This window comes from Martes martes, assembly GCF_963455335.1.
Source record: "Martes martes genome assembly, chromosome: 8".
NCBI classification, from domain to species: domain Eukaryota; kingdom Metazoa; phylum Chordata; class Mammalia; order Carnivora; family Mustelidae; genus Martes; species Martes martes.
In genome coordinates, this window is record NC_137895.1 from 10,555,414 (window position 1) to 10,692,900 (window position 137,487).

The 137,487-nt window shown below is 55.2% G+C and overlaps 5 protein-coding genes and 1 long non-coding RNA gene across 9 annotated transcripts in view; 4 read left to right on the forward strand and 2 right to left on the reverse strand.

Annotated features, from left to right (window-relative positions):
* The window catches only part of GGA1 (golgi associated, gamma adaptin ear containing, ARF binding protein 1), an 18,325-nt gene extending 9,062 nt beyond the window's left edge, over window positions 1-9,263 (reverse strand). Inside the window, exons 1-7 of one of the 3 annotated variants that reach the window (XM_080812453.1) lie at window positions 9,159-9,263; window positions 5,344-5,428; window positions 4,078-4,153; window positions 2,973-3,071; window positions 1,939-2,062; window positions 1,429-1,529; window positions 684-764 (exon numbers count right to left, since the gene is read on the reverse strand). In XM_080812453.1, coding sequence (XP_080668579.1) covers window positions 684-764; window positions 1,429-1,529; window positions 1,939-2,062; window positions 2,973-3,071; window positions 4,078-4,153; window positions 5,344-5,428; window positions 9,159-9,201 — 609 coding nt within the window. In that variant the 5' untranslated portion in view covers window positions 9,202-9,263. The remainder of the gene's footprint in view (window positions 1-683; window positions 765-1,428; window positions 1,530-1,938; window positions 2,063-2,972; window positions 3,072-4,077; window positions 4,154-5,343; window positions 5,429-9,158) is intronic. The other 2 variants (XM_080812454.1, XM_080812455.1) reach the window with 2 other exon arrangements.
* A 20,028-nt stretch (window positions 9,264-29,291) lies between these two features.
* Window positions 29,292-33,060, forward strand: LGALS2 (galectin 2). Its single transcript, XM_080811326.1, has 4 exons — window positions 29,292-29,341; window positions 30,967-31,049; window positions 32,444-32,600; window positions 32,764-33,060. Exons 1-4 carry the CDS (start codon window positions 29,336-29,338, stop codon window positions 32,908-32,910), a joined length of 393 nt encoding a protein of 130 aa, XP_080667452.1. The 5' UTR covers window positions 29,292-29,335; the 3' UTR covers window positions 32,911-33,060.
* A 483-nt stretch (window positions 33,061-33,543) lies between these two features.
* Window positions 33,544-41,519, reverse strand: CDC42EP1 (CDC42 effector protein 1). Its single transcript, XM_080811781.1, has 3 exons — window positions 41,386-41,519; window positions 36,175-36,936; window positions 33,544-34,809 (listed from the first exon to the last, which is right to left on the reverse strand). The coding sequence occupies exons 2-3, from the start codon at window positions 36,635-36,637 to the stop codon at window positions 34,166-34,168; spliced, it is 1,107 nt and encodes a 368-aa protein (XP_080667907.1). The 5' UTR covers window positions 36,638-36,936; window positions 41,386-41,519; the 3' UTR covers window positions 33,544-34,165.
* A 10,783-nt stretch (window positions 41,520-52,302) lies between these two features.
* Window positions 52,303-65,701, forward strand: LOC308348273. The gene is made up of 4 exons (XR_013967323.1): window positions 52,303-52,588; window positions 59,346-59,488; window positions 63,965-64,042; window positions 64,992-65,701. It is a non-coding gene; the product is annotated as an uncharacterized lncRNA (long non-coding RNA).
* A 4,658-nt stretch (window positions 65,702-70,359) lies between these two features.
* On the forward strand, window positions 70,360-95,694 carry CARD10 (caspase recruitment domain family member 10). 2 transcript variants are annotated; one of them, XM_080812456.1, is made up of 21 exons: window positions 70,360-70,552; window positions 70,728-70,979; window positions 71,827-71,964; window positions 73,786-74,111; window positions 77,912-78,109; window positions 78,984-79,139; window positions 79,751-79,876; window positions 80,906-81,097; window positions 82,318-82,452; window positions 82,794-82,909; window positions 83,790-83,818; window positions 84,291-84,414; window positions 89,444-89,603; window positions 90,029-90,140; window positions 90,612-90,855; window positions 91,039-91,108; window positions 92,408-92,510; window positions 93,532-93,690; window positions 93,798-93,913; window positions 94,374-94,489; window positions 94,668-95,694. In XM_080812456.1, the coding sequence occupies exons 1-21, from the start codon at window positions 70,414-70,416 to the stop codon at window positions 94,900-94,902; spliced, it is 3,246 nt and encodes a 1,081-aa protein (XP_080668582.1). In that variant the 5' UTR covers window positions 70,360-70,413; the 3' UTR covers window positions 94,903-95,694. The 2 variants fall into 2 exon arrangements, with proteins under 2 accessions (XP_080668582.1, XP_080668583.1); XM_080812457.1 differs by having other exon boundaries at window positions 94,377-94,489.
* A 2,691-nt stretch (window positions 95,695-98,385) lies between these two features.
* On the forward strand, window positions 98,386-114,026 carry MFNG (MFNG O-fucosylpeptide 3-beta-N-acetylglucosaminyltransferase). The gene is made up of 8 exons (XM_080811826.1): window positions 98,386-98,839; window positions 103,905-103,953; window positions 104,319-104,421; window positions 104,843-104,996; window positions 107,907-107,992; window positions 109,782-109,947; window positions 111,698-111,783; window positions 113,103-114,026. Exons 1-8 carry the CDS (start codon window positions 98,585-98,587, stop codon window positions 113,167-113,169), a joined length of 966 nt encoding a protein of 321 aa, XP_080667952.1. The 5' UTR covers window positions 98,386-98,584; the 3' UTR covers window positions 113,170-114,026.
* Window positions 114,027-137,487: the final 23,461 nt, after the last annotated feature.

A 137,487-nucleotide genomic window follows, 5' to 3' on the forward strand; every position in this document is an offset into this window, starting at 1 on the left:
TCGAAAGGAGGTGCCCACACTTAAAGAGAGAAAGGGGGCCTTTGTGGTCACCCAGTACAACCAGAAGCTAGGACAGAGAACCTCCCATCCCAGGCCCCCTGCGCTGACTATACAAGCTCCTTCCTTGAGGGATGGAAGGTGGGCTTGTGCTGTGCTGTGCCATAGTTACCCTCCTTGCGGGGGGCCGCCCCGGCCTTCTGCTGCACTGTCAAGGGCACACAGCTGGCCCTTGGGAGACAGCCTGGGACTCCTGCCCTGCGGGTCTCCAGACCATAAGCTCTGATGGCCTGCCCTCGTCCATACAAAAAGTTTCGGTGTGCACCCACAGCGTCTGTACACTCACTTAGAACTTAAACATGCACGCTTCTCTCTCTTGTGATAAATATACATACAGAAGTACCTCAAATATACAGAGGCCTCATTTATTTCTACTTCTCGTGGAAAAGGCCGTCAGCCTCCCAGAAGCCCAACTAGAGCAGGCTAGCTCAGCTGCTGGGAAATTCTTCCCTCCACGTGGGTCCTGGCTCTGCCCACTGGGCTCCCCCAGTCAGCTCTTTCTTGGCTGGCACAGCCCTTTATGGGGCCACCACAGGGCTCTCCTATGCACATACACAACCCCCCCTCGGTGGCCCAGCTCAAATCCTGCCTCTGCCTCCTCCCCGCACTGTGGGCTCGGCGATCACCTCCTGCACCATCTCCTTGATGAGTTTGTTGGCTGCTCGGAGGTCCTCGGGGTGGGAGCTCTTCAGCAAGCGGGCCAGCATCTGCAGGGACAGAGGGGCACACCTGGGACACCAGTACTGGGCCTGGGGTCATATCCCGGCTCCCCATGTCCTCGCTGGGGGATGTGGGGTACGTACTAAGCTCTCCGTGAGACAGTGAGCATCTACCGAAGCCTAATTGGGGAGCACTGAAACACTGCACGTGAATGTTCCCCGAGAAAATCCTCGACAGATGGTACAGAATGTTATGTTATTCTCACCAGAGAATCTTCTGGAAGGATGTACCAGGAACTCAACAGTGCTTACTCTCTAGATCAGGACTAGATAAATATTTGCTCTTTATCTTACCTCCTCCATAGTGTTTAGCTTCTCGCCCGTGAGCACATGCTTCTTTAACATGAAGTTAGTAAAATCATCATCACAAGGATTGAAGACAAAAATACGCAAACTCCTACTCAACCTATGAAATGCCCTCAAACTAATCCCAGGGACACCAGACGTGCGCTCATGTCTACTGAAAGCCGGGACTCTGGGTGGGATGTGCTCAGCGCACAGAAGTGCTTCACCGACCCTCCTGTCACCCACTATGGTGACCGGGGCCCTCATGAGCCCCTGCTTCGGGGGAGGGCAGCCAGCACCTGGAGCTCAGACCCCGTAGGCCCCGAAGGTCCTCCTGTACCCCTCCTACCGGCCCCTGGAGTCGCACCTTGGATTTCTCCTCGTCTTCGAAGATCACATTCTTGGGTCGTGGAGGAGGAACAGGAAAGGTGGCATCATCTGGAAGCTTCGGGTCGGACTTCACAATCCCTGGAGTAGACGGCGGTGGGAAGGCTGTGAACAAGGCCTTGGGCCAGGGTGGAGGATGGGAAGGGGGGGCAGGCGAGGGCAGGAGGGGTCTTTCTCCAGCATGCCGGCTCTGGACTCCGGTGGGCCAGGGCTGGCTCCGGAACTACAGTGTCGAACTGCGTGGCGGAGTCTAGGCAGCCAAGTTTTGAGGCCACTCTGTGGGGGCCACTCTCTGAGGAGAAGTTTCACCCAAACTCACCTTCCCTCCACCCAACCTAGCTTCAGACAGAGCCATAGAAAGGCCCCACTAGCTATGGGTTCTCGAAAAGGTAAAGGAGACCCCATGACCTCACTGCCAGAAGCTGCCAGAAGCCCCAGCTCGGGGAGGAGGGGCGGAGGCGCTGCTCACACCCCGCCCTCGGGCCCTCACCCTGCTTCTTCAGCATCTGGTAGGCCTCGGCGATTTTCACCTCCTCGGGCAGGCCGACCGTCCAGCTGTAGAGGAGCTCCAAGATCTTGCTCTTCACCTTCTCCGACGTCCGCGAGCCCAGGTACTTCAGAGACCGAGGGGAGGGGAGGCCGCTGCCATCGTCTGGCCCCGCTCGCTGCGGCCCCAACCCCCGGCCCGAGCTGGCCGCCTCCCCAGGACTCCCTCCGGAAAGCTCAGCCCGCAGGGCCCTGCCATTCCCTCCCCGCCCCCGAGTGGCCCAGTGCACGCCGAGCCACCTCCGAGCGCCGCCGGCCCACCTGTTAGGCAGGGATGACAGCAGCGGCACCCGGTGAGGATGAAGGGCTGCCCCAGGGAAGGCGCTGAGCCCAGTGCCCGCGGCCAGCTCGTCTAGGGCCTAACTGTGACCTCGGGAAGGAGGAGCCGCCCGGCTGGGGGCGGGCCAGGGAAGGGGCGGGTGTGGCACCGCTCAGCGGGTCCCACTCCCAGTCTTTTAGCAGCAGATTAGGCTGCGGCAACGGGCTCTCACACCAGTCGCCTTGTGGGAAAAGAACGCGGGGCTGGTGGGGACATTCAGCTGCTCTGGTCAAGAGAGGGGCCTATGAGCGAAGGAGGGGCCGAAGGGCTGGGGTCTCCTCCGAGGGGCCTCAAACAGGTGCATGTCCTATGGGAGGCCAAGGCTGGGGCTGGGCCCATCAGCAGGCTCCCCCACTTAGGTGTGGGGCCTCAGCATCCTGAGGTGGGGACAGGGAGACCCTCCACTAGAGCCTTGGCTGGGGGGCACTGCAGTCAGGTCCGTGGGGAGAGAGCGGAGCCAGGGTGGCCGAGCTGTGTGCATGCCCTGTGGTCACCCCTCACTAAGCCTGGGCAGTCCCATCCGTGAGCAGGTCGAGACGCCGGCCAGCGGGTGGCCTGGAAGCCCCTGTCCCAGACCCCACGCCGCCCCGGACTTCGCTGTGAAGTGTTTGTGCCAGACTTCTAACGGGGCTGAGCAGGGGCTCAGAGCACCCACCCACCTTGGGAGACACGACCTTGATGAGCTCGTTGAGAAAGCGGAACTTGCCCACCTCGTCATGGAACCTTTTGCCGCAGCTCTTCATGCATGTTTCCAGAACCTGGGTCGGGGGGGACCCCAGGGACAGAAGTCAGAGGAGACAGCCTCCCCTCACACCTTGGCCAGGGCCCAGAAGCTCAAGGGTAGGCATTTGGAGGGTAGCGGGAAATGACTCCTGAGGACCAGAGGACTCTGAGGATCAGAGCCCCGAGCCTGATTGCTACACCTCAAGGTGGGCGGGTGCCCTCGAGGGCTGGCGATACCCAACTGGCAGTGCCGGGGGAGCCCCACTTTAGCCTGGCCATGGTGCAGCACTGCTTATAAATGACTTTCCTGTGATTTTTCTTTGATGATTTTTTAAAAGTTCAACAGGCACCATCTACTTTGCCTTATCCCACACATCTGTGCCCTCAGAGGACTAGGATGTATCTGAGAAAACCCTATCCCATCAAAACAAATACGGAACTATGAAAAGAAAAACCATTTACCAGCCGAGGTCAACCATGCTCTACAGTGGGTTGCTGTGTGGCCCATGCCTGGGGGCCACAGCGCACCCCCACCCAGTCTTCTGCTGACATAGCTTTGAAAGCTCTGGCCGTAGCCTGGCATCAGCACTCAAACCGTCATGGGAAGGGGAGCACCGTCCTGGGTCTGGAGACCTCTGACGGGCTCCGAGAGCCGCACACTGCTCCTGGGACCTTTATGAACATGCTGATTCCTGGGAGCAGATACTGAAGGAGTTCAGGTTCCGCGAGCCTGGGGTGCAGCCCTCGTTCAGTATGTGCCCGGCCTCCTGGAGATCTGACACACGGCTGGAGCAGGGAACCCCCGGGCCAGACGATCCTAGGGCCTTTCCCCCCACAAGAAGCCTAACTGTGCAGGGGCTGGCACAGGAGGCCACGGGCCCCCGGGGGCTGGCCCAGACTCCCAATCTAAGCCATTCCGGCACCACTCCTTTGGGTTCTAAAGAAGAGCCTGTCGGGACCCCAAATCAACCTCAGTCTTGGCCTCCCCGGGTGCCATCCCCATGGCCGGGGCACAGATGGCACCCTCTCTCCCCTTCTCACCGTCAGGGCTTGGATCGCCTCCCACTCCTGCGGTGACTGGATCTTGTGAGCCAACAGCCGGGTGGCAAGTGGAGGCCTGGACAAGAGGAACGGCACAGATCCCAAATGGCCAGAGTCCGAGGCGCCCCAGGGGAGGGCTGCCACACCACCCTTCTGGGACTGCAGCCCCTGGCTGCTTCAGTGGGGCAGGGAGATGCAAAGGCCCAGCTTCTCTTCTGGTCTGATGGGGCCAGAGACGGAGGCCTGACAGGGCAGGACCAAGCAAGGATGCAGAGCCGGGGACCTTCAGAAGGCATCAGCTCAGCCCCTTCGCTGGCTTTGCTGAGAACTGGGAGCTGGAGAGGGCGCCACGGCCTCCAAGGGCCTGGTCTGGGAGTACACCATGACAATGGACCATGAAAGATGGGCAGACAGAGCTCCCTGGGACATTTTGCTGGGAGAAGGCAAAGCAGCTCACAGTGGAGGTGGTGATACCATCTACTAGATCACAAAAGACCCATCACCGGTGACCGTGACACTGAACATGGACGGAGTGCTTAGAATGGATGAAGCACCCCAGTTGCCTTTCCCTGCACAGCCTTCAGTGGGGCCCTTCAGAGTCGACAGCCCTCTCGCCCCCATTTTACAACAGAAAAAATGGAGGCTTGCCTGGCTGAGTCAGCCAACAGAGGGACAGGACTCGCACCCCAGCAGCTGGACTCCAGGTCGCGCCCATCACACTGTATGCACAGCCTCCCAGAGCACAGCGCCTGCACGGTGGCATGCTGTGCTCCCCAGACTTGAGCACCACCTGGGGAGCCTGCTAGCAAAGCCACCCCATGCTACCTGCCACTCTAGCCCCTGCCTGCACCAAGCCCCAAACGTGCATTTATGACAAGCACTAATTCTAATGCTGGTGGTTCTCGCTCTCCCTTGAGCAGAGGGCCCGCTGGCCTCCTCCCAGCTGGGGAGCATGTCCCAACAAAACACTGGTTAGGGCTCAGGCGGGCCTGGGCTTAATTAAGCCCAGGACTACCACTTTCTTTGTGGGGAACCCCCGAGTCCCCTGGGCCTCAGTTTCTTCACCTGCATGATGGGTTCAGTGAGGCCCAGTTTACAGGCGGCGTGTCTTACGGTAGTGGTGCCATCATCAGTTTGTGAGCTCGTTGATAATGAAAATGGAGTCGCCACCCACTCAAGTCTCCACTCCAGGCCATGGTGGGGAGTGGGCACGCAGGCGCACATTGGATTCTGTTGAGTACGTGAGCAAAAGAGGAGGCCACCTACCCCTCAAAGTCCTCGTTGAGCTGCTCGCAGAAGCCGTTGATGCTGGCCCAGTTCAGCTCCTTGTTCAGGGGGTTGGTGGCTCTGTCTGCAGGAGGGGAGAGAGGGCCCCCGTGGCCTGGTGAAAGGGTTCCTGCCTCTCCTGCTCCCTACTCGGGCAGCAAGGTTGGCCGGTAGGGGACGGGGAGAGGACTGAGCAAACAAAAAGACTCTCCTTGACTTCCTGGCCCAACAGCTTCAAGACCTGAGTGAGTATCTTTTGGCTGGATCAGTGGACAGATGAGCTCCCGTACATGGGCTTCCCCTTGTGGCCTCGCCCCAGAGAGTCCTACTTGTAGAGATGGTGCTTGGGGTGGTTCTCCCGCTCCCCACGGCTCCCATCTCCGCAGCTGCACGCCTGTCCGCCTGCCTACCTGTACCTCCTCTGATTCTGCTTCAGAAAGTGTCCTCACAATTCTCACGGAATTTACACACTCAGATCCAGAGGTAAGAAAAAAAAAAAAAAGCCATAGTTCTGCTCTCAAGGAGCCGTGTGGCTGGGAAGTGGGCCAAGGGAAGCTAGGTTCTCAACACAATGTGAGAAAAGGGAGGTGAGGGAGCTATGAGCAGGGGACTCAGTTGGGCCTGGGGCCAGGGAGGCTGCCCGGAAGAGGCAACACTCAAGCAGGAATTAACCGGGCTGGGGATGGCACGAGGGCCGTGCGGGCGGAGGTGAGATGTGGATCACTGGGCACAGAGCAGGGCGTGAAGGAGTGCGGCTCAGGTATCACCTCCTCCACGAAGTCTTCCCTAACCCAGGCTCTTGCCCAGGGGGGCACCGCCGGACCAGCTCTTTCTCCTACGTGCCTCAGCTCTGACCTTTACCAGAGGGCCCAAGCCTGCTGTTGTGTGGCATCCCAGCCTCTTGGGCACACGCCCGTTTCCCCTCGGCAAACGAATGAATGAAGGAGGGCTCAGCTGCCGGCAGGTGGGTGCAGGGTGTGGGGGAGTCTGAACCCAGGTACAGGTAGTGGCCAGGAGAGGGTACAGGCCTACAGGAGGGGGTGACACACCAGGCCAGACAGTCACCTCCCCGACACCCAGCGCTGGTTAAAAAACAATCAAGTAGCTAATACAACTTCCCTGAACCTCTGTTTCTCCATTTGTAAAGCTGGAGTGAAACGTGGACTGATTTAGAGGACAAAACTCTTGACGTAAGGTGGGGCCATGGCGACAGCCAGAGCTGGATCCTTATCACCTTCCCAGAAGCCTGTCTCTAAGCTTCTCCCTATCCCGGCCTCTTCTGCCCAAGCCGGACATTGAGCCGGGCTGTGGAGAGAACGCAGCCTAGCAGATGGGACAGAGAAGGATCTGAGGATGGCAGGAGGCTGGGGACCCAGCGTGTGGCGCCTGCCCACTTGGGTTCTATGCTGTGGTGGGAGGCCCAGAGCTCTGGGATCCCAGTGCCTGGCAGCCATTTAGTCCTTTCCTATTTATTCAAGAAATATTCTGAGAGCTGCGGCCCCAGAGGTGAAAAAGACAAAATTCCTGCCCTCCTGGAGCTCAGAGCCCAGCAAGAGAAACACCAACGACTCAGACAAACAAATAAACAGGACACTGCATGCTGTTATGAAGCCTCATAAAGAAAATCAAAACAAGGAGAACGTATAGAAGGTGTCTTGATTGGGAGGGGGGCTGCTGCTCTCTTGGGGCGAGCTCTCAGAGGAGGCACAGCTGAGCAGAAATCTGAATGAAACATTTTCTCTCTGGGTACGAATCTCTGTTCCAGGAGCCCTGCAGAGCCCTCTAGTCCCTCAGGGAGAGGAAGCTCCTGCTGACCGTTCAGGGATCCAGGAACAGCCGCTCTCCCCCCAGCCCCAACCATGATAAAGTGTAGCCACCTACTCTGCCTTCTAGTCCCCCAATGTGGCCAGAGGCTGGGGCACACCCATCTGGAGTTAGAAAGATAAAATGGGACCGGATCTTACCCTTTCAATGACATCTGGCAGGGAGACCCTAAAACGGGAAGTCCCGTACAAGTATCGGACACATGAGTCTGAGTGAGGACAGAGAAGCTAATTCTAGAAACTGTTCCTGAGTCAGAAGGCAGTGAGGAAGAAGCAAGGGCATCACGAGACATTAGCTTTCTCCCCTGCATCTGGCTCGGAGTGAGAACCGCTGGGTCCAAGGAGGCCTGACCAACCTCTGTGGCCTGGGCCCCCAACCCCCAGCCCTCTTACCTCCACCTGGGGGGAGCACTTTCCCTGGCAGGAAGCAAGGGAGAACACCCAGGGAGGGCAAGAGGGAAGTCTTTCACAATAGGGCACGACTCTACCCTGTCACTCCACGGTGGTGACAATATCATCATTTATCTACCAGAAACTACTCTTTACCTCCAAACCACTGCCGAGGGAAGAGCTTATAATTTTGGTGGGGCACAACGGGGAAGAAAAAGAGAGAATGATTGTAGCCTCAGTCTGTTGAAAATCCAGCCTACTGCCAAACCCGGGTGTCCTGACTCCTGTTTTTCAGGTGAGACTTGGGACTCTCAGAAAATCCCCACTGTTGTTAAACCTGACAGTGCTTTGTATCACCTTCAGCTCAAGTCCTGAGGTTTGTCAGATCTGTCAGCCAGGGCCCTGCCCATCCTCCCAAGCTGCTGCTGGGACCTGGACACTTGTGGCATTCTGGAACAGTCTCGAGGGCCACCTAGTGCTTCCTTTCCACGCCATCCCCCTTCACTGACTAGACTGACTCTGAAACATGCCTGGAAAAGCTGTGGTTCTAGGGCCAACCTCAGGGTTCAATTCTGCTCAAGACTGGCTCAAAAAGGGCTGACTGTGACCTCAAATCACCCTGCACAGCTCCCTGGTGTGTGAGGGGCCAAGGGCTGAGCTGAAGGTAGATGACCGAGAGCTCCCTGAGGCCCTGGCATTGACGTGAACCAAGGAGAGAAGAGACCTGGGAGGGAGCTGTCATTAGCCCAGGGAGAGTCCAGCGTGGGGGTGCGAGAGCCGAGGAGCTCCATCAGCAATACGGGATAGGAGGTCTGACTAGTAGTAACCATTGCCTGAGGACACACACAGAAAAGGGTTCAGGGGCCTCTGGAGGAAGGTCAGCAAAGGCTGGGAATGGGGTCTCGGGTGGAGGTACAGAACCTGAGGGGGTGGGCTGAGGGTAGTGACAGAGAACTTGACATTACTTCTGGAGTCTCAAATGGGACCCTCCTAAGCCTGTGTCGTTTAAGGGTTTCTCACTGTGTGGCCAGAGCTCGGAGGATCTGATGGGCCAGTGAGTCCTCCCTTCCTGGGCAAGGCAACGAGCAAATCCGAGAGGAGCTCAAGGAACGGATAGGAGGGAATCACGCCATGCAGGGCCAGAGAGTGGAGGACTTGGGGCCCAGAGAGAATAGGGTTCCTCCCTCGGGGAGATGCAGCCCTAGGACCGCTAAGGTGCAGCCCTAAGGCCGCTGGCTTTCCCCCTCCCAGGCCTAAAGGGAAGACTTGGGGGTCCGACCCTCGGTGGAGAAGTCTGGGCCTCAAGGCTTCGAGACTACTGTCTCCGTCCTGGGGGTTCTGGGCGCAGCTCACTCCTCCCCGAGGGTCGCGGCCCAAAGATCGGATGGGTGGGCGGTGCCCGCTCCCACCGCGGGTCCGCGCTGCTAGTGGGGTCTTCCTTCACCCCAGGGTCGGAGAAACCGGCTCGGGGCACCGCCTCTCCTGGGCCGGAGGCGGAGCGTGGGGAGGGGGCGCCGCGTACCCCGCCCCCGCCGGGAAGGGGCCCGCCTCGTGCCCCCGGTTCCGGTTCCGGTCCGGCCCGCGCCCCTCCCGGACACTCACTGATTCGCGCCTCCAGAGTCTCCGGCTCCATCGCGGGCTCCATCCGCCACGGGCCCCCAGCCTCGGCACCGCCCCCCGCCCCCCGCTGCTCTCGCGGGACCTCCTCGGCACCGCCCTCCGCCGATTAAAGGGGCAACGTCCGCCCCGACGCGCGGGAGCGGCGCACAGGAGCGCTCAGCACCATAGAGACGCGAACGAGCTCGCCTAGAGCGTCACCAGCTCTCCCAACTCCTCCCCCCAGGTGGAGTCTACGGCGCGGGAAGAACCCGGCGCCTGCCTTCCCGTTCACGGCGCTCAGGCCGAAGAGGAAGCGCAGGGACTGGGGGCCGAGAGCTCTACCATGGAAACCTCACGGGACGCTGTAACTCGTCGTGCGTCACGAAGATGCCCGTGACGGCTTCCGGAAGAACGCTCCGCGGCCATGTTTCTGAGGGGCTCTGAGGTCACTTCCGGAACCCTGAGGGGCTATTTCCGCTTCGGTGCGAAAGTGGGAGGGGCCCTTAAAAGGGCAATGACGTACGTTGGTCGCGGCGAAAATGACAAGTCAAAGTTTGTTGCGGGCTTAGAGTGTTCCAGGCGTTGTTCTAAGCGCGTTTTATGCATGAATGCGTTCCCTCCCACAACAAACCCATGAGCCCATGAGATAGTTTGAGGGCACACAAGTGGCAGAACCTAACCCCCGTGCTGTCTCTGCATTCGTTCTGCGATCTTTTAATGAACTCTGCCTTTGCTTTGCTCTGGGACGGGCGCTGGAGGAGAACCGGAGGAGAAAGGCAAGGCCGGATATTTATTACAGTGCGGTAGCCGAAGCTGTGGGGTCGTGGCAGCTCAGGGGGTTGCCCCGGCTCCAAACTGGAGTTGAGGGGTCGCGGGGATGAGGCAGGAGCTCTTGTGAGGGGCGGTTTCACGGAGGTGACATTTAGCAGAAAGACAGACGGATTTCTCCGGAAAAACCTGGTGCGGAAGGGTCTTTCAGGTGGAGGGAACCAAACGTTGCGGGGCTCGCAGGGTAGAAAGAGTAGGATGCGTTTAGAGAATTGATAGCATGTCCGTAGGGCCCCAGAGGAGGTGGGCCTGGAATTAGGCCAGGGCAAGATCATGCAGGTCTGTGTTTAGCTTTTTTTCAGTAAGCTTTGTTGGTGTCGTTGAAGAGTTTCAGGGGTGGCGACAAAGTCAGGCTTTTGTTTTAGCGCGGTGCAGGAGGCAACAGTGGGGAGACGGCACCGATGGGGGCTAGTCTGAACTCAGGGAGGGCAGAATGGACAGACTTCCTAGCCACAGTGTCTCTTCTCCTGCCGTTTCTCCTTCCATCCGAGGTCTCTCTCTCTCTGGCTTTCCCACCCGCGGCCGGTGGATCGCAAGATGACGTCATGCCCCGCGGGGGGCCGGTCCCGGGCTCCCCAGTCCTTTGCAGTCTATCGCCCTCTGGCGGCCCTCGGGGGAACCAGTCCATAGCGCCCTCTGGAGCCACTCCGTCCCGGGGAGGGTTAAAGCCGCAGAGACCAGGAAATCTGGTGAAGCCGGTTGGGCTTGGTGAGCGCCTTGAAGGACCTGAGTCACCTTGCAGAACTGCAGTGACCTCATCTGGGGGACGAGGGGGTTAGGTTGTGCTGGGTCAGTTTTTCCCCTAAACGCACCATGCAGCCGACTGAGATGCTTTTCTAAAATTCTCCCCCGCAGGCCGTTAAAATTATGCAGGAAAGTGATTTGTATGTTTATTGCATTCTTCAATAAAAGCCATAAGGTAATGTGTACTTCGACCTCTTTCTGCTTCTTTTTTTACTGAAATGAATTATCCCAGAAATAAAAGGCAACCGTATTTACCGTACTGATTTAAGGACAGTCAGGAGTCACTTTTTTAAAGATAGCATAGATTTGACCTGGATTCAAATTCTGCCTTCACTGCTTTCCAAGCTGTATGACCTTGGGCAAGTCACTTAGCCTCCCTAGCTCTCAGGCTATGATCTCATCTGAAACATCGTTGTGAGAATCCAAAGAAACGTGTCTGCAAAGTGAACCCCCCCAACACATGCTTCCTACCTACTTTATTTGCTGAACTTTTCTCCTTAGTACTTATCTTTATTATATATTTTCTTTTTTCATTGTGTTTGCTAGTCACTCTTCCCCCACCAGAATGTAAGCTTGCTCACATCTCCCTTCCAGCCTGCTGGGGAGGGCGGGGGCGGGGGGGGGGTCGGTGACAAAGCACCACAGGTGTCCTTGTGTCCTGTAATCCTCACACAGACCTCAGAGCTGGGTGTTATGCTCCCAGTCCCACAGATGAGAATTCTGAGGCCCTGCGTATGGCTGTATTTGACCAGTGTCACCACGTGGCCTCCATCACAAGGGCCTACGTAAGACCCGAGTCCTTGCCTTCCAAGGACAGAAAATACAAAAGCAAACAAAATGTGCTGAATTCATTATAAAAACACTGCGATGGGCTGCTGTGGGAGTGGAGGCTGGGTGCCGGGGTGGGGGTGGGGGTGGGGGGAGGCAGCCCTTTCTGATGAGTTCACATTATAGCTGAGAAGGAGCTAGCTGTAGGAAGTATGTCCAAGCCAAAAGAATCGTGAGTGCAGAGGTCCTGAGGTCATCAGACTCAGCAAAACTGAGACACAATCTGAGCTCAAGCTTGGGTCTCTGCACCCAGTATGTGCTTGGTTCCAGAAACCACCATTCCGGGTTCTACTGCTGGCCGAGGGGAAAGCAGGCATCAGAAAGGTGAAAGGGTTCATGTAGCTGATGTCTTCAGCCATTTACGTATGTGCACGGGGACAGGGACAGGGGCTCCTATTTTCTGAATCAGAACTAGGCCGCATGGTATAGGGAAGATTATTGCCCTGATTTATTAATTGACATATGAGAAGTCTCATGAAGTACTAAAATTCAGCCCTATTTCCCTGTACATTTACTCCCACCTCCCCCCCCGTACATTTAATGAATTATCCTTATTGAAAAGATTGACCTTTGAGGTGGAAGGAAGGATAAATTCAGCACAGATCTAAAGCCTCTATTACGGAAAAGGATCTAATTGGTTGTTTACAATGAGAGCTGTCCCAGCAAATCTGGATTGCCTGAAATAATGGGACAGTAAACATGTGTTCTCAGGGGACTGGGTCATTTCTTGTGTGTAGAGGGAGAGAGAGGGTGAGGCCCCTGGAGAAATGAACTTGTTCATTGAACTTTTTCCATGTCCTGGGGAGGTTGGGCAATGGGTGGGCATCTCTCCTGTGATAGTTTCACTGTCTTCGCTTCGATTCCATGACAAAGATAACTGGCTACCAGTTATCAACTCACCGGCTGTGTGTGCCAATGACTTGACTTGAAAGTCAAGTGTGCCGTGACTCTTACAAATATATCACACCTCTGAGATGGGGATTCATCTCCCCATTTTGCAGAGGAGGAAACTGAGGTCCAGAGAGGTTAAAGAGGGTCATGACTGAGGCTGCAAGTTAGTGGGGAGCCGGGACCAATTTCTGTTTGATTTCCGAGGTCGCGCTGGCACTACTCTGCTGATTTCCTCTGAGGTGACTTTGTTCATCAATGTCCCCTGGGGGAGCTACTGAAGGATACAGGCTCCTGGACAACCTCATATTCAGTTTGGACTTGCTGCAGTTGTGGCCCGGGAATTCGCGGTCCAGAGTTAGCTGTACCACCCCCTGCTCCCCCGGGCCCCCAGCACCTTTCCATCCTGGATCCTCCAGGACCTCGGATCTCAGATGGGCACATTTAGTGTTACACAGACTCATCCTCGAAGGTCCGACCAGGGATCATATGGATGATCTCTGCAGCAGAATGGGACCCCGATTCCTGGTCTCCCTCTGTCCCAGCTCATTGTAACATCAACCTTTCCCTGCTTTGGTTCTCAGATGTACCAAGCGAAAGGCACACTTTCCAGGGACCGAATTGTACGCCAACCCAGCTGGTAGGGAGGAGGAAAAGGCGGGGGAATGAAGGCTCTAAGCAACCCCGCTTTCCCCCTGCACCTGTTTCCAGCAGGTAGGGAGATCTGGTTTACAGGGGTGTGTGGCCACAGACCCCACACTATGACCCTCACCCTATTGGCTGGAAGGAAAGAAGCAACCCCAGAATTCACCAACTGGAAGGCAATATTCAAACATGGCTCTTCTCTAATTGTGGATGGACAGATGCTTACCATTCATTAATGTGCCCTGGTGGGATTTACATTCTACGAAACTGACAAACCCGTAAATGAACAGTGTAATTTCCAATGGGGTGATGCCAGGAAGATGATGCCCCAGGGAGCTGTGAGCTGGCTGCACAATCATCATCCTTTAGGGTGTCTTCTAAGTGTTGCAGGGGCAGGGGCTGTGGTGGGGGGGATGGGGGGGACCAGTAATCCTGGTGGTGAACTGAGGGGTGAGAGGGGAGGTGCCCTTGAGCAGAGAACTAAAGTACGAGTGGGAATGCCCTCCCCGAGAGAAGGGGACAGGATGTAGAAGTATGGCTTGGCTGGAGGGAGGGACGAGCAGGGCAGGAGAGAGCAGGGCTCCCTGTGACTTTGGGCAGGGCACTGCACTTTGAGTCCGGTCGGCGGGGAGGATTAGAGATAACACGGTGCCACACCTAGCATACAGTAGGCACTCACTAAATGCTAAATGAAAGAAGGCTCTGAAGGGTCACTAGTGCTGTTATAGTGGGAGTTCTCCCCCCGACCCTGTTCTACCCCCTAGGTTTAGGGTTTTGGTTCCTACCCCTTTGTCTTCCCTTTGCCCCAAAGTTTATACCTTCAAGGCATCCGTCTTCACCTCGCCCTCCAGAGCTCTGCATCCCAGTACTTTCGTCTCCCAGCCGGAAAAGGACACGGAGTACAGCAGGAAAGACTTGGATAAGCTCCAAGGCAGGACTTCCTTGTCTTTCTGCCGAGTCAAGCTGAGGGGAGGAGGGGGGCAGGGCGCATTTCCCACAGAGAGATTTCTGGAGCTGGAGGAAATCTCTGAGATCGTTTATCTGATCCTTGGCAGATAAACCCGACAGTCCTCTACAGAAGAAAGCACAACAAGGGACAGTTGGAAGAAATTCAAAAGAAAAGGACCCGCCTTGCAGTCAGATTCCAAAGGGCCATCCCTGGTGCCTTTCTTGCTGATATAGAGGCCAAGAGGAATCAGAAGCCTGAAGTTAGGAAGGCTCAAGGAGCAAAGAGGCCATCAGGGCTGCCAAGGAAGCAAAAAAGGCTAAGCAAGTTTCTAAAACAACAGCAATGGCTCCCACGAAGACAGTAACTAAGCAAGAGATTGTGAAGCCTGGGAAGTTTTCTGCACCTTTCCTCCACCCGTGGAAAATGCTACATTGGGCTATCAGATTTTTATTTTATTTATTTTTAAGGATTTTATTTATTTATTTGACAGAGAGTGAGAGAGAGAACACAAGCAGGAGGAGTGGGAGAGAGAGAAGAAGGCTTCCCAATGAATGAGCAGGGAGCCCAATGCGGGACTTGATCCCAGGATCGTGACCTGAGCCGAAGGCAGACGCATAACGACTGAGCCACCCGGGCGCTCCTGGATCAGATTTTTAAATAAACATCTGACTATAACTAGGGAAAAAAAAGGGGGGGTGTTCAGTCCTTTTTTTTTTTTTTTGACAGGTACCCATTGTAAGCAACGCGCTTTACATAAGGACAAGGGGACCTCAAGTTTTATGGAGCCTGAAGCTTATAAAACTTTGGAGACCTCATTAAAACAAAAGAATATGAAATGACACATGCAAAATTAGGTATTCATTGAGAGTGAGAAAATAAATTTCCATGAATTACAAACTTTAAAAAAGCTGACGAATACCATACTTGTAAGATCGGAATGATAAGAAATTTTACCTAACTACCTGACATGCCACCGTAGTACATTTTTTTTTTGTTTAAAAATTTTGTTTATTTATTTGACAGACAGATCACAAGTAGGCAGAGAGGCAGGCAGAGAGAGAGGAGGAAGCAGGCTCCCGGCTGAGCAGAGAGCCCGATGCGGGGCTCGATCCCAGGACCCTGGGATCATGACCTGAGCCGAAGGCAGAGGCCCAACCCACTGAGCCACCCAGGTGCCCCTGTAGTACATTTTTAAAAAGATTTTATTTATTTGAGAGAGAGAGTGTGTGCATGAGCAGGAGAAGGGGCAGAGGGAGAGGGAGAAACAGATTCCCTGCTGGGCAAGGATCCTGAGGTGGGGGTGCTCGCCTAGGACCCGGAGGTCATGACCTGAGCTGAAGGCAGATGCCCAACTGACTGAGCCACCCAGACACCCCAACATTTTTTTTTCCTACAATTTGGGCTGTATGCTCTTCAGAGAGCAGTGATTTTTTTTAAAAGATTTTATTTATTTATTTGACAGAGCGAGAGACACAAGCAGGCAGAGCAGCAGAGGGAGAGGGAGAAGCAGGCTCCCCACTGAGCAGGGAGCCTGATTCGGGGCTCGATCCCAGGACCCTAGGATCATGACCTGAGCTGAAGGCAGTCGCTTAACCAACTGAGCCACCCAGGCACCCCAAGAACAGTGATTTTATTACATTTTTTTAAAAGATTTTATTTATTTATTTGACAGACAGAGATCACAAGTAGGCAGAGAGGCAGGCAGAGAGAGAGGAAAGGAAGCAGGCTCCTTGCCGAGCAGAGAGCCTGATGTGGGACTCGATCCCAGAACCCTGGGATCATGACCTGAGCCGAAGGCAGAAGCTTTAACCCACTGAGCCACCCAGGCACCCTATTACATTTTCTATAATGAGAAATAAAAGTCAGGCTTCTAGCCTGTTTGATCAAAAAAAGTTTTGTATTTTATTTTTTGTTTTATTCTGCTTTTTATAATCTGTTACTGGAAATGTCACATAAATCTTAAATTTCTCATATTATCAGGCTTGGGAAAGCCAAACTTCATGTGTGGTTTCATCAGGAACCGTAAAGTTTGGTCAGAACAAAATGTGATCTAAGCCGAGACACACCCCCATGCGCCACGTTCTAGAAAGCGTTCAGCGTAACACACACGAAGGCGCTTGGTGTTTGCACTAGTTACAGGCTTGGGTCCTACAGCAGAGGCGTTCTGATCCATTCGATTGCACAGGTTCCCAACAAAGAAGACAGCGTGTGGTACATCTAGAGTCACACACGATGACGTGTCGTGTCGTTTACCGTCCTTCCCACAGCGTGGAGTTCCCTTGTCGCTAGGTGACAGAACGGAGTTCACCGCCTGTCTGAGAACTGGAAGGGTTTTCCATAGACCACCTGCTGGTCTGTGGAATGCAGACCTCGGTTCTCCCCCACCACCCACGTTCTTCCCGCGTCGGGTGCCTGGGGTATAGTCTTGGTGACAGAGTTATGGGACCTCTTTCCCTGCACTTGTATGTCAGGATACCAGCTGGATCAGCAGAGGCGGTATGGTATAGGGGATGGCTGAGACCACTGTCTGCACTGGGGCAGGGAGCCATCACCTAACTATTCCTGGCAGTGACTGTGAACTTTATCATGATAACCCACTAACACTCCAACTAAAGCCATATTCAACTCGGCCTCCCATGGCTGGACCTCAAGTTAGACCCAGCCTCTAGAGAGAGAAAATTGTTTTAGTGATATGGAACAATTTTCGAGACAGATCGTTAAGAGAATAAAACCAAGATAGGGGACAGTACGTATCGTAGGCTCTTCTCTGAGAGGCATGGAGCGTCACTCTGGAAGGAAGTGCGAGAATGGTGTTCTCCTCTGGGTGGCTGTGGGAATTTTAATAAGGGAACACTTGCTTTTTCCCTGTCGATCCCTTTTGAGCTCTACGAAGTATTTTCTAAATCATATGCATGTCGGGGCGCCTGGGTGGCTCAGTGGGTTAAAGCCTCTGCCTTAGGTTCAGGTCATGATCCCAGGGTCCTGGGATCGAGCCCCACATTGGGGTCTCTGCTCAGTGGGGAGCCTGCTTCCTCCTCTCTCTCTCTGCCTGCCTCTCTGCCTACTTGTGATCTCTGTCAAATAAAAAAATAAACATCTTTTAAAAAATCATATGCATGTCGTAATTTCTCATTTTTCTGATATAGATGCTTAGCAATTGATGAGCTAATTTTTTTGTTAACTTACTTTATTCTTTTAAAAATATTTCAGGGATGCCTGGGTGGCTCAGTGGGTTGAAGCCTCTGCCTTCCGCTCAGGTCACGATCCCAGGGTCCTGGGATCGAGCCCCGCATCGGGCTCTCTGCTCAGCGGGGAGCCTTCTTCCTCCTCTCTCTCTGCCTGCCTCTCTGCCTACTTGTGTTCTCTGCCTGTCAAATAAAATTAAATCTTAAAAAAATATATATTTCATTTATTTATTTGACAGAGAGAGAGAGCACAAGCAGGAGGAGCAGCAGGCAGAGGGAGAGGGAGAAGCAGGCTCCCTGTTGAGCTACGTGGGGCTCAATCCCAGGACCCTGAGATCATGACCTGAGCCAAAGGTAGATGCTTACCCCCACCACCCCACCCCCCTCTTTTTTTTTTTTTTTCTAATTTAGATTGTTCTCTTAGTGGCCACCAGGAGGAGGCAGATGCTTTCTCTCTCCTGGAGAGAGGTTCTCCCTTCCACAGCTTCCTACAAACACAGGGGCTCTGCTCTGTGGCTGGACCCCAGACTCCAGGAAGGGCCTTAGGAGGCAAATAACTGAAAGAAGTCGCCGTCATGAACTCCAGGCAAGCTCTGATTTTAAAACAGTTCTATCGTGGGCCTCCCGTCCGGCTTAGCCGGTGGAGTGGGCAACTCTTGATCTCGGGGTTATGAGTTCAAGCCCTGCGTTGGGTGTAGACATTACATAAAAATAAAATCCTAAAAAAATAGCTCTAGGGATGTTTAATTCACATACTATACAACTCAGCCACTTAAAGTGTACAGTTCAATTTTTTTTTTTGTAAATTGCATTGTTAATTTAAAAAACTGTAGCAAAAGGGGGGCGCCTGGATGGCTCGGTCAGTTAGGTGTCTGACTCTTGATTTTAGGTCATGATCTTGGGGTCATGAGATGGAGCCCGTGGGCTCTGTGCTGGGAGTAGAGGCTGCTTAAGATTCTCTCTTTCTGGGTGCCTGGGTGGCTCAGTGGGTTAAAGCCTCTGCCTTCGGCTCAGGTCATGGTCCCAGGGTCCTGGGATTGAGCCCCGCATTGGGCTCTCTGCTCAGCAGGGAGCCTGCTTCCCTTCCTCTCTCTCTGCCTGCCTCTCTGCCTACTTGTGATCTCTATCAAAAAAATAAATACAATTTAAAAAAAAAAGATTCTCTCTTTCCCTCTGAGCACTGGGCACCCCCCCCCACCGGCTCGCGCACATGCACACTCTCTCAAACAAACAAAAAAAAGCATAACAAAATACATATAACATAAAAATTTCCATTTTAACCATTTAAAATGCATAACTCAGTGGCAGTAATCGCATTCACAACGTTGTGCAACGTCACCATCTATTTCCAAAACTTTTTTCATCGCTCCAAATAGAAACTCTGTGTTCATCAGATAGTAACTTCCCAGCCCCAGCCCCCTATAACCGCTTATTTCCTTTCTGTCTCTATGGATTTATCTATGACAGAGACTTCATCAAAGTGGAATCATGTGATGTGTGGCTTTTTGTGTTCTCCTTCCTTCACTGAGCGTACGGTTTTCAAGCTTCATCCATGTGGCGGCATGGATTGGCTCCTTGTTCCTTTTTAAGGCTGAATACCACTCCATCGCGTGGGTGCACAGCCCGTCCTGTTTATGCGTCCACCCGCTGACAGACGCTGGGCTGTTTCCATCTTCTGTGTGTCGTGACTGATGTTGCTGTAAACAGGGGTGTACACGGATCTGTTCAAGTCCTTGTCCGTCCCTTTTGACCCTACCTAGGAGTCAAACTGTTGGGTCACGTGGTAATCCTACTTTGAGCTTTTTGAGGAACTGTCAAACTGTTTTCCGTAATGGCTGCACGCTTTTACATTCCTACCTGCAATGAATCGGGGTTGAAACCTTGATTTTTACTTTCTTTCTTCTTTTTTTTTTTTTTAAAGTAAGCTCTATGCCCAGCGTGGAGCCCAGAGCAGGACTTGAACTCAGGACCCTGAGATCAAGACCTGAGCTGAGATCAAGCATCAGATGCTTAACTGACTGAGCCACCCAGGTGCCCCAAAACCTTGAACGGTTGCGTCCGTGGCTTGCAGGGAAATGGACAGACTCCAGTGAGCTGAGGGTGAAGTCCCTTATCCTCTTTGCAAATCAGTTTCTGGGGGCAGGGCCCAGGGTGACCTAGGGAGGGGAGACCAGGGAGGGAGGGGCTGGGGGGGGCCTCTAGAATTCTGCTGGGGGGAGGGGCACTCGGGCCTGCGAGCCATGAGAGGTGGGTGGCCATGGCAGGGCAGAGTGGCAGAGGGAGAAACCAACACCCAGAGAGACCCCTGGACATTGAGCTGGAGGGTCATTGCTCCCAACTCCTCTTGGTGCAGCTGGGGAGATGGAGGGTGGGGGCTGTCATGGGCCCAGACGAGAGGATGATTGTCGCCAGAGTGCTTGCTCTGTGAAGGCCCCAGAGCGCCTCACGGTGTGATGATGCGGGCGAGGGAGAGCGTGGGAGCCACCCGGTAAATGCCAGCCGTCAGCTACTGGTGACAGAAGAGTCGTCGTAGTGGAGGTCCTACCACGTGCCAGACTCTGTAGTGAAGCCCATCATGTGTGTTCTCCCGTTTAGCCCCGTGGCCATACTGCGAAGTAGAAATCTCCAAAACGACTTTCCAAGGGCGCCAGGGGGGCTCAGACACCAGACTCTTGATTTTGGCTCAGGTCCTGATCTCAGGGTGGGGAGATCAGCCCCGCGTCGCGCTCCCTGCTCAGGGTGGACCCTGCTTGAGATTCTCTCTCTCCCTCTGCCCCTCCCCCTGTCCGCTCTTTCTCGCTCTCAAATAAAAAAATAAATAAATAAATAAATAAAATCTTTTTTTTTTTTTTAAGATTCTATGTATTTATTTGACAGAGAGATCACAAGTAGGCAGAGAGGCAGGTAGAGAGAGAGGAGGAAGCAGGCTCCCTGCTGAGCAGAGAGCCTGATGCGGGGCTTGATCCCAGGACCCTGAGAGATCATGACCTCAGCCGAAGGCAGAGGCTTAACCCACTGAGCCACCCAGGCACCCCAATAAATAAAATCTTTAAAAATAAGTAAATAAAATGACTTTCCTGGCAGGGAAACTGAGGTCACCTGGCCTGGTCAAGGTCACGCAATGAGTAATGGGCGGAGCCAGGACTTGAGGATGACGTCATTCCATTGACACCCCCACTCCCCCTCCCCCTCGCAGCTCTTCTGGACTTGGGGTCTCGATCCTCACTGGTCTTCTCTAGCCCTATGCCGGCGGCTTGTGGTCTCCCGCGGGGCCTCTGGGAGTTGGACAGGGGCCCATTACAGCTCTGGGCGGTGGCTCTCTGAATTGTCAAGTTGACTCATGGAAGTATTATGGGTCCCAGGTTCCATCTCCACTTTAAAGAGGGAGGGCCAGACTCTGAAATGGGTATTTCCCCAAGGACTCCACCAGCCCCTGGAATCCTGCAGCATCTACTCTGATTCTGGGGTGCAAGATGGTGACGGATGTTGACTCAATAAGAGGGAGGTGTTTCTCGTGGCTTCCCGAACTCAAGGTGGACTGGAGGCCTTGGGAGGCAGTGAGCTCCCCCTGGTGCCGAGCTTCCTCTGCTGTTTACCAAAACCGGGCAGATCAAAGCCCCTTCCCCTTCCCTCACCCACACAAAGACCGCCCATCTGCCCCGAGGCAGATAGAGTCCTGCCCTTGCGTTTGCCAGGACAGGGGTGGGGCGCAGGGTGGGAATGTCAGTTTGGGGCTGTTTCTGGCCCCCACAGATCTTCTCCATCAGCTGTGTGATAAGGGACATCAATGCCAGACCATTGTCCGCAGGAAGACGGAGTGGCCCCGGGAGGAGCAGTGGGGCTCAGGGCTGGGGTCTCCCCTCCACCAGGAAGAGCACCGCAGGACCGCCTAAGGACAGAAACAGTTTGATTTACGTGTCTAATTTCTAGAGAGACGTTCTCTATGGACATGTTCCTCTTGCCACTTACAGGAAACAGAACACAGAACATGATGGTCTCTTCTGTAAATCTTCCCAGCACTGTCTGGGCATAGGGAGGTGTTACCCTGAGAGGGAGCCTTCCTGGTCCAAAGGGCCTGGGTAATAAGCTGGGGGGCAGGGAGGGAAGTGATGGGCCATGCGTCCCTAGATTGGAGCTCCTGCAAATTCCCACACTTCTGGCCTCTCTGATGACGGCTTCTGCTGCCAATCCGCCATCCAGCCACCCATCCACCATCCAGCCACCCATCTTTTTTTTTTTTTTTAAAAGATTTAAAAAAAAAAAGAGAGAGAGAGAGAGAACATGAAGTGGGGAGGGTCAGAGGGAGAAGCAGACCCCCCACTGAGCAGGGAGCCCGATGCGGGACTCGATCCTGCAACTCCAGGATCATGACCTGAGCCCAAGACAGCCGCCCAACCACCTGAGCCACCCAGGCACCCAATTTTTTTTTTTTAACTTAAATTTTTAACCCACCCACCTTTGGGCTGAGGTGGATATGATAAGCTCCATCCAAGAGCTGGGGAAGGGTTCTAGGTAGAGGCAACAGCAAGGGCAAAGGCTCGAGGCTGGAATGAGCTTGGTGAATTCAAGGGTCAGCCTGGCCCGGGGGGGGGGGGGACATGGGAGGTGTCATGAGGCTGCAAGGTGGGCAGGACCAGGTCAAGTAGGTCTCGTCGGCCAAGAGGGGAGTTAGGATTTTGTTCTAAATGCCGGAAGAAGCTACTGGAGGGTTTAGTGCAGGAGGCTGGGGTGTTGTCACTTAGATTTATAAAGATCCCAGTGGGTGGCTAAGGTTGTGGGGCAAGAGTGGAGGACAGGGCGGGAGCGGGGGCGCCTGGGTGGCTCAGTGGGTTAAGCGTCTGCCTTCGGCTCAGGTCATGATCCCAGGGTCCTGGGGTTGAGCCATTTCTCGGGCTCCTTGCTCAGTGGGAACCTGCTTCTCCCTCCGCCTGCCACTCCCTCTGCCTGTGCTCTCTCTCTCTCTGTCAAATGAATAAATTAAATCTTAAAAAAAAAAAAAGAGTGGAGGACGGGTTGGGGGTACGGCTAAGTGACTGTAGCCCATCCCCTCCTACCACTTTTCCAAAATCCTTCCTTCTTTGAGGCCCTTCCCCAATTCCTGGTGAGGTGAGGATGACCCCAGGGCTCCAGGGGACCTCAGCGGTCCTGGAGGGATGTGAGTCAGGCCTGCGGCCAGGTCTAGCCAGCAGCTGGGGCTCAGAGTGGAGCCACAGAAACTGGGGTCAGGTTAAATAAGGAAGACCCCTGGGGCAGATGAGGCCAGAACCCAGTGGAAGTCTCTTGAAGGACGGATGGATGAGGCGGCTGTTTGGCGCTGGAGCAGCAGGGCGGGACATCTACTCCGGCAGCCCTAACATCCAAGTCGGCCCAAGAGATAACATTTAATACCAGCAAATGCTTATTCAACACTGAACTTGGCTCAGCACTGAGTTTAGCATTTCATGCACATTCTCCTTCAAGATTCATATCCACCCAGTGAGGTGTGACCCTGTGAGGTGTGACAGTTCCATTTTATAGATGGACAAACTGAAGCCCAGAGAGGTTGCGTGACTTGCCCAAGGTCACACAGCTCTAGAGCAGCCTCCCTGTGCCCGAGGCTAACACACCTGAAGAAAGACCGAGGCTAGGAGGGTTTTAACCTCCATGGGGATTGGAAAGCATAGATCATGAGCCCCAGCTCTGTCTGGGAGACAGGGCCCCCAGCAGATTCGATATTTGTGTATGGTACATCTGGCTGTCACCAGCATCTTTGTTCTCATGCCCCATGCTCCTGTCCAGGATCCCGGGCTCTGGCAGAATGGACACTGGCTTCCCAAGGAGAACTGTCCTCCCCGGGGGCAGGGGAAGGAGTGTGCTCGCCAGCCACCGTCCGCGCTGGTGGGGGCTGCTCACTCCAGATTTACCCAAGCTTCTGCTCTGTCCACTCTCCTGAGCTCTGGGGTCATCAGTGCAGGTGAAACCGTTCCAGGAATCCTCCCAAAGGAAGGAAGATACCAGTTTATTTACCTTTTTAGCATCTAGGAATGTGCCCCACATGCCATGTAGGTCAAGTTTGTAAATTAAATTAAAAAAATATTCTCCCAGCCACCCCGTGAAGAAGGCGCTCTTAGCCCCCTCTCACAGATGAAGAAACCGAGGCTCAGAGTGATTTGCCATGGCTCCTCAGCTCGTAGGTGACACTTGACATCTTCCCATTTGACACCCAGAGCTCGGGGCTTCTGTGCTCCCGCCCTGTTACCTCTGCCGTCTGAAGGAGGCTCTTGGGGAGGAGGGGAGCCGGACGGGAAGCAGGAAGAATACCACAGATGCGTTGGGCTGTTTGTTCTTTGGGAGGAGCAGGACAGGAGAGGAGATAGGCCAGGATCTCACAGACCTCAGGACCAAAGTCCCCGAACAGCAAAAGGCCAGTGGGCAATGGTCCCCAGAACCCCACGGGACTGGCTCCCGCAGTGGGCACGGCAGACCCCGTGCCGTGAACCCAGCACCCTTCCGAGGCTCCCCGTAAGGTTTCCATTTCTTATAAAATCGGAAGAAAATGAACTTTCAGGTCGAAAAAAGTGTGGGTGTTTTTTTTTTTTTTAATTGAGGAATAGTTGACATATCACACGATATTAGTTCCAGGTACGCAAGAGAAGGATTTGACATCGGTGTATGTGGAGAAGTGACCACCACCTGCCAACGCCACCACATCGTCTCTGTTTTGTTTTTCTTGGCTTTTTCTTGTGATGAGGACTTTTCAGACCTATTCTGTTAGCAGCTTTCAAATATGCTAGAGTATAATTAAGCATAGTCACCGTGGTGTACCTCCCGTGACTTCTTTATTTTATAACTGAAAGTTTATACCCTCTGACCCCTTCATCCGTTTCGCCCATCCCTGAGAAAATGTTTAATATATAACGTTAATTTTTTTTTTTTTTGAGAGAGAGTGTGTGTATGAGTCGGGGAGACAGGCAGAGGGGGAGGGAGAGACAATCTCCCGCAGATCCCTGCTCGGCACACAGCACCCCACAGGGCTCAATCTCACGACCCTGAGATCACGACCTGAGCTGAAATCCAGAGCTGGGTTGTAACATACAGTGTTAAGTTGGTTTCCGGTGTGTTAATACAGAACACTGACACATTCATTGAGCGCAGTGGGAAAGACAATAGGTGTGTGTGTTTATGTATGTGTACATGAAAATACACGTAGTTACTGCAGGAAGAGGCCCACGAAGGCAGAAGTACCCTGGGCTCGCAGAAGTCATAACGGGGCCCTGGGAGGTTACCAGAACATTCTCACAGGCCTGAAGTCTGAGACTGAGGGTCCACACGCAGCTGCCAGGTGTGGGTGTGTGTCGGGGGGGGGGTACGTTACCCTCCTCACAGCCAACACAAGGGGGGCACTGCACTCCTGGTCCTAATAACAAATAATATCCGTTAACTATTAACAAAACTCCAGGCGTTATCTCCCTTAATCCTTTTAACACTTTTGTTCTCATTTTACAGAGGAAGAGGTCGATCTGAGAGGTTAAGTAACTGGGCCCGAGGTCACACAGCTGGCAAGTGGCAGAACCAGGATTCCGCTGGTTCCATATTGCCCTCTCAAGGACATCCGAGGACCCCTTCCGCCCCAGGAGTCTGGAACTTTTCGCAGCCTTCCGCTTGGGGAGGTGGTTAATTAATTGTTTTCTGGTTGTTTCCTGTGTTCAAACTTGTCTTCCTGCTGAGGCTTGATCTCTTTATTTATTTAAAAGACTTTATTTACTTATTTGACAGAGATCACAAGTAGGCAGAGAGGCAGGCAGAGAGAGAGAGAGGAGGAAGCAGGCTCCCCGCTGAGCAGAGAGCATGATTCGGGGCTCGATCTCAGGACCCTGAGATCATGACCTGAGCGGAAGGCAGAGTGTTAACCCACTGAGCCACGCAGGCGCCTCAAAGGCCAAACTGTATTTTATACTTTCAGTCCCCTGTGTTTTGAATAAAGTCGTAGGTGCCTGCGTTCCAGGACGGAGACCCTGTGTGGCCAGCTCAGCGATGTCCTTCTTGGCACCCCGGAGGTGCCCACAGGAGCAGCTTTGCTGTGGTTCGTCCTCGATGTTGCCTCTTAGAGCAGCGCCCCCCAAAATGTGACCTTTGGTGGCCTTATGGTGGTTCGTTTCTATTTGCTTAGCGTCGTGAATGTAGCCAACTCTGTATTCGTGATATTTTATTTTCCAACCGTTCCCCAGTGGTGATGGGGGTGGTGAGTCTCTCTTCAGTAGGTCAGTCCCCAAATAGTTATTAAGCATGCACTGAGGGCTGAGAACAACGTTCTGGTGGTCTGGCTTCGGTTCAAGGTAACACCGGGATCATGAGCAGAACATCTTGAAACTTCTGAGAAGTGGGGTGCCTGGGTGGCTCAGTGGGTTAAGCCTCTGCCTTTGGCTCAGGTCATGATCTCAGGGTCCTGGGACTGAGCCCTGCATTGGGCTCCCTCCTTGGCGGAGAGTCCGCTTCTCCTTTTCCCTCTGCTCCTCCACCTTGCTCGTTCTTTCTCTCTCTCTCTCAAATAAAGAAATAAAATCTTTTTAAAAAATATTTTATTAATTTATTTGAGAGACAGAGATCACAAGTAGGCAGAGAGGCAGGCAGAGAGAGGAGGAAGCAGGCTCCGCACTGAGCAGAGAGCCCGATGCGGGGCTCGATCCCAGGACCCCAGGATCATGACCTGAGCGGAAGGCAGAGGCTTTAACCTGCTGAGCCACCCAGGCGCCCCAAGAAATAAAATCTTAAAAAAATTTTTTCTGAGAAGTGGCCAAGGAGGCAGCGAGGGAAATGTATAGCTTCAAATACATTTCTTGGTAAAAAGATGAGATGAAAAATGAATGAACTGAACATTCAACTTGAGAAGTGAGAAAAAGAGCAACGAAATAAAACAAACGAGAAGAGGAAGAGCTAACAGGACGTAAAGGAAGGAATTAAGGACAATTAAGGACACAAAACCAGGAGCTAGGTCTTTAAGAAGACCAGTATGATGGGATGTCTAGGGACATGCCCGGACTGCAGATTCCTTGGTGGGGAGCCTTCATGGATATTTCTCCCACCGAGCTTTTGGTAGTAATCGTTCAGCCAAGTGTACTAGTTATCCCTCGCCGTGTAACAAATTCATCCAAATGTAGAGACATAAAACCAGAAACAGGTTTCGCACAGCTTCTGTGCTCCAGAATCCAGACAGGACTTTGCTGAGTCTCTCACAAGGCTGTGGTCAAGCTGGTGGCGACCTCAGCCACCCCACGGTTTAAGTCGGCCAGGGGGTGGGGGTGGGGGGATCCATTGCCAGGTTCACTCGGCGGGCTGTTGGCGAGCCTCAGGTCTTCACTGACAGTGGGCTGGGGACATGGATTCCTTGGCTCATGGCACATGGGCCTCGTCGGTAGGACTGATCATAATGTGGCTTGCTTCCCCCGGAGTTAGGACACAGAGAGAGAGGGAAGGAGGGCGAGAGAGGGAGAGGGGACAGTCCTCTTTAATGTTGCTTTTTGTAATCCGTCTTTTCAGAACCTAATTTTGGAAGTGACACCCTGTGACTTTTGCCCTGTGAAAGTCTCTGGGTCCAGCCACAGTCGAGGGGAATCAATCTATGAAGGTGTGGATTCCAGGAGGTAGGGATCTCGGGGCACCACGACCCAGGCTGTGTGTCACACGAAGGTCATCCTTCTGGAGGGTGACTCTTCCTTTCTCTAAGTGAGGGCCGCGAACCATGGGTTGGGAGCTAAAGCAAGCTCTGCTACTCAGTCCTTACATGGGATCCTTCCTTCCCCATCTGAAAAATGGGACCATAATAAATATTACCTTGAACATTTGTTGAGTTTATTGTGATGAGGGCGGGATGAACTGCTGGACAGAGTACCCTATAGGAGGAAGGCTTTATTTTATTTATTTTCTCGAGAAAGAGTGAGAGAGAGAGAGAGAGAGAGTGAGCACAGAGGGAGAGGGAGAAGCAGACTCCCTGGGGAGCAGATAACCGACGCAGGGCTCCATCCCGGGATCCTGAGATCATGACCTGAGCCGAAGGCAGACGCTTAACCAGACTGAGCCACCCAGGCACCACAGAAGGCAGACGTTATTAAGAGAACGAGGTTGGTGATGCAAGAGTTGGACATTTAGATATTTTCTTTTCTTCTCTTTCTTTCCTCCCTCCCTTCCTTTTCCCCTTCCTTTTAAAAGATTTTTTTTTAATTAATTAATTTATTTATTTGACAGAGAGAGAGAGAGAGAGCGCGAGCGCACAAGCGGGCAGAGTGGCAGGCAGAGGGCGAGGGAGAAGCAGGTTCCCTGCTGAACAAGGATCCAACTCGGGGTTCGATCCCAGAACCCTGGGATCATGACCTGAGCTGAAGGCAGTCGTTCAACTAACTGAGAAACTCAGGCGCCCCTCTTTCAACAAATCTGTCTCTGATGTCACACATACACACAGAAGGGTGTCTGATTCAGAATGTGGGCATGTGCTCCCCTCTTTAAAGACTTTTCAAAAACAAGTGAGCATGTAAGTTCTTTCTACTTTGTGAGCTTATCGAAACCTTCTACGGGGAGCTAGAATTACGCTATAATCAGAAAAATAGCACCTTTACAAGGTGTAGTTTCTGTTGATTAGGGGTTTTTGTGTACAGAGCACTTGAAAACTCCTTATCTTGCTTGGGCTTTGCCGCAGCCCTGGGAGGAAGGCCGAGAAGGGATTGATTTCCTTGTGGCTTAAAATGAGGAAATCACCCTCCTCTTGAGGCGGGCGGGGGCCTGGAGGTGGTGTCCTCTGTGAGCACTGGGCAGCAAGCCACCCGTCAGCTCCTGGCACCGGAGGGCTCCCCGCGGGGTCGGCCTCCCCGCACCCCTTCCCAGAGCGGCCGCTGCCAGCTCGGACGGAAACCACTCTGGCCAACCAAACCAGGGCTCTAGAAAGTCCCGCTTTTTCGGGAATCCACCCTAAATTCTGGGTCAGGATGCAGTCAAATGTTCTATGCAAATAGATTTAATGCAGCCGCACTTTTAAGAGCAAACACTGAGAATTAAGGTTAACTGTTCAGCAAAAGGAAATGGGTCCAATCAATTTAGCCAGTGAACAGCGTAATAGTTCAGGGGCATTACACGATCGTTCTGAAATACAGATTTGTGAGTGTTAACGTTTACTCAATGAAGCAGGACAGAAAACTGCATTGAGAGAGGGCTGCCTGTGATACGAGTCCACAGAAAACCGGGAGGAGGGAAAGGCACCCGGAGAGCAAGCAGGTTTCCTTCTGGTGGGAGGGGTGTGAGCGCCTGCTTTGTTTCTGACTTTTTTCACCCTTCATATCTCGAACTGCCTTTGTGAGCCTGTCAGTGACGTAAGTCACAGAAGATCAAAGCATTTAAACCCCCAGTACCTGCCCCACCTCAGCCCTTCCCCCCACCCTTCTCTGATTTTTAACAGTTGGATGTAGATACTTGGAGAGTTTTCCTTGAATCCACCATGCGTCGCTTTTAAGACTGACTCGTACAATCAGAAAAATCATGGGGTGAGGGGAGAAGACAAAACAAAAGGCTCTCAGAATGAATCTTGACATCAGAGAAAATGAGAAGCTTCGAGGTTTTTTTTTTTTACAGAGCAAGTCTCTCTGTTTGAGGATGAGGAAGCAGGGCTTGGGACCTCGGGTGGCTTGCCAAGCTCACACAGGATTCGTGCTGGCTCTGACACCCAGCTGGGCTCGGGCTGGGCAGGGGGTGGGCCGTTAGGAGCAGGGGGTCTGGAGGCTGGGTGCGGGGGTGCTGGAGGTAGGAGGCTAGAGGCAGGAGGCTGGGTGCAGGGGGTGGAAGCTGGGTGCAGAGGGGCTGGAGGCAGGAGGCTGGGTGCAGGGGGTTGGGGGCTGGAGGCTGGGAGCAGGGAAGTCCAGAGGATGCTCTGGGTGGGGCTGGGCGCACCCAGGTGAGAAGCGTCTCACCTGTTTGTTCTGGGTACTGGGAGATGCCTGTGGGGAGACACCCGGCAGAAGGGACCAAAGTCCCCATTTATGGCCTTGAGGGAGTTAATGTGTAATATTCTAGAATATAAACTGGGCCAGGAGGTGCGATCCTGAGCCCAGGCCTCCAGGAGCCCCCGAGAGCAGCGGCCAGGAGCTGCCACCATGTCGGTGAGGATGCCGGCTTCCCCTCCCCTCCTCCGTTCCCGGATCTCTGCCTGAGCACAGCGGCTTGGTGGGGAGGCGGGGCTGGAGAAGAGCGTCACTGCCCCACTCTGGGCCTCAGTTTCCCTATCTGTATAGTGACCGAGTGGGACGGACAGACAGATGGCCTCCACTGCCCTGTCGCAGGGATGTTTTCTGCTCTTCCCACCACCCTGCAGCTCTCCCCCTCTCTACACTCAGTTGCTTATCCATAATAGTAATAATAATATTAGGAGTAATAATAATTGCTAACAGCCACTGAGTTTTTAAAAAATTATTTATTTATTTGAGAGAGAGAGAGAGAGCATGCACATGAGCGGGGTGAGGGGCAGAAGGAGAAACAGACTCCCTGCTGAGCCGGGCCTCAAACTCAGGACTCCGAGATGTGACCTGAGACCAAGGCAAACGAACTGACTGAGCTTTCCAAAGATGAAGAACTGAGGCTGGGGGAGGAAGTGGCCCAGGGTCACGACCTGTGAAGTGCAGGAGTTTGACTGGATCCTCTATGCGGTCTCTGGTTCTCTGTCATAGCTGGCTGTGTGGCTTCAGACAAGTCACTCTCCCTCTCTGAGCCTCAGTTTCCTGCCTTTGCTGAACTGGATCACAGATGGCGTCTGAGGATCAGAAGGTGCCTTAGTGTCCCGTGGCTGCCGTTTTAACACATTGACTCAGAGTTTCAGAGGGTAGAAGTCTGAAATCCAGGGGCCGGCAGGGTCAGGTCTTCCCTGAAGGCTCCAGGCGAGGATCCTTTCTGGTCTCTTCCAGCTTCCGGTGGTGCGGGGAGTCTGGTGGTCCTTGGCTGTGGCTGGACGGTTCCCATCTCTGCCTCCGTCCTCGGAGCCTTCTCCTCTGCATGTCTGTGTCCCTGGACCCACTTTCCCTTTGCTTATCAGGATGCCAGTCATATTGGGCTTAAGGCCCGCCCTAAGCAATTCTTAATTTGATTGCACCTGCAAAGACCCTATCTCCAGATAGGTCACAGCCTCGGGTGTTAGGTGGCCGTGACTTTTTGGGAAACAGCGTTCGAGAATGTGTGGGGCACCTGGGTGGCTCAGTTGGTTGAGCGGTTACCTTCAGCTCAGGTCATGATCCCAGGGTCCTGGGATTTAGGGTCCCTGCTCAGCACAGAGCCTGCTTCTCCTTCTCCCTCTGCCTGCCGCTCTGCCTACTTGTGCTCTCTATCTCTCTGTCAAATAAACAAATACAATCTTAAAAAAGAAAAAAAAAGATGCAGAATGTGAATGCCATGGGTGGGGTCATGTGTGGCAGGGATGACTTCGTCCCTGTCCTCAGCCTCTGGGGGGCGGGGGGGGGGGGAAGCTCTGTGGCGCAGAGACCTTCCCGACACTCTTTCCGCTTCTCTGCTCATCCCATCCCTGCCCTCTCTTCCCTCCTGCTCCGGAGAGCACCCAGTCCAAATCCCTTATATTAATGGTGGGGGAACCCTTCCCAGCTCGGTGCCCTTGAGTGAGCAGAGGGTGAGTGTGACCTGCAGTCCCATGAGATGGTGCTTGTGAGTGGGTGCCGCCGGCAGAAAGGCTCTGGGCATGCGCGTGATGGGCTTTTTGTGGAATGCTTCTCTGTTGGCACAGGGAAAATTTGAGATAACGAATATGGACATGAAGTTGGGGACAACCCTGAAGATCAAGGGCAAGATTGCCAGTGATGCTGATGGGTGAGCAAGGGGTGGGGCGGGGGGGTGGGGCGGAAGGGGGCAGGGGAGCTGTCCACAGGCCCAAACAGTCCTGGAAGGTGGGAGCCAGCAGGGCAGCCCTGTGAGATGCACACAGAGGACAGCGACCTCAGCCCAAAGGGGCCTTTTTTATGTCCTTGCTCATTCTCACACCCTCCCACCCCCACGCTGGCTCCCCTCCTGTGAGGCGCCTGCCTTCATGGCTGAGGCTGCTTGGGGACCCTCAGAATTTCACAGCTCGTGCTATACGCTCAACTCCCCAAAGATGGTCCCCAAAGATGTTGAAGGGGCAGGTGGAGAAGCCCCTGGAGCTCTGCCCAGTCCCCCGGCGGTCAGGTGTCTCTATTGAAAGCCCACGCCCTCTCCCTCCATCACCCTCTTCACCCCGCTGAATGGACAGAGGGCCTCACACGTTACACCGGAGACAGCCACCAGGAGGCGCCAAGGGGTCTCACTTGCCTCCTCTCCATTAGAAGGGGCTTCAGTGACCCTCCCCCAGGTTACAGCTCAGCATTAGGGTCTATCCGTGTGCTGAACTGGTAGAGAATTTCTTGGGGCCGATCTCCATGAGCTTTTGGTTGGGAAGGGGTGGGCTGATGCAGGTGGGAGGAGCCAAGAACAAGGTCACCCCCTCCTCCTACTTGGGTTCCTCACGTTTACAGACATTTGTGAGCCTCAGGTCTGAAACCCCCCGCTGAAGGCACCCTCTTTGTGACTCAGCGTGTTCTCCTCTCAGGCACCTTGACAGCCTAAGCCAGGCTGTAGAGGTGCTGTCAAGAACTCACACAACCGGGGCGCCTGGGTGGCTCAGTGTGTTAAAGCCTCTGCCTTTAGCTCAGGTCATGATCCCAGAGTCCTGGGATCGAGCCCCACATCGGGTTCTCCGCTCGGCAGATAGCCTGCTTCCCTCTCTCTCTCTGCCTGCCTCTCTGCCTACTTGTGATCTCTGTCTGTCAAATGAATAAATAGAATCTTAAAAAAAAAAAAAAAAAAAAAACCTCACACAACCCCTGATTGAGCGCCTGCAATGACAGGGAGCTCACATTTAACGTTTAAACCTTAGCTTAAATGTTTAGGGCCAAACTCAAAGGCCTCCAGATACCTGAGGACAGCAGTTCTCCCCCCCCCCCAGGATGGGCATCTCCCATCCCGGAGACTGTCACTCTCAGTGACCCTCCTGTCCAGAGCCCCAGTCCAGGCACCAAACGGAATGCAGTACTCCCCATGCTAAGTTTGACCCGGTTGTCGCCTCCTTTGTTTTAAGGCACGAGCTGCAATTAACACTTTCTCTCATGATCCTTTCTGCCTGTGGTCAACCCGAGCAGTTTCCCCCAGGGCTGGCCCCCAATCCTGACCTGTCACCCCTTTCCCGGCAGATTTGTGATCAATCTGGGCCAGGGGTCGGAGCAGCTCAACTTGCATTTCAACCCACGCTTCAGTGACTCCACTATCGTCTGCAACTCGAGGGATGGCAGCTGGGGGCAGGAGCAACGTGAAGGTCACATGTGCTTCAGCCCAGGGTCAGAAGTCAAGGTGAGGTCGAAGGGGAAAGGCGCCTGAGGAGGAGGTCACTGGGAGAGCCCAGAGGGTAGGGCCCCCTGGCTTAGACACGTGTTGGCACTGTTTGAGCCACCGCGGGCCGCCCCGGCCCTCTTCCAGGGCCTCCTGCCTCCCTGACACCCACCTCCCTCCACAGATCACCGTGACCTTTGGGAATGACGGCTTCGAAGTGAAGCTGCCAGATGGGCACCAGCTGACCTTTCCCAACAGGCTGGGCCACAGCCACCTGAGCTACCTGAGCGTGCTGGACGGGCTGAGCGTCTCCTCCTTCAAGATCGACTAAGGAGACAGCATCTCCCCGAAGTAAAGACCCCGGGTGCAGATGCCCTCTCCTGAGCGTCTCTACCCACTCACGCAGGACCAGCGGTTCCTGCCCCTGGGACCCTACTCTCCTCCCCTAAGACTAAGAACCAAAAAAAGAACCTGTCTTCAGCCAGTCTTTCCATGGCCGGTGTTTTCCATACATTGTCACGCCCTCAGCATCCTCACGCAACGGAGAAGGAAACTGAGGCACGAGGTCACAGGGCTGCAAGGTGGGGGTCGGGACGTGCTCCCAAACCCTTGCAAGCACCCACTGCTGCCTATTTGTCTCCGATTATCACCAGGCTAAGCGCCAAGCTGCCCCCTGGGATCTCGGGGCAGGTCCTGGTTCCAGGCACCTGGGCCAGGGGCTGTTCCAGGAACTGTAGATAAGGCTCCCACCTGCGCCTCTTTATCGCCGGAACATTCATTCCAACCTGGTTACTCATTACCCCCTGCCTCGGCCCCTCCCCTCACTGGGGGCCCCCGGGGGTGTGGGTGATGGGGGGGGGCGAAGTCGTGATTCTTTGGTTTTCCAAACATGTTGGGAGTCTGTTTAAGCAGGTGGAGGGGACCCTGTTCTCCCAGGTCCCCAAGCATCTTGCAGGACACCTTTTATCAAAAAGCTTTTTTTTTAATCAGGACCCAGAAGTGGGTCTGGGGTGCACAGGAAGATGGGATTCCTCCCCTGTGAGGTCACACCTGACTTTTCTCTGAGACTTTTGGGATAAGCCAGGGGTTAGGTTTGTAATGTCAGGGAAGCAGCCTTAGGCAAGGGCTGGGGCTCTCGAGTATGCAGCACGGACCCTGCTGGGGGCAGCTCTATGATGAGCTAGGGACAGGCGGTCCCTTTGGGAGAGGAGACAAAGGCCCTGTGTGGTATGCACCCCGCTGCCCCCCCCTTCCACCCCCAGCAAGGACAGTTTTCGCAGCACAAAGGCTGCACTGTGAGGCTGGGCCCTCCACAACCAGTGGGGGGTGGCACAGGGGTGGGGGTGGGCCTCAGGAATGGCCGTGGGTCCAGAGTGGCCGGGGGAACTGGGCAAGGCAGCCCAGCAGGACCCAGAACGAGCCTGGTCTCCTCTGGCCTCCCTCCCTCGTCTGTCCTGCAGAGGTGCGGAGGAGCTGGGGGGCGACTCGGCTCTCCCATCAATCACGGGGAGATCTAGTTGTCAGGTGCAGGTTCTGCACCTGCGCTGTTCCTGGGCGGCGCCCTGGGTCCAGGCAGGGTCCTGAGCTCACACCTTGACTTCATCGTCTTCCTCAGCATCAGCAAACTCGAAGGTGTTTGCTTGCACTGTGCTGGGCACGGGGGCCCTGCTGGCTGCCTGGGGAGCCCCCCACTCTTCGTCCAGGCTCTCCCAAGAAGCCCGAGCCTGGGGAAGCACCTTCCTGGGCTCCGGCCAGGAATCTACCTCAGTGTGGTGGCGGATGCCCTGCCTGTCCCTGTCCCCCCAGCCTGCTCCCCAGTGCCTGCCGGGGGCCATATGAGCAGGTGCATGGGGATACTCTTCCACGGGGCTGGCCCTCATCTCAGCTGCTGGGCCCAACCCAGTAGTTACCCCATTGGGGCAGTGTCCACGGGACTGCGGGCTTGAGGCAGGGGCTGAGGGACTGGCAGCAGGGACTGGGGGACTGGCGGCAGGGGCTGGGGGGCTTGTGGTGGGGGCTGGGGTCTCAGCTGCAGAGGCTTCTGAAAGGCTCATGACCCCAAGCAGCTCACTGAGGAGGGACGGGCCAAGGTCGAGGTCCAGGTGGAAGGATAGGAGGGAGTCAGAGCGGCGAAGCCCCGACTCCGGGGGGGAGGTACTATCACGGTCTCGGTCACGAGGCTTTTCCTGGCGAGGCAGGCGGGAGATAGTGCAGAACCCAGAGTCCACGCCTGGAAGAAAAATGGGGAGCAGGGTCAAAGCTGGGGTCCCTAACCAGGAATTGAGGAGGGGAGAGCCAGGACCGGGCCCAGGTTGCTAAGTGGCCTCTAGCATGTCACTCTCCCATCTTGCCTCAGTTTCTCCCCTCTTTCCAATATAGTGAACCCTGGAGTCTCTCATAGCATCTTCTTATCAAGTCTAGAAGTGGAAAATGGACACACAGTCCTCATTCCCGTTTTGCAGATTAAGAAAGTAAGACTCAGTTGGAGACAAGGGGAAAGGCTTGCCCTGGGTCACAGAGTCTGAGGGGGTGGAGCCAAGCCTGGAGCTCAAACCTCTTGGCTCTCGGTCCCAACTGATGGTCACGGTCCCTGGTCCCCTTCCATGACAGGGGCCGAGGGTTGCAGCCGAACCCACAGCTCGTGGGCTGGTTTGTAGGCACAGGGAGAGAACCAGCAGCCAGGGTCTGACTGCACAGAAGTCACAGACTCAAAGGACAGGCAGATGCCCTGCGAAGGACCTCTAGACCACACTCTCGCTCCAGGACCGCCAGGCCCGAGGCCCCGGGGTGTTTACTGCGGACCAGTCCCCAGTGGAGATCTGAGCAGCGCAGCGGGAAGGCGGAGCTCTGGAGGAAGCCCCGGCGGTGAGGCAAAGCCACATGGCAGGGAATGGCCACCAGGGGGCAGCAGGGGCTCCACTTCCCAGGTGAGCTGAGCAGTGGCTCCCAAGTGGCCCTGGCCACGCACCCACACAGCAGGAGGGACCTCTGGCTTCTGTCCCTGGGAGTGTTTTTTCCAAAATGGCCAAGTTACAGGAACTTCTGTTCAAATAACAACACAGCAGTCCTGTGTCCTAAGCACCTACTCTGCGACTCGGGGCCATACCTGATGCATGTTATCCCATCTGTGGATCCCAGCAACGACGCTCGTGGACCCATGATACAGGCCAGGCCTTGACCTGACAGAGGTCAGCTGGCCTGTCGGACATCAGGCAGAACCAGGATTTTAATCCTGGGCCCAGACTCCCAGTCTCTCCACTCTGTCATTCTGATGCAAGAGGGCTGCTTCGGTTGAAGGGGACAGGAGGGGATGGGCTGGCTCGGCCAGGGGCCCGGACACAGCGGGGCAGGTTAGAGGCCCACAGGACTCCAACCCAAGCTCCTTACCTCTCAACTTCAGTGTGTTTTGGGGAGTGGGCTGGTTTGTCCCTCTTGGGGGACAAACAAACCCCCACCCCATCCAATGTCTGCAGTCTGGGCCTGACCTCCGTGGGGAAACCAAACTAACATGGGGGAAAAGCGGCCACTTGGAGGCTGGGCTGACCCATCAAACCCTTCCAGCACCTACAGAATGAGCAGCGAGCCGGGCCCTCACCGTAACTGGAGCAGCCGTCCGTGGAGCTGGGAGGGCTGCGATCGAAGGTGAATTTGCCCACCACGAGGCTGTCGTAGGCGGCCTGGTTGAGCTGGGGCAGGGAGATGGCATTCTTGATGATCGGGGAGACCGCGGGTGGAGCAGGGGAGGGTGCGGGCGGGGAGGCCATCCGCCGGGGCGGTGCCCCCACCCGCCGCACCTGCTGGAGCTTCTTGGCCAGGAAGCTTCGGGGTGAGCGGTGAGTGCTCCCCGAGTTGCCCCCGTGGTTGCTGAGAAAGGAGGTGTCGCCAAAGACGTCCCCGCCACGGCCCACGTGCATGGTGTGGCGGAAGTCCCCAAGCGGGGGGCTGATCATGTCTGCCGTCAGCCGCCTCTTCCCGTGCGAGCTGGACACCCAGCCCACGGGTGAGAGCTTGCCCAGGCTCATGGTGGGGGCTCTTCCTGCCCCCTGGGGGCCTGGCATCAGCTCTGGCTCTTCACAACTGCTGGTCCATGCCCCTGCCCGGGGCTTGGGCTCGGGGTCTGCGTCTCAGCTCCCTCCTTCCCCGCAGAAGGGGGTGCACGAAGGCTGCCCCCCTCACCCCCTGCGCTCCTAAGGTGTTGCCCCCAAAGGCTGCGGCTGTGGAAGGCCCATGGCTGTTCTCTCCCTGGGGCCTGCCTCCTGGCCCCGGGGAAGCTCCCGTAGGTGTTCGGTCTCAGAACAGGGAAGGGACAGGTTGTGCCTCGAGTGTGGACAGCCCCTCTCTGCCCAGGGGTAGATTCCTGAAAGAAAGAGAGAAAATGATGGTGGGCCCGGGGGATCCTGGGTCCAAATCATCTCGAGGGAGAGCAGGGGACTACACCCACCGGACAGAGACGGGGGTCACTGCCAGTGCACGAGGAGGACACGCTGTATAATTCGGGGCACCTGACATTGAAGAGTAGGCAAAGGAAGTGACAGGGGTAAGGTCGGCATTGTGGCTGCCGCTGAGCAGGGTCCACTGGGAGGGGGGACAGAATAATCCACCCAGCTGTCCACTCGAGATGCGCAGCTGGAAGAAGCGTGGATGGTCCTTATAGCCACACCATCTGGGACGCACCTACTAAGTGCTGGTAAATTACCTCTTGTCATTCATGAAACTCACACGACAGCCCTGAGGGAGGCACTGTTTTACAGCAACGGGGGGCACCGAGAAGAGAACTGACTTGCATGAGTCTACCCGGTCAAAAGGCCAAGGCAGGGGCGCCTGGGTGGCTCAGCCACTAAGCGTCTGCCTTCGGCTCAGGTCATGATTCCAGGGTCCCGGGATTGAGCCCCGAATCAGGCTTCCTGCTCAGCGGGAAGCCTGCTTCTCCCTCTCACTTGCCTTGCTTGTGTTCCCTCTCTCGCTGTGTCTCTGTGTCAACTAAATAAATAAAATCTTAAAAAAAAAAAAAAGGCCAAGGCACAGCCCATCCCTTACTCCGCCCCACCAACTCAGAGTCCTTGAGCCCCAAGCTACAGTCTCCTCTGCTGCCAGGTTGAGCAAATCACCCCTCCTTCTCTGTGGGTTAAACTGTCTTCCACTCAGAGAAGCCAGGAGGGAGGTGGTGCCCTGCCACCGGCTTTGGGAACTGCTGTGTAAATAACCTTCACCGAGGTTTCTCACAACCCTCCGCCTTCAAGGTGCTTCCCGGAAAAAGGATCCTGTGGTCAAAAGTGGCTTTTCCCAGCTGTCAATTGCATGCCTGAGCAGATTCAAGGCTCTGAGTAGGCCCGCAGGGAAGAACTTTACTATTTTCAAATTGAGGCAGGAGACTTGCTGTCAGGGAACAAGTTTTAGAAAAAGCTTAGTTGGTGCCGGAAGCTATTCCTCGCTCCCCCCTCCCCATCCTTCTCTAAGCTTCTCGTGGTCTGATCCCATCCCTGGAGAACGCCTATGAGCCTGTGGTCTGATCTCTGGTTTTCCTGTGGCCCAGAGAGGGTCCAAGTTTGCTCAAGGTCATTGCAAGAAAGCTAGTCGAGACTTGAACTCAGGTCAGGTCACATCAGGAGAGCTAGTCAAAACTTGAACTCAGAGCCTCTGACTCACATAGCCTTTGACTGTCTCCTGGAGCCCAGTCTTGTTTCCCCAAAGTAGCAACACACTGTGAAGGTGTGGCCGATGTCTTGATGCTCCTGTCTCCCTCCCTCCTGGCACCCGGCTTGGGCTCTGCACGTGGCAAGTGCCGTATCAACAGGGGTTCAATAGCGGGAGATAGCTACAACAACCTTCCTGCCGAAAGATCACCCCTAGCCACCTTCCAAGGGAGGGCACGTAGGTGGGTGGGTGGGAAAAAGCTTCACCGTATGACCTTGAGCAAGTCACCTACTGCCAAGGGCCTGGGACCTCAGCTGATAAAAGTTGATAATAATCCTCAACAAGAACACCTAGATCTGTGCCTCAACTTTTTTTTTTTTAATTTTGCAGCCACCTCCAAGCAGAAAAATCTCAATACTGCCCTCTGAATGTTATTTGAAATTCAAAATAGGTTAAATAACAAGATAAAAACAAAGAAAGCAATAAAACAAAGCTTGCTTTGTTCTCTGACTACATTCTCTTCCCTTCCCACCTTCAGATCCTCCCCCAACGCTAACTCCTCCCCCTGGGGGGGGTGTGTGTGTGAATCATCCTTTTCCCTGGCACCCCCGGCACCAAGTCCTCGTGGAATGTTTGCTAAGTTACGGAGCACTCTGCAGTTGGCCAACCAGTACATGACGTCATCGGACTCCTAGAGCCCCGCAAAGCTAAGGGTTAGCCCATTTTTACAGGGAGAGCCAAGGTTCAGAGGGAAGGGACCTGGCCAAGGTCACCTAGCAGGTACATGGCAGGGGCCAAGTTTCCGAGCTCTGCAGAGATGAGGGATGACTTTTTGGGAGGGGGAAGGAACTGGGGGGGTCACCCTGAGCTGCCGTGTTAGGGGTCCCTATGTCTGCCTTGTGCCTACACCCACTGCATTCCCAGCCCCCACCTCGAAGTAGCCGCTCTTGTCTCAGCAAAAGGGACTCTGGTGCCCACAGAATCCCCATGGTCACTTTGACTTTCGAGCCCAGCTTCTGCCCAGTCTTAGGATGCTCCTGCCTCCCAGATGCCTCTGGAAGGTCTGTACTCACCCTCTACCTTGCACACTGCAAGAAAGAGACCCTGCCCATAGAGTGGTTGTGGGGTCAAGGGCAGGGCATTGCTACCGGGGACCTCTTTTCCCACGTGGAAAACAAGAACAAACATCAAGAGCTGGTCCTTTCCCAGAGAAGCTGTAAGAGCCCCAGTTCCTGGAGCAGAGCAGCCTCAGCTCTAACCCAACATGCTAGCACTAACATCTCTCATTCGGGGACCCCTTGGTCCCAGCTACTTGGCCCCAGGTGCTGCCTGCAGGGTTTATTGGGGAAGATCAGATGCACCCACCTGGCCCTGGAAGAAGAGGGGCTCCAGGTGTCCCGGTGCAAGGCCTACTTCCTCCCACCAGCCCAGAATTACTATCTGTTAACGCTCACGACACCCATTTTACAGGTGAACAAAATGAGGTGCAGAAAAGGGGACTGACCGGCCTCAAGTCACAGAGCAAAGAAAGTGCCATGGCCGGGAGTCTCCCTGGGATTCTGTTACTATCACTAGTAAATGCCAGGGCAGAGGAAGAACCACAAGGGCCCAGAGAGGGTTGTTGGAGGCGGCAATGCCCAGCAGCTGAGCTCAGGAAGGGCAGGCCTGGGAGGCAGGAGACTCAGCTGCGTGCATTCAGTGCCCGCGACCTGGGCAGGAGTGGTCAGCGAGCAGCCTCAAGGTCCCAGCAGTCCTCGTATTTAGTCTACAGAGGATAGTCAGGCGGAAGCACTTGGGAAGAGGTTACTCAATGGTGGTCATGACCGCAAAGGACAAGGTTTGAGGGGGGAGGCAGGGACCACGCTTTCACAGCGGCCGACAGGGGCCGCTGTGGAGGCTCCATGGTGCGGTGGAGGGAGGGGGCTGTCTGACATTGGGGGAGGGCAGAGGCTGGGCGGCTGCACCCTCGGGCTCACCTGGGGGTCACCTGCGTGCCTACCAGCGCGCCACCTGTCACCAGGGAGGCCACGCACACGTACACAGCCCCCTCGCCACCGGTGTCCAGCTAGGTAACACCACCAGTACCGCTGGACAGCGCGGCCCTGCCTGGGTCAGGACTGGCCCTAGAATAAAAGATTAACTCCCTGGGGACCCTCGTAGCCGCCCCTCCCCACCCCCGCACGTGGAGAGACGGGCAAACTGAAACCAGGAAAAGGGCATCAAGCTGTCCGAAGTCGCAGTGGGGACCCTGTTGCTGGACTCTGAGGGGGTTAGGAGGGAGCACCAAGGGCCACAGGGGAGTGAGAGGAAAAGCGTGCGGGGCGGGGGGGAGACATTTCTTGGCCCCCCACTCCAAGTTAGGGCCGAAGCCCTCTACTCGGGGAAGGGGTTGGCCACGGACCAAGTGTCCCCCAGTCCTGGTTTCCAGTCCCCGAAAGGCGCTTGGCGCTGCCTCGGGCGGGTCCCTCTGCCTCTCTAGGCCTCAGTTTCCCGGTCTAGAAAATGGGCTTCAGACTTCGTGCGTCTTGCCTGGTAGAGGCAAGGACGGAACAGTCTCGAGGCCAGTAGGCGCTGGAAGTCCCGGGAAAGACTGGCCATAAAACATTCCCTCTGGGAGGCAGGGGTTTAGAATGGGGAGGGTCGCTCCGCGGGAGAAGGGGACAGACAGCCGGCTGCCGTGGCCCGAGGGGAACCGGACGGGATGACCTCATCCGCTGCTCGGCTTGGAATGCGGCGGTTGGGGAGGGGGCAGGGTGCCTGGTCCATCTCCCCAGCGGTCCCTCCCGCCCCCCACTTCCCGCTCTCCACGCCGGCCTCGCCAAGGGGCCCGACATTCCGGGACATCGCCCCCTCCCCGTTCCTTCCCTTCCTTTCCCAGGGCAGGAAGGAGCGTAGACGGCCCTCCGCTCGCCCCCTCCTCCCGCAGTCCGCTTTACCGCTCACCCACCCCAACTCTGCGCCCCTCCGCTCGCCGGGGACAGTACAAAACAACCCCCAAACTTGGAGGGACCCCGCGCCGCTCCCGCGGCCCGCGGCTGGGCCTTGCTTGTTGGCACCGGGGGCGCCTTGGGCCGCCTGGCCTCCCCCCCACCCCAGCCCCCGGGTGCCTAGGAGGGTGCCGGGTTCCCCCCACCCCCGCCGGCGTCCACACCCACCCGGGTGGCGGTGTTACCTTCGCTCCGCGAGCCCCGGGGGCCGGGGACCGGGGGCCGAGGGGCGGACGCGGCGGCAGGGGTGGCGGCAGCGCGTCGCGGCGCGCAGCCCGGGCGAGTGGCTGGGCCGGTCTGCGCCGCCCTGGCCGCGGGCTCCGCGGGCTGGCTCCGGGGGCGGGGGCGGGGTGTGGGCGCTCTCCCTCCCCGCGCCTCGCTCCTCCCGCCCGCGGGCGGGGCCGGGCCCCCTCCGGGGCAGCAGTCGGGCCGCCCCGAGGGGCGGTGAGAGCCGGAGTGGGGGGGGGGGGGCGGCCAGGGCGCGAGGCCGGGATTCTGGCCCGCGGCCCCGGGCAGGGGGGGACCCGGGGAAAGTGCGGGTGCCCGGGGGCGGGAAGGGGGTGGGGAGACGCGCGTCGTCGGCAGCCCTCCCCTCCCCCACTGGCTCCCCGCGGGGCCTCGGGGCGCCCAGACCTGAGGACTCTGGCTCCTGACCTCCCCAGCCGCTCCTTTCGGGTCTCCGGGGCCTTGAATGCCGGGAAGACTCGCGTAGACCCTGAGCTCTACAAGTTGGGATGCCCACTGCCTTTCTCTCAATCCCGGATTCCTTTCAGTCCAGTGCAGGCCTCAGGGATGCTCGGACAAGACCTGACTGAGCCAGACCCGGGAGCAGACCCCAGTAGGCAACTTGTAGAGTGGTGTATGGTGTGGCAGTCAGGATGGGCAGTCAAGCCAACCGCCTGGTTTCCTCCCCGGCCCTAGCCACTGCTTATCCTTTCTGGGCCTCAGTTTCCCATCTGTAAAATAGGATAATAGTAGGCACAGATGTTATGTTCTTAGCTGTTCTCTGCTCTGTCAGCACCTAGGAGGCCTGTTGAACAGGTACTCAATGGTGGTAAGACCACACCTGAGATGGATGGGTTCCGAAAGCTTTATTGAGCACCCCCCAACCCCACCTGGGAGGGGCAGGGAACCGCCCTGCACAGGTCCTCAAGGAGGGGAGACAGAGCTCTGATCCCTGTCTCTCTCTCTCTCTCTTTTTTTTCTCCCCTCCTCTGATACTGTGAGTTCCCTGGGGATAGGCAGAAAGTCCCCGGGGCTGTCATTGCACAGAGACCCCTAACGGCCTCCAGGGGAGAGGAGGGGCCCAGCAAGTGCGAAGGTGGTAGCTGACTTAAGCTGTAAAGGACACGTAGGCAGGGGGAACGGAGGAGAAGGGCACAAGTAAAGATTTGGAGCTAAGGATCTCCTGGAGGAGGCGGGTGTGGCTGGAGGAAGTCGTCTGAGTGTGATGTCCGGACTGGGGAGGAGGGCCATGCTTACGCTCAGGTGGAGGAGATAAGGTTTTGCTATTGACAGAGGGCTCACCCTCTGGCATTGGCTCCCTGCATCCTCACACTGACCACCAAGGCACGGGGTTATTTCTGCAGCTGGACAGAGGAACAGGTGGGGAAACTGAGGCCCAAAGAATTCCCAGCACCTGCTCGAGTGGCACAGCAGTAGGACTGAGACTCCCGTGGGTCAGAGCCCTTTCCTCGGGGTCTGGCTCGGAGGTGATTTGTCCCGGGGGGGAACTAGGGACAGTCTCAGGGGTGCTGAAAAGCACGGGTGAAAAAGAAGGAAGACTACCCCTGAGAGGCAGGGATGCGGGCGGGGGCACAGTCAAGGGCTGGGAGAGAACTGGGCCAGGTGGTGGGGGCTTAACCTTGGGCCGGGCCTCCAGCCTCTCCCGGGCAGGATGGGGAGCCAGCTGGCAGTGTGAGTCAGATATGTATTTGGAAGCCCTTTCTCTGAGCCAGGAATGGACTGGAAGGACAGTGATGGAGGCAGGGACTAGGAGCTGTTATCATTAATAGTGGTAGTAATAACCAGCATTTATTGAGCATCGAGTGTATACCAGTCCCTTACAGCCTCTTACAGGCGCTGCCACATTTAATCCTCATGAGAGCCCCATAGGGACAATAGTGCCTCATGTCCGTTTTGCAGAGACGTGCAGTGATTTGCCCAAAGCTTCCTGCTCTGGTACGATGGCCATACTTCCCCGTTTGCCCAGGATGGGCCCAGCACAACTATTTTATCTTTTAAAAGATGTTATCAAAAATTTTTTAAAGAGTTATTTATCTGAGAGAGAGAGAGAGAGAGAGAGAGAGAGAGAGGAGAGGGGAGGAGGCAGAGGGAGAGACAATCTCAAGCAGACTCCATGCCAAGCACGGAGCCTGACACGGGGCCCGATCCCACAACCCTGAGACCATGACCTGAGCTGAAATCAGGAGTTGGACACTTATCCGACTGAGCCACCCAGGCACCTCTAAGGTTTTATGTTTAAATAATCTCTATACCCAGCATGGGGCTTGAACTTACAACCTTGGGATCAAGAGTCGCAGGCCCCACCGACTGAGCGAGCCACGCGCCCCTCAGCGTATTAACAATAGTTCCTTTTACTCTCAAAGGTGACCTATGTAGGCAATAAATTACTTGGCATTCTAGCCAGAGGATCCCCTGAACAACTAGCAAAGGAAGCAATTTAGTGCTGTGTCAAAGGCTTTGAACCCAAAACTTGGCTCAAGCGGCTTCCCAGGCACTGTGTGACTCTTGTCTATAAAATGGTATATACCAGGGCAGATATTTGCCACTTGTGGCCAGCCCCAGAGATGGCTGAGAAGGCAGTCTTAGTGGGAATGCTTACAGCCTGCTGCACACTCCCTCCATCCTCCCCAGCTCCGGGCTGGGGGCAGGGAACCAGTGTCTGAGAACCTTCCTCCTATGTGCCAGGTACTTGGTCTCCACTAGCACATGGCAAGGCGGTCTGTGAGTCAGGAATTTTTTTTTTTGGCCCCATTTTACAGATAGGTAAACTGAGGCTAAGAGCGGTTCTCTCCCTTCATTCAAAGCCTCTCTTCAGACAGAAGTTACCTCTCCATGTAGGCTGTGTTCCTGTTCCTTGCTCTACTCCCAATTTAAGGATCCAACTCAGTTTTTCCCTTTGGAAAATGGGTAGAATGGAGGGATCTTGGCACCTTTGTGAAGGATGAAAGGGTAGGCAGTCTCCATTTCCTATACTTTTTTTTCCTCCACCAATTTCTCAGGGTCCCTTTCCTTCCCCTCTGGAGGGGCTGTCTGTGTCCAGGAGTGCACGGGTTAACCGTGGGGAGCTGTAATCACCGTGTAGAATGCAGAACAAATGTGTCCCAGCCAGGGACTGGGAGCTGCTAGTGGGTTCTGGCTGCCTAGAATTCAGGAGCCACTAGTAGCTCCTCCTCTGCCTCCTCTGTCCCGGAGGAAGGGGGTGTCGGGTGGGGGGGGTGGAGTTGGGCCGAATCACAGAGCTCAGCTGCCCCCTCAACTCACCCGTGCAGACTGGGTGGGCTGAGGCTTGGGGGTTATGTGCAGGAGGCAGTTTCTGGGCCGGGTGTCCTCTCAGGGAACAGCTAGAGAGGGACACTTCCCTCTTGGGGACTCAAGAATGCCAGTGGCTGCCCACCCGGCTCCAGTGAGGTTTGGAGTGGGATCCTTGAGCTGAGTGAGTTGGCTTGGCCACATCTATCAGCCCTCATCCCAGTCCCTCCCTAGGGAGCTTAGCATGTACCCTTTCCATCCCAAAGTCTGCCTGGGCTTTTTGGCCCATTGATGGGTGTTCCCGGTACTCTCTCTCTCCTGAGTAGCCAGTGGTCCATCCATCTACAGATGCAGTCACCATTCCATCCTCCTGCATGCCAACCACGCTCCCATCTATCCCTCTACTCCCCCTCCACCCCTCCATTTACCCACCCACTTACCCATCTGTTGACCAGTTACCCATCCAATCACCTAACCACTTACCCACTCCTCAGCTGACCCACTAGCCCCCACCCCTGTCCATTCATTCATCCACCCCTCCACCCATCTGCCCACCTACTCACCCGAGCCTCCTTCCACTCCGTCCATTTATATACCTACATATCCACCCACCCATTCTGCCCATGCAGCATCCCTTGACCCACTAGCCACACCCACACCCATCTACCCACCCCTGTACCCTTTCATGAGCTCACTCATTCTTTCCCCTGTCCATCCGGAGAAGCCCTTTCATCGACTCACACCTGGTTTCTGCGGACCAGCACGGCCTCTGAACTTGTCTTCGGATCTTTCTCACATTCACAGACCTCGTTCACCTTCATCAGTGGGTCACCCTGGGGCAGAACATCCTTGATGGGGCTGCTTTGAAATGTCGCCTCCTCCTGGAGGTCCTCCTTCAGAGCGAGCCTCTTCCCTGCACCTGGTTCATCCTTGATATTGATGTCTGTTGGCCTGCGAGGTCTCCCAGGAGAGGGTCTCCCCATGCTCCTGGCACACCTGGGGAAATGCATGGTCACAGACAGCATCCGAAGGGGATCCTTGTCCCCTGAACTTGACTGCCCTCACCATAAGGGCAGGAGCCCTCCTTCTAGGACCACTCTAGGGAGAGTCTCCGTGGGCCAGACTCCCGGCAGGGCCTCAGACATACCTAGGCGTTGCAGGGGGAGGGGACAGCACTGGGTGCCTGAGGAAGTTCATGAGACAGATTATGTCGTCTGCTAGGGTAGACCGGCAATGGCACTGAGGGGGTTACCCCCCCACCCCATGCTCTAACCTGTACAGCCCAGTGTGTATCTGCAAGTTGGACCAACCCATATCCAAATCCCAGCTTTGCCTCTCACTAGCAGAGTGACCTTGGACAAGCTGCTTTTTTGCCTGGGCCTCATTTGTGTTGTCTGTGATGGGCTATAACGTTCACTGCCTGACCTGTATAGTTACTGCTCAAGGAAGGACAGCTACTATTATTTCCTTTCCCCAAAGATGATTTTGTTTAACACATTTTAAGTAAGTTCCTGCTGTGGGTCAGGCCCCCAGGCAGGGTGTCTTGTGAGGAGGCAGCTGTGAGTAAGGAGTGTAGTTCCTACTCTCCAGAGACTTCTTGGTCTGGTAGAGAAGACACAGGGAAGATACTGGTGAGGACGAAGGGTCAAAACAGTGGTAGAAGGGGCCAGGGAGCCAGTAGACTGATTGAGGAGGCCCAGGGAGGCTTCCTGGAGGAGGTGGTATTTGAGCTGTGCTTAGTATCTTGGGGAATCATGGCCCATAGGTGAGCTGGGTAGAGAACAGGGGCCAGAAGGGTAGAGGATGAGCTAGGAAGGGTCTACTGTGGAGGATAGGAGAGAAGCCTTGAATGCCAGGCCCTCTGTGGCCTGAGCTAGCTTGGGCTGCTGCTCTGCCCACAGCGAGGGCTGCCCTTGGGAGTGGGGTGCTTTGGGATCCTGATTGGGGTTTCCTCATTAATAGACCAGACAGCAAGCTAGCCCCAGGTCTTTCTCCCCTGGTGGACCTTGAGGACAGGAATGTGCTCTGAGGGAGCCACGAGATGGAGACCCTTCTGGAAGGAAACTTCCGTCCTCTCATTCCTTCTTCTTTACAGGAGAGCCCCAGGAGTCAACACTGGTTGTGGAGTGTCAGGGCCTCAGAGGGCTGTGGAGACACTGAGGCCCAGAGAGAGCAGGTCTTGTCAGGGCTACCCAGCCAGCCCACAGCAGAGCTGGGAGTCCCCGGAAGCCACGCTCCCCAGGGCTGCCTTCGGTGTGGGCGACCATCTGCTGAGTGCCTACTGGTGCCTGCTCCCAGCCCTAATGATGAAACACACAGGCTCACAGACAGTGAAGGCTCAGACAGAGCACGGACTTGGCAGGGCTCCCAGGAAGGCTTCCTGGAGGAGGCAGGATGGGGCTCTCTACAGATGTGTGAAGCTGTGCAAAGCAGAAGGCGTGTGAGCCAAGCTGAGTACACTAAGCGTGCGTGTCTGGCACGAGTGTGTGCCCCATGAGGAGTCGGCTGGAGTGATGACTGAGTGATGAGGGGCAATGGGGCCCCGCCGCGGGGCTGGCGGGTGGCCTGAGGGCCAGGTGATGGCAGATTAGTCCCTGGCTGTCCAGCTCAGCTGTTTCTAGGGGTGATGCCTGGGTGTGAGTGGCTTGTTGGGACGGTGGGGTTAGGGTGGGAGTTAATCCCAAGGGTATTTGGGAGGGCGTGGCCGGGAGGCCTGGAGGGAGAGCTCAGCTCCCGGAGGCAGGCAGCTGTCAGGGCCGGAAACGCCTCTGGAATTCCAGGCTCTGGGAAAAGGGCTGGCCATGTAGAAGAGTTTTCTCAGCTGGACCCTTGCAGGCCAACTCCGCTCTGATTCCTTGTTCCCTGCTCTGCAGGGAAATGGGGGCGGGGAAAGGCTCCCCCGCCCCCTCCCCGCCGCCAGGCTCCCTTTCTCTTGGAGAACAGGACAAGAAGTTGGACGGGGGCTAGGAAGGATGTAGGGTCAGTTCCTCCAGCCCCACCCCTGAGGAGGACAGTCTGATGGATGGATGGAGGCGGGAGTGGGGGTCTGAGGGGCCCGTAGCCGCAGGAGGTGGGGAAGGGCAACCGAAGGGTCTGGCCCTGGTGACCCTGTTGTCCCAGGGGTGAAGGAGCCAGGTTCTCCAGAGCTGGGCCAGGCGTCCAGGAGCCTAGATGGAAGGGCAGTGAGGAGGGGGTCTTCCAGGAGATCTTTGTTCTCAAGGTAGGGGCGGGGTGTGGAGAGAGGAGGGACAAAGGGGCAGGAAAAGTATTTGAGGAGCAGAAACAATGGACTATTCTCTGCGGTCCAGCCTGGCCTGAGAGATAGGCCCGTGGGCTGGGAGCCAGCGCTGCCTTGGCCTGACCATCTCCAGGATCACCTCCCCCCAGCCACCTCGCCCAGCCCTTGGGGCTTCATGTGGCCCCATCTAGATGGGGTTCGGGGTTCCTTTCTCACCCTAAGGCTCATTCCGGGATGCATGGGTCCATCTGTTTTCTTCTAACAAGAGCTGGCCTGCTTGGGTCAATGAAGGGCTTTTAAGGACGTGGTCTCTTGAAGCGGAGGGGAAGCAGGTATCCTGTTCCTGGTGGAGCTGGGGCTCAATCCCGGGGCTCCAAGTCTTGGGCTCATCCAATGACCCTCCTCCCTGCCACCTCTTCTCAGCTCCTGGTTTTCTCCTTCCTCTCCGAGACTGATGGCAAGAGGAAAGTTATCAGAAGGCAGAAGAGCATTCGTGAAACACCACCTAAGTGTCTGGGTTGAGCTTGAGCTCTGGGCTCGGCGCTTTACTTGGGTTTGCTCTAATCCTCACGCCCCCATTGTACAGATGAGGAAACCGAGGCCAAGGAGGTTAAGTGACTTCCTCAACCTCTCACAGTGTGGAAGTGGTCCCACGGGATTCAAGCCCAGGCCTGTGGTGTCCCCAGTGCTCGGCTGCCTTGAGGGCAAAGGCTCTGAGGCCACGAGGGACCCTGTTCTGTCAGTCTCAGTGTCTGGGAAGGGCCACACACGTGTCCTCCTGGGGCCGGACTTGCTCAGAAGCAGCCTTGACTGCTGGGTGTTGTCTCTACCTTTCTGGTGACTGGGAGCTCACCCCGAGAGGACAGCTCTGCCAATTAAGAATTTCTCCCTGAAATGGAGCCAAAATTGACTCCCCATAACCCCTGCTCACTCTACGGCCTTCCACCTCCTGGTGCTGTACACAGAGGCCCCCAGGGGATCCCCCTCTCCCAATGTCCCCCATAGGAGTCAGAAGACCTGGCTCCCATTAGTCCCAGCTGTGGATGGGGCCAGTTCCTTCACCTCCAAGGGCCTCGTTTTCTCATCTGTAAAATGGGAATAACAATGCCTGTGATCAAGGAAGATAGCTGGGAAAGGACCTTTGCACACACAGGCTGGGGATGTGGGTCATGATGATCGCAGGTGTTCAGCCTTCTTGTCCTTCTCTGTGTCGTTCCATGGGCTCAGTTGTCGCACCCCAGCAAGCCCTCCGTAAGTACCTACTTGGCACAGGCAACAGGGCACAGCTCTTGCCTTTGGACTCAGGAGCGCCCCCTGCAGCTCGCAGAGACACAGTGGCTTGCGGTTTTCTGTGCAGAATAACCTTTATTCATTCACAAAGCCAACGACCACCTCAGGGGTGAGTAGAGGGTCTCACGGGTGAGAAAACAGACCCAGAGAGGTGGAGCGGCCTACCTGAGGTCGCACAGCACCTCTCTGCAGGGGACTGACCAACTGATTCTCACCAGGCCACCTCCTGGGCAGGCCTGCAGGGGTTAAGCGGGTTGGGGGTTGCCGAGACCAGGAGGAGGGTAGGTGGCCTGGAGAGGGAGGGGCGGGAGATGGGCAGCCCCCTCTTGGTCTCTGACTCTACTCGGTGGGCAGGCTGAGCCCCTGCCAGTCTCTTGTTGACTCAGCCAGTGTCTCTTCTGCCAAGGCCTGCTGGCCAGAGCTCCCGCGGGGAGGGTCAGGCCACATTCTTCTCTGGCGAGAGCCTGGGGGGAGGCTGGTACCTCCTGGTGGAGTCTGCGTGCTGGTTTGTGGGGGCCAACGTAGATGTTGGGGTAAGGTAGGGAAATGCTTTTTGGGGGAGGCCCGGGGAAAGTCTCAAGGGACGACTGAGAGGGGAAACGGACTTGCCTGGGAACCAGGCTAGTTGGGCACATGGCTTTGTTTTGCCCTTAATGAGCTGGGTGATCTCAGCAAGGCGCCGCCACCATCTAGCGCCCACCCCCGGTCTCGGTTTCCCCGTCTGTCAAATGGACCCAGTGATAATAAGCGCCCCTCCTCCTCTACCTCATAGCCGTTGGGAGGATCAAAGGAGAAAACGGGTTGGGCCGGAGTGAACACCCTTTGTAGGCCAAGGGCCCACGCACCTCGGCTGGCCAGCCAGCCAGCCTGGCATTCTCTAGGTGGAGTAAATGAAGGGGAACAGATGCCTAGACGGCCCTCAGCGGTGGTTTGAGCGTATGGGACATTCCTGTCTCCTTCCCAGAACTGACACAATGACAATACCAAGAAGGCTTGGAAGGGCAAGTGCACAGCCCCCCAGAGTTTACAAAGTCCTTTTCCACCCATGATCTGAGGCTCTCCCTCCATCCCTGCCTCAGGGCCTTTGCACGGCATCTTCCTCTGCCCTTCCTCTGCCCGGAACACTCTTCCCCAAGGTAAGTGAAAGTTGGCCTCCTCGTCAGCCCCAATTCACCTCCTCGGAAGCCTGCTAGACCACCCGTTTATTTATTTATTTAAGGGGATATACATTTTACCTTTTATTGTTTCTTTCTTTCTTTTTTTAAAGATTTTATTTATTTGACAGAAAGAGACAGTGAGAGATGGAACACGAGCAGGGGCCAGTGGGAGAGGGAGAAGCAGGCCTCCCACTGAGCAGGGAGCCTGATATGGGGCTCCATCCCAGGGTACTGGGATCATGACCTGAGCGGAAGAGAGATACTTAACGACTGAGTCCCCCAGGCGCCCCTAGACCACCCATTTAAATGAACATTGGCGCCACCCCTAGCCTCACCGGCCTTCACCGGCACACGCCCTCCTGTGCCTCTCCTCCGTGTCTTAAGAGACTACCATGACCTTGCTCATACAGGGGCCCCTCCCCTCCACCCAGGACATTAAGCTCCCCGAGGGCAGGAACCACTGCTGCCCTGCTCACTGCTGCGCAGGGAGGTGGCACACAGCTTTCTGCGGTGGCTCTCACTGTTCCGTCTTACTGGAGGAGCTGGAGGCTCAGAGAGGCCGCATGCCATGCCCAAGGCCACACTGCCTGGGAGGAGCTGGGGGCCCTTTCCAGAACTGCTCCACAATTGTCGCACTTGCATCCTTGCAAGACCCCACCTGTCACCCCTCTTGAGGTTGAGCCTGCTGGTCCTTCCTCAACCCCCAGTAGGTGCTGTGCTCATGTTTGTCTGGTGGACTGTGGGGGACACGGATGTTTGCTGGGGGGAAGAACATACCACTGGATTTAACATGCTCCTCGGGTTGCTGCCCCAGGGGGCCTCTGGGCTCTAACCCCTTGGGCCCAGTGTGGGGGCATCCCAGGAGCCTTGCTGGCCTTGCTGTCCTCCCGGAATTGTCCCAGCAGCTGCGGGCTGGCCGGATGCCCCGCCCCCAGTGCCTCTGGGCCCTGAGCCCAGGCCGCAGGCCGATCTGTGGCTGGCACCGCTCCTTCGGTTTGGGGTGGGAACACCACAGGGATTTTAAAAATAAAGGGCCTTGAGACAGTGGCCTGGCCCAGCCAGCCGTGGGGGGTGGTGTGGGTAGGGGCCAGACAGGGACAATGGGATGCTGAGTCTTGGGGGGCTGTCCGCACACAGGGAGCAGCCAGGCCAGGGAAGCCCCTTTATCCCCTCCCCCTCGGTAGTGTTACTCCCCCAAGAACACTCCCTTCTTGCCTACCCTAAACATAGGCCTCCCGTGCATGCTGAGCACCTACTACGTGCCAGGCTTTAGTGAGAGTGGTGTGCCTCTGTCTCCTCTAACTGTGCTTCTGTCCCCAGAGTGGCCCGCTCCTCCCTACTCAGCCGCAGGCCACGTTATTTCCTGAGCACCTACTATGGGCCAGACTTCTGGCCTCCCCCCTCTCGGCCTCACTGTGCTTGTCTCCGCTGCTCTCACACTCCCTTAGGCCTCTCCCCATCTCGGGCCATTTCTGTCTCCCTCTCTCTCCTCTGGCCCAGCTAACAGGAAGCAGCCGGAGAGGTCAAGGACCGCTGGGCCTCCAGAGCCCAGCGTCTGCACACACAGGGGCCTGTCTGCAACGGTGGGGGGGGGGGAACTTCCTGTTTATGAGAATCACAAGGACCCCTGGGGCGGTGCCTCGGACAGGACTCGGGGCAGCCCCTCCAGTCCAGACCTCAGTCCCTCCCCGAGAGGCCCCCTTGTGCCTGCTAGCTCAGACCCGGGCCACTGCCCTCCCCCTTCATGGGGAAGGGAGAAGGGAGGAGGAGTGAGGAGTCTTTGGAATGGCCTGGAATGTGGGAGTCGAATGTCCAGAATGTCCGCAGGAAGCATCCCTGGCTCCAGAGCCCAGCCCCCACCCCCACCTTCTGGGCGTCCCCGCCCCATTCTCTTCCCCCCACCCCAGCGCCCTCCCTTGCTTGGAGAGGGGAGGGCTGTGGGAGCTGGGAGGGAGGAGGCCAGACCCCATCCTGCCTCGCTGGGGCCACAAGACTTCAGCTCTGGCTTGACCGGGCTCTGGAAGCCACAGGCTCTCATCTGTGGGCAAGGGCCACGGGCCAGCGACAACGTCAGCCTCGTTCCTGCAGGGTCCCCCGGAGGATGGGGCAGGGGCTGCCTGGAGGCTTGGGACCCCTGGAGAGACCACCCATCAAGAAGTCACACCTCAAGGAATCCCTCCGTGATCCAAGCCCCGGGCCCAAGCACAGGTGTGTGTGTGTCTGGGGGGGGGGGGATGCAGAAGGAGGGGTGGGGCTGGCCAAAGTTGCCCCTCAGGAAGCAAACAGTTCCGCCCTCCTCCCCCTCCAGTCAGTCCCTGCCAGTGTGTGCTGTGGTTGCCCAACAGGTATTGACTAAGGGCCTGGGGTCATGGCCAGTGGAAGAGGCAGGGCAGGGAGACTGGCCCTGTCCCTCTTCCCCTGCCTTGCCCAGAAGGAGGTGAGTGACACTTGCTCTCTGTCTCTGCTCCTCCTCCCCGCTTTCCCCACCAGCTTAGAGTACCTGGAGATAGATCCTTAGGTCACAGCATCATCCCTGTTTGAGGCAGTCATGCCCTAGAGGGCGGTGCGGGCACCGAGGAGCCAGCTAACCCAGAGCGGCAGCCTGGGAGGGCTTCCTGGAGGAGGCTGCCCTCTCAACATGGAAGCTCACAATCGGGAAAGGGTGGGCCTGGCCGGGGGAAACAGCCTGGTCAAAGGCACTGCACTTCCAGAGAAAACATTAGTGACACGATGGGGCTGGAGAAAGGAGCAGGTGAGGGAGCGAGGGGAGACAGGATGGGATGGGGGATGCCTCAAAGCCTGGACTTGCCTTGGCTCTGGAGAGCCCTCTTCTGCCCTAGGCCAGGAGGCAGAGGGGAGTCCAGTTAAAGGAGCCCACAGGATTTGGTGTGGCTTCATGGCCAAGGTAGAAGGGAAGGTCCTGGGGCCTGGGACCGGGACCTTGGCCTCTAGCTCTGCGAAGCAGCTGGAGAAGACTGCGGGTTCCTGAGACACCTGTCCCAGAGCGTCTAGGCACGTCCTCGAGAAGCTGGGGCTGCTGGGATGGTGAATGAAGTCCTGGCTCTGCCAAGTTCCCTGGCCTCAGTTTCTGCCTCTGTAGAATGGGGCTAGAGAGAGAACCTGCCTTAGAGGGCTGTTGATGGATGGAATGAGTTTAGCATTTAGTATAGCTGGTGAGTGCTTATACTGGTTTACAAGAAGTGGTGTTACTAATTGGGAAAAAGAGAAAGTTGGTTTCCCTCCCAAGGACCTGTTGATGGGTGGGCGGAAGGTATGTTACCAGACGAATCTTCAGATTTGACTTTCCAAGTCTTTTGAGATCTCCAGACTTGCCTGATTCAAGGAACCCTGGGGGCCCTTATTAAAAACATCAGCTTCCCACCCCCAGACTCTGACCTGGCAGGTGTGTGGGGGGGTGGGGGGGCAGGCCTCAGGATTTATAAGGAGGCCCCAGGCCTGAGCTTTCTACCAGACAGGTGTGGGGAACATTCCTCTCTGATGACAAGGATTCTTCCAAATGCTTTGTCCTTGGGAAAAGATTCCTCCAAAATACCCTTTAAAAAACAGCCACTGTTTATAGAGGATGCGTTGCTTGTTCTAAGCCTTCTCTGTGTCAGCTCACGGGATCCTTACAACAATCTTGTGATGTGCAGGTACTTAGAGGGACTCCCATTTTATTTTATTATTTATTTATTTATTTATTTATTTATTACTTATTTTTTTAAAAAGATTTTATTTATTTACTTGACAGAGATCACAAGTAGGCAGAGAGGCAGGCAGAGAGAGAGGAAAGGAAGGGAAGCAGGCTCCCTGCTGAGCAGAGAGCCAGATGCGGGGCTCGATCCCAGGACCCCGGGATCATGACCTGAGCCAAAGGCACAGGCTTTAACCCACTGAGCCACCCAGGTGCCACAGGACTCCCATTTCATTGACGGGGAAACTGAGGCCAATAGGAGCTAAGAAATGTGCCCAAGTTTGCCAGGATCCCGAGACTTGCCAGAGTTGACTTAGAATTTGAACCTGGACTTGGGCTCTTAACTATTGGGTTCTATAGTTCCCCCACCTCTGCCTCCAGCGCTAGGAACACTTGACGATGGTCTTAGTAGTTCCTGATCCCTGAGCTGGTTTCTCTACTGCTCAAATGGGGCTGCTGTACCTGGGTGTCATTGGTAAGTCGCCAGGGATGGGAAGAGGGTTTACAAGCTGTTTAGGCTGTGGGTTCTTTGGGATCTGGGTGTGGCCGAGTGGGTTCTGGGAGTGGGGACAGTCTTGGTGCTGCTCAAAGTCGCCTGCACCCCGGGCTCGGCACTTTCCACCTTGTATGGCCAAGACTACAGAGGTTTGCAAAGTTGTACAGTGATGGCGGGGCTGGGGGTGGCAGGAGTAGGGGAGGTGGGTGGGGGAGCCTGGTTTCTCCCTTCCTGCCCGACACCCCAACAGGCCCTGGCTGGTGGCTGCCAGTGATTCACCTGTCTTTAAGCTCTAGTTTCGTCTGTAATCAGGAAACGGGCCACTAGAGAGCCTGGGGCATTTTCTGGAGAGCCCAGTGCCCTCCCAGAAACCTGGTGTGTGTGTGGGGGGGGGGGTGGAGGTGGTTGGAGGAAGGAGGCAGGGAGGGAGAGGGCAAAAAGTCTGGCTTCAGAGATTTGCATAATTTCTTCTTGCCTTTGAGGAGAGTGACACATTCCCAGGACCTGACATCCTTGGAAACCATTCTGTCCTTCAGAATGGCTCGCTCATTCATTCTGGTTTACGGAACCCCTTCCATTGCCCAGTTATCACTGAGTGAGGGAAGTAAAGAGAGTTTCTCAGGTGCTTCCTAGTGGGGAGAGCATCGTGTGATCGGGTCACTCCTGCTCACTGGAGGGCTGTGTTGACAAGGTTCAGAATCCACAGAAGAGCCAGCCATGAATTTGGGGCCAGGAGCTGCGGTGCGGATAAGGGGAGGCATCGGCAGTGTTCGACTGGGACCCCCACGGGAGGAGCCACAGTGCAGGCGGGGCTCAGATCCTTCTGCCACTTCTGAAGGTTCTTCTTCTTTCTGGGCCTCAGCGGAACACTCCGGTGAGGAGTGGCACAAGGGTCCTGGGGAGAGATGGAGAGGATGTTTAAGGAGGCCTTTGAAGGGTGTATAGGAGTTGTATGGGGGGTGGGAGGACCCATAAGGAGGGGCACCCCAGGCAGTGGGCCACCAAAAGCAAAAGCGTAGAGGTGTGAAAGAGCCCATGTTTGGGAAGCCGTGGGTACGGTGGAGCTTGGATTTGGGGAGCAAATCGTGGGATCAGGAGCTAGGGGGCTTCGGGTGCTGTCCTGTAGGCTACTGGGGCTGGGAGTCAGCGGCCTGAGCAGTGGCAAAAGAATTTAAACAGGTATTGGTTTCCTGGGGCCGTTAGAACGAATGACCACAAACTAGGTGACTTAGAACAGAAATTTATTTCCTCTTGGTTCTGGAGACCAGAAGTCTGAAATCAAGGTGTTGGCAGGCGAGCTCCCCTGGAAGGCTCTAGGGGGAGGGCACTTTCTTGCTTCTTCCAGCTCTGCTGGCTTCCTTGGCTCAGGGCCGCGTCACTTCAACCTCTACTGCGACCACATGGCCCTCTCCCAGTCTGTGTCTTCCCTCCCAAGGACACCTGTCATTGGTTTAGGACCCGCCTGGGTAATCCAATGATCTCATCTCAAGAGTCTTGTGTTAATTACATCTGCAAAGACACTTTTTCTGAATAAGGTCTCATTCACGGGTTCCAGGTGGACCTATCTTTTAGGGGACCGCCCCTCAACACACGGCAAGATCTTAACCAAGAGCCCGATGGACCGTTTTCTCCCCTTTTCCCTCCTTCCTGGGCTTAGCCAGTCCCTACGGTCCTGCCTCCCTGAGCAGGGACGCCCTCCGCCTTTCACCCTTCCAACCCCAGGGCCCAGAAGCCTGAGCTGAGTGTGTCCACGCAGCTTCCTCCCACCTCTCCCTCCCTCCAGCCTCCACGGCCCTCGGAGGGTGGGACTTCGCGGGACCCGCGGGGTGAGGGCGCCACCGTGTGTCCCTTTTGGACCAGAGCGCGCGGAGACTCCGGGCAGTCCCCTCCCTGCAGGAGGCGTGAGGCGGTCACTTAGAGAGCTCCCGCTCTCCACCCACATACCTCGGTTCTGATGACATCTGAACGGAGTGGGGGTTATTGTCCCCACTTTTCAGACTAGCAGAGCCGGGCTCAGAGGTCACACAACCTTCCACCCCCATCTGACTGCAAAGCCCCGCCCACTGTCCTCAAGCCGGAGTCAAACCTGGGGGGAGGGGGGCCTGCTGCGCACACTTGGGCTGCCGTTCTACCTCCGGGTTTCCTGGCCTGTAAAGGAGGGGGTGCGCGTAAGCCACCCCCTCCCCCGTAGTTCTCTGATCCCAACAGAAACCCAAATGAGGGGGTACCAGGGTGGCTCAGTCTGTTAAGCATCTGCCTTCCGCTCAGGTCATGATCCCAGGGTCTTGGGATGGAGCTCCAGGCTCAGCGGGGAGTCTGCTTTTCCCTCTCTCCACTCATGCTCTCTCTCTCTCTGTCTTTCTCAAGGAATAAATCAATAAAATCTTAAAAAAAAAAGTAAAAAAAAAAAAAAAAGAAACCCAAATGAGGTATCCTGTGGACCTTGCCACTTCCCAGTACTTTCCAAATACTGGTTTTTCAGACATTTTTTTTAGGTGTTTATTGTCTTTCTGTAAACACTTTCATATGTGTGAACTATTTAATAGTTTTGAAAATGTACTTCCTGGATAAAATGTCACGCAGGCCTCCGGGTCCCGCTCTGAAAGACAGTAAGTTGATGGCAGCTTCTAGATTCCGTCAAGGGATGAAGTCTGCATATGTATATATCTGCATATGTTTGCATATATACATGCACTTATACACACCCGCGCACGCATATTCACACCCCCTCCATGTTTTGTAACCAATGGTGGCATGCAATATACATCCTGCATTTACTTTGTCACTTTATTACATTTTTACATTTGACCTATACTAGTATGTGTAATTTACTTTTGTGGGTACAATTTTCTATTGGATATAACTCTACATATACATGCAAAACTCGTAAGTGTGTACAGACTGAACACGACAAGCAGCCGGCACCCACGTAAAGACATGGAGGAGCACCTGACTGGCTCAGTTGGTAGAATATGTGAATCTTTTTCTTTCTTTCTTTCTTTCTTTCTTTTTTTTTTTTTAAGATTTTATTTATTTATTTGACAGAGAGAGAGAGCCAGAGAGCACAAGCTGGGGGAGCAGCAGAGGGAGAGTGAGAAGCATGCTTCCCACTGAGCAGGGAGCCTGATGTGGGGCTCGATCCCAGGACCCTGAGATCATGACCTGAGCCTGAGGCAGACGTCTAATGGACTGAGCCATCCAGGTGCCCCAAACAGGCAAATCATAATCTCGTGAGTTCAAGCCCCATCTTGGTCATGGAGCCTACTTTTAAAAAATAAAAAATAATAAAGACACCTGGGTGGCTCAGTCTGTTAAGTCTGCCTTCAGCTCAGGTCACGATCCTAGGGTCCTGGGATCGAGCCCCACATCAGGCTCCCTGCTCAGCGGGAAGCCTGCTTCTCCTTCTCCCTCTCCCCCCACCGCCCTGCGCCCTGTCGTCGCTGGTACTCTCTCTCTCTCTCTCAAATAAATAAAACCTTTAAAAAACAATAAAAATAATAATTTTTAAAAAGACACTGAACACCACCAGCCCCTCATGAACTCTGTGCCCCTTGCAACTCCCCACAAAGGGAACCACTGTCCTGACCTCTTAAATTTTGACCTATTTTTGTTCTCTGTGTGAATAGAATCATATCCTCTTTTGTCTTCAGCTTCTCTTGCTCAACACCATGTTTGTGGGACCCCTCCGTGTTGTCGCTATGGTTGTACACTATTTGCTCACATTGCTGTGTGGTCCTCCAGTGTGCGAATATACCACACTTTATTTTCTCTATTCTACAGTTTTCTCTCTCTCTCTCTTTCTTTTCTTTTCTTTTTTTTTTTTTTTTAAAGATTTTACTTATTTATTTGACAGAGAGAGAGGGAGAGCGAGCACAAGCAGGAGAAGAGGCAGAGGGAGAGGGAAAAGCAGACTCTCCGCTGAGCAGGGAGCCCAAAGTGGGCTCGATCCCAGGACCCTGGGACCATGACCTGAGCTGAAGGCAGACCCTTAAGGACTGAGCCACCCAGGCGCCCCATTCTCCCTCTTTTTAAGTAAGTTCACACCTAACATGGGGCTTGAACTCGTGACCCTGAGATCAAGACCTGAGCTGAGATCAAGAGTCGGACACTTAACCGACTGAGGCACCCAGGTGTCCGCATTTTATCTATTCTACCATTGATGGACATTTGGAGAGTTTACAGGTTTTGCCTGTTACAAACAGTGTTGCTATTAATATTCTAGAGTGCTACGTGTCTTTTGGTGAGTATGTTGGGTGTATACCTAGGGACAGACCTGCTGGGTCAAAGGTCTGCTAATGTTCTGTTTTAGCAGAAGCTGCCCTAAAGATTTTCCAAGGTGATGGTAGCAAGCAATTTACGTTCCCACCAGTTCTGATTACTCAACATCCTCCCTGACTTGCATTTTCGACCTTTTTCGTTGTGGCCATTCTGGTAGGTGTACAGTGCTGTTGCCTTGTGGTTTTAGTCTGCATTTCCCTGATTACTAATGAGGTTGAGCCCCTTTCCATGCATTTACTGGCCATCTGGGTATTCTCTTTTATCTGTTTAAGTCTTGCCTATGTTTCTATTGGGATGTCTGCCTTTCTCATATTGATTTGTAGGAGCTCTTTATACACACACACACACACACACACATATTTTTATATTTATACATGTATATAAAGTAGAAGTTTTTTGTTGTATGTGTGTATTGTAAATATCCTCTCCCACTTTGTGGGTTGTCTTTTAACTCTTCTTCTTTTTTTAAAAAAAGATTTTATTTGTTTATTTGCAAGAGAGTGAAAGCGACAGAGATCACAGAGGGAGAAGGAGAAAAAGACTCGCCGCTGAGTGGAGAGCCTGACGCGGGGCTCAATCCCAGGACCCTGGGATCGTGACCTGAGCTGAAGACAGAGGCTTAATTGATTGAGCCATCCAGGTGCCCCTGTTGAACATATTTCTTTCGTTCTTTCTTCTTTTTTCTTTTTAAAGATTTTGTTTATTTATTTGACAGACAGAGATCACAAGTAGACAGAGCAGCAGGCAGAGAAAGGGGGAAGCAGGCTCCCCGCTGAGCAGAGCCCAATGTGGGACTCGATCCCAGGACTCTGAGATCATGACCCGAGCCGAGAGCAGAGGCCCAACCCACTGAGCCACCCAGGCGCCCTGAACATATTTCTTAATTTTAGTATCATCCATTTACATATACATATGGCTTTTTTATTTTTAATGGTTAGTGCTTTTGTTTTTGGTTTAAGAGAACTTTGCCTGTTCCAAGGTCATGAAGATGTGCTCTTGTATTTTCTTCTAAGGCTTTATTGTTTTAATCTTTCACATTTAGGTATGGAATTTATTTCTGTTTATGGTGTGAGGTAGTGGTTGTGGTAGGCTGAGAAATGGGCTCCTGAAGATGTGCCCACCCCAACCCTTGCAGTGTGTTTGCAGATGTGATTAAGTTAAGGATTTGAGATAGGGAGATTATCCTGGCTTATCTAGTTGGGTCTTAAACACAACCACATGTACCCTTTTTTTTAAGGTTTTATTTATTTATTTTTGTGAGTGGGGGTGGGGCAGAGGGAGAAGCAGGCTCCCCTCTGAACAGGGAGCCCAATGTGGAACTCGATCCCAGGACCGTGAGATAATGTCCTGCGCCGAAAGCAGACACTTAACCTACTGAGCCACCCAGGAGCCCCAAGGACATGTGTCCTTATAGGAGGAAGGCAGAGGGAGATTTCTCTCTCTCTCTCTCTCTCTCTCACACACACACACACACACACGTTTTCCCCAGTCCTGCCCAGTTGACCCAGCACTATTTACTGAAAATTCTGCACCACACTGTGGTGTCATTTTGTCATAGATCAGGTGTGTGTTGTTTTTGGACTCTATTCTGTACCATTAATCTGTTTGTCTATTCTTATGTCAACACCACAATGTCTACATTTTAATACTTACAATTGTTCTTGATATGTGGTACGGTACGTTCTCTGGTTTTGTCCTTTATTTTTGTATTTTATATAATGGCTTTTCCTTTGCATCTCCGTGTAAGTTTGAGAATCAGCATGCTGATTTCAGGGGGAAAGCTTCTGGGATTTTGATTGGGATTCAACTGAATCTGTAATCAGAGAAGAGTTGATATGTTTACAATATTAAGTCTTCTAGTCCATAAACATGACATGTCCCTTGATTTATTTAGATCTTATTTAATTTCAGTTCTTTTCGATCTTATTGTAGCTCGACACTAAAATGTTATTAAAAAATCAGAAGCTGAGATATAATTCACATGCCATAAAACTCGCCAGTTTAAAGTGTACAATTTAGTGGCTTTTTAGCATATTTACAAAGTTGTAAAATCAGTACCACTGTCTAATTCCCAATTATTATTATCACTCCCCAAAGAAACTCCATACCCAGTAGTAGTCATTCATTATCGTCCCCACTCCCAGCATTTGACAAACGCTTGTCACCTTCTCTCTCTATGGATTTGCTTCTGCTGGACATTTCATATAAATGGAATCAACCAGGGACGTCTGGGTGGCACAGCCGGTTAAGCATCCAACTCTCGATTTCTGCTCATGTCAAGATTTCAGGGTTGCGAGAGAGAGTCCTACATCGGGCTCTGTGCTGAGTGAGAGCAGAGTCTGCCTGAGATTCTTTCTCCCTCCTTCCCTCCTCCTCCCCACTCCCCTCCTGCACTCTCTCTAAATAAATAAACTCTTAAAAAAATAAATGGAATCAAAATATGTCTGGCTTCTTTCACGCCGCATAATGTCTCCCAGGTTCGTTCATGTTGTAGCAGGTGTCAGGACTTCATTCCTTTTTGTGGCTGGATAATATTTAATTGCAGGAATATACACATTTTGTTTGTTCATGCATCAGCTGTTGGACACTTAGGTTTGTTTCCACATTTGGGTTCTTGTGAATAACGCTGTGATGGACATCATGTGTTAGTTTTTGTGTGGGCAGATATATTTTCGATTCTCTTGGGTATTTTATACCTGGGGTGAAAATGGCTGAGTCATCTGGGAACTCTATATTTAACTTCTTGAAAACCTGCTAAACTCTTTTCCAAAGTGGCTGCACCTTTTTTTCTTTTCTTTTTTTTTTTTTTGCATTCCTATCAGCAATGGAAGAGCGTTCTCGTTTCTCTACATCCTGGCCAACACTTGTTACTCTCTGTCATTTTGTTTAAGGTTTTCTCGTGGGTGTGGAATGGAATCTTCTCGTGGTCTCTGTGTCTATTTTCCTGATGCTAAATCTGATTTTGTATTTTCAGTGTGGGGGTCTTGCACACCGTTCAATTTTGGGGTCCCCCCTTCCCAATTTTCCAAAGTTCGTGTCTCACCACTTCGTTTTTACAGAGGACCTCCATTGGCACCTGTTTTCACTAGCCGAAAGAAATCTGAAGATTTTCAGTTTTACAAAAAAAGGCCCAAAGCAAAAACATTCAGCATTGGTTTTGCAAGGAGCCATTATAGAAACAGCCTCCCCCCCGCCCCCCCCCGCCCCGAGTGGCAAGGGTCACCCCACTGAGCTCCTTCCCTGGGACTACCCTCAGCATCCAGCCGCCAGAGCTTTGAACTCTGCGTATCTCTGCTTTATCTGGGTTTATTCTACGCATCTCTTAGCAAGATGTGTCCGCAGCTATCAGAAAAGCCAAAGACAGGTTGTTTTTTTGGGGTCTGGGAGCCCTCAGACATGTTTCCATAGAAATGAATGGTAACTGTTCTTCAGTTTACAGGATTGCGGCTTACAAAAGTTTTCATAGCAACACTCCACTTGTGTAGTGGGGGAAACCTGTATGCCTAGGAAGTTGATGTTTTTGTTTTTGTTTTTAAAGATTTTATTTATTTATTCGACAGACAGAGATCACAAGTAGGCAGAGAGGAGGAAGCAGGCTCCCTGCCAAGCAGAGAGCCCGATGTGGGGCTCAATCCCAGGACCCTGGGATCATGACCCGAGCCGAAGGCAGAGGCTTTAACCCACTGAGCCACCCAGGCGCCCTTGTTTTTGTTTTAAAGATTTTATTTATTCATTTGACAGAGAGAGATCATAAGTAGGCAGAGAGGCAGGCAGAGTAAGAGGGGGGAAGAAGGCTCGCCACTGAGCAGAGAGCCCGATGTGAAGCTCAACCCCAGGACCCTGAGATCATGACCTGAGCCAAAGGCAGAGGCTTTAACCCATGGAGCCACCCAGGCGCCCTGGAAGTTGATGTTTTTGATGCTCTTATAGATGGAGCATGGATTTTATTTTTTAATTTTTTATCTTTTTAAGATCTTATTTGAGAGAGAGAGAGAGAGAATGAGAGAGAGAGAAAGTGAGCATGAGCAGGGGAAGGGTCAGAGGGAGAAGCAGACTCCCTGCCGAGAAGGGAGCCGGATGCGGGACTTGATCCCGCGACTCCAGGATCATGATCTGAGCCGAGGGCAGTCGCTTAACAAACTGAGCCACCCAGGCGCCCAGATTTTATTTTTTAGGGCAGTTTTAGGTTCACAGCAAAACTGAGCGGAGGGTTCAGAGGGTTTCCATATATCCCTTGCACAGGTAGCTCCCGCCACTACCCACGGCCTGTTTTATCAAGAACGAAACTACACTAATGCTTATTGCCTAAAGTCCATTGCTTACATTAGGGTTGACTCTTGGTGTTGTATGTTTTACGGGCTTGGACGAATTTGAAATGACATGGGCTCATCATTAGAGGACCATACAGAATAGTCTCACCGTCCTAAAAATCCTCTGTGCTCGTCTCTTCATCCCTCCTTCCCCACCAACCCCTGGAAACCACTGATCTTTTTTGCCATCTGCATAGTTTTGCTTTTTTCCAGAAAGTCACAGAGTTAGAATCATACTATATCTTGTCTTTCCATATTAGCTTCTCTTAGGAATATACATTCGAGGTTCTTTCATGTTTTTCATGGCTTGACAGCTCATTCCTTTTTGGCACTGAAAGATATACCATTGCTTAGGGATACCGTAGTTTATTTATTCGTTCACCTGATGAAGGATATTTTGGTTGCTTCCAATTTTTGGCAATTGTGAATAAAGCTGCCACAAACATCCATGCGTGGGTTTTTGTGTGACCTTAAATTTTCAGCTCCTCTGGGTAAAGACCAAGGAGTGCGACAGCAGGATCGTGTGGTAAAAGTCTGTTTAATTTTGTCAGACACTGCCAAGCTGTCTTTCCAAAGTGGCTGTACCTTTTTGTATTCCCACCAGCCATGGATGAGCCCTCCTGTGGCTCCACATCTTCGACAGCATTTGGTGTTGTCAATGTTCTGGATTTTGGCCATGCTAATAGATGTGTAATCTCACAGTTGATTTAACGTGCAATTCCCTAATGACATGTGATGAGCATCTTTTTGAAAAAATAATTCTACTTCTCAAGTTTATTTCTTTTTTTGGTAACCTCTACACCCAGCGTGGGGCTCGAACTCACAACCCTGAGATCAAGAGTCACATGTTCCACCAACTGAGCCAGCCGGGTGCCCCAGTTCCGGTAAGTTTTGCTTGTATTTTGAAGCTCTGCCCTGGGGTATGGACACATTTGGGATGATTGATATCTTCCTGACTGACATGTCCCTTTTATTTCTAGTAATGCTTCTTATCTGCAGGTCTACTCTGGGACAGCTGTAGCAGACTTGATTGGTTATGGTTTGTGTGGTATTTCTTTCTTTCTTTCCTTTTTAAAAAGATTTTATTTATTCATTTAACAGAGAGGGAGAATACAAGCAGGGAGAGCAGCAGGCAGAGTGGGAGGGAGAAGCAGGCTCCCCGCTGAGCCAGGAGCCGGATGTGGGACTCGATCCCAGGACCCTGGGATCATGACCTGAGCTGAAGGCAGCCACTTAACGAACTGAGCCACCCAGGCGTCCCTGTCTTTCTTTTTTTGGGAAAGATTTATTTATGAGACACAGAGAGAGAGAGTGCATGAGCCGGGGGGAAGGGCAGAGGGAGAGGGAGAGAGAGAAATTCAAGCAGACTCTGCACTGAGCAAGGAGCCCAATATAGGGCTTGATTTCACGACCTGGGAATCATCTCCTGAGCTGAAACCAAGAGTCAGACGCTCAAACAATTGAGCCAGCCAGGTGCCCTGTGTGGTATGTCTTTCTATCCTTTTCAACCTTTCTGTGTCCTTAGATTTAAATCGTGTCTCTCGTATGTAGCACATAGTTGGGTTGGTTGTTTGTATCTAGTTGCACAATTTTATCTTTCACTTGGAATATTTGGAGTAAAACCAAAAAGTGACATATTTCCATTTAATCAGAATGAATGGAGTCTTTAACGTTGGATTCCCTCTCCGCTTTCTCCCACCTCCTCTCCTTCCCACTTCTCTGATATTATTGCTTACATTATTTTTGCTTTGTTGGAGTTTATGACACTTATATTTTATGGGTTTTTTTTCCCCCCGCTCTAACTTCTTCCCTTGTTTCGTTTTAATTCTACAGTGAGGTGGATTTTGTGCTTGCCTTGGTCCCCATGGCTTCCCCATTTCTGAGATCATTGCTCTAGTGTCGTCTCCGACGTGGCTCCTTGTCCTTGCCGGCAACTTTTCCAGGAAAGCCTGACATGCCTGATGTTTATTATTTTTCATCTTATCATACAAAATCACCCCAATAAAGGTAGCGATACATAACATGGGGTCAACCAAGTCCAACAACAACACTGTGTTCCCTAGCGCTCGCTTTCACTTCACGTCTGCTTTCATTTGTCTTAGAAACGGGAGGAAGACCGAGCTCGAAAAAGTGGTTTCCACTTCACCTCCAAGAGGCTGGCTAAAATTAAACTGATCTCAGCATGTGCCGTGGAGGGTGTGGAAGGCACACAGCATGGGCGGGAGGGTACTGTGGTACTGGCATGGGGAGGGCTGCCTGCCCAGCAGATCACCGAGGCCCCACAGGGACCAACCCCCTGATGGGGTCATCCCCCTCTTCGAGGATGAATCCAACAGAAATGCCCAATGTGTTTATCAGAAGTGCTCCCTGGGACGCCTGGGTGGCTCAGTCAGTTAAGCTGCTGCCTTCGGCTCAGGTCATGATCCCAGAGTCCTGGGATCGAGTCCCACATCGGGCTCCTTGCTCAGTGGGGCGCCTGCTCTCTCTGCCTGCTTGGGCTCTCTCTCTCTCTCTCTGCCAAATAAATAAATAAATACAATCTTAAAAAAAAAAAAAAAGAAGTGCTCCCACATGTTCACAGCAGCGGTGAACTCCAACAGGAACTGTCCCAGATGCCTACCCCATGGGCTGGTCACGTAACAGAGCACCACTCAGGACCGAGAACGGGCAATCTACAGGCACAGGTACCCGCGCGAAAGACCCCAGAGACCAAAGGGCACCTGCTGTGTGGGTCCCTTCACGGGAAGAGCACGATTGCTGAAACTCAACCCGTTGGGATCGAGGATGGGAGAGTAACTGCCTCTGGAGGGGTCTTGACTAGGCATGGAGAACACTCAGTACCTCCACTGCGGAGGCGGTCGCCCGGGTGTGCGCATAAGTAGAAATCAATTGGACTCTCGCTTAAGATCTGTGCAACTTCCTGTGTTTTAGACGGGAGTAAAAATGTTTGCGGAGCCTTAAAGAAAGGCTTGGGGCATAAGGTCACCCTCCCCCACGCCTCAGAGACTGAATCTATGGTGTACGGGCTTCCTGGCTGACACCTTGATCCAGCCCCTATTGTCTGCTGGGACGGAATAAATTTCCCCAAAATGTCTGGCGGAACGCCATCACTCCTCTATCCAGAGGGGCCGTCTATGCCCTGTCCCCCATCCCTGCCAAACTTGGGCGAGCTTATGACTGCTTTGACCAGTGGAGGGTGACCAAAGTGACCCTGGCTGACTTCCAGGGCCAGGTCATAAAGTGGGATGGCTTCCCCTGACTCTCTTTTTGACGTGTGTTTTTGAAACCGCTGTGTGGGAAGCTGGCTGTCCCGCTGCCACCACGCCCTGGAGATAGACCGTGCCGTGAGCCCACGGAAAGAGAGAGGGGCTAGAGGAGCCCCGGCTGTCTAGCCTGCGCCGCCCTTTCACGTGTCCCAACGGATGCCATGGGAACAGAGACCAGCTACTCCACTGCCAAGTCACAAAGCCAAATAAAGTCGTGGTGGTTGTTTCACGCTGCTGTTTGGGCTGGGTTGATATGCACCAACAGGCAACCAGAACACCTCCTAACTTCCTTCCCCAGGGCTCCCTCCAGGCCCTCTCTGCTCAGCTCATGCCAGCTGCGCCCAGGTACATTCAGTTCCCTCCTGCAGGAGCAGGCCAGCTCCTCGTGTCTGCATGCAGAAATCTCTTCCAATCTCCTAGGCTCAGCTTCCGCCCTGCCTCCTCCAGGAAGCCTTCCTGTCTGCAGTCGGGCAGTGCTGACAAGCAAGCTGATGGTGATAATGGGGGAGGCAGGAAGTATATGGGAAATCTCTGTACCTTCCAGTCAGTTTTATTGTGAACCTAAAACTGCTCTAAAAAAATAAAAGCCTATTAAAAAAAAAAAAAAAAGCAAGCTGACTCCAAAAGTAGATTGTGTCTGCGTTAAAGTCCCAGATTTCCGACTTCTCACGTGGGTGCCCTTGGGCAACTTCCTTAGCCTCAGTCTTCTCATCCATGGAATGGGGTGGTAGTAGTGGCTAATTCCCAGGTCTGTGGTGAGGATTAATCTGTGGAAAGCCCTCAGAATGACCCCAGCATACAGGAAGCATTTCCACAGTGTTGGTGAGCCCTGGGGTCCTGCCCCAAGCCCTGGGGTCCTGTCAGTTCTGAGCTCTGGGAGCTTACTCGGTTTGTGAGATGCATGGGACCCTAATATGTATTATTCGTGCGCTCATTCATTTATTCTCTGTGTATTGCTGCTGTACCTGCTGTGTGCCAGGCACTGGGCTAGGCTCTGCAGATGCCGGGATGGGGGCGTGGACACCACATTTGCTCTTAGGGGCTTGCATTCTATTAGGGTTAGATGTGGACAGATGTATTGAAGAACTGACAGATTTTCACAAGAGCCCCAAAGGACAAAAGAAGGAGGGGGAGCCAAGAGAAGTAACGGGAGCGTCTCCTTTCTGCAAAGCAGACAAGGAAACTGCTCTGAGGAGGGAACCTATGAGCAGAGAATTAAAGGGTAGAGAGGAGCCAGTCACGAGGAAAAGGGAGGGAGGAACCTTCCAGATAGACTAGGGCAGAGGTTCCTTTGGGGTCCAAGTGTGCTGGCACTGAAGCCAGGACGGATGTGGAGGTGGGGTGGCCAGGACCAGGGCAGAACCTGCTAGTCATGGGCCTTCCCAGCAGACAGAGCCCTCGTGGATTCCAGCAGCTGGTACTACGCTGAACACCTATTACGTGAGGGGCACTGCGTGTGTTAACTCATTCCATCCTCAGAATAGTCCTATCTGATTGGTACTCTTTTTTTTTTTTTTAAAAGATTTTATTTATTTGACAGGGATTGCAAGTAGGCAGAGAGGCAGGCAGAGAGAGAGGAGGAAGCAGGCTCCCTGCTGAGCAGAGAGCCTGATGTGGGGCTCGACCCCAGAACCCCGGGATCCTGACCTGAGCGGAAGGCAGAGGCTTTAACCCACTGAGCCACCCAGGCGCCCCCTGATTGGTACTCTTATCCTCCCCATTTCACAGATAAAGAGACTGAGGCACCAGGAAAGGGCTTTGAATGCAGGCAGTCTGGTTCCAGAGCCTGTGCCAGGTCACAGTTTCACATTTTGTTCAGACTGGCCCCACTGCATGGGCGGGGGAGACTAAGTCAAGAGAAGAGTTTCCAGCTCCCCAAAGTGCAGTACCGAGTGAGGGGCAGAGTAGAAATTTCAACCTGGTTTCCTTGTCTACACCGAGACTGCTCATTCTCACAAGAGGGTGTTGAAGTCAACAGTTTCCTGGTTGGGAGTGGGCGGTCGGCCCGTGGCCTCACCTGAGCTTCGGCTTCCTCACTTGTCCTTGAAGAGTGGCTGGCGTCCCCTCTGGGCTTGCGTGATATGTAATGAGTCCAGAATCCAGCACAGGGTTAGAACTCCCTCTGCAAAGCCAGTGGGGTGATTAGTCACCATCCTTCTGGGCAGGACCGCCCACTCACCTCATCTCTACCCCTGGGGGGTTCTGAGTCATGGAGACTTGGTGAGTGGGACCGATGGCTTGGAATGGTGCAAGTTTGAGCAAGTGAGAGGAATGAAGGACCCTTTGGGAATGTAAAGTGAGATTTCCTACCCCGGGGCCTTTGCACCATCTGTTCCTTCTGCAGGACCGCCCTTCGGTGTCTTGCCTCTTCCTGAGTTCTAGTTTTTAATGTCCCTGGGCAGAGTTGAGGATTCCCTACTCTTAGGGCCGCAAGCAATTTGCTCTAAGGTGGCTGGTCCTGGGCACCAAACAGCGCTGCTCCAAGTGACTGGGAAGGCAACCACGCTGGCAGGTGGCAGGGGGCTCATATAGGGCAGGGCAGACCCCCACCCCTCCAGGCTTAGCACAGCACCAACAATATTGCCCATGTGGCTCCACATGTTTTAGCTATTTCCTCATCTGGAAAATGGGGCTAATAGGAGAAGCCCCACGAACCCTAACAAATGGGTTTGTTGATTTAAGGAGCTATATATTCTGGAAAACGATTGTACATAATATGTCACATACATAATAAGCGCTCAAAACTGTTTGCTATTGTTGTCATTGAGGCCAACTCTGTGCCAAGTACTTTACCTGAAGTCTTTTATTTAACGGGTTTATTGTCTCCACTCTTAGGCCCGCCCAGCCTGATGACCTCACTGGAGGGGCAGAGCTAGGATTTGGCCCCGCCTGATCCCCCCTCCCAGCAGACACCATAGGCAATTTCTAATGCCCGGAGAGATAAATATCGCCTGTGCCAGTAGATATGGGTATAGATTTTATCATGGTAAGTGACCATGAGTTTCCCAAGGGGGAAGAGGGAAGAGTATGGACGCAACATTTCTCAAACTTACTTGACTTTGACCACAGAACTCCTCTGGAGGAACCCTTTTGTGAAGCAGGGGGCCCCTGGCCCCCTGTTCTTCAATGAGACTTTGTGTAAGGTGGGAGTTAGTAGTGGTGGCCTGACAGTTCACACTCCCATCTCTGAGGCGGTGGCTGTGACCTCTGTCCTTTGTTGCCCACCCAGAGGCTGCTCTGAAACTTGAGGGAAGTTGACAGAGTTGGGAGTCTATTTGGGGACACCGAGGCCCAAGAGGACAAGCACTTGCCCAGTCGTTCAGATCAGGAGCAGGTCAGAAGCGTGGCTGGGATCAGGATCGAGCGCTCCCAGGCGGTGCTCCCACACGGAGGGCGCCAGTGGCCCCACAACCCAGCCGGGCCATGGACGTGCTTTAGACGTGGGCGGCCTCTGGGGTTCTGTAAGCACTGGAGCCCTCGCCCCCCACGCTTCCCGGTCAGATCACGGAGCAGATAGGAGCAAAATTGGCTGTGTGGATCTGCACAGAGCCGCTGCGCTGTGTGCGTCGTCGGGCGGGACCCCCGTACCGTGGGAGCTCCGTGTGAGGACGCCAAGTGCCGGCGGGACGCGCGTGCCGGGTGCGATGCGTGCGGACGGGACGCGGGCCCATGCGGCCGCCGTGCAGACTTCGGCGCTGGGGGCAGCCGACGCCGGGTGCCGCGTGCCGGGTGGCGGCCGGGTTGGGGGGGGGGTGTGTCCCGGCGCCGGCCGGGGAGGGCGTGCGTGGCCCGCCCCCGCCCCCGCCCCGCCCGGAGGCCGCGCAGGTGTGGGCGGGCCGCCTGGACCCCGCGGGGGCCGGGGCCGGGAGCGCCGGCGGGAAACAGGAAGCGGGGGGGAGGCGCGCGGCCGGAGGGCCGAGAGGCTGGGCGTGCGGGCGGACGTGCGGGCGGCTGGCGGGGCCGGACGCTCGGCCCGGGCCGGGACGGCGATGTGGGGGGGCCCGGGCAGCCCCCGCGGCCGCGGGGACGGAGGCGGAGCCCGGGGCGCCGCGGACACCGCCCCCCTGCGCCGGCGGAGCCGCCGCCCGAGCGCGGACCCGGGAGCCCGCGGCGGCTGCGGCGTGCGGGGTGAGTCCCGGGGGCGCGGGGCGCGATGGCCCGGCGAGGAGGGTGAGGCGCGGGGCGGGGGCTCCGGCGACGACGGGCGGCAGGTCCCGCGGGGCGCCGTCCGGAGGAGGGGATCGGCCGGCCCACCCCGCCCCTGGGCGACCCGCCTGACTCGGCGCGCGCCTCTGGCCCGCAGAGCCCGAGGACGCGGCCATGCCAGGCGGGGCCGAGGCTGGGGAGGCCGAGGAGGAGGCTGGGGCCGGCTCCGGGTCCGAGGCGGAGGAGGACGCTCTGTGGGAGCGGATCGAGGGCGTCCGGCACCGGCTGACTCGCGCCCTCAACCCGGCCAAGCTGACGCCCTATCTGCGCCAGTGCCGGGTCATCGACGAGCAGGACGAGGAGGAGGTGCTGAGCACCTACCGTTTCCCGTGCCGTGTCAACCGCACCGGTGAGCCTCGGGGGGCGCGCGGGGTCGGGCCTTGCCGGGGCTGAGCGCCGCGCATGGAGCCGTGGCGCTCGAGGCCCCGGGTTCTGGTGCCCACCATCCCGCCTCCCGCTGAACCACCGTCACGATCCAGCGGGTGTGTGGTGCCCACTCGGACATCTGGGGTTTCTCTCTCTCGGACTTTCCTCCCACTTCCTGGGCCCACTTTAGAGCCGGGAGGTGGATGCGGTTGCTGGTACCGGAGCCGGCTAGATCTGGGACCTCCCGGCATCTTTCCTGAGCCCTTTGATCTCCTGGGTCCTCTCTGCCCTCTCCCTCTGTGTGGCACACATTTCCTTGGAGAGCCGCTTTTCCTTAAGTGCTCAGAGCCATCAAACGTTGTGAGGGTGCCCTCTGCCACTGGGTGTGTCTTTGAACTAGAGCGAGCTGGCAGAGAGATGAGGGTCTAATAGTGAAATTTCAGGCATTGACCGCTGGGAGAAATGATAGTATTTTTCTTTGTGTTTGGGGTAGAGGGGGCTAGTGTGTGCCACTGAAAAGGCAGGGAGTATTTGCTGGCCCCAGATCTGTGTGTGTGTCTGGGGGGGCAGGCTGAGGGTTGGGGAGCCCTTGAAGCACAAGTGCCCTAGCAGGAGGGTCCTGGCTTTCCTGGCTGTGGCAGACGGGCTCTGCCCACTGATGTGTTGAGACAGGCCCCTGTGTGTGTCACTGGCTCAAAAATCCGGGCAAATAAAAAAGTCTGTGGAATGTGGGCTCTGGAGTATGGGGTGGGAAAGGGGGAGGAAGTAGCTAGGTCCTGGGGGAAGCCCTGAACTTGACCCTGGGGCACCCCCCCACCACCACTCCCCAGGGCGCCTGATGGACATCTTGCGCTGCCGTGGCAAGAGGGGTTACGAGGCCTTCCTGGAATCGCTGGAGTTCTACTACCCGGAGCACTTCACGCTGCTCACAGGCCAGGAACCTGCCCAGCGCTGCTCCATGATCCTTGGTGAGTCCCCAGTAGCTGCTCGGGCAGCCGTGCAGAGGTTCCTTACCCCAGCCCTGTTGTGGAGGCGCTTCCGTGATCCCTGTTGAACAGATGGGGAAACTGAGGCATGGAGAGACCGAAAGCAGTTTGCCCAGTTTAGTCTGAGCTCAGAGCCTGCGCACTTCACATGGCCCTTTCCCCCTAAAATTGTTTTCGGACGCGTGCGTGTGTCAGACCTACAAGGGTTTACAGTTTCCTGTGTAAGTAATTCAGACACTCCGGGTGACTTTAAAAGATCTTTACTTCTTCCTTCTGCTCTGTTCTGCTGGTGACAGTTTGGTGAGTCTCTTTTTTCTTTGCCTTTGCACATACACGCACATACTCACTCACAGGTGTAACTATTTAAGTTGCTCCGTTTTTCACTTTTCCTGAAAACTGATTTTAATAATTCTAGCACATCTGGTGCTTTTATTTGAAATGGGTGCAGGTGTTCCTTAGTGATGTGCCGTAAGTCATTCAACGGACCCTCTGTTCATGGAAATCTAGGTTGTTTCTCATTTTGTAACATTTACCAGTGATGCTGGGAACATCTTTGTATGTGTATGTTTGTGCAAATGGGTGTCTTGGGAGGAGAGGTTCTGAGAAGTAAGATTTCTCAAAGACTATATGTATTTGAAGTGTTGAATCAGCGTTCATCCCACCAACAGGGTATGAGTGCCCATTTTGCTGTACCCTCGTGAATCCTGGGTATCATTTAAAAATGTTTTTTTATAGGGACGCCTGGGTGGCTCAGTTGGTTAAGCAGCTGCCTTCAGCTCAGGTCATGATCCCAGTGTCCTGGGATCGAGTCCCACATCGGGCTCCTTGCTTGGCAGGGAGCCTGCTTCTCCCTCTGCCTATGCTTGCTCACTCTCTCTCCCACTCTCTCTCTGACAAATAAATAAATAAAATTTAAAAAAAATGTTTTTTATAGTTTTGTGTGTCAAAAATACCTTATTTTAAATTTGTACTGCATTGAAAGATGTAGTTTATGGTTTACGAGTGAGTAAACGTTGGGCAAATGACTTGACCTTCCTGGGCTTCAGTTTTTTTGTCTTTCAAGTGGTTGTAATAACAGTACCTTATGCTCTTGTCATGAGGTTAAGTAAATTATTATATTTACTTAGCACAAAGAAGGAAGCCAAATGTTCATGGCTACTGTTACTATAATTATAATTATCATTATTATTGCTGGTGAGTTGTAGTGTCCTTTTCTTTGTTTATTAACCAACTTTGTTTTGGAACTTGCTCATTAGTTTCTGCCCATATGTTTAGTTGGTTTCTTTTCTTTTTGATTTGTAGGAGCTCTTTGTATATGTGGCTCCAAATCCTTTGTTATATTTGTTATATTTTCTCCTGCTCTGCTTTTTACATTTGAACTTTTTTTGTTAGAGCTTTCATTGTTTAAAAGTTTATAAAATTTTTATATGGATTTGTCTGTTTTTTTCTCTTATAGCTCTTATTGATTTGTAGGAGCTATTTACATATTGTGGCTCTGAGTCATCTGTTATGTTTGTACATCTTCTCCTGTTCTGCTGGAGAAACTTCTTTTAACTTTTTGTTACCTCTTTTCTTACATGGTTCAGAAGTTAAAATTTTTTTTATATGGGTTTGTCCATCTTTTCTCTTACAGGTTCTAGATTTTGTACTTTGATTAGTAAGGCCTTCTCCACTCCAGAATGATAAAACTGCATTCCAGAATCTCCACCTAGTGTTTTTACGGTCTGGGTTTTTCCGTGTGGGCTCCTGTCCCCCTGGATTTTACCTGCTTGACCTGGCGTTTCTCTCCCTTGTCCCTGGCAGATGAGGAGGGGCCGGAAGGCCTGACCCAGTTCCTGATGACGGAGGTGCGCCGGCTGCGGGAGGCTCGTAAGAGCCAGCTGCAGCGGGAGCAGCAGTTGCAGGCTCGGGGCCGGGTGCTGGAGGAGGAACGGGCAGGACTGGAGCAGCGGCTGCGGGAGCAGCAGCAGACGCAGGAGCGCTGCCAGAGGCTGCGGGAGGACTGGGAGGCGGGCAGCCTGGAGCTGCTGCGGCTCAAGGACGAGAACTACATGATCGCCATGCGCCTGGCGCAGCTCAGCGAGGAGAAGAACTCCGCTGTGCTGCGCAGCCGGGACTTGCAGCTGGCGGTAGGCCCCCGGAAGGGGAGCGGGGTAGAGTGGGGAAGCAGGGAAGGGACCACCTTTGCAAAAACTGACCGGTCCTGTGGTAGCCGGCCTGTGTCCCAGAGCCACTGTCTGCCACCTCTTGGACCATGGCACAGGTCCCTTCCGCGTCCTGTGCCTCAGTTTCCTTATCTGTAACATGGGGATGTTGGTAGCACTGAATTTACTGAGTTACGATGGTGGTTCTCAGTGGAAGGTGAGTTTGCCCACCCCCGGCAACATTTGCCAGCGTCTGGAGACGTGTTCAGTTATCACCGTGAGAGCGTGCCCTCGGCCCCTCTCGTGGATGGAGCTCCGGGGTGCTGCTGAGCAGCATGTAGTGGACGGGACAACCCCCACAGCCACACATTACCTAGCCCAAGATGTCACTAAGCAACCTTGGTTAGTGCGGATTCCAGAATTTAAGACCCGGAGTTTGAGACACACAAGGGCCTGGTGCCATTGGCTAAGCTCAGACCAGTGTTGTCGTCGGCCGCTGTGGTTCAGTGCAACTGTGTGCCACCCCCCAGGTTATACACGCCGTGTTGTGCTGTCCTGCTGAGGCACCAAGCACCAGATTTCATTCTGAAACATAGGCACCAGGGCTGGGATTGCGGGGGCGCTGGCTCGAGGTCCCAGAGCTGGGAAGTGGCACAGCCTGGCTTGGCACCCGTGCTGGTCTCCGCCCGGTGACGCTTTTCTGCCTGCTGCCGTCCAGGGGCCGTCTCACCTGCTCCTTCCCGGCGGCGAGTGCACCTGCTCCTTGTCTAGGCCAAGAAGCCAAGCCTTGCCTCTGTGGCGCTTTTACTGGGACTTAGCACGGGGCTAAAGCTGGTGTGTTGCCACAGCGGAGACTTGGCCCAAGGGTGTAGTAAGCGAATGCTTGTCCAGAATTTAGTAGTGCCGGTGGCTCTCTCCAGTGATACGGTACGGGGTCTACCGGGGAGGGGAGTGTGGGGGGGATGCTGATGGTGTGATTTGAAGCCCCCTGTCGCTGGGGTGCTGCGTGTGTGGCGAGTTCCCCGGGACGATGGGTGGCATGTGTGATGCTGTAAGTGCCAGAGCCTTACGTGCTGGTGGGTTGATGTTTGGGGAGGAGCGAATCCTGATTGGGGCATTGAGGCCACTCGTTGAAGAGTTGCCGGGCGTGCGTGCCGGTCGATGCGAGGGTGTGAGGGGACCGTGAGGCTGTCCTCTGAGCATCTGCTCTGTGTTTGGCATGCGATGGGGCTGCCTGAGGCCTCAGATTGGCGGCAGGTTGAGCAAAGGGTGGCCCCAGCAAGGCTTCCCTCCCTGTGCCTCAGTTGCCTTCTCGTCCTTGCGGGAGGTTGCGGAAGAGGCTGCTAGACTTGCGGGACCATGCCTCCTGTCTCTCGCACGGTCCTCCGTGTCTGCCCGACACCAGCTCTCCCAGACTTCTGCAGCAGCTCCACCGGGCCACGCTGGGGCTGGGGGGCACCCTGGGAGCGCCCCCGATTCTGGTTGAGGAAACAGGCCCAGAGAGGTTGGTTGGAGCACTTTCCCAGGATTCTAAGAGTGAAGGATTTCTGACTTTGCTGTCAGCTGCTGCTGGGGGTGGCCGAGGGTCCCCCGTTCTTCACTGTGTCTGCTTTTCCTGGGATGGATGTGGGGTTTGCTGTGAGGTTTTCTTGGAAGAAAGGGGTCTGCTACTCAGAGCGGATTGGGGGGCGGCCACCAGTCCTGGGGTGTCAGGAGGGGCATGGCTTATTTCATCTTTGACTTGGATGTAGTTGTGAGTTGGGGCCCCGGAAGTGGCAGATATGTGTGTGTGTGTGTGTGTGTGTGTGTGTGTTTGTGTGTTTACAGCTGTCTGGGGTCTCCAGGGGTGGGGTAAGGGGATGAAGAAGAGGTAATGGGGGTGCCTCTGTGTGTCTCCGGATTAGCAGTGGGTTTGTTTGTATGTCCCCCCTTAGGTGGGGTCATCTGCCCCTGGGCAGTTAGTGACCGCTTTCCCCCACTTTAGGGGCTAGAGGGCAAGGAATGAACTTCGATCAGTAGATAGGATTTTCTTTGAAGGTAGCCTGCATAAATTTGCCTTAACCTTCTGGAGCTTTCCTGCCACAAAGTTGAGAGAGGTGTCGCAGGTGGAAATGAACAGAACAGCCAACAGTGCCTGTCTTGGCCGCTTGGGTCCCCTCCCCCCACGGGCAGGTGTGTGGTGGCTGTGATTTAATACCGTGTTTTATAAGGTGCAAATTTAATGAGCTCTTATTTCTGAGCAACATAAACTCCAGGCCCGAACGCTGTAATTTTGTGCTCAGTGAGTGTGTATGCCAGGATTAAACGCGTCCACGTTTCCTGGTGTTTGGCCGGGGGCGGGGGGAGACTCCCAAGTGGCCTGTCCTCTGAGCTCATCGGGGGCGCCTGCTGGCCGCGGGGCAGGCCCGGGGCCGTGGTGTGTGGTTGTGATTTGCTGGAGGGGGTGTGACTACACTTACCCTTGTAACTAGCCGCTGTCTTTTTCTGGCAGTTCACAAAGCATGTTTTGTGAGGGGAAAGGAATGTGAGAGTCATGAATTTCTTTCTGAGTCCTTTGTGGAGGAGGAGTGGAGCTGCCTGACCCAGCATCCAGACCCACACGCGTGTGTGTGTGTGCGTGTGCGTGTATGTGCGTGTGTGTGCGTGTACGCAGCCATGCCTGGCTCTGAGGGGTGCGGGGCTACCCGCCGTTTCCCGGAGAGTGCAGGGCCCTCCTAGGACACCAGACGTTGGGGCGCCTGTGCCAAGCGCCAGAGGTCGTTGTGTCCTTATCCCAACAGTGACTTCATTTTGTGGCCTGCCACCTACTGCTGCCCTTGTCACTGCCCAGCCACCTCAGACCCCACATGGGAAGTAACTCTGGCCGAGCGCTCTCCTCACCCAGCAAGCAGGCCGGGCCTGCGTGTCGCCGTCGGCCAGGCCACCATGCGGCTGCCCACCCATCCCCTTGGGCCGGCTTCCGGCTGTGCACACTCAGCTGGTGATAGGTTGGGGTTCTGGGGTTTTAGCAAAGACTGTGAAGACAGCCACCGTCCCATCCCTGGCAGTCCGAAAGCCAGCCTCTGACTGTTCTAAGGCCTCTACCTGTCGACTGTGTTGTCGAATTCTTTTTTTTTTTTTTTTTAAAGATTTATTTATTTATTTATTTGACAGACAGGAATCACAAGTAGGCAGAGAGACAGGCAGAGAGAGAGGAGAAAGCAGGCTCTCCATGGAGAAGAGAGCCCGATGTGGGGCCCGATCCCAGGACCCTGGGATCATGACTTGAGCCAAAGGCAGAGGCTTTAACCCACTGAGCCACCCAGGCGCCCCTGTGTTGTCGAATTCTTGCAGTGACTTCAGGAGCTAGGGTGTGGAGCAGGGGCATGGAAGGGGGGTGCCCATCTAATGGGTGAGGAGACTGAGGCACAGAGGGGGGCTGTGAGTTGCCCAAGGTCATGCTGAAGTAGAGGCAGAGCTAGGCCCAGACCCCGGCTCTCCCTGTGCCTGGGGTAGCCCAGCTCCTCCGTTGCATGGGGCCCTGGGGCTGGATCACCTGTGCTCGTGTTGGAGCTGTGGGGCAGGAGAGCCTGTTGGGGGGGGGGGTGGCTACACCTGCCTCCGAGTCCTTGAAGCATGGTCATTGCCCAGCCTGTCCCTTCTCCATAGACCAGTCCAGGGAGGGCTCCTCCTGCTCAGGGAACCCGGATGGGAGCTGAGAGGGCGCTCTCTCTCCCCATGGCCTTGCTGGTGGCCCTTCCCCGGGCCGTGTCCCTCCTGGGGCTGATCCGCGTGTTGGGCCACAGGTGGATCAGCTGAAGCTCCAGGTGAGCCGGCTGGAGGAGGAGTGCGCCCTGCTGCGGAGGGCCAGGGGGCCGCCCCCCGGGGCTGAGGACAAGGAGAAGGACAAGGAGCCGGATGGCGTGGACCTGGTGTCCGAGCTGCGCGCGGAGAACCAGCGGCTGGCCGCGTCCCTGCGGGAGCTTCAGGAAGGCCTGCAGCAGGTACGAGGGCCGGGAGGGTCGGACGGCGGGGCCCGGAGGGTGAGGATTCCAGAGCGATAGACGGAATCCTGGCGGGCGTCTTGTCTTAAGCCCTGAGTGGAGGGTCCTTAGCGCTAGGCTCTCCCTGGGTGTTTGCTCTGGGGCCTGGGGGTGGCCCCGGGAAGTGTCTGAACATCCCGAAACGGTGCACTTGATGTCGTGTGTGAGCATTTTTTGGGGATCGGTCTGCAGCTTTCCTCAGATTGGTAGAGTCTGTGACCCTGGAAGGGTTCAGACCCCGGGGTCTGGGTGACTCTGGGACTTGCTTGGTGTCCCATGGCAGGTCAGTGGCAGGTCAGTGGCAGGTCAGTGGCGGGTCAGTGGCAGTGTGGGGCAATGGGAGCTGGGCCTCTCTTGTCTTTCAAGGTTGGGGTGCCCGGCTGGGGTGTGGATCTGGGGGCTGTATCTCGGGCCCATGTCTACCTGCCTGGGCCAGGCTCAGCCCCTGTGAAGACCCTTTGTCGGTGGGCTGGGGACAGACTTTGAAAATAGGGCCCATCTGCTGCCTTGGGCCGTGGGTGGGGGCCGGAGCAAGAGCGAACGGGCCTGGTTCTTGTTCAGGAATAAAATCCGGGCCAACTTGTGTAAGCACACCCTCATACACTTACTTCATTTCCATCCCAGATGTTCCCTGGAGGGTGTGCAGGGCTGTGGGCCGCACCCACTCTGCAGATGGGGGAAGTGGAGGTCTAGAGAGGTCAAGGCCCTTGGCCAAGGTGGCAGAGCGAGTGGGGCGGGGCTGAGGGCAGAGGGCTGTGTGTCCCCCTCTCTCCTGCCCCAGTCATGGTGGGCCCTGCGCGAGAGGCTGAGGCAGCCTCTGAACTGTGACCCTCAGGAAGCGAGCAGGCTGGGGGCCCCGGGCTCAGAGCGTATCCTCCTGGACATCCTGGAGCATGACTGGCGGGAGGCTCAGGACAGCAGGCAGGAGCTGTGCCAGAAGCTGGATGCCGTCCAGGGGGAGCTGCAGTGGGCCGAGGAGTTGCGGGACAAGGTAGTGTTGCCCTCGCATCCTCCCCCACCACCCTGCCTTGACTCGGCTTTGTCCCCTTGGTCCTCTTTGCTCACAGCCTGGCTCCTGGGGAGGGGAGGGGGCTGGGCCTCAGCACTGGGCTGCAGCCCACCTTCTCTGAGCGTCTGCTGTGTGCCAGGCACCTGGGCTAAGAAACGTGCACTCATTTGTTCTCGAATGTTGAGAACAGCCGCCAACAAAACAAAGGTTTCTGGCCCTGCAGAGGGCAAATTCCAGCAGGGGAGACCCACAGTCCTCTGTGTGCATAATCCCGAGTCCGTTACTGCGCGCGGCGGAGGGTCAGTGCCGGGCAAGAAGCCGAGCAGCAGGGCAGATCCCCGTTTAGATGGGATGTGGCCAGGGTTGCGGTGGGAGACGTCGTTGTTGGGATTCTCCCCGTTTGACAGGGTAGGCCACTGAGGCCCAGGGAGGGGAAGTCAGGCTGTGGCCCAGGCCACCCAGTGGGGGAGTGGGCCCTTGTGCTAGAGGCTCTGATCTCTCTCCGTGGATCCGCTGGGCACCTGCCGGTGAGCTCGGCCTGGTCTCTGCCCCGTGGTCTGACCAGGGCCCGCCCCACCCCGCCCGGCCCGCAGTACCTGCAGGAGATGGAGGACTTGCGGCTGAAGCACCGCACACTACAGAAGGACTGCGACCTGTACAAGCACCGCATGGCCACGGTCCTGGCCCAGCTGGAGGAGCTCGAGAAGGAGCGGGACCAGGTGGGGCCCGCCGCTGGTTCTCGTAGGCGGGGTGACGCAGAGAAGTGGGGCTGGGGTTGAAGCTGGAGACTTTCCCGGTGCTCCGACTGGTCGGTGGGGCAAGGAGGCCCGCAGAAGCACAGACTCTCGCCCTTAAGCCCTTGAGAGCCATCAGCCCTGCCCCCTGAACACACCTGCCTCACCGGAGCTCCGTGTTCGGGAGAGCTGGTCCCGCACCTGTCGTTTCTCCATCCCTTGTTCCCTTTGTGTCAAAGACTAGGCCCACATGGGGAGGTGTTGGAAATATTTGCCAGGGAAGAAATTCCCTAGAAAATCGCGGGCCCTGGATCCCATGGCCTTCATCTCCTGAGGCCACAGGGCGAGCCTTCTCCTCCTGGCCCCCCTCCTTCCTTGTGGAGGGCTCCCCATGCAGGGCACAGGGCAGGTTTCGTCCTTGCACCGAGTTTGAATCCTGCTAGAGGAGTTGAAGTCTGCATTAGAACGAGCCTGGGGCCCCCTGGTGGGCGTGGTGAAAGTGCAGGTGCCCCCCCGCCCCACCCCATGGTCTGGAGTGGGCCCAGGACCCTGCACCCCTCTGGCCCCCCGACTCCCTCTGAGGCATTGGGGGGCAGGATACGGCCGTGGTCCAGCTCCCAGGGACCCTGGTCTTCACGGTGGGGACAAGTGCTTTGGTGCGGGGTGCTGGATTTGAATCCCAGCTCATCCACTAGCCCAGATGCTGTGAGTAAAGCCCGGGGCACGTGGTGGGTTTCCTTAAAGAGGCTGAAGTTGCCCTTGGGAGACAGTAAGAGCCCAGACTCAGCCCCTCCACCGCCTAGTTTGAATCCCAGTTCTGTCCCTGCTGGGTGGGCTGGTCTGGAAAATGAGAATAAAGACAGTGTCCATCTTGGAAAGTTCCTGGGAAGGTTAAACAAGCTGATCTTTAGCCCAGGGCTTACTATATGTTAGCTGCTGGTCTTGCCCCCACCGCCCCCCGCCCTCCCCTTGGGTGAGTGTGGCCCCTTCACTCTCCCTGCCCGCTCTCCCTAGGCCATCCAGAGCCGTGATCGGATCCAGCTGCAGTACTCCCAGAGCCTCATCGAGAAGGACCAGTACCGCAAGCAGGTGCGGGGCCTGGAGGCTGAGCGGGACGAGCTGCTGACCACGCTCACCAGCCTGGAGGGCGCCAAGGCCCTGCTGGAGGCACAGCTGCAGCGGGTCCAGGGCGGCCCCTGCCTCAAGGTGAGCGGGGTCAGGCTACGGGGGTGCTGGTGGGAAAGCTGGGGTCCTGGCCGGAGCTCTTGGCCGAGGTTGGGAACATGCGGGACCCGATGGGAGACTTCAGCCCTGGGGGTGGGCCTCCACGGGACCCGCTGGGATCCCTTGGCTGGGCTCGGGAGGAAATATGTGGGTTCCTGGCTGGGGCCCTCCCCCTGGGGCCCTAGCCGTCTGGGTCAAGAACTTGCTGGTCTGGGAGGGAGCTCTTGGGCAGGACGGAGAATATGCAGGTCTGGTGGAGCTTTCTGTGGGGGTGGGTGTAGGTTGGTACATCAGGGGACAGGAAAGGGGCACGTGTATCTCCGAATCTCTGGGGTTGCTTCTGGGGCACTAGGAGTAGTGGAGTTTGTTTCTGCGTTCACTTGGAGAAGTGCAGCTTCATGAGGACCTGAAAGCCCTTCAGAAACCAGCTAGGCCAAGTCCCTCATTGTATGGGGCCCGGAGGGTGTGAGGGCATGCCCAAGGGTGTGAGGGCTTGCCCAAGGTCACGTAGCCAGCCAGTACTCTTTCAGCCAGATACTAGTCCTCGGACCTTTGTCGGCAGCTCTGCCGTTTCCTGTCTTGTGTTTGCTTAAAGATGTTCCCTTGGCCCCATATTTGATGCATGGAGCCTGGAGGAATAGAACAAAGGAAGCATAAATCTGTCCCTTCTCACTTAAAATTCTCAGTGGCTTTTTGCTTGGGGAAAGACAGAGCCCCTCATCAGACCCTAGAGACCTGAACCGTGGGCTCCTTCCTCCTTCTAACCTTGTTCCCTTCATTCCGGGTCACAGTCTCATTCCGGGACTGTGTCACAGTCCTGCCCCAGGGCCTTTGTGCGTACCATTCCCTCTGCCTGGACAATCCTTCTCAACTTTATTAGCTTAACATCTACTTACCCTTGAGTCCTCAGTTCAAAGCACACTTTCTCTGGAAGGCATTCCGTTGCCCCCAGGTAGGGTGGGCCCTTTGAATGCCTTCCTCACCCTGGGCACCTTCTTTCCTGGCTCTCTTGGCAGTTTGGGGTTATTTCCTCAATCAGCCTGCTTGTTTACAGTCTGTCTGCTCTAGGCTGTGAGCTCCCACGAGGGCAGGGATCCAGCTGTCTCATTCTCTGCTGTGTCCCTGTTCCCGGCATTCAGTAAATGACTGTGGCTGACCCTTGCCCCGCCCTGCTCACCTCCTCTCCCTGCTTCCTCTCCCAGGCTTGTGCCTCCTCCCATTCCCTGTGCTCCAACCTCAGCAGCACCTGGAGCCTCAGCGATCTCCCCCCGCTGCTGGGAAGCCCGGAAGCAGCCGGGGAGGTGGCTGGCACGGGGGGATCCGAGCCCCACACCTCGGTAAGACAACTGCCCTCGCTGCGCGTGGACACGGACGCTAAGAGTGTTCATGTCGTGTAATTACTAACATGGGGAGTGCTGTCCAGTTTGCCAGCAGTCCCGTTTCACACGTGAGGACGTGGAGGCCCCTGAAGGCCAAGTGTCTTATCTAAGCTTGTCCAGAGCCAGCTCGGTGCTGGGCCCGGGTGCCGGGAGAGTTGGGACCCCCGGCGTGCTCTGGCAGAGCCCACACCCCCCGCCCCGGGCCCCACTTGTCACCTATGGAATGAGCACAAAGTAGGCGCGTGGAGGTGTGGGAGGCGTCGTGGAGGTGACCCAGACCCTGTTGTGGCCCTTGGCAGGAGGAGGCCACCGACAGCGAGAAGGAGATCAACCGGCTCTCTATCCTGCCCTTCCCCCCAAGCGCTGGCTCCATCCTCCGCCGGCAGCGCGAGGAGGACCCTGCGCCCCCAAAGAGGTAAACAGGATGGGGAGAAATCAGTCGAGGCTCAGGGAGGTGCTGCTGCTTTTTCTCCAAACAGCCGTCTCCCAGAACCCCTAGCGCCAGCGCAGGTGTCAGGGCTGGGCCGGCGCCTCCCCTGACTGCTCTTCAACAGCTGGGGTGCTGGGGACTTAGGTCTCAGGAGTCACAGGTCGACCCAGGTCGGAGGCTAAGACGAGACCAAAGGCCCCTGCCGAGCACCGTGGCAAGAGAGCCACTGGAGGGCAAGCCTCAATGATCCTAAACCCTGAGGGAAGCCTAGGTGGTTCAGGACTAGGGGACGAGGAGAATGTTCCAAGGGACCAGGATCTTCAGACAGGAGAACCAGGCCCCGCGTTCAGACGTAAGCGCAAACGGGGTCCAGAAAAGTCAGGCTGTGTCTGCCGGTGGCAAGACCAAGCGCAGGGGATAGTATATGTCCCCTGTCACAGCTTTTTCCGGGTAAGTTGCCCTTGATTTGTTCCCTCACGGATGCTGGGCATGGGGGGCTGTGATCGACATGGCCGTGACTGATAGGGTGTGTGATGAGGCATCTGGGAGTCACGAGTGACAAAGGCAGAGAGTAGGGGTGAGGTGAGGGGGTGAGAGGTCAGGGGAGGCTTCCAGGAGGGGGTGGCATTCCACACCAGGCCAGGGGGCATTCTAGGGGGAAGGAGGTGGGGCAGGCGGTCAGGATGTTAGCTTCTTGCCCTGTGAGTTTAGGGGGGCTGGTTGGCACAACTGCCCTGTGCCTGGGACCCCTGCCTCGGCTGTAGCTGCAGGGAGTGCAGGACCCCTCCGGGGCCAGGGTGCACAGAGGAGCGAGTGGGGCAGAGTGCCGCCTGTGCCTCAGCTCCCACCTTTCCCCCCCTACCAGGTCCTTCAGCAGCATGTCCGACATCACAGGTAATGACCCTCAGGGACTCCGTGGGGAGGGCTCATCTCGGGGGAAGGCGGTGGCTTTCCAGCCCACCTGAGGCCTGCACTGCCCGCTCTGCCCTTGGCCCCCCTTCCCGAGGCCCCACTGTGCCCAGGCCAGGCAGGGAGGCTGTACTCAGGAGGACCCTGGGGAGTCAGGCCATGCACTGCTCCCCCAGAGCCCAGGCCTGCTCCTCTCTCCCATACCTGGCTGTGCTGTACGTGGGTTCCTCGGTTCCAGCCCGCCCTCCGTCCTCTCCCAGGGAACCGAAGGGTCACCCTGGCCAGCCCGGGCCCAGCCCTGAGCCCCATGGGTCCAGTGTGCTTCTGGGGCCTCAAACCTGCCAAAGTCCTGGGCAGTCCCCAGGCTCAAGGGGCTCACCCCCTTCTCATGATCCCCGGCTTGCCCCTGTTTCTTGGTTTGGCGCCCCAGAACCTCACTCCTCCTCCACCCAACCAGGGAGTGTGACGCTTAAGCCCTGGTCTCCGGGCCTCTCCTCGTCCTCGTCCTCCGACAGCGTGTGGCCTTTGGGGAAGCCAGACGGCCCCCTGGCCAGAGGCTGTGGCCTCGATCTCATCAACAGGTATTGTGGTTGCCTGGGTGGTGGAGCTGGGCGGGGGTAGGGATGGGGGGGGTGGGGGTTCAGTGGGGGGCGGGGTGGTGGTGGTGGTGGGAGGGTCAGGCTCCTGCAGCAGGGCTGCAGTGGGGGGTGGGAGGCTAAGCCTTAATCTCGCAGCAGTTGTAGAATATTCAGGCTTTTCACAGAGACCTGGGATTCACATCCTGTCCCCGCCTCTCATCCCTTGGGTGACCTGGACTGGTCACTTCTCTCTCGGGGCCTCCATTGCCTCTGCCAGAGGTGGTCAGTGATCTCTTCTGCGTGGGGGTGTTTGGGGGTCTAGGACCTGTGTGGGGAGGGCACCCTGCTTTGCCAGGCGTGGTAGTAGGTGCTCAGAAAATGGTTAACTGTTACTCATTCCCCTGGCTCTGAGCTCCCAGTAGAGTGTCGCGCTGTGGGTGGGCCACCGTGGGAGCCCTGCCGCTGGGCTGGCCGCAACCCGAGACGGGAGTCCCAAAACAGATGGGTTCAGCATGCATGGCGGGCCCAGTGCTTTGTCAGTATTGGGTGAAGGGCGACCTCCGGAGTCAGGCTCGCTGGTGGGTCTCAGGAGGGTGAGTGATAGAGGAGGCCGTGCTGAGAATGTGGCCTTGGAACTCAGGTAGGGAGGGCGGCTGGGGAAGAGCAGAGGCCAGAGGCTGTCCAGGGAGGGAGGGCCCTGCGCTTGGCTGTGATGGGAGCCAGAGGGGGAGGGGCAGGGACAGGCTCGGTGAGTCAGGCTGGTGGGGTGAGTCAGGCGGGAAAGTGTGGACTTTGCCTGCACGCTCCGGGAAACCGTGGCGAAGGTTTGGCTGTTACTGCCGGCTGCCTTGCAGCATCCTCTCCGTTCAGGGAGGTGGGTGTTGTTGCGATTATCCCTGTTTTATAGAGGAGCAAACTGAGACTCAGAGAGGTTAAGGCGCTTGCCTGAGGTCCCACAGCTGGGAAGCGCCGGGGCCAGGGTCCACAGTGACCTGACCAGATTTGGGTCTGGGGCGGCACCGAACGTCAGAGCTGGACTGTGGGAATGCTGGCCATGCAAGAAATGGGGCCAGAGCAGGATCAGGAGCCTGAAGCAGCTGGGCCAGGCCCTCGTCCAGGCCCCCGCCCCCACTCTGGTCCTCCGGCAGCAGGCCCAGTACTACATTGTTTCTCCCTTCGCAGGACATGCTTCTGGGGGAAGGGGTGGAGGTGCCTCCCTTCCTGCCTGCCTCCCTTCCTGCAGCTCGGCCTGCGGCAGGGGTCCTGGCTGCTGTCCAGGGGGCACCGGGGGCAGGAGGTTCTGGCCCAGCCCCTGCCGGGGGCCTGGGATCCCAGGGGCCACCTCTGCAGTTCTGGGGGGCACCAGAGCACAGATCAGAGCGGGGCTGGGATGGGGGACTGATAGAGAAAGATGTGGATAGATGGGTGGGGAGGGAGCGGGGAGCCCAGACTAGTGGGCGGGGTGCTGCCCACGTGTGTGTGCCTCCCGGGCTGGTGGTACCACGCAGAGCACGGTGGGAAAAACAGACACTGAGGCTCTGTCGCCAGCTGCAGAGGGATATTGGGCGTCTCTAAATTTTCCACGGCCTCAGTTTCAGGCTCTGTAAAGTGGGGTTGTTGTAGGGCCCCAGAGTCCTCATGTGAGAGTGTTTGGAACAGTGCTGCTTGGTTCCCAAAGGAACCCTGCAGGGCGGGGGCATTTAGCCCCATTATACAGATGACAACATTGAGGCCCAGGGAGAGTCAGGAATTTGTCCCAAGGCCACTAGGCGGTGGAATTGGGGATTCCATCGTACCTCCCTTCTGACTAAGCTGCTTTCAGCTCATGGTCGTGTTCCGTGTTCACTGTGTGCTGGGCCTCTGCAACCTCCAGGTCTCCCTGCCCTTCTGGGCTCCTAGGGCCTCAGGGCAGGGCAGGGGGTGCAGCGCGAAGGCTGGGTGGACACCCGGGCAGGCGGGGAGATAGCAAGGAAGAGCCAGAGAGCGTAAGTGGGGCGAGCGCTGGGCGAGGGTCGCTGGGTGAGTGTCAGGGTGGGGCTCGCTGGCAGACCCACTGCTCACAGGGACCCCGAAGCTCTGGCACTGTCTGCCCGGCCCAGAGATGTTATTGGTCTAGTCCACCACCCGCAGGCCGGGCCACCCTTGTCAAGTTATAACTGCCCTGTGCGTCAGTTTCCCTCTTCTCTAACATGAGGGCTCACAGATGGTTCCCATGGAGCTATCGGGACGATTTTTTTTTTTTAAGATTTTATTTATTTATTGACAGAGATCACAAGTAGTCAGAGAGGCAGGCAGAGGCGGGAGGGTGGGGGCAGGCTCCCTGATGAGCAGAGAGTCCGATGCGGGGCTCGATCCCAGGAACCGGGGATCATGACCTGAGCCAAAGGCAGAGACTTTAACCCACTGAGCCACCCAGGCGCCCCTATAGGGAGGATTAAATGAGGTCATTTATGTGACAGGCTTGAGTCTGAGGGTCATAGGTCCCTGGCCTGGAGCAGAGCAATCATGTGCACTGCCCGGAGGACTTCCCACAGTGCACGGCGCAGGGGAGCACTCCTCCAGGCTGCTCTGCCCATCACTGCTCAGAGTGGGCAGAGCCAAGCACTGGCCCGGTTTCCCTCTGTCCTGACTGGACCGTGGGGGAAGGGACTGGGAGATGGGGACCCCCATCCTTCCCACCACTCACAGGCAGGGTTGGGGTCAGTCCGATTGCGTTGCTAGAGACCCAGGAATCCAGAGGCTGGAGGAGGCAGCCCCATCCCCCGTCCCCATGTACTCGTCTGGGGAGGCCTGGTGCTGAGAGGGACCCAGTTTGGACTTGGCCGCAGGGACCTCCCAGGTGGATTCTCCCCCTCTCCCCAGCGAAGTCACTTAGTCCCTCGGGGAGTTGGGCAAGGGTGTTCTGAAGGAGGTGGTGCCAGAGCCAGGTTGGTGGGAGGAGCGTGAAAACCTGGGGTTTCCGGGAGGGATTGCGGGGCTGGGGGTGGGGTGGTGTGCCAGGGCAGGGGGTGGGGGGCGGTGAGCAGGTGGGACCGAGAAGGGCTGAGTGCAGGCTGCTGGGTGGGCTCTCCACTGGGGAAGCCATGATGCTTGGTTATCTGTGGGTCTGGAACAGGTGGGGAAGTGGGGGACACACCTGAGGACAGTAGTTGTCCAAGTCTTACTGGGCTCTCAGTGTTACCTGGCTATGTTCTGAGCGCTCCGTGTTTGAGTCACTGAGTCCCACCGTGAGGTGGGTGGATGCCGCTGGGGCTGCTGAGGACCAGAGGCTAAGCGCCCAGGCCGCCTGGCCCCGGAATCCCTGCTGCTGCCCCTTCCCTCAGACTCACCCGGAGGCACCCCACAGCGACAGACACCCAGTACACATTCCCGAAAAGAATCGCAAGACAGTGGTTGGATTTACTCCACCCACGATTTCTATGCCATTCCAATCAGAAATGGCCCTGGCCGTGACCTTGTGAGTTTCACAACCCTCAGAGGGGCTGGGCCTGCAGCTGGGTGTTCCCTGGAGCCCTCTGGTTTACCCTCTCCCTGCATCTCTCTATTGGTCTGACTGCCACCCCTGTGGTGGGAGGCGGTGCCATCACTATCCCCACTCTGTGGCTGTGGTGACAGAATCAAGCAGCCAGCTCACTCATCCAAATCCAGGGCCCAGTTAATGCTGGGCGTCAGCGGGACCGTGTGTCTCCAGCCGTGGGGCAGTGTAGCCAGGCCCAGCCTGGGCCTCCCATCTGGCTGGGCCACACTGACAGCAGCCAGGACAGTCCTGGGGCGGAGGGGCCTGTGAAGGCAGCGTGGATGCCTCTGGCCCCCATGTCCAGCCGCAGCCCCTCGGGGTTGGCTCTTTGTTTTGACTTGAGGGGGTGGAAGCCGAGAAAGACTCTGAACGTCACAGTTCCCCACTCATCAAAGTTCTCCACTCCCGTGTGGGTGCTGATGGGGTTAAAGTCCTTGCAGCCTTGCTCACCGCATGCTGGCAGCAGGGGGCAGTGTGGCCGCGTGCACTGCAGTTGCCCGGGCGGGTGGGGAGGCCGGGCACATTCTGGTCTCTCCTCTTCCCTGATGCTCTGGCCTGGGGTGGGGTTGGGGGGCTGCTCACAGAAGGGAATTCCAGGCAGTTGTCTCTGAGCCGGCCGCTGGGCCCAATCAGTTCTATCCAGGGACAGAAAGAGCGCCGCTACGATGGGGATCTGGGTGACTCTTTGTCTTAACTGTCAGCGGTTTCCACTGCCCACAAGGGGAAGGCCAGACGCCTTCATTCTGTGCCCTCCGCAGGCTGGCTCCAGCCAGCCTTTTCTGGGAGCTGTTTCCCATGATGTCAAATTAGTTAATTAGGACAAGGAGCTTAGCATGGCGTCTGGCACACGGGGAGAACTCAGTAAGCGTTCGCTGCCGCTATCATTACCGTTGTTACTGAATCCTTCCCCACATCCTGTATTCTGTCCTCTACACCTCTGCCCCTGTCAGCCCTTCGGCCTGGAACACCACCTCCTCTCTGTCTGTTCCCGAAGCGCCTCTCTTCTCCATCACCGTGTAGCCCCGAGGCCTCTTCCTCCGGGAAGCTCTCCTCTGTGCTCCCACAGCCAGCTGTAACCATCTTTGGTCTGTGTTGTGTTCTCATGGTGACCTTCCTCCCTCAACTGTGAGCGTAACAAACTTCTATTTGTCGTCTGTCATGTGCCAGACACTGGGTTTGGTGCTAGGGAGCCGGAGCCGAGCCAGCTAGCAGGCTGGTTCCAAGGGGTTTTCCCTGCCAGGTGCCGAGCTTGCGATTTGGTCCTGCAGGAATTGCTCTGCCTCACCATGTGCAAGGGTCTGGGAGGGAGACATCGCTTCGGAGCTGAGCTCTTGCAGGCCGAGCAGAGGCAGAGAAGAGGGGGAAAGGGCGTTCCAGCCACGCGGCAGGTGCAGCGGCCCCCGGGTGGGAGTCATGTCACATTTTGGGTATAGCTGTGATGGTTCTCCCAAGAAGGTTGAACTGAGCGTAAATACTGACTAAACTCGAATTCCCTTCTCCCTTTTCTCTTCCCAGGTCTCTGGCCATTCGGGTGTCTTGCCGGAGCCCCCCGGGGGGGCCTGAGTCCCATGACAAGGGCCCAGATGGCCTGTCGTTCCTTGGGGACAGCTGGTCTGGGGCGGTCGTGCGGAGGGTGCTTTCTGGACCAGGGTCCGCCAGGGTGGACTCCAGAGAGGTGCGATCCCGCCCCTCCGAGTTGGGGGTGGGGCCAATGCATCAGCTGGGCCTGGAGCTCTCTGATTGGTGGATCCGGGTCACTGGGCGGAGTTTCTGGGGGGGTTGTTGACCAAAGCAGTGGGAGGCTCAGAGATGGCACTGCGGGTTGTCTTGCGTCAACCAGCAGTAAATTAAATCTGATCAGGCAGGGACAGACTGACAACACCTGGACAGATGTCCACCCTTGAATACGGGAGAGACCATGATGTGCCAGCCTGGGTGGGGAGTCCCGTTGATGGGAGACGGATCTGATTGGATAGGCATCCTGGCAGATGGGGGCATCGGAATTATGGGACATGTCATCCCCACCCCAGTCTTCCTCCAGTCCCAGAGCTGTGTTGCCCTGGGAAGCTCACTTCTTTCCCTGCCTGGGTTTTCTCTCAGCCAAGGGCCGAGGCTGCTGGCCTGGAGGGCACAAGCGTGGAAGGTGAGGTCCTGCAGAGAACCTTGCCCTGGAACCAGGTGTCCACGCTCCCCTTCCTGATGGACTTCAAGGGTAAGTCTGGCCTGGGCAGGGAGGAACTGGGGACTCCGGGTCCTAGAAGGAGGGAGCCCAAGAGAGGGCTTGTCCAGCCCATTGTGTAGGTGGGACAACCAAGGCATGAGAGAGAGAGAGAGAGAGAGAGAGAGAGATTGACTTTGCTGCCTGACTCTTGGCAATGCTTTTCCCTCCTGAACTGCTGTCCCGCTTGCTGGTTGTCCATCTGTCCATCTCATCCTCAGTAAGGAGCTTACCGTGAAAGGAGCACCCGACAGGAGTCCAGAGACCTGGGTTCAAGTCCTGGCTCTGTTCCTAGTGGGCTTGGTGGCCTTGGGCAGGCCCCTGCCCTCTCTGGCCTCAGACTCTGACTTTAGAAAGAGGAAGAGTAGGGTTTTGGAAGCTCAGGCCTTGGAAGGGGCGTGTCTGTGACCCGAGGCTGCTCCCTGACTTTATCCTTCTGTTGCCCTCCTTGCTGCCCACGTTCAGCCTGTCAGTCCTTCCACGAGGCCCTGGACGCCTGGACAAAGGGGCTGAGCACCGAGCCCTTCTATATTCGAGCCAACCTCTCCCTGCCCGAGCGAGCAGACCCTCATGCCCTATGTGTGAAAGCCCAGGAGATCCTGCGTCTGGTGGACCCGGCGTATAAGCGGCGACCAGAGTGGTTCTGCACCCGGGTCGACCCCCTGACTCTGCGGGACCTGGACCGGGGCACTGTGCCCAATTACCAGAGGTGACGCAGAACCCGGAGTCTGGGGACAGGTCCCGCAGGGAGCCAGGAGCTGGCTGGGAGACTTTTTTCCCTCTCCCTGCAACCCCCTGGCATTCCTCCGGGACAGGATGAGGGGCCTGGAGGAGAAGGGCTCCCTTTCTCCCTACAAATGCATTACACGTGCCCCCTACTTTTCTCCCATAGAGCCCAGCAGCTCCTAGAAGTTCAGGAGAAAGGCCTGTTCTCCAGCCGCCACCGAGGGTCCCGAAGTAACGTAAGTGGTGCTAGGCGGCCTGGCAAGGGCCTGGGGTGAGGGGCTGCCAGGGATGGGGTCCCAAAGGGTGAGGCCGGGCTCCGTTCTCTGGCAGCCCTGTGGGGAGGAGGAGAGGGAGGCCCTCACTTCGCTCCTGCCCCTGGACGTGGCTGGCGGTCTGCTGAGTTCTGGGCACACGGAGCAACGGCGGGGCTCACTGATTAGGGGTGCTGGGGGGATGAAGGGCGGTAGTGGGCGCCTGGTGCTCAGGAGCCGGCCTGGCCACCGGGAGCACTTGACAGAGCTGCAGTCATGCCCCTTTTCCCAGTCCCTGGATAAGGGCCAGGCTGGCTGAGCCTCCCGGCATCCGTAGGGGCAAAGTGAGGCTCAGAGAAGTAAAAATAACTCGAGGCCGCAGGGCTTGCAGGGATGAGAACTTGGGCTCTGGAGCCAGGCTGCCCGGGCTCGAATCCCAGCTCTGCCCCTTGCCAGCCGCACCACCTTGGACCAGCACCTGACCCACCCTTGAGGCTCTCTTTCCTCATCTGTGAAGGGGGGTGGGGTATGTTGCCTGCCTTGAGGGCTTCAGTGAGTTCTTAACATCTGGGCCTTAGTGTTTGTCACATGGTAGCCACCAGACCGTGGTGGCTGTTGGTGTGATTGATGCTGTTATCGTTATTATTAGTATTTTTAAGATATTATTTGACACAGAGAGAGAGATCACAAGTAGGCAGAGAGGCAGGCGGTGGTGGGGGGGAGGAAGCAGGCTCCCCACTGAGGAGGGAGCCTGATGCGGGGCTCAATCCCAGGACCCTGGGATCATGACCTGAGCCAAAGGCAGAGGCTTTAACCCACTGAGCCACCCAGGCACCCCTGGTGCTGTCATTACTGACGTTCTTTTTCTCCTTACACGAGGTCACACTGCTCATCCAGTGAAAGAGTCCCAAAGTTTGTCTCTTATGTGACATTAGCTTTCTTGGGTCGCTGGGCCTCGGTTTCCTCGAGTTCCCTGAGTTCTCATTCCCTGCGAGCCCTGCAGCCTCGAGTTATTTTTACTTCTCTGAGCCTCAGGCGCCTCTGACAAGTTTGCTTCCCTGAGCCCACAGGGATGGTGGCCCTCACCTGCTGGGGTGGTGGTGGGGCGCTCTGCACTGGTGGGGAGACGGCCTGGTGGGGAGGGGGCTCCCCTGCTGACCCAAGCTCTTCCGCAGAGCGTGGACAGCAGGGGCAGCCTGGCCCCGGGGTCCCATCCCTCCTCTCCTCCCTGAGGGTGGGACAGAGCTGGCTCTCAGGGGCTCCTCTTCCTCTGCCCCCTCCCAGCTGAAGAAGCGAGCCCTGGACCAGCTCCGGCTGGTGAAGCCCAAACATGGGGGAAGCTCGTCAGGGGATTCTCCAGAGCCGCTTTTGCCAGAACCCTGCTCAGGTGAGCACGTGTGGCCGTAGCGAGCCCCATGCGGCTTGTAAGAGTGTCTGTCTGGGGGGACTGGGCCCCGGGTGGTCCTTTTGGCCTGAGAGAGGTGTTGTGGGGCTTTCCATGGGGAGCAGGGTGTCCAGGGGCCTGAGAGGCTTCCCGTGGCGGGGCAGGGGGGAGGTGGGCCACCAGGGTGGAGGGAGCTGGTTGAAGGGGGCATATGTGTGCACGTGGGATTGTGGGTCTGTGCGACTTTGGGGCACACATGAGCGAGCACGGCACTGTTCTCATCAGGCGGAGTGGGCGGAACTGCGCCACTCACAGGTGTGTGCTGGCGGGTGCCACGAAGACCCCAGAGTGGGTTTCTGGAGGCAGTAGGGGAGGCCTCGGGTCAGATCAGGGAGAAGGGCTTGGGGGAGCCCAAATGGGCAAGGGGATGGTGGTTGGGGAAGACTCTCTGGAAGGGAGATGGTCTGAGGTGGGGTTTTCAGGGACAAAGAGGAGTTTGTTCCAGGCACAAGGCACAGCCATGCAAAGGCACTGAGGTACGGCTGCGTGTGGTGTGTGTGCAGGCCATTGAGTACAGCAAGCGTATATCAAACACCAGCTCTGTTATGAATTGTGCTTGGACCAGGGGACACCGTGGCACCTCCCCGTGGGGCATACTGCCTTGTGGGGGTGGGGGGGCAGCTGCAAAGTCATGCTTTGTGATTGGAGGCCGTGTGATTGGAGGCAGCTGGTCCAGGTGTTGGGGCGTGGGACTTGCCCCCTATCTGGGCTCTGGCAGGGCTGGGTCACCCGTGTGGAGGACGTGGCCTTCTTCCTGAGGGTCGTGGGAAGTCACTGGCACCTTGAAGTGTGTGTATGTGTGTGCGTGCACATGCGCACACGCGTACGAGGAGCAGCAGCAGGACTCAGGAAGGGAAAGAAGAGGTGACGGGGTTTTGGGTATGGGGGGGCTGGCCACCCTCGGAAGGAGGGGCTGGGGACCCTGCGGGCAGCCTCGTCTCTTCCGTACCCCACCCCTCCGCAGAGCCTGAGCGAAGCCTCAGACCCTACAGCCTGGTGCGGCCGCTGCTGGTATCCGCCCTGCGGCCCGTGGTGCTGCTGCCTGAGTGCCTGGCGTCCCGGCTCATCCGTGACCTGCTCGACCTGCCCAACTCCCGGCTGGACTTCCAAGTGTGCCCGGCGGGTGAGCCTGTGCCCGGGCAGGGGTGGGGAGGGCAGGGCAGGGCTGGGCGGCACCCCAGGGCAGTCCGGCCCACGGGCCCCTCCTCCCTGCCTCTTGCTGCTCTGCAGAAACTCTCTCTGGGGAGGAACAGTGCTCATCCGCAGCACCCGGAGCCCCCAAGGCCCAGCCTGCCACCCCCGGGCTGGGCAGCAGGCTCCGTGCCATCCAGGAGTCTGTCGGGAAGGTAGGTGCTGGGGTGGGGGGCTGCCTCTCTGGGCTGGGGGGCTAGAGTCTGAGCACAGGCCTGTGCTGCTCCCTGCCATTCCACCGGCCCTTTGCCTCACCTGCAAACGGACGGCTGGGCTGGTCACACGTGGGTCAGCCTTGAGGTGTTTGGCTGGTCCATCTCCCCTGTCTGTCCCGTCTCAGATTCACCACTACCTGGGGGGCTGGCCAGGGGTTGCCAGGCGTGGGGGTGGTGGTGGGGTTCACTCCATCCCACTGATGGCGAGGGTGAGGTCTGGAGCAGGGGTGAGACTGACTTCTCCAGGCCTCTCGCCTTCCCTTGCGGGTCTTTCCTTACTGCCAAGGCCCTTCTGGAGGGGGACGCGGGCCCCCATGGGGGGCTGTTCCCCAGGGGCCCAGTGAGGGCAGGGAGGTTCGAGTCTCTGGGCTGGAGTAAAATATAGCCTTGGTCTCCGGAGAAGAAGCACTGCCTGCTGGAGCTGGGCGCACGGGGTGTGCGGGAGCTGGTCCAGAACGAGATCTACCCCATTGTCATCCACGTGGAGGTGACAGAAAAGAATGTCCGGGAAGTCAGGTAAGGAAGGCTGGGGGTGGGTAGGACCACCTTTTCGTCCTCTTTGGATGTCTGTGTCTCTCTGTGTCTCCCTGCCTCTGTCCGTCCTCTCTCTGGCTCTCCACACCCTGGTGTGTCTCTGCGTCCCTGGCCATCCTTGTCCCCTGCTCTGACCACTGCCCACCCGCTCTCTCGGCAGGGGTCTGCTGGGCCGGCCTGGCTGCCGGGACTCGGAGCTGCTGCGGCAGTGCCATCGCTCGGAGCAGGTGCTGTGGGGGCTGCCGTGCTCCTGGGTGCAGGTGCCGGCGCACGCGTGGGGACACTCCGAGGAGCTGGCCAAGGTGGTGCGCGGCCGCATCCTGCAGGAGCAGGCCCGGCTCGTGTGGGTGGAGCGTGGCAGTGGCGGAGGCGGGGGCGGCAGCAGCGAGGCCTGAGGGGCCCCTTCCGATGCCTGCGGCTTCCTCACACGCCTGTGATGCCCCCGTCGGGGCCCCAGGAGTCTGCAGTGGAGCTGGGTCCTCCCCATCCTGAGCCTGACTAGACCCTTGGACTCCCAGACTTGGGGCCCCCGGCTCTGGGCTCTCCCCCATCCGGAGTGAATTTCCAGTAGCCGTCGGGGTGGAGCTCCCACCGCCCCTGTACTTGCTGCTCTGGGCCTTCTGTGCGCCCCCCCCGCCCCGTGTCTCTGTGATTCCACTCGCGGGTCTCACGCGTGCGTCTGTGTCCTTGTCCTTCTTGTCCCCCAGGAGCATCTGAGCTCTCACTCCTGTGCACTGGTTTACACACCCAGGTTCTCACGGCAGGCACCTGAGGTCTTCTGGGTTCTCGTTCCCTTCTGTCCGGGGAACCCCAAGCCCGTCCCGCGAGCCCCTGCCCCCCCCATCCTCGCTCACATTCCTTTTGTATACCTCCACACGTGGGCATCGTGGCCTCCCTGGCCCACCGTGCCCCTTGCGTCCTCTCGTCTCCTGTGTATCTGTGGTTCTTTCCTGTGTAAATGTCAGACCCCGGCCCGTGACCTTGGGCACTAACACTCATGTGTTCCTGGGAGCACGCCGAGGACCATGTTCTCACAGCGCCATCTCTCTGCGGTGACCCGCCTCTCAGAGGGACAGCAGGGAGAAGGTGGCTGCTCCGTCACCAGAATGTATGGCCCGTTGATTTTTAACGGGCCCTTTTCACTCAGAATCTGCACATTATGGAACATTAAACAGTTTGTTATAGAAGCTGGTGTCTTTTTGCTTGCCTGCCTCCCTGCTGCAGGGCCCCCTCTCTACTCCCCCGACTTGTCCCCACCCCAGATCAGGCTGATACCACCTCTCAGGCTCCCCCCACCCTACTGCTTACCCATGGGAAGGGTCAGATTTCGTTCCTGGCTCATCCCAGAGCCGCCCGCCATCTGCTGGCATCACCTTACCTGCCCCCGAATGACCGAAAAAGGGCCCCACAGACGGGCCACCTCCACGCTCAGCTCCTCCTGTATCTGATCATCAAAGGAGCATCCCCTGGAGAGGGGACACTGAGGCTAGCAGGGTATGGTCTTGGCTTAAAGCGCCCAGTTACCAAGTCCAGGAGACCCAGAGCAAACCCTCTGTGCACAGTCGGGTCCTAAGACTGTTCTGCCAGCGAGAGGACGGTGCAGACAGGATTACTACGGGGCTGCTGCTTCAGCTCAGGGTCTGGGATTCCTTCAAGAAGTATTTATTGGACCTATGTGCCTACGTGCTGTCCTTGGTCATCCTCTACTGCCCTCTGTCACAGTGATGAACTTGGGTCAGCCTGTGTAGGTTTGGGGAGAGTGGGTTACTAGGTGGAGGGAATCCCCAGAGTGAAGCCTCAGAGACAGAAAATGGGTTGAATTTGGCCCCCTGGGGAGTGGTAGGAGATGAGGCTGCAAAGTCCAAGTTCAGGTGTGGGGGCTGCCTATATCTTAGTGTCTTCTGAGGTCTGTCTCAGATACCATCTCCATGAAGCCTGCTTGATTCTGCCAGACCTTGGGACTTCTTAGCCATGCCGTGGGCTGCCTTGTGGCAGGATGGTGGATCTCTGAAGGTGGCTGTGGGCCCCCTGGGTGTGGAGACCGGATAATGCCCATTTGGGTAAATGAACCTCCCCACTTTCTCACTGTGGGCATGGACCAGTGCTTGGTCTATGGAATATGAGTCTGGGTAACATCGTGGGACATCAGTGAGGCAGCTGCCTTTGTCTGGTCCCATGGTAGGTATCCTTTTACTGGGAAGCCCCCAACCCCTTAATCCTCACCACGTCTTAAGTTTGTCTCCATTTGTCAAATGGTAAAATTAAAATTCAGAGAGGTAAAGTAACTTGCCCAAAGCCACACAACTAGTAAGTAGTCCAGTCAGTATTTGAACCCTGGTCCGTGTGGCATGAATCCTAGGATCAGCCCTCAGATATGCCGTTCTGGGAGGATGGACCATGAGTGGGCTTGGCATGGGGTTGGCCCACAGGAGGGTGATTCAAAAGGGTTGGTTCTTCTTTTCTCTCCCTCTGCACACCTAGGGCAGGCTTGGACCATGGAAGGCCCAGTGCAATCCACCAGCCATCTGGTATTTTCTTGTGTTTTTCTGGTATTTTCTTGTGTTTAATGAATATTTCTTGTGCTCCTATTATGTGCTTAGGCAGTGGGGATTCAGTGAATAAAAAAGACCTCCCTGCCCTGATATACACATGAGAAAGACAGTAGACAAGTGAAATATACAGTGTGTTGGAAGATAAAAAGTGCTGTGGAGAGAACATAGCAGAAAAAGGGGCAGGCCTGGGGGCGGGGGGGTGGTTAGGGAGGAGGGGGGAGAAGATATTGCAATTTTTAAAAAGTGGCCTGGGAAGTCCTTATGAAGAACATATTTGTGTAGATCTAAAGGAGGTGAGGGAGTGAGATGTGCAGATGTCTAGGGAAAGGCCCAGGCAGGAACAGCATGTACAAAGGTCCTGAGGTGGGTATGTGCCTGGACTAGCCAGAAGCCCAGTGGGTCTGGAGCGGAGGAAGCAAAGGGAGAGTAGTAGGAGGAGGGGCTGGAGGGAACTTGGAGCCAGTTCACACAGGACCTGTTGGCTGCTGTGTGATCTTGGGCTTCTGTTCTGAGGGAGCTGAGAGATGCAGGGTTCTAACAGAGGAAGGATGAGATGCGAGTGGCCTTGTGTTCAACCAGATGGAGGGGCTGGCTGGAGAATGCCCTCTGTCCCCACCTGGCTGGGAGAGAGGCAGCAATAAAGACTGCTGAGTGAGATGGGGGGTGATGAGCCACAGCAGGACAGGCACTCCTTGGGGCCTCCTGTGGGCCAGGGGAGGCCCAGAGACCTGGGTTCCACTGGCTCTGTGGCTGAGCTGCTGGGTCGTCTTCGATCGTTCCGTGCCTTATGTGCTCAGCTCTCGATTGGGACTAGCAATGCTCGAGCTGTTGTCAAGAGCCGAGGAGCGGAGCCAACTACTGTGGGCGCCTCGGAGGTTGGGAGGGGGGCGTCAGGAAAGGCTTTCTAGAGGCGGGAACCCTTGAGCTGAGCCTTAACGTCCAAAAAGGATGAAGCCGGGTGAAAGGAACACGGGTGACAATGGGGAGGATGGGGGAGGGCATCCAGGAGGAGGTACAGTGTGAGCAAAAGCTGAGAGGCTGGAGAGCAGGACACCAAAAAACAATGCGTGGTGAACGAGCTAAGCGACAGCCTCTGGGGAGTGGGGAGGCTGGAAGGCCCCTCCCTTCCATGGGGCACGGAGGGTTTGTTGTTGTCCCCACCCCCACTGCAGCAGCTGGCCGGCGGCCGGGGCTGGGGCTGTCCCTTCAGCGGAGCCTTCTCCGGCCACCTCTGGGGCTCCCCGGGGCCGGCCCCGCCCCTCGGGCTGCGCGGGAGGCAGGGGCGGAGCCAGGCGTCCCAGAGCCGGGCGGGAGCTCGTCGGGAGCAGGTGGGGAGGGCCGGCGGCGGCGGCTGGGCTGCCGGGGCTCGGCCTCTGGGGCCAGAGCACTAGTCCCCACCTCTCCCCTCCTCGCCTGCCCCCCATGCCTACCAGACTTTGGCCTTGGCCAGGGCCCCCGACGAACCAGCCTCCCCTCCCTGTCCGGCTGGGATTCGGGGGCTGAGCTGTCTGGGGTCCCAGGGCCAATGCAGTGCCGCCTCCTCCGGGGCCTGGCGGGAGCCCTCCTCACCCTTCTGTGCATGGGGCTCCTCTCCCTACGGTACCACTCGAGCCTGTCCCCACAGGGCGTGCAGGAGACCCCCGGGCTGGGCCCTCCAAGCCCTCTGTCCCGTGAGCTGCGGCTGCACGATGTCTTCATTGCAGTCAAGACGACCCGAGCCTTCCACCGCTCCCGCCTGGAGCTGCTGCTCGACACGTGGGTCTCCAGGACCAGGGAACAGGTGACAAGTGGGCGACTCTGGGCCCCAGGAGTGGGCCCTGGCCTGAGGGACGCCCGGAGGCCTTTCTGTTGGGCTGGGGCCCCTGGCGGCCTCCAGGGAGAAGCCACCTGCCCACCTGCCCTATCTGGGCTTGTCTTCCCACTCCTCCCTCCTCCTGGGATCGGGGCTCCTGCCGCCCTGCCTGTGCCCCTCGCTCGCCCTGGAGCCAGGTTCTCCTCAGGCCCCCTGCTCCCTGTCTTTCAGGGGCCAGCCCGGGCCCTGCCCCAGGCTCCTCAGTCCCTCCTGGGGGTCCCTCTCATCCCTGGCTGTTCTAGCACCGGGTTTGCTCCTGCCCACCTTGGCCCAGCCTGGCGATGGGGCCAGCGGGAGGTGCCGGGCGGCTGGGGTAGAGACCTCTGTGAGGTCCTGACTCTGATGTGTGCCCAGGCCAGGCTGTCCCCAGTCCAGGCCCCGGCGGCTGTCCCACTGCTCTGGCTGTGCTGGGGTGGGGGGAACAGGCACCGAGCCACTGAGGAGGGGAAGGTCTGGGGGCGCCTTTTGGGAGGAGAGGGGCGGGGCTGGGGGGACATCCTTTCAGAATTCCTGACAGCCCTGCCCTGGGCCCCGTGCGGCGGCCCATGCGGCGGCTGCCCAGGGCGTGCCCAGCGCAGCTGAGCCTCATCTCCTGTTCTCCTTTCCTGTGGGGCAGTTTGGGAAGGAGCGGGGAGGTCCGCTGTGAGGGGGTGGCTGATCGAGGGAGCGATGGCGGGGAGAGGTTAGATAGAGGTCTGCCCAGCATGTGAGTATGTGTGTGTGTGTGTGTGTGTGTGTGCATGCATGTGTGTGTGTGTGCCTCTGCATGGAGCCCGAGCATCTGCCTTAGATGGGCCATGACAAGACGTGTGTGGATGACAGGGGCACGTGACTTGTGTCTTTCTGGGGACAAGCTGAGTTCCTCTGGCTCTTGCCTTCCCCAGACCCAGTGCCCTCCCCAAGCCAAGTCAGTGATTTAGGGAACCATCTCTGGGGGAGGTGAAGGCTTTACACACACACACACACACACACACACACAGTCCCTACTACGGTGACTGGCTCAGTGGGAGGAAGTGACTGGGCCTTTGGAGGGGACTGGGGGCTCCTGGGAGACCAAGGAGTAGGGGAGGTGATGTCTGTAGGAGCCCAGGGCCTTCTGGGATGAGAGCACCCCACCCCACCCCCGATTTCCTGACCACGATGTTCTAGCACCCTATCTAACCCTTCCTCCGGTGGGACGCCAGCACCCAGGTTCTTCCCTGGGGCCTCCGCGCTGCTTCTCATCTTGGGGGAGATTCCGGTTCCTCCTGCGGAAGCCGCCGAGTCTAGCCCTCCCCGCAGACCTTCCTGTTTATGGTGCTGCGTCTGTGTCCCCGGGAGCCTGCCTCACGTGATCTGAGGCCCCTTCCTGCCTTGTCTTGATCATCATGGTGGTGCCCTGGCCCCGGATGAGGAAACTGAGGCCAGAGGGAGAAAGTGCTTGTCAGCGTCACCCCAAAGGCCTGGGGGCGCAGAGCCCAGGGGAACCCAGCCCCTGGTTCCTCCCTGCTGGGACCCTTCTTTCTCTGCTGAGACCCAGGATCCTGGTGCTGCTTCATCACTGGGCTACAGGAGAGGGTCCTTGGGCCCCCAGCCTGGGTGGGCCTGGCAGGACCAGGTCAGCAAAGGAGAGGAAGCAGCCACCCACTCTGTGTCTGGAGCTTAATCCCACATGCCAGCTAGCCGGGCAGCGGGAGGAGCGGTCAGCGGCTCAGTACCCCAGGGGCTGCCCATCAGATGCCTCACTCCATTTCACCCCCACGACAGCCACGAGTGGGAGGGATTGAGATAGGAGATGAATTCACTCAGTTGCACAACCCCCACCCCAGCACAAAGGGGCAGAGTCGAGAAAACTAGTCCTTTATGCAGAGTTGAGAGCAGGAAGGATGCTGGCATTGAGGAAGAGGAAGGGAGACAGGGAGACACATTCTTACCGCACCTCGTCTGGGGCCCCTTTGTCTCTACCCTTTGGCTCATCTCTCTCTGCGAACTTGGCCGAGGCCCTCCCCGTTTCAGCCCTCAGTTTCCCCATCTGCACGGGACAGGAGGGTCTCGGAGCCTCTCTTAGCTCTGCCATCAGGAGCGGGCCTGAGCTGGTTAACTCCAGGGCTGGGCGCCCGCCCCAGCTGGTTAAGGGCAGCCGGGTGGCAGGTGGGCCTTTGTTGCGGCAGGCTGGGGCTCGTGTGGCCTTTGTCCCAGGCAGAGGGGGCGGGCTGGGGGAGGCCCGTTTTCTGATCAGTGGGGAGAACTTTCCCTTCCCCGCAGGCCCCTCGAGTGCAGTGGGTTGGGGGTGGGGCCGCAGCGCCTGCCTCACATCTTCCCTCCTCTTCAGCAGATGGCCCCCAGCCCCCCTCCCCCGACCCCAGCGGGCTGCCTGGCCTTTTGTTTTCCTGTGAGGTTTTAACCATTGTCAGAGTCTCCTCAAACAAATTAAATGCAACCCTTGGCTCAGAGGAAACTCTGCCCACTGCTCTGTGCCAATCTCAGGGTTCCCGGGGACTGGAACGCCAGCCTCACGTGCCCCGCCCAGCCCCCCAGCCCTGCTGCAGGAACCCCCCACTTCCCCACTGATTCGGGCTCATTCATCCATCAGCAAATATGCCCTGGCCCATTTGGCCCATGCTCCAAACTCCAGAGAGTTCCAACGTCTGATGGCTGTTTGATGGCAAAAGTTTGCCAGGGAGCAGGGCAAGAAAGGCCTGATTTCTTTCCTTGGCTCCCCAGGGGGCTGTGTTGAAAACAGACTTGGGGTGAGGGCAGGACAGAGTTGGGAGACCAGGGCAAAGATGACTGCAACAAAGCTGGCAGGAGAGGACCGTGGAGGGGCTGGGCCACCGGTGGCCATGCTGGCTGCTGTGGAGAGCTGGCATCCTGGGTGAGGAAGAGAGGAGGCATGGGGACCCCAAGGTGCTGGGACCCAGCAAGATGGGGAGCACCCAGAGGAGCACAGGTCTGGGGGGAGCTGGACCACTGAATCTGAGGCACCCAAGGAGAAATTGTGTCTGCCGTGGGGTTTGATGTCTTCCTGATGGGGCTGAACGCCGAGAGGCGGGATAGCGTTGCTGAGGCAATGTCGGGCCGCCAGCACTTTCTGCGGGGATATCCGGGGACCTCCAGTGTTATCTAAATCCGAAGGCGGGAGACACATCCCAGGGAGGGGGTGCTCAGGAGGTGGGTGATGCCCAGGCCTCTCGGAGGTGAGCTGCGTGCCGGGACATGGAGATAAAGCAGACCAGGCCTGTGCCCTTCAGGATGTCACTGTCTGGTGGGAGAGTCCAAAGGACAGATTTCTGTAACTGAGGGGCTGCTGTTACTTACCACCAGGAGGAACAGGTGGCTGAGGGACACATGGGAGGGGTGTCAGGGAAGGCTTCCTGGAGGAAGCGGTGACTGAACTAGGACTTAAGGGGCAAGAAACGGGCACAGCGTGTGCAAAGGCTCAGAGGAGTGTGCATGTGTGTGGCACATTTGGGGAACTGAAAAACCTTTGGGTTTAAGAGAGGGGTGGGGCAGGAAGTGGTGAGATAGGCTGCATCAGGCCCAGGGGCTGGGTGGACTGTCATGGCCACACTTAGGAGGCTGGCCTTTATCCCGAGGGCAGTAGGGAGCCACAGAAGGTGCTAGGTGGGGTGGTGAATATGGGTATTATCTGGTTCTGGTGCTGACAAGAGAACATATCTGAAGATCTTGCACGAATCCATTGAAAGATAGTAAGTAGCTTAGAAGGCCCGGAGTTATGGGGAGTCCTGGGGAGACAGGACTTCTTCCTTTGTGCCCCTTCCTGTGCCCAACCCTGGCTTCTGGCCTCTGATGCCTCCGTTTCCCCCGAGATAGGAAGCAGAGCCCGGCTTCACTGACACCTCTTTCTTCTCCTTTCTCACATTATCTCACTTCACCATCACAGCCACCCCTAGTCCCCATTTTCCAGCCGGGTAAACTGAGGCTCAAGGCAGGGGTCGATCTGATCTGAAGGGCTGGTTCCTGGAAACCAGGGAGAAGTTTGTGGCTGAGCAGGGAGGGGCGTGCAGTTGGAGGCCCTGAGTCTGGAAGGAGGACAGAGCCAGCCCAGGGTTGGCTGAGGGCCTTTCAACAGGTGGGATGCTTTTTCCTTGGTCCTCCCTTGGAAAGAATTCAAAATTGTCCAGGGTCTGGGCAGGGCCCCCTATTGGTCAGAGGAGGCTCTTGCTGTGCTCGGCAGACGAGAGGACCTGCTCAGGCAGCGAAAGGGACATGTACTGGGCAGGGCGTGGAATGGGGGTTAGACGGGTCCCCAGCTGCGGTCTGTCTGGCCCCAAGAGACCTCTAATTTGTCTCTCGTTCAGTTTGTGTTCAATTTATCTAGGGCCTGAGCAGCCTCTCCCTGCCCAGGGTTGGGGGGGGTTCCGAGACCTGTGGGTCTGAATCCCAGCTCAGCAGTTTCCAACTGTACAACCATAGTCTGTCCCTTAGCCATCTTGTGAGGGGAACAGATCACCTGGCTCAAGGTTCAGGGAGGTCATCAGAGCTGGGGTTGGATCACAATGTAAAATTTCTGAGATGTGTAAGGACCCTGCACCTGCCCTGGGGGAGCCGGTGCGGCTATGGAGAGACACAATTAACTCCCCAGGCTGATGTGGTGCCCCAGGGCGTGGGTCTTCCCACATAGAGTCTGTCTCCTGACAAAGTGTCTCAGGTTGTGTAAGTGTGGTGATGGAGGGGCCAAGTGGGACTGCAGTGTGTGTATGTGTGTGGGATAGAAGATGGTGTGACTCTGGGAGGGTCTCCATGGTCGCTGATCTATAAGGGTGCTCGTGCAGGTGACACAGTGGCCTGTGTGTGCTGGGAGGCTGTGTTGTGTGTCTTGTGGGGGTAGCTGAGAAAGTCATGGTGTCTGAAAGGAGTGTGTGATGATGTTGTGGGGTGTGTCTGTCACTGATGGAGGGCACAGCTCTGGACCCGTGTTTCAGCAGGGGCGTGGCTGTGGGCTGCCTTTGGCCGACTGGGGTCCTGACTCCTCCCTCTTTCTCCTTCTTAGACGTTTGTCTTCACCGACAGCCCAGATGAAGGCCTCCAGGAGAGACTGGGTAGGTCCAGATGGGGGTGGAGACTCCTCAGTTGTTTCCAGGGAAAGCTGGTGTGGCTGTCCCCTAGTCCCGGGTCCCCAGGAAACAGGGCTGCCCTCCTTTGCCATGTGGGGAGGGGGGCAGGCTTCTTTCCTGGAAGTGGGTATGGCATGAGGAGCGGCTGTCCTGGACAGTACCCTGGACCCCTGGGTCCCAGCCCAGCCTCCCATTCATTAGCTCTGGGGTCCTGGGAGGGTCAGCTCTCCCTGGCGTCTGTTTCCCCATGTGTAGAATGGGAATGGGTGGGGTCTTGCTGGCATTCTCACGGCGTGCAGGGCTGCAGGGAGGACCTGGGCAGGGTCCCCTGACTTGTCCCCACTTTTCAGGGTCTCACCTTGTGGTCACCAACTGCTCTGCTGAGCACAGTCACCCCGCCCTGTCCTGCAAGATGGCTGCTGAGTTTGACACCTTCTTGGCCAGCAGGCTGCGGTGAGTGCACCTGGGTCTCTGAGGGCAAGTGTGACCTTTGCCTCGGTCTAGTTCCTGAATAGGGTGTTGTGACAAAAAAGTGAAGTCAGCTGGGTCCTATGAATTTAAGCATGTAAGGGCCTCCTGGGGTCTGTCTCTGGGCAGATGGTCTGGGTTCAAGTCTTGCCATTTACAGACTGTGTGACCTTGGGCAGGTGTCTTAACCTTTCTGAACCTCGGTCCCCGCCTGTTAAGTGGGCACACTTTCCTCAGGAGCTCACACAAGATGCCGTCTGGCTCCGGGCATGGGCCTTCGGTGCTAGCTACTCTCTCCCTGCCTAATTTTGCTGACTGACTTATGGGGGGCGCAGGGGGAGTCTGGCTAGCTGGCAGCCCTTGGGAACCCTCCTCCAAGCTTCCCATCCCCTTTCTGTCCCCACAGGTGGTTCTGCCACGTGGATGACGACAACTATGTGAACCCAAGGGCACTGCTGAAGCTGCTGAAAGCCTTCCCACAGACTCGCGACGTCTACGTAGGCCGGCCCAGCCTGAACCGGCCTATCCGCGCTTCTGAGCCCAGGCCCCACAACCGCACGGTGGGTCCCTTGGTCCCTTCCTTCCTCCTTCCTCCTTCATGCATTGACCATGGGCGGAGCCCTATGGGGAAGGGGACACCGGGGCGGAGCCATATGGGGCGGGGCCATATGGGGGCGTGGCCAGGGCCCTGGCGGAGCCAGGTGGGTTTTCTGGCTTTCCCATTTGGTCTCCTCGCTGTGTGTCTGGGTTGCTGACTTCACCACCGATCCTGTCTTCTCTGTGAAATGGGGAGACTGAGATGATGCAGGTGAGGCGCAGACTCCGGCATACAGCAGGGCCTCAGTCATTGAGGAGGAGCGGCTCCTTCTGGTCACACAGTGACAGGGATGTGGGGGTGGGGTTGGGGTGGGGTGGGGTGTGGGGGTGGGGGCGGTGAGCTGAGGCTGCGACTCCATGGCAGGGCTCCCAGCCCCTGGTATTGTCAGGCAGCTGTACAGACTGTTCAGATGCCAGATACCGTTGGGCCTTGTGGTGAATTGTACAGCCCCCCACCCCCTGATCTCTCCCCGCCCCTCTGCACCCCTCCTTTGTCCAGACTTCACTGACCGGCGGCTAAAGAGGTGGCACCCGGCACAATGGGGTCCCCAGCACCAGCTTCAGCTCCAGACCTAGATGGACGCTAATGAGGGCTGTGAGATTTAGGAAACAAATAAGCCAAAAATCAGGATAACAGTTAAATTGGACTTTCAGCTGAACAGGGAAGAATTTTGTAGTATAAGTATGGAGCGTGGTTCTCTCCTAGTCCCCAGGACCCACCAGGCTTCTGGCATTGGTGTGGCCCAGGCCCCTAGAGGGCTCCCTTGGCCCCAGGGAAACGGCTAGTCAGGGGGTGCCCCTCCCTCGAGACGGCACATGGAGCAGGAGCTGGGCCCGCAGTGGGGCTCTCCACCACCCCTGCTCGCCATCTGCTTCATTAGGGAAACCAAGAGTAGGAAACACACAACCTTAATTATCAGTGGCTAATCGGCTTCTGAGCCCTAATTAAATCCTCTTGGGCCCTGGGGGTGTGCGTGTGAGTTGACTCCAGGTGAGCGAAGGGTGCCCCAGGCCCCCACACCACCACATGCTTGGCTGTAGGGGTTGAGAACGCCGTTCTGGAGCCTGGCTCCCTGGCTTCACACGCCCGCTCTGCCACCTTCTGGCTTGCTGACCTTTGCTCAAGTCACCCCACCCTTCTGTGCCTTAGTTTCCTCGTCTGCAAAATGGGTGATAACCGTCCCTGCCTAATAGGGTGGTTGTGAGCAGAAAAGGGAACAATTCAATGAGGTCACGTACCCAAGTGCTTGGAATGGGATCTGGCACGTGATGACACTAGTGAGTGTCAGCAGTCGGTACCCAACCCAGCTCAGCCTTCGTCTTGGGGCCTTCTTCCTGGGGAGGTTCAGCACCTGCTGGGGACACCCAGGCCCCAACCCCTCAACGGCACTAATACCCTCCTTGCACCCCGGTAGGATCCCTAGACTCTGCCCCAAAGTGTCCTAGCCCGTTTGGATTCTGGGGTTCCTCCCGGGCTATGTGGTGTGGGGGGAGACCAGCAAAAGGGGGCAAGAGTTCTGGCTCAGGCTCAGTCCCAGCTCCGGGACCACAGGCTTGTGACCTCCCTTCTCTGCACATCAGTGCTAAGGGTTGGGCATGCCTACGGTTACTGCTGTTGTTCCTTTAATTACCTTGGAGGAGAAGCCCTGGACCCATAGGTCATTAAACAAGCATTCATTGGGCACCAACTGTATGTCAGGATCTTAAGAACCTGTTCATTCTGCTTAGAGGCCCGAACACCTCTGTCTAAGAGGGTGGCATTTCCAGAAGCAGCTCATAGAAGTCTTTGGGGGAGGACACAGGGATGGCTGAACTGGAGCAGGGGTGCTCAAAGATGACAAATCTGAGGCCCAGAGAGGAGTGGTGGCTTTCTCTAGTTCACACAGCTGGGCAGTGGAGGAGTCCAAGGCCCCAGAATCAGGCTTCCCAGCTTCCTGCCCCGGGTTCTTCTCATTGCTGCATTGTAGGAGATAACCCAACCCCATGCAATGTGCGTCAATTAAGCACCAACTGTGTACTTGGGAGAAGGTAACCATAGGGAATTTGGTCAAGAGATAGTACAGCTGAAAGGGAGCAGCGTTAGCCAGAGCCTTAGAGAAATTCTTGAGTTGTGACTTCACGAGGCCTCCCAGAGAAGGGGGGCAGAGAGTGGTTTAAACCCCAAGGGAGGTTACAGGTTCCTGAGACTGAGATGTCAAGGGGTTTGCTGGCTTTGGGGGCTCACAGGCCTGCCCATCCTTCTCTCTTTACTCCGTGGGAAGCTTCATTCTCTCCTTGTGCAGAAAAGCTTTCTCAGTCCCTGGAGCTGGAAGTGATGAGGCCAGTGCAGGTGGCTTGGTACGGGTGATTTCAGGAGTGCCGCTCCCAAGCCTGGTGACCCTGTAGAAAGCGTCTCTTCCTCCCAGCTAGCATAGGGAGCTCAGGGAAGAACTCGGATTGGCTGGCCTAAGTCATGTGCCCGTCACTGGGCCAATCACTGGGTCAGGGGGTGTGGCCTTGCGATCTACCCTTCCTGGGGCACCTGCCCCCTTCCTGGGACCTAGGGGAGCAGGTGCTGTATTTGGTGGCCCCTCCTGAACCACTTGGGGTGAGGTGGGGACATTCCTCTGGGGAAAGGGGTAAGGTGTGCTCGGCGGACAAATAGGCTACGTCTAATTGGTGACCCCATCACTCTTAATTAGCCATGTGACTTTGGGCCTCCGTATTCTTGTGTGTAAAATGGGCATGATGATGTCAAGCTGTAGCAAGACTTTAGTGAAAGGTGAAATAAAAAGGTTTTGAGCCATGCTGGTTGCCAGTGGAGCGGGGCCCAGCCGTGGCCCCCCACCCCCAGGCTCACCCTGCACCTTGGCCCTCCCCACCTCTCCCCCCAGAGGCTGGTACAGTTCTGGTTTGCCACCGGGGGTGCTGGCTTCTGCATCAACCGCGAACTGGCTTTGAAGATGACCCCGTGGGCCAGGTAAGCAAAGCCCCACAGGCGGGTGGTGGAGAGCAGGGCCTGGTGTGTGTGGGGTCCTTTGCTGCAGGAAGAACTTGAGAGTGAGCTCAGGAGAAACCTGCCTCTCATTCATGCTGTGTCACAGTTACACAGTTAGTGGTGGGAAAGCCACCTGCCATCGTGCCACCAGGGCACTCTGCCACACACAGGCAAGTTGTGTAATCCCTGGGAGCCTCAGTGCCCCCATCTGTAAAATGGACATAGCTAACGGTTGGCGGGAGGGTGAACAATTGGGCTGGCACCCAGTCCCCCATGTCACAGGGGAGGTGAAGTCCAAGTGTAGAGGTGTTCAGAGGAAGGAAGAAGTAGGGCCTTCTGCTTGGGGCCAGGAGGAAGGCTTCCTGGAAGAGGTGGCCTTTGAACTGGGATAGCCCTAGAGGCCCCCGAGTGAAGGGGATCCTGGGGGTGGTTGAAGCCCCCAGTATGGGATGAGGGTACTGGTATTCTGGAGAGGAAGTAGCAAAGGCCTGGCCTCTTGAGGTCTGTGTGGACAGGCTGTTGTTATTAGCAACTATTGTTATTAGTTATTGTTATTAGCAACAATATCCGTGTTGCTCCCTTATATCGGGGGCCCACTCTGAGCCGGGCCTGCGCTTCACTAGGGCGTCAAGACTGACTGCGTGTCAGTCTTGTTTCCACAGCTAAGGAAACTGAGGCGTGAGAGGTTGGGCAAGTGATTGGTCCATGGTCACCCAGGTCTGAGGTCACTCAGCTGCTGGGTTTGACTCCAAGGCCTGCCTGCTTTGCCACTACACCACCCCAGCCTGCTCCAACCTGGATGGGAGGGGTCCTCCAGGGGGGAACTTGGGCCCCAGTTGGGAGCTGTGATGCTGTCGTAGGTCATGTCCAGAGCAGGTGTGTACACGTGACCAGGGGTCCTTCCCGGGCCTGGTGCCCCTAGCTGGGCTTCTGCCCACCTTTATGGTATATTTGTGTGAATTGGAAAAAGTATCCCCCCTTGGGCAGGTGCAGCCCTCGGGCACAACCTGGAATGAGAAGGGAAGGCTGGGTTTCTGCACCCACTGTGCCCCTCAGTCAGGCATTCTATACAGCAGGACAGCCTGCCCAACCTGGCCCCCAGGGGTGTTCATGGGGTATGCAGTCCAGTGATGCCCTTCCCTGGGACATGGTCCCTTCCCTCCTCCACATCTGGCTCACTCCAGTGCATCCTGTAAGACTCTGTTTAAAGCCTGCCATTGACATGATTAAATGAAAAGCAAAACAAAAGTGTGCCGCCTCCTCTGGGAAGCCCACCTTACCCTCCCTGTGTCTCCCAGGCCTCATGCTTTCCTTTGACTTCAGAGCCAGTCCTACCCTGAAATGACGTGTTCCTCTGTCTCCCTTCAGAATGGGGGCACTGTCGAGGGCAGGAAGCTTTTCTTTCTCATCTCTGTATCTGCAGCCCCAGCACGGTCCCTGGTACACGGGCAGCTCCTGGAGCTCAGCAATGAATGAATGAGTGAATGAATGTAAAGAGAGGACGGGATACATTTATAAAGGGCTTCTTCTTGCCATTCTTCCCCTTGATCTTCACAATAGCCCAGTGAGGGCAGGGCCATTATCACGCCCATTTTGCAGAAGAGGAAGCTGAGGCTCCCCTGGTTCGTGGCTTGCTGGAAGTCACCCGGTGCCCAGGAGGCAGATGCTGGAGCTGAAGCTCTGCTCTACCCATCTGTCCCTGGGAGGGAGGGCCTTCTGGGAGGCAGGGCGAGCTCTGAACCACTGGCCATTGCACGGCTCTCTCTCTCAGTGGCTCCCGCTTCGTGGAAACATCCGCCCTCATCCGGTTGCCTGATGACTGCACCGTGGGCTACATTGTTGAGTGCAAGCTAGGCGGCCGCCTGCAGCCCAGCCCCCTCTTCCACTCCCACTTGGAGACCCTACAGCTGCTGGGGGCTGCCCAGCTCCCAGAGCAGGTGAGCTGGCCTTGGGGCGATGGGGGAGGGATGAGGGGGAAACTGAGGCCCAAGGTGGGAAAGGACCCTTAGATGGACCCACGTGACTCATCCCTCTCCACGACGAGCCCTCAAGGGTTAGGGCTTGTGATGCTCAAATTCTTTGGTCTGGTCCCCAGTGCCAGCTGCAACAACATGCACGGACCAGGTGAAACTTACCTTCAGGTTCCGACTGCTCCCCTCCCTGCCTTCTCCACTTCCTCCTGTCCCTCTGTTCCTTCTGCAGTCTTCCATCCCCCGGCATCCCTCCAAAGGGTCTAGGCATGCCCTTTCCAACTCTGCCTGTCGGCTGTCCCGCCTTCATCAGAGCTTACCTGCCCACTGCCCCCCTGCTTTCTTTCTAACCCAGATGTTGCTGGGAGAGAGCAGGTGCTTAGTGGGAAACCTCAGGCATAATGTCTGGCTGGGGGAGGGGGACCCCATTCCACCACCTGGCAAGCAACGACTCTACGGAGTTCCAGCTGGCTCTGCCTTGCGCCCACGGCCGTCCTCCTCATGGGTGGCCAGTGCCGTAGGAGATCCTGGCTGGGAAGGCCCCTGAGATCCTCCACCCAACACTGTGAGTCAGAACCCTTTGGTGGCGAGGGACACAAATGCAACACAGACCGTATGTTGGACAAGTAAGGGCTCATGAGCCTGGGAAGCCGGGGGCTGCTTGCTAGTTCCGGCTGAGTCTGCGTGCCCACACTGTCCCCACTCTGGCCTGTCTTCCCTGACATTGGGCTCACCCTGAGGAAGGGTTGCTCCTCGGGGGGCAAGATGGCAGCTCTAGGTTTCCGCCCCACCCCGAGGAAGAGCTCTCCTCCTTCCGCCACATCCCAGGGCTGGTGCTCAGTGGTCTGGAAGGCCTGAGCTGGTGCTCACGGAAGGCCGGCTTGTGTCACATGACCCATCGCCTCCCAGAGCCAGGAGTTAGTGTGGATTCACCAGGCCCGGACCAGGGGTGTAGCATTGGCCCCAGTAAGATCAGTTGGGCTGAAGCCAGGAAAGGGACACGGACTTTGGGCAGTCCAAACCAGGTACCCTAATGGCGGGGATTTCCAGAACACCCACCACGCCAGACACCATGCTGGTGCCTTTATCTGCTTTAACTCTGCTTCCTTCCAACATTTGCATGAGGGGAGCTCTAACGTTCCCATTCTGTAGGTGGGGAAACTGAGGCCCAGAGAGCAGAACTAACCATGGCACAGTTAATGTTAGGCAGCTGGGGATTTGAACCCTGCCTGGGTGGTCCCTAAGCCCATGGTCTTTAACCGTTGTGGTCGACTGCTTCTCGACAAGGGGCATTAGCCCATGTCCTCATTGTGTGTGGAGTATCCCAAGGGTCCGGGTGGAGATGGAGTGCCGAGGCCCCACGGTGAGTCTCAAGAAACCGCTGTCCAGGCGTGGAATTTACTGGAAGGGTGCTTTCCCCTCTTGAGACTCAGTTTCCTAGTCTGTAGGCCAGGGATTTTTTCCAGCCTCTCAGGTAGGGCCACTGCTGGGGATGCAAATTAGGGATAGTGCCCCACAAGCTTGAAGTTCCTGCGGAGTGGGGTGGGCTCCTCAGTGAGTACCAAGGGTGGGATTTTAGGGGCAGAGGCAGGCTTTCTGCGCCCCTCAGAGTGCCTTATGGGCCTTCCCTGCTTCTGCCCCAATACCGCCCCCTTGTGGGGTTCTCTGTGGGACACCCCACCAACCTTCATTTTCTTCTCCGCTTTTCTCTGCCCAGGTCACCCTCAGCTATGGCGTCTTTGAGGGGAAGCTCAATGTCATTAAGCTACAAGACCCCTTCTCCCCCGAGGAGGACCCTTCCAGGTGAGTCTAGGGGCTCCAACTATAGGATCGGAGCAGGGGGTCTGAGTCCGGGTGTCCAAACATAAGGGAACCTGGAGGGAGGGAGGGCCTTGGAGGCTGACAGCACAGAGCTGGGAGTGCAGGGAGTGGATTTCAGTCTTTGCTCTCCCCCAGGATTGCTGTGTGACCTTGGGCAAATACCTTGCTCTCTCTGGGCCTCAGTCTCCCCATTTGGAGCACAAGGAGGCTGGGTGTCGTGGATCTGAAGGGGTCTCCCAGGCCCCTGGGATTCTTCAGGAGCTCCTGGAACACTGAAGTGTCTTCCCTGAGCAAGGGAGATGTTCTAAGGGAAGAACTTCAGGCCCCGATGGGAAAATTTTATTTGAGCTTTTGTAGGCTCTCTGTTTCTTTGATACTCTTCAGCGGTCCTTTTCAGTAGGTCGGGCAGAGGGCTCGTGACTGCTTAAGGGGCCCTGCGGCCAGGGCTGCATTGAATAAGTTGGACATTACACGGAGATAGAGTTCGGCTCAACAGAGGAAAAAAGATTCACATTTTTAAGATGAAAGGAACCACCTTCTCATGGGGTGAGCTCCTTGTCAGTGGAAGGGCACAGCTATGGCTAGACTATCAGGAGGTTTAAGAGCAGATGTGAAATTCTCTCTGAGCCTGAAGATTCTAGAATCCAAAGGTTCCTGCCTTGTAGGGCTGGAGCTGACTGGGGACTCAGATACATGTGACCGGATAGTCTGGCCTCAGCTGGGGTCTCTTCGTGGCGTCTCTGGCCTTTGGAGTCTCTCTAAATGGGTGGTTTCCACGAGCCCCCCCCGGCCCTGCCCCAGGACATTTGGCAATGTCTGGAGACATTTTTTTTTTTTTTTTTTTTTTTTTTTTTTTTTTTTAAAGATTTTATTTATTTATTTGTCAGAGAGAGTGAGCACAGGCAGACAGAGAGGCAGGCAGAGGCAGAGGGAGAAGCAGGCTCCCTGCTGAGCAAGGAGCCCGATATGGGACTCGATCCCAGGACCCTGGGATCATGACCTGAGCCGAAGGCAGCTGCTTAACCAACTGAGCCACCCAGGCGTCCCTGGAGACATTTTTGATTGTGATGACTCAGGAGGATTCTATTGGCTTCTCATGGGAAGAGGCCAAGGGTGCTGTAAACATTCGACAACGTACAGGGCACCCCACAACAAAGACTTATGTAGCCCTAAATCGTAAGGGTGCTGAGGGGGAAAAATCCTGTTCCAAATCATCTCTGTGACATGGGCTCCCCTAGGAGCCCATGGAGTGAGCGTGCAAGTCAGGGTGACCGTCTTGTCCATTTCTGGTCTCTCCACAGGTTCCGTTCCCTCCATTGTCTCCTCTATCCAGATACTCCTTGGTGTCCACAGCTGATGGCCCGATGAACCCTGAACAGCGGGACAAAATTTGGGCTGAGGCTTCTGGTTGTCCTTGGTCTCCCCAGGCAGCCCTGGGGACTTGTGGCAAGCGCCTTTTGCGGGGGGAGTCCCTGGCCGGGCCTCTGAGTGGTGGGTCAATCCAGGATTGGATGGTGGTTAGCAGTGAAGGTGTCGCGTCCTAGGCCTCTGGGAGGTGGGTTGGACAGCGCAGAGAACAGGTGCACCAGGGGAGGGCGGGAGGGCCTGAGAGGCCCCAGGGGCTGAAAAAGCACAGAGAACCCCTGAACTGGGTTGGGGTTCAGGGTTCCTAACCTCCAGAGGATCACATGGGCCCTGGGGTGGGGTCTGGCCTCCACCCCCAGCTCTGGTCTCTGTCATTCCCCTGGGGTCAAGCACTGGGCCATCCATTCCGGGCTCCTTCGGCTGGATCTCCAACCCCTGAGGGGGCCCAGCTGGAATAAGGACAGAGCCCGGGGCCTGGGGCAGAGACTGTCATTGCTGACCAGTGGCCAGCTCCTTGCTCCGACCCCTGGCAAACAGATCCCATTTCGTTTGGGGTATCAGCGTGCTCAGACCCAGATGGCGGATGGTGATGGATCCCAGCCCGTCGTGACGGTCCTTTTGCTCACTTTCCCAGCCTCCCTTGCTCAGTGTGTCAGTGTGAAATAAGCAAGGCCAATGGAGAGGCTCCTGGGGAAGATTTTGCGGCCCGTACCCATCTTCACGCTGTGAACGTGGGTGTGATGTCTGGATCTGGGGCAGTTGCCTTGTTACCGTGAAGGAAAGGCCTTGACCATCATGCGCACCTGTCCCTTTTGGCATCTGGTTCTGTAAGAAGATTAAACCCTTACTTGTTTCAACCTCTCTTGGTCTGGTCTTCTGTTACGTGTGTGGCCAGTGTGTTCCTGGCTGGGGCGGGCTCTTAGGTCGGCCTGTCCCAGTGGTGGTGGTGTTGCTCTGGATCCCGGGCTAGATGTCCCTGTTCTGCGTTTCCTGGTTGTATATATGACCTTGAAGCATCCACTTTGTCTCCCTGGGTTCTTTGCCCATTTATAGAGGTGGGAAGGAACCCCTTCTCTGTGGGTTGACAGCTGGGTGAAAAGATAGAGTGTTCATGAAGGGCTCAGCCCGGCCTGGCACGGAGAAGGAAGGTTTCCGTGAGCAGTGAGGGTTCCTAGCGTGTGCTGAGTCACGGAAAGCCAGGGTGTGTGAGGGCGTGCGTGGCTGTGTGGTGGGGCGTGTCTCCTTTCCACACAGGTCTGTGCATAAGGACACACTTGTGGTAGATGTACGTGTGCCCACATCACACACACGTGTGTATTGTGTAGACACATGTGACTGGGTGTGCGCCATGCAACGCTAGTATGCCACGGGCTACTTCTCCTTTTCTCTGCCCTTGGACCCTGGGTTGGGGGCAGCAAGAGAACTGGGAGAGGCAGAGTGGAGACGCAGCTGAGGGAGTCAGCCTCTGGGGTCAGAGAAAGGGGCAGTCTGACAGCTGGGACAGGAGGTGAATTGATGCAAGCGCGCTTGGGTCACAGGTCGCAACGACCCACCTGAATGAAGGTAAACAGTCATGGCGGACATTCAGGGATGCTGCTGCCGAAGCTGGGGAGCCGTAGGGATGGGACACCTCTTCTCCCCATGCATACTTCCCAGTGACATGGGATGTTGGGGCCACCATGGAGCTCTGGGCGAGGGGTAGGAGGGAGGACAGAGGAGAGATCCCGAGGGATAGTGGGGGCTCTAAGCCAGGCAACCAAGGCTGGGGGCTCCTTGGAGCGCACCCCCTCCAGCCCCTGGAGGACCTCGTCCTTCATGCAACTCTGTCTGTGACAGCCGGAACCACAGAGCACTGGAACCTTGGGCCTGGTTTTCCAAAGAGGAGCTTAAGGCCCAGAGAGGGACTGCCATGTGCTTGTGGTCACACAGCAGGTCAAGTGCAGAGTTGGACTGCTTGGGCTCTTGCAAAGCCTCCTTTCTCTTTTTGGGCTAAGCTAAGGCTGGGTTTGTGGGACACGAACGGAGTAGGGATAGCCCTGGCCCTGTAGCCCTGGTGGGGGATGGACGGGTGTGCTCCACAGCTGTTGTCCTCTCCACCCTGTATGCGGAAGGCTGCCGGCCGGCCTGCTTTTAGAAACAGCAGCAGCAGATTTGCGGGTTGTTCCCAGATCCTGGGGGTCGGGTGGAGGGAACAGGACTCGGGCCATCTGCTGCCTCCATTGTCCCAGAATAGCTATGGTAGGGAGGGGGAGCAGAGTCAGCAAGGATCAGAATTGGGATGGAGGAAGGAGGGTGGGTGGGTGTCTGGATTTAACCCTTTGCATGTCTGTAGGGGAGAGGATAAAGCTGCCTGCGCTCTGGACCGAGGTGACCCAAGTGGGCCCCACAGGCAGAGCTGGCACAGTGGGGGAGAGGGACAAGGTTGGGCCATGCTGTATTGGTCTTGAGGTGCCCCTTGGGCAGATATTATTCCCATTGGATAGATTAGGAGACTGAGGCACAGGGAGGGAGAAGGCCTGTGGTCCAGATCACAGGGTTTAGAGGTAAGAGAATGAAGGCTTCAGGCCACCTGGTTCTGCAGTGGTCGCCTCAGCATGGGTTGACTTGGAAGCGTCGGGAGAGTTCGACTCTCCTCCCCACCTCTGGCTCTATGCCCTTGGGCAGGTTACGTCACCATTCACCGGCCCCATCAGTGAAATAGACATGGTGACTCCTATGTCGCATGCTGTGTGGCTTAGAGATGCTATACAGATATCTCCCGGCATAGGTATTACCTGCTGAATAAACAGCCGCTCCCTGACCTCTCTCAGCTGTAAAAGGGGGGCTGGCAGGGGGCTGGACTGGCCATCCCCCCCCACCATCTAGGGCTGGGCCACGGTCCACCTCACCTGTGTCCCCGCAGCCGCCTCCTTGCTCACTGCTCGTGGGTACACTGGCCACCTTGTTTCCCCTGGTGGAAGTCCAGCTGGTTTCACCCAGGTTGGTGATCAGCCTGGGGACCCTGACCATGTTTAGTATCACCCCAAAAGGGAACACCTGACCTTCTGTGCTCCTGATGGAATGCAGTAGGAAGGACACAGCACTGCCCAGGAAGTCCGCTTGCCTGAGTCATTGACCCTACACAGGCCAGCACTCTGGATCTAAATACCAGTTTCCAGGAAATGGGGGGATAGTGAAACATGTTCAATGGCCCCGTGAGGTTCAGCCCACCACGTCAACAGGGAGATCATTCTATGGGATGAAGAACATGGTTTCTTCAGCAAATAAGAGGGCATATGCAATGCAGGAAGGAAGGACCATTAGAGATTGTAAGAGATTTGAGAGGCAGAGCAACCGAATGCAGCGCATGGACCTTGTTTAGACCCTGGTTCGAATAAATGGGCCAGAAAAGGTGTTTTTGAGAAAAGCGAGGAAATTTGACCATGGACTTTGTATGTATTAGATGCTATTAAGAAATTGTTAATTTGGGGGTACCTGGGTGGCTCCGTCGGTTACAAGTCTGCCTTCAGCTCAGGTCATGATATCAGGGTCCCAGGATTGAGCCCCGAATTGGGCTTCCTGCTCAGTGGGGAGCCTGCTTCCTCCTCTCCCTCTGCCCTGCTGGTGTTCTCTCTCTCTGTCTCTCAAATAAATAAATGAAATCTAAAAAAAAAATTGTTAATTTTATAAGGTGTGATAATGATACCGAGATTCTCTTTGATTTTTTTAAAAGTTTATTTATTTAAGTAGTGTCTATGCCCAAGGTGGGGCTTGAACTCATGACCCCAAGATCAAGAATTGCACGCTCTTCTGACTCAATCAGCCAGGCACCCCCAGGTTCTTTTTTTTAATAAGAAATGTTCTCATATAAAAGAGATATATTCTGAAATATTTATGGGTGAAATGATATAATGTCTGGAATTTTCTTTTAAAGGGAGCTTGAGGGGAGAAATGAAATAAGACTAGCAAATTAGGGGTAGTTGTGGAAGCTGGGTGACGGACACGCGGGGGTTCATAATGCATTCTCTGTACTTTGGGGTGTGTTTGAACATTTCTGTAATAAAAAATAAAATAATGAGGGTCTGTGGCTATTCCATTTGTTGGCTCTGGCCCTCCCCCTTCTCTTTCTCCCTCCCCTGCCCCCTCCTCCATGTCCCACATTCAGGCCCAGATAACATCTGTTCTCATCAGACACCGCAGTCTGCTTCCACTTTCTGTTCTCCCCCAAACAGCCGGAGAAAGGAGAGGCAGACCTTGACTGGAAGCTGGCCCTGCCTGAATGACATTTGGCCTATCGCCTGGCTTCCCCGAGGCCTACCCCCATTCTTTTGGTTCTGAGCACTTGTTCCTGCCACTTTGTAACCCAGTGGCACTCTCCCTGTGCACGGCATTGGACACATTCCTCTACCCACTTTCCACTCCCCCAGTCGTCTGTCCAGTAAGAATTTCCTGCTCACCTCCTCCGGGTGGGGGGAGGTGGGGGAGTGTGGGGAGACATCTCTGTGTGAGAGGTTACTTACACAGATGCAGGACCTAGCCTCCAGAGGGAGCTCAAATCCTAGTCGGGACATATTAAAAACCTGGAGTATCTTGTAATGATGATGAAACAAGACCTTGGGGCAAAAGGAGGAAGGACTACAATCTGGGGGGCCTACAAGGCAGCTGGGGTCAGGAAGACTTGATGTGGGTGTTGATGGATCTGGGTGTTGATGGATCTGGGTCTTGAGTCGTGAGGCCATCAGAAGGAGCAGTGTGTGTCATGCACTGCCTTGCAGACAGGACTAGGGAGACCCTAAGGAAAGGGACCAATGCTGGTTATGGTTATGGGTACTCCTGTTTTCTATTGTCTACTTATCTCATCTCGCAGGATAAAGGTGAAGTCTGTGCCTAGCATGGTGTCCACGTAAAGCAGAGGGAGCCCTTTTCCTCCTTGACTCCGACACCTCCTCCTGAATGACTGCAAATTTTTCCCAGAGCAGAGGCTCTGCTAGATGCATTTCCCTTCTCAGTACTGGGCACATGGCAGGCACGTCACGAAGACCAGCGACCATTTAGAGGAATGAGTCAATTTTAGGCCAATATCAAGGTGGTTGCATTAAAATCTTGGGTGGTTGCTACGGAGGGATCCCAGAGCCACACCTTAGATCCTCAGAATCCAAATCTCCAAATAAAGGGCTAGGGAGTCTGTATGTTCCCCTGGTTCCCCAGGAGGCTATAAATTGCCGCTGGGTTAGAGGACGAAGTGGGGTTGAGGTGAGTTCAGCACCACGGACAGAACCCTCCCTGCTGCCTCCATCTACTCTCCTTCCTGGGACTAGCAGGGGCAGGGCATTCCGTGTGTGTGTGTGTGTGTGTGTGTGTGTGTGTAACCTGGTGCAGAAGGTCTAAGCCTGGTCTAAGCCTGGTCTAACCCTGGTGCAGAAGAGGTGACATCTGTGGTGCTGGCTCCCTTGTCTACACAGTCCTCATCTGTGCTTCAAGAGTGAGTTTCAGGGCAGGCACCGGCCCTGCTGTGGGAGACAGCTCTGACTGCACAGGGAGGGGCCATATAATAAATATTCCCTCCATTTCTTTTATAAGTTGTAAATGACCCCCATACTGTGCAAGCAGCAGAGCATGGAGGCTGAGCCGGTGTGAACAAATTAATCCCCCAAATATGGTTTGAGCACCTACTGTGTTCAAGAGCTGTGCTGGTAGCCAAGGGGCACATAGGAATGAACAAAGTATAGCCGCTGCCCCAAGGAACCGACAGCTTGTCAGACATGGTTCACTGATTGTTAGAAAGGAGAGCAGCCTTGAAGATAACCAGACCCCGGTCAGCGAATGTGTGTACGGGAGAGGCAGACAGGAGAGTGAAATGAACAGACGACTAGTAGCAGAAGCTTCCTGGCGCTGAGATCTGATCCTGGCACAGACTAGCTGCATGGTCTTGTGCAGGCTGCACAGAAACCAGAGCCTCAGTTTCCTAATCTGAGAAATGGGAGTGATGATACCCTCCCCCCATTACAGGGCACTTGGGCACAGGGCACCCAGCCCAGTGCTCACGACACAGCTCAAGTGCCACTCATTGTTCATAGATTCCAAATTTATGCCAGGCACAATGCCAGATACCATGAACTAGGTGGATGAGAGCTGTCACCCAAGGATCTTATACTGGGGGTGTAGGCAGAGGTGGCACTTCCTCTCTTCTTCCTGGTCCTTGGCTGGACTCCATTTTCAGCATCCCTTGCAGTGAGGGCAACGATGTGACTGAATTCTGACTGATGGTTGTGCTCTACTTGTAAATACACACACAAGGGGATCTCTCTCTGTCCTTATCGCTGGCTGGCTGGTAGGGACTGTGGGTTAGGGGAGGGCAGAACATGGAGATGGAGAAACCCAGGACCCCGAATCTCCCCATGGAAGTCTGTCCACCAAATGACTGTACTGAATTGTCAGAAGAACCAGAAGCAAACTTGTGTTGGGTTGAGCTCCTGGGTTTGGGATGCTTGTTACAGTGCTTACTGGATCCTGACAAATACAGGGAGGTACAATAAACAGGTAAACATACAAGCGGGAGTTCTAGAACATGATGGTGTGATGAGGGACATACACAGGGAGGAAACAGTGGATGGTCTTTGGGGACACACATTATCCCTTTGCTTTTAACTTCTTCTAAGTTCAACTAATAAACCTTTTGCCCCTTAATGGTCCGGGTCTGAAATTCTCTTCCTTTGGACATGTAACTTCACCATTTTACGTGGTATATATACAACTCATACCATGACCCTGCCTTCTGGATTTTATTTCAAGCACCTGCTGGCTACGTTTGTCTTTCATTTGGCCTGCTGGGTTGGAAACCTGTCCCTTCAAGCTACGTACCTCCGGTTAACTTTGTCTTTCCCACCCATATCCTCACCTTCTGGGGTAAAGATCCTAACCTGGGTATGTTCCCGCCAGCCATGTCTCTCCAGCCCACTGACGCCCCAGCTTTATTCAGTATTCAGGTGACAGTATCTTTGCACCTTTAATGACTTTAGAGGCTGGCTACAGAACATGAGAGAGGAAACACCCAATTTACCAGTCGGTTTGCAAGAGATTCATGTAGTCTGAAACTGTTTTATTTGTATCTGGTTATTTTAGAATTAAATCAAAATGAACTCGAATACATAAGTAAGATGTTTACTGTTCCATTTACTCATTGCTGCATAACAGCTGCTACCCCAAAACTTAGTGGCTGAAAACAGAGACACCACTTATTTTGCTCACGAATCTGCAGTTTGGGCAGGATTCATGGGACAGTTTGTTTCTGCTTAACCGGGATCAGCTGGGTGGCTCTGGGCTGGGGTCCGGGTCATCTGGGGGCTCTCTCACGGGTCTGATGCCTGGGTGAGGAAGTCTCAAATTGCTGACGTTGTTCTCTACCTCTAAGAGGTCTCTCTGGCCTGACTTTTCTGGGTAGCTGGACTTCTTACATGTTGCCTCAGGACCCCCAGCCCACGGGGTTAGGTAGAAGCTGGATTGCCTCTTACGACCTGGCCTAGGAGGGAATGAGCATCACTTCACTAGAAACCAGTAACCAAGGCTGACCCCTAATCAAAGAGGAAGATTTTGACTCCCCATGCCCCTTTTATTTATTTTTAAAAAGGATTTTATTTTTTTATTTGGTGCAGAGAGGGAGAGAGAGGGAGAGAGAGCGAGACAGAGAGCAAGCACAAGCAGGGGGACGAGCAGGCAGGGGAGAAGCAGGCTCCTGGCTGAGCAAGGAGCCTGGTGTGGGGCTCAACCCCAGGACCCTGAGATAGGACCTGAGCTGAAGGTAGATGCTTAACTGACTGGGCCACCCAGGCAACACCCGTACCCCTTTTAAAAAGTACGTTATTAATTTTAAAAATCGTGTTAAAGCATGTATAACAAACTGTGGCATATTAAGCACTTCAAATGAACAACTTAATGACATTAATCGTATTCACCACGTTGGGCAGCCATTACCAAAGCTTTTAAAAAAGATTAATTTATTTACTTGAGAGAGAGGGAGAGAGGGCACGAGTGGGGGTGGGGGGGAGGGGCAGAGGGAGAGAATCTCGAGCAGGTTCCCCAGCTGAGGGTGCAGCCCGATGCAGGGCTTCCCGCGATCGATGAGATCATGACCTGAGCAGAAACCAAGAGTTGGATGCTTAACCGCTGAGCCACCCAGGCGCCCCAGCAAAACTTTCTCCTAATGTTTAAGTATCATGCCCTCAAGCTTCCTCCATGCTGCCGGGAGCATCAGAACTCTCTTCCCTTTCACAGCGTCAGACTATTTCATCCTCTGCGTACGTCATTTTGTTGATCCATTCATCCATCCACGGACACGCGGGTCGCTTCCGTCTCTTGGCTCTTGTGAATAACGCCGCTGAAAACACAGCAGGTGTACAAATATCTGTTTGCATCCCTGCTTTCGGTTCTTTGGGGAATATAGTCAGGGTGGAAATGCTGGATCATATGGTAATTCTATGTTTAATCTTTCCGAGGCACGGCCGTCCGTTCCCACAGCAGCTGCACCATTTTACATTCCCACCAGCCGTTCACAAGTGTTTCATTTTCTCCACACCCTCCCCGCACTTGTTATTTTTCTTTCTTTCTTTTAAAAGAATAGTAGTCCTCCCAGTGGGCGTGAGGTGGTAGCTCCTTGTGGTTTTGATCTGCGTTTCTCTAACGGTTAGTGATGCTGAGCGGCTTCTCACCCGCCTGTTGGCCGTTTGTACCTCCTCTTTGGAGAAATGTCTTCTCAAGTTCTTTGCCCCATTTTTTAAAAAAGATTTTCATTTATTTATTTGACAGACAGAGATCACCAGTAGGCAAAGAGGCAGACAGAGAGAGGAGGAAGCAGGTCCCCCGCTGAGCAGAGAGCCCGATGCGGGGCTTGATCCCAGGACCCTGGGATCATGACCTGAGCTGAAGGCAGAGGCTTTAACCCACTGAGCCACCCAGATGCCCCCTTTGCCCCATTTTTAATCGGGTTATTTTCTGTGGTTGATGGGCCCTCATTCTTTTTTACAGCCATGTAATGTTTCAAAGAATAGCTCTCTGTTTTTTTTTTTCCTTAATGTATTAAACGGGTCCTCTACTGATGGACATTGATGTGGTTCCTAGTCACGGGCTCTTCAAAGAAACGCTACAATGAATTTTCTTGTACATGTTATTATGTTCACATGCTGAGTGTTTTGGAGGATCATTTCCTAGCAGGAGGATGGGTGAATTAGAGAGAAGCTGCATTTATCATCTAGGTGGATACTCTCCAATTGCCCTTGAGAGAGGATGTAATGATTTATATTCTCTATAGCCCGTGTAGGAGAACAAGACACAGCTTTAAAACTAACACATATGTTTTCGGCACTGCGCCAAAGATTTCTTCTTCCTTGGGGATGCTAATCTGACATTTCCTAATACCGATTAAAACATTGGCCCAACACCGCGCCCTGTGAAGGGATTTGCAACTTAATTGCATTTGTTCATAAAATGGAATTAATATCAAATCACTTGCCATCAACAGGACTAATTTTTGACCCCGTGCTATGACAAACCTATCCACATTTTATGTTTTACAGCTCCATTCAAAGTTAAAAAAAAAAAAAGCCGTTATCTGAATACCATTAAGCTGATATAAAAAATCAGACTCAGAGCTCAATGTGTATGCCCATCTTTGCAAATAATACAGAATTTTATTTCTGTCCATTCTTTCCCAGAGGTATAGCCATGAAAACTCACAACTGAAAGTTCTTTGCTCTTATTAATAGTATCTAACAAGATAACAACTCACATCAGATATTAACTCAACCTGCACTTTCTAGTCTACATGTAGATTTAGAAGCAAACAGCAGGGGCGCCTGGGTGGCTCAGTGGGTTAAGCCTCTGCCTTTGGCTCAGGTCAGGATCTCAGAGTCCTGGAATCGAGCTCCGCATTGGGCTCTCTGCTTGGCGGGGAGCCTGCTTCTCCACTCCCCCTCTCCCCGCCCCGCCTCTCTGCCTACTTGTGATCTCTGTTTGTCAGATAAATAAATAAAGAAATCCTTAAAAAAAAGAGAGAGAGAAGCAAAGAAGCTCTTTACAAAGCCCCACCAAGCCACTTCTTCCTTCAACATCTACTCAAGAAAGTAAGTGAAAATTCCTAGGAGCAAACCAGGATCCAATTAAAGCAGATAAATAGATTATGACTACATTAACCACTTTATGTTAATACATGTTCATAAGTAACTAGGCATAGTTTTCAATAAGGGACAATTTTTTGAGGGGGAGACAATTCCAATAAACGAAGAACCAACTTGTAAGTAAACTCAGGACAGAAAATGCTCTATGTCCTGAACAACAATTAATGTAATACTTATATTATCGGATAGTGAAGACATATGGTAAGTAAAACATGACGTGCAGGACGGATAAATGGGAAATATTTAACCAATATGGTAAAATCATAGTAAATGCATGTCAACTTTATACCCTGTGTTACTTTGAAGTAGTTTACGCAAACATAAGCTCACTTCTCTTTCCTTGAATATCTTCAAGTTCATTCAGTTCAGCCATTCACCCAGCGTGGGGATCCCAGGACACAGTGCATGGCTTGCTCCCTCCGATGACGGCAGTTTCACGATCTCAAATGGTAGGGAAGCCAGGCTGCTCCTTATTCGGTGCTCACATGGAATGTCCAGGACACAGGGGCTTCCCCCCCAGCCCCCTGACCGTCAGAGATACACACCTGTCCGGAGATGTTTTTTTAAAACTCTCCAGATGATTCCAACCTTACAGCCACGTTTGGGACCTACTGCTATCTACAGACGAGCCACAGGCGCCTGACCGTCTCTTCATTCACTCCTTTGGTAACACCAGCATTTATCACACACCTTCTTTGCTAGGTCCCAAGGAGACCAACATGTTATTTACACTCTGTTTTTCCTAGCATTGACGTTTTTGTACTTAAAGACATTTATCTCATTTAATTTTTTAAATTTTATTTTTAAAGAAGATTTATTTATTAGAGAGAGAGAGGGACCGACAAAGAAGCAGAAGGAAAGGGAGAGAGAACCCCAAGTAGCTCCGTGCAGAGTGTGGAGTGCAGTGTGGGTCTCGATCTCACAATCCTGAGATCATGACTTGAGCCAAACCAAGAGTTGAATGTTTAACTCACGGTGCCACCCAGGCACCCCAAGACATTTATTTTAAAAAGATACTTTGTAGAATCAAGTGGATGGGCCAGATAGATTTTAAGTAACACACATAAAAATAAGCATATCAGGGACGCCTGGGTGGCTCAGTCAGTTAAGCATCTGACTCCTGGTTTCGGCTCAGGTCATGATGTCAGGGTCGTGAGATCGAGTCTCGGGTCTGGCTGCACTCAGCGCAGAGTCGGCTTGAAATTCTGTCTCCCTGTCCCTCTGTCCCTCCCACTCCTACTTACTCTCTCTCTAAAATAAATAAATAAATAAATCTTAAAAAAGTAAGTATACCATTTTTAAAACAAGTTACTAGTCTCTAAAAAGTACCTCTTGTATTCTAGTGACATTCACACCGCCTTTTAGGAAATCAGGAATTCATTCATTCATTCATTCATTCTCTCATTCTTTCATTCATCCATCCCACAGTGGGCCCCGCACAATACTGGGCACCCTCCCAGCCCTCTTGCTTGACTATGCCCGGTGTCCGTCCAGGAGCCTCCGCACTCCCTGCTGCTGGAACAGGAACGAAGTCATTCTCAGCTTCCTCAGGGCTCAAGACTTTGTGTTTCTTCCACAGGAGCCACTCTTCTTCCCTTGGCCCCGGCAGGCAGCCCTGGAGGTGAGTGAGTGGAGGGGGCGCCTAGCCTGCTGCTCCACTGGTTGGCGTCCCGGTGGGCAGGGCACTCTCTCACCACCAGGGGGCACTCCTGCACCACTGCTGGCTTCTTGCCCAGGGCCCCAGGCTCAGGGCAAGGTGGGCCAGGCAGGAGGTTAGGATGCTTGGGGAGCTGCTGTGGGGGACCAGGCCAGCCTTGGGAAAAGCCTCATCGGAGAAGGGGCGTGAAAATGGACCCCCTGCTCTCAGATTCTGAGAAAACCCCTCCTCCATTCACAGCATATCTACCAGGCTCAGCAAAACATGACCAGCTGGGGACAGCAGCCATCAGTGGAATAATTCTGCCATTTGCTGTAGGGGAAGGTTACCTACCCCACGTGCAGGTCCGACCCCACCACGAGCACCAGACAGCATGCCTGTGTACGTCATCCCTTTGCTGATTATTTTCGGGGAGAAGAGAAGAGCAGAAAACGGCATGGAAGGCCCACGGGGACCTCACCTGGGGACGGGGGCCACCCTGATCCCCGCCTCCAGCCAGGAACACCGGTCCTGTGGACTGGGCCTTCTGACACCGTTCTTCCCCAGTCTCCTGGGCCACAATTTTCCCTTCCATAGAATGGGACTGAAATCATTTGGGAGCCGGCTGCCTCTCTTGGGTGCATGGATGAGAATGCTGCGGCAAACAGCAGAGAGCAGATCGAAACAAAAACGGGAGAGGCGCGCACGGAACTGGACTCCCCCCTCGTGCCCCTCCCTGCGGTGGAATCTGTGCACGTTTGTCATCCGTGGGAGTGAGTCTGTGCTTCACCGTGCCTTGCTGGAGCTGGTAATTAGGAACCGTGGTGGCTCCTGCCTTGCCCTCCGCTGACTTTTCTCTAATTGCTCTAATCTCTGTTTTCATGCACTTGCTGGAAAATGAGAAGCGCCGCCAGTGGCTCCCAAGGAGGGGAGATGAGGGCTGAGTCCCGGGGCAAGGGGAGGGGAAGGCGGCCCTGCCCCTCCGTGTGTGCGTGGCCCTGTTGTGCGGGCTGGGGGGGACAGTGGAAGATGCCGTCCCTGTTCCTGGGTTTTTATAGTTCCAGGGCCAGGAGGGACATTAATGGAGGAAGCACAGTAGAGTGAGCAGTTTCCTGGGGCGCCTGGAGTGCTGGAAAAGGGGGTGAGGGGGAAAGGGGACCCCGACTGGGCTTGGCTCCTGGGGAGAAGACGTGGGGGGCTCCTGTGGAGTCTCCGGGGGTGGGCGGAATGCCTGGCTGGGGCAGGAATGGGGGGCTCAGGGTGGGGCCAGGGAAAGACCCCGATGGCAGGGAAGGACCTGGTGTGAGCGAGCGCAGGGCTGTCGCTTTCTCCCGGACAGGACGCTTCTGTATGGCTTCTCCGGATTTGTCATACCTTTGGGAGGACCGTTCAGTGTGTGTCCCTGTCTAGTATGTTGTCTCTGACTGTGTGTCTGTGCAGGAGAGAGAGAGAGAGAGAGAGAGAGAGAGTGTATGTGTGTGTGAGAGAGAGAGGGAGGGAGGGAGAGAGGGAGGGAGCGGGGTGGAGTGTTACCACTGGTGGCTGCTGGCTCTGTTGAATTCAGCTTCCAGCCCTCAAGAGTTTCCTTGCTGAGCCTCTGGGAACCCCGAGTTGGGACCAGTTGGGACCGAGGTGGCCAGTGCAGCTGGAGGTGGGGGTGGGGCTAGCCTACATAGCCGCTTAAGCCCGGACTGCTGGGGCAAAGAGATTATTGGTGTGTTGTGTGTGCGTGCGTGCGTGCGTGTGTGTGTGTGTGTGTGTGTGTGTGTGTAGGTGGGTGAGACTGAGCTCACAGCTCTTAGTGGCTGCAGATTTCTCAACTGCCCTGAGAAGAGCCAAAAATTTGCCCATGGCGTTTCCCTCCCTTTCCTTGTGAGATTCACTCCCCGTTGCTGACCTGGATACGTGCATTTACTCCAAGATGCTGGGCTCCTAAATTGCTTCTCTTCCTAGGGGTGCCTCGGCTCTAATGGTGGAATTTCAGTCGGTGTCAGAGGGGAGATAGTTTGGGATGTAGGGAGCTTCCTGGCACTGCCTTGGTGACATGGACAAATTGAGATTTCTGACCTTGTGTTTGACAAATGAGTCACCTGTAATCACACTTATTCTCCCTTGCATAAACCGAAGCAAGAGGAAAAGCTTCTAGCTGCACCACCTGTGCCCGGAGGCTCTTCAGAGGGTTAATTCTAATAAGAGCAGTGAGTGTGAAGTCAGGGGATGAAATGTTCCAGAACCGGTGAGTAAATTCAGTTTCCTATAACACACAGACCTAAAGAAAGGAAGTTCTCAGTGTGAACATGACGGCCGTGGCTGACGGTCAACAGCCCCTCCTAGTGTGTACCAGGCAGCCCGCAAGCCCTTCCCAGGTAGGCCTCCGGAATCCTCACCCACTGGTGCCCATTTTACAGATGAAGAAACTAAGGCACAGGGAGAGCCAAGTTCGTGGAGCAGGGATTTGAACCCTGGCTGTCTGGTGCCTTTGCTGTGTCCCCTAGCCGCTGTGTCATGCACTGTAGGACAGTCGTGGACGGTGGTCACAGCATGATTGAACTGTGCCCCTTCTTTTTTTAAAAAACTTTATTTATTTACTTGGCAGAGAGAGAGAGAGAGAGAGAGCGAGTGCACAAGCAGGGGGAGCTGCAGAGGGAGAGAGAGAAGCAAGCTCTTCACTGAGCAGGGAGCCTGATTGTTGTGGGGCTCGATCCCAGGACCCCGGGATCATGACCCGAGAGGAAGGCAGATACCCAACCGACTGAGCCCCCCAGGCACCCCAAAAGTACCCCCCTTGCAGGAGAACTGCAAACCTTAGTTTCACCAGGGAGCTTCTTGCCAACTCTTCCGTTTCATGTGGCCAAGATGGAGGAGGATGAGCTCGGAGGAGAGTTTTACCCCACCTGGCTAGTGTTCTGTTGTTTGCTCTTTGCAATTTGTAAATATTCTGGGGTCCCCGTTGTCTCTACAACAGGCATGCTGTCCAGGTCGGTGCCCTGCAGGCTCCGCAGCCCTTGCGTGAAGAGCTCTAGCTGCGGTGATCTGCTCGGAGCACCCCGGATGCAGGGCTGCGGGGTCTGTTCCGGGTCATGGCCAAGGCTGATCCACAGTGTCTGGGAGCTGGGATTTGAACACTGGTCTTTGGGGGCATCATGGCTGCCTGAGAGGGAAGTGGGTGTCTGGGAGTGTAAGAGGTGAGGGTTTCACAATAATTGCAACCTCACAAAGCTTTCGTGTATCAGGTCAGATTGTCTCCCATTGTGGATAACAGAGGCTAGAAGTAACGGTGGCTTGAACCAGACTGAGGCTTATTTCTCTTTCACACAAAGGATGTCAGGTGGTAGGAGAGTCCGGGGCTGATGGGGGGCTCAACAGCTTTGTCAGAGACCCAGGCTCCTTCTTTTTCTTAGTCCCACCAACTTTAGCATGTGGCTTCCATCCTCAAAGTCACCTCATGTTCCAAGGTGGCTGCTGGATCTCCATCATCACATCTACTTTCTGGGGTGGTAGGTGTAGACCAGCCGAATGTTTCCCTCTGTCCCAACCTAACAATTTATGCTTGCCCTCATTTGTCTTGCCTCGCTGCAAGGGAGGCTGGGAAATGGAATCTTTCAGCTGGGCACATTGTCATATGAGTTTGTTACTAAGGAAAATGGGAGATGGGACATGATAAGGGTACTCTGCAGTCGCTGGCCCAGAGTACTGTAGCATCCTATGCACCTAAAAGCAAAGGCTGTTGCTTTTTCCGGGTGCTATGACTGTTTTAGACCAAAGAGCTAGAGAGGGTTAGGGGAAGGAGCTCTAGCGGTGAGTGCCAGCACCCAGGCCCGTAGGGGTGTGCTAGTTTGGGGTTTTATCTTCCCCTTAGTGTCCTGAAGTAGTTCCAACCTTGGGGGAGGGGTCCTGATGGACAACCACGGAAGGATTGAGGGGAAAGAGGAGAAGGCTGCCAAGTAGGGGGCTCTGTGTCTTGCAGGTATGTTCTGGAAGGAACCGTGATGACGGCGGTGGTGGTAGAGCTTGGCACTAGGTTGGAGGTCTGGGTGGTCCCCCCGGAGGGCAGAATGGGGTAACTTGGAGTCTTGATGATGTGGGTGGCCAGAAGATGGTAGCTTGTCTAGGAAGACCTCTTGACACTCCTGTAGGCCCAGCCCCAGGGGACCCAGGTCCAGTGACCAAGTTCATGCACACAACCCCCACTCATTCTGCCAGGCCCTGGGAGGGGGGTCTCAAGGGTTGTGACAATCCAAGGGAATGTTTCACTGTCCAAGGCATCTTCACCTCCTTATCACACTGATCCTCCCCACAGACGGGTAGAGATTCTTTTCTTTTTACAGATAGGGAAACTGAGCCTGAGAGTGGGTGAAATATAGGCTCAAAGTCACACTGTGGCAGAGCTAGGCTGGGGCCCATGTCCTTTGAATCTCAAAGGGGAGAGGGGATGGTCTGAAAACATGTTGCAGATGTAGTGTCTTTTCACTTCTTTTTTACTTTAACTTAAAAAAAATGAGGTATAATTTACACACAGGAAAGGAAAGTGTAGATTTTAAGCGTACAGTTCAATGAATTTTACCTGTTTTTCAAACATTCCCAGCACCCCAGAAGGTTCCTTATGTCCCTTCCTGGTCACTAACCTTTCCTCTCCCAAAGGGCAACCACGATCTTGACTTCTATCACTAGGGATTAGTTTTGTCCATTCTTACCCTTCATGTAAACAGTCATGCAATGTGTTCTTTTTCTTTTGGCTTCTCGGACTTAACCTAATGCTTGTGAGATACATCCTGGTTGGGGCATGTATATCTGTAGCTGGTTCTTTTTTATTGCTGAGTAATATTCCACTGTGGGTTATATCACCATTTGTCTATTCATTTTTTTTAAAGATTTTTATTTATTTATTTGAGAGAGAGAGAGAGAGTGAGTGAGAGACAGAGCACAAGCTAGGAGGAGAGGCAGAGGGAGAAGCAGAATCTCACTGAGCACGAAGCCTGATATGGGGCTCGATCTCAGATCCCTGGGAAGGCAGACGCTTAACTGACTGAGCCACCCTGGAGCCCCGCCTATTTATTTATCTGTTGGCGGGCATCTGGGTTGTTTCCTGTTTAGAGCTGTAATGAACAAAGGTGCAGTGAGCCTTTGTGTTCACATCTTTGTGTAGACATATGCTTTCACTTCTTTGGGGCAAGTACCTAGTTGTGGAATGGTTGGGTCAGGGAAGAGATATATGTTTAACTTTGTGAGAAACTATCAGATAGTTGAATCATGGCCACTCTCACTGGCTGTGTATCCTTCCCATATTTGACATTTTCAGTCTTTTCAACTGTAGCCATTCTACGGGTATTAATGAATTTTCATACCCGTAGCCATTTTCAACTGTAGCCATTCTACGGGTATGAATGAATTCTACGGGTATCAACCATCTCTGATGGTTGATAATGTTGAGTGTCCTTTCATGTGCCTATTGGTTATTGGATATGATCTTTCATGAAATGCCAGTTTGTATCTTTTGCCTATTTAAAAAAATGTGGGTTTTTTTCTTATTAATTTGCAGTTCTTTATATATGTTGGATATTAATCCTTTGTCAGATTTATGTATTGAAATATATTTTCTGCATTTGTGAATTGGCTTTTCTTTCTCTTAATGGTGTCTTTTGATGAATATAACTGTTAATTGTAAGGAAGCACAATGTATCATTTTCCTCTTATGTTGTTTTGTGTTCCATTTAAGAAAGCTTTGCCCTCCCAGGTGGAGTCATTTTTAACACATGACTCCACCTGGCCTGATGCCATCTGTTTGCTCTCTTTTCAGCCTCATCGTCTACTAGAAGTGCCTCTCAGGAGTAGGGGGTGAGGAAGGCTGAGCTGGGATGAAAAATCTGTGATAAAATGCAGGGTTAAAAGCCTGGATTACTTGCCTCCCCAGGACAAGAGATTTGTGTCCCTGGACCCCTTCCCTTCCCCCCTTGTGGATTTGGGTTTACGCTGCCATGCAAGATTAAAACCAAAGAGATTAAAAGATTACCTCTGGCAGGGAAGGCAAATTCTGCCTCTGCTCCTGGAGTCAGTGGGGAAGGTTGGGGGGGGAGGTGGAGCGCTAGTGATGGATCTTCCACTTCCTCCTCCTCTGGGGAGGCTTGGCCAGGACCACCCTTACCTCTCTGGGTCTCAGTTCTCAAGTTGAAGAGCAGGTTGGGGAACTGTGCTGGATAGTGAGCACCAACGTGGGCTTTAGTGGGTTCTCAGAGGGTGGCCTGCAGACCAGCCGTCCCAGCAGGGGATAGTAATATGTTAGAAACGCAAACCTCAAGCCCCTCCCACACCTGCTGAGGAAGAAACTCTGGGGAGTGGGGAGGAGGGGCAGCAATCTGGATTTTTAAAAGCCCTCCTGGGCATTCTGATGCACGCAAAGGTCTGTGTACGGGCACATTTAATTACGGTTAACAATTGCTAATTTTTAGAGCATCTAACTGTGTTCATCGGTGACTCTTCTAAAGAGTATGTACGCACTCACCTGTCATGGAGGTACTATTACTCACTCCACCTTACCCCAAAGGAAACTGAGACACAGAGAGGTGGAACAACTTGCCCAGGGTCACACAGCTACTAAGTGGCTGAGCCTGGATTTAGGCTTCGGGAGGCTGGCTCTAGGCGCTGAGCTTACTGACCACTGTTCATATGGTTTTGAATTCCCGGCACTGTGCACCCTGGACCCTCACCGAAGTCCACGGTCTTCATCAGCTGCTCCAAGGAGTGGTCGCTCCAAAGGGCTGACTGCCTTGGGGACCCCTGGTTCTCAAGGTTCTTTCCCAACCTCCTCCGCTGAGTCTGCTCACACCGCGCAGGACAGCTTCCCACTTCCTCTTCCTGCTTCCTGGGGAGGTGGTGGCTGGGAAACCCCTGGGCTGAGGGTGAGGGAAGCGGGTGTTTTGAGCTCACCCCAGCTACCCTGTCAGCCGGACCCAGAGACAGAGGTCTACGGCATGCTGGGTGAAACGCATTCATGTCCTGGGTCATTTCTCTGTTCAGTATTTAGTGATCCCAACCAGAGAGAAGTAGAGGCCAGCAGAAAGCCAGAGGCACAGAGAAGGGGGTGAGGGAAGAGGAAACATGTCCATTAATTTTATGATTCTTCGTATGAACCCCCTCCTGCGCTAGGGATGGTCAAAAATACCGACCCTGTTGTTGGAAAGTGATCAAGGAAGAGCCAGGGCTCAGATGTGGAGGCAGATTCATGGGGACAGTCTTGGGGAGCTGGAGTGAGCATGCTGGGTGGGAGAGGGCAATCTATCACTGTTCCCTGGGGGAGCAGAAAGGCTCCTCCCCACCAGCCTGGCCCCACTGGCTCACCAAGGCCCCTGCTCTCAGGGAGAGGTGGCATTGCCTAGGGTGGCTTGGGGGGCTCTAGCACTCGCCCCACTCAACTTTTCTGCCCCAGTTTTTTTGGATCTAGAGCCCCTTCGAACCTTTGGGTGGGGGCAAGGGCGGTCAGGGGAAGAAGAAGGACCCCCGGCTAGAATCCAGGACAAGTCCCTTCTCTGCGACTCAGCTTTGTCATATGCAAAATGAGGGCATCAGCCCAGCCAGGCCAGCTGCAGGGGGTGGTCGTGGTGGTAAAGGGGTATGGCCAGGAGCTGCCCAGCTCTGTCCCACCTGAGACGAGCGTGAGGTTGGCACGAGGAACTTGCCTCCCACGGCCTTGCCCCCAGACGTGTGCTGGGCTCTGCATGCGGAAGTGTGTGTCTGGCACACAGGGCCGGCCACAGCCCAGGGTCCCTGCGGGCAGGCTTGTACCCCTGTATGTCTACGTGATGGGTCCAAAGCTGTGGGGACACACGTGGTGCATGCGTGTGTGTGTGCACACATGTGTGCAGGCACGTGTGTGTGAAACCACACTGATGGCCTGAGCTGCCTGTAATCCCTTTACTCCTGCCAGCTGGGGAGGACCCTTCTGGGGTGCTGGAGGGGGTGTGGCTGGGTGCTTATGCCCAGGCCCTATCCAGCTGGTTATTTATTGATTAATTCCCCTGCCGGCTGATGGATGCCGAGCCCGTGCCAGGCGCAGGCCCTGGGCTGATTTACATAATTAAAAACCATCAGTAACAGAGCCAGGCCTCACACGCCAACTCCTTCCTCTGGCATGACAACAGGCTGAGCCTCCGTCCTCCACCCCCGCCCTTGCCTCTGCACCCCAAGGCTCCCTCGCCTCCCTGACTCCCCCGCCCCGGCCTGCCCCGGGTCAGCCCACCGGCCGGGCCACTCCGTATCAGCCCCTGCCCATTCTGGGATGGAGAGACTGTAGTGTTCTGGGATTCTCGAGTCACTGGCTCTGAGATTCTATTAGCCCACGGTTGTAAGGTTCTTTGATGGAGAGTCTCAGATTATAAGATTCAGCTGTGATCCTCCAAGTATGTGATTTTTCAAGAGTCTATTACTCTATGTGACAAAGGAGAAAAATGTTTGCTCTGAGCAGTCCTGCCTGCTCTCGAGGGGGTGGGGCTGCTCTTGGGAGAGCCTGGCTTTCCTCGGAGGCCGCCATGGTGGGTGGGATGTGTCCGTCACTGCTTTACAGAAGGAAGGAGCCATTTGTCATGGGCTGAAGGCTAGGGGCAGGGGCGGGTGCTGGGGGGTCTGGGCAGAAGGAAGGAGGACCCAGGGACCCATGGGGGGGCAGGGAGATGTCCCTGGGAGAGGCCTCCCCTCTAAGAGGGGCTGCAGAAGATTCTGGATTCTGCGGAGTGTGTGATGTCAACCCCCTGGCTGGTGTTGCTTCCAGGGTCTTCAGAAAAGGCTCTTGCATTTAGAGAGGCAGTTTGGGGTGACTTTCGAGGATACCTCCCCCTCCAGGCTGTGTAATCTTGGGAAGCTACTCACCCTCTCTGAGCTATAGTTATCTTCTCACCTGTGAAATGGGGCTTGCTGTAAGGATGAAGGGTTAATCTGTGTGATGGGCTCAGTAGTTGGCCAGCAAATGGTGAACCCCTGACGAGCAGCTATTATTGTGTGGGAGTGGGTGTTTTGGGGAGACCTTCAGTGAGCTCGTTAGACCTGGTGGAGGCAGAGACTCGCTGGGCTCTCTGGACAGGAGGGCTGGGTCTGCTCGTCTGCACAGGCCGGCTCCCAGTGAGGCCGGTGCTCAGATGATGTTTGTGCAATGAATGATTTTCTCTTCTCTCAGCCCTTCTCGAACACGGGGCCGGCCTCAGCCAGCTCTCAGCCACTTCCTATCCAGCTGCCCTTCTTCCAAAACAGTTTGGGGAAGACACAGCCGACTGACCCCACACCCAACGCCGTGGCCTGGAGGTGCACCCACAGACCGTACCCCACAGTGCCTCACGTCAGTCCGGGCACGACAGGACCTCAGCACCTCAGTGTCCTGATCCAGAACTGTGGAACTGAAGACCCACAGAGCCGTCTTGTACCCTGCCGTGACACCTTGGGCTACGTCAGAGCACAGGTGAACCACCAATCTTAGGTAATTAAGAAAAGATTTGTCTTAATTAAGAAAAAATCTAAATAAAATATGTTTAAAGTTAATGGTAGAATGTAGGATGGTACAGCCACTTCGGAAAACAGCTTGGTGGTTTCTCCAGAAAAATATCGAGGGGTGTCTGCATGGTGCAGTGGGTGAAGCATCCGACTCTGGGTTTGGGCTCAGGTCAGGATCTCACAGGTCATGGGATCAAGCCCCGCATGGGGATCCGTGCTCAGTGGGGAGTCTGCACAAGGATTCCCTCCCTCTTCTCCCCCTTGCTACTCACAGATGGTCTCTACAGTGAATGAACGAATCTTAAAAAAAAAAAAAAAAAAAGATCCTCTCTCTCCCTCTTCCTTTGCCCTCCCCTGTGCTCACAAGCTCTCTCTCTCTTAAAAAAAAAAAAAAAAAAGGTAAACATAGAATTACTATGGGAGCTAGCAATTCTGCTCCCAGGTATAAACTCAAAGGATTTTGAAAGAACCCTGAAAGCAGAGACTCAAACTCACCCCAAAATTCACGGCAGCGTTATTCACAAGAACCAAAAGGTGGAAGAAACCCAAATGCCCATCAGATGATGAATGGCTAAGCCAATTACGAAACAGACATAAACATACCAAATGTGTAAAACAAACACATACAATGGAAGCTTATTCAACCTTAGAAAAAGGAATAACGTTCTGATCTGTGTTACCACATGGATGAACCTTGAAGGCATCATGCCAAGTGAGGGAAGCCAGACACCGAATGACAAATTCTGGAGGATTCCACTTGAGTGAGGCCCCTGGGAGAGTCAAATCCATAAAGACAGAAAGTGGAATGACTGTTACCCCGGGGGCTGGGGACAGAGTGTTAGTGTTAAATGGGCACAGGGATGCCGTTGGGGAGGATCAGCACGTCCTCGAGATGGACAGCGGCACTGGTCGCGTAAGGATGGGAATGTGTTTGATGTCACTGAAATGTACACTTAAAAATGGTAAATTTCGTGATGTATATTTTACCACAATTAAAAATTGCCTTCATTTCACTGGAAGAGATCACTGTGTAATCCCCTGCCTTTTTAAAAATTTTTTATTTTGATTTTCCAGACCCTCATGTTCCAGGCACATAGTAGGCCCTCCATCATGTCTTGCCAAGTGGATGAAGGAGCCCGGCCTCCCCATCTGGCCCGATGACAAGCTAGCTCGTTCAGCAGCTCATGGCTCCCATCCAGGCAGCTGTTTCCTCTTGATTTCACCGGAGCAGACAGCCCATCGCTCAGGCACAGGTTGGTGGGAACAGGGACAGGTGCCTGATGGTGGGGAGATGGTCCTGGGCTTTGAGGATTGGACACAGCCCCCGAGTTGATGAAGAAGCCATTTCGCACGGAGGCCTCTTTCTGGTGCTGTCAGAAGGGAAGATGCCACGCTCGGCACACTCCTGAGCTGGAATGCTGTCAGAACCAACCGCCCAGACCCCGCTTTGGTTGCATTTCACGCTGGAAGACATTCCTTCTTGTTCGGCAGCAGCTCTCGGATATGGCTTTTAATATGCTCATTGCTGTGTCATCGATTTCTCCCCTTAAGCAATGGAGAGAATCGTCAAGGGCTGGGACAGTTGGGCTGTTGGGGAATCAAGAAATTTGCCCCACAGTCAGTCTTGCAAAAACTCTGGTATCTTTTTATCAAATGTGAACATTTGATAGAGCCCGATTATTCTAGATGCTGACTGTATAGACAAGTCATGTTTCTTAGAATCAAAGGAATGGTTTTCGTTGGCATTATTGTGTCACAGAGAAAGACTGTGAATCTTGGCCCTCATTACAACAAACAAACAAACAAACAACTTGCCGTACACCTTCATTCAATAGCAAGAGTGGCTCAGGTTGGAAAAGCAGACTTTCGCTCAGCCCATCTCTTTTGACAGCTGGCTAAAAAAACGTCCACTCAGTGGCCTTGGCTTGATTGCACTTGTAATATTCTCAATTTCTCTCGGCACTGAATGAAGATCTGGAAGCACATTGTTGCCTGCCAGCTGCTCACTGTGAATCAGCTCTGAGCACTGGCATTCCCAAGCAAGTGCCTCCATCCACGTAGCTCTGCCCTTCCTAGCAGCCTACATGGCAACAGAGAGTTGGCCCTCATCTCAGTGGCCCCTTCCAGTCCACATCGTGTCTCATAAATAATGAACTTAACCAAGGCACAAGGAGGACAGAGGAGGACTCCTCTGTAGCACCAATGTTAAGTGATGGACAGGACCAGAAACATCGTGGAGGACGTCTCCCTCATACACGTACAGATCAGGCTGCAGCTGTTGGAAAAAATCCAACCACAGATGTTTTAATAAATAAAGATGCATTCCTGAGAATATAGGTCTGTTATTAAAAAAGCCTGAATAACAGAGATTTAAATAAAATAGATGTTTATATCTCTCAGAAATGACAGTCTGGGCATGATGTGACCAGTGCTGATTGGTTGCAGTTTTTCATTTTATTACCTGCCTTCCTCAACCTGCAGTTGGCTCCAGCTCCTGCCATTGCGGCCACATTCCAGCCTGTGGGGAGGGCAGAAAAACAAAGGAGAGGTATGCACTTTTCCTTTAGAGGGTTTGAATAGGAAATTGCACGCCTTGTCTCCGTTCACATTTCATTGGCTAGAATCCAGTCATACGGCCACACCCATCTGCATAGTAAGCTGGGAAATGTAGTCTTTATCTGGGCAGTTATGTATTCAGCAAAATTTTCATATATATATATGGAATATATATATATATATAAACATATATGTATATTTATTTATTTTAGAGAGAGGGTGTGTAGGAGTTACATGTGAGAAGTAGTGGGGAGGGATAGGGAGGAGCAGAGGCAGAGGGAGAGAATCTCAAGCAACCTCCACGCCTGTCGCAGAGCCCAACATGGGGCTCGATCTCATGATCCTGAGATCATGACCTGAACCAAAATCAAGAGTCGGACACTCCACTGACCGAGCCACTCAGGTGCCCCCACATTTCTATTTTTGCAGAAGAAAAAGAGAGTAGATATTAGGGGACAACCAGAGGTCTCTTCATTCATCTAATGAATAGGGTTGAGTTCCCACAGC

What these genes read in the sequence shown, in the direction of transcription:
- LGALS2 (XM_080811326.1), top strand. An exon ending in ATTGCCAGTGATGCTGATGG is followed by an intron (nt 31,050 to 32,443) that starts GTGAGCAAGGGG and finishes CTTTCCCGGCAG; the next exon opens with ATTTGTGATCAATCTGGGCC. An exon ending in GCCCAGGGTCAGAAGTCAAG is followed by an intron (nt 32,601 to 32,763) that starts GTGAGGTCGAAG and finishes CTCCCTCCACAG; the next exon opens with ATCACCGTGACCTTTGGGAA.
- CDC42EP1 (XM_080811781.1), bottom strand. Translation starts at nt 36,637, where the DNA reads ATGCCAGGCCCCCAGGGGGCAGGAAGAGCCCCCACCATGAGCCTGGGC. An exon ending in GGACGGCTGCTCCAGTTACG is followed by an intron (nt 34,810 to 36,174) that starts GTGAGGGCCCGG and finishes TTTTTCTTCCAG; the next exon opens with GCGTGGACTCTGGGTTCTGC.
- CARD10 (XM_080812456.1), top strand. Translation starts at nt 70,414, where the DNA reads ATGTGGGGGGGCCCGGGCAGCCCCCGCGGCCGCGGGGACGGAGGCGGA. An exon ending in GATCCGAGCCCCACACCTCG is followed by an intron (nt 82,453 to 82,793) that starts GTAAGACAACTG and finishes GGCCCTTGGCAG; the next exon opens with GAGGAGGCCACCGACAGCGA. An exon ending in CAGCATGTCCGACATCACAG is followed by an intron (nt 83,819 to 84,290) that starts GTAATGACCCTC and finishes CCACCCAACCAG; the next exon opens with GGAGTGTGACGCTTAAGCCC.
- MFNG (XM_080811826.1), top strand. Translation starts at nt 98,585, where the DNA reads ATGCAGTGCCGCCTCCTCCGGGGCCTGGCGGGAGCCCTCCTCACCCTT. An exon ending in TCTCCAGGACCAGGGAACAG is followed by an intron (nt 98,840 to 103,904) that starts GTGACAAGTGGG and finishes TCTCCTTCTTAG; the next exon opens with ACGTTTGTCTTCACCGACAG. An exon ending in TTCTTGGCCAGCAGGCTGCG is followed by an intron (nt 104,422 to 104,842) that starts GTGAGTGCACCT and finishes CTGTCCCCACAG; the next exon opens with GTGGTTCTGCCACGTGGATG.